The sequence below is a fragment of the Dasypus novemcinctus genome, chromosome 12 (assembly GCF_030445035.2).
Source record: "Dasypus novemcinctus isolate mDasNov1 chromosome 12, mDasNov1.1.hap2, whole genome shotgun sequence".
Classification (NCBI taxonomy): domain Eukaryota; kingdom Metazoa; phylum Chordata; class Mammalia; order Cingulata; family Dasypodidae; genus Dasypus; species Dasypus novemcinctus.
In genome coordinates, this window is record NC_080684.1 from 54,020,406 (window position 1) to 54,164,584 (window position 144,179).

The 144,179-nt window shown below is 39.2% G+C and overlaps 1 protein-coding gene across 1 annotated transcript; it reads left to right on the forward strand.

Moving 5' to 3' along the window:
* The first annotated feature begins 330 nt into the window (after positions 1–330).
* Positions 331–97,382, forward strand: TPH2 (tryptophan hydroxylase 2). Its single transcript, XM_058309235.2, has 11 exons — positions 331–585; positions 2,973–3,125; positions 5,685–5,868; positions 5,979–6,079; positions 11,655–11,722; positions 28,986–29,182; positions 35,685–35,820; positions 53,858–53,984; positions 83,263–83,358; positions 95,742–95,875; positions 96,003–97,382. The coding sequence occupies exons 1-11, from the start codon at positions 493–495 to the stop codon at positions 96,175–96,177; spliced, it is 1,464 nt and encodes a 487-aa protein (XP_058165218.1). The 5' UTR covers positions 331–492; the 3' UTR covers positions 96,178–97,382.
* The last annotated feature ends 46,797 nt before the right edge of the window (positions 97,383–144,179 follow it).

Consider the following 144,179-nt stretch of genomic DNA (forward strand, 5'->3'; position numbering starts at 1 on the left):
ATTAAGAAGAAGAAAGCAAAGAATCTTAGAATTCTCCGTCACCTAAAAGCTGAGATCATCTCGCTGGTAGCAAGCTTGAGAGATGAGAGGTAACATGGGGGGACAGATGTTTTCTTGTACAAATAAGACCCCCTTATGTATTGTTCTCCGCCACCCTTGTCCAAACAGCTACTCGACCTAAGAAACAAATCGCACCAGTAGTACAGATAACCTCAGGCTGCAGGTCTGTAATCTGACCATGGCCATCGGCAGTCAGAAATGAGTTTCTTTCTAATCAGCCTTTCATCAGTCCCCAGTCACTCATATAAAGGAGCCCAGGGAGGAGGGATTCACATTGTGCTTTCTTCAGTTCCAGGATCCCAGACAGAGCCCTGAGCAAGCGGCTGACCGTCCGCCCCTTCTTATCTCAATATCGACCAGCGCTGCTACTGCCTCTTTAGTACCCCCTGGTGCAAAGAAAGCAAATTACATCCGGACCCATGCAGCCGGCAAATGATGATGTTTTCCAGTAAATACTGGGCAAAGAGAGGGTTTTCCCTGGATTCGGCGTTGCCTGAAGAGCATCAGTTACTTGGCAGCTTAACAGTGAGTACTGAGTACCCGGTACTGTGCAGAGAAGAGCGTGTTTTCTGGTAGCAATCATCTTATCCTCACCATGTGGACAACTGGTGTAGAGTGAACACTCTCTCCTCCTCCTCTATCACCTCTCCAACCTGCCCACTTCTCCCTCCTTCATCCAGGAAGTGGGTATACTGTTCACTGTGTGCTAAACTACTTTTCCTCAAAGTTTATAAGTAGAAAGCTCAGAAGTTCCTGAGGATTAAGAACAAGAGGTTGTGTGAAACAATGTTTAATATCTACAGAAAAAAAAAGTGTGTAGAATTTTGAAAGGGTTTTTCTTAAGGAGGCAAAAAGGGAGAAGAAATTACATAGGTTTTTCTTGTTCCCACAAGATTACTGTGTCTCCTATACTCCCTTCCATTTACAAAGCCTGGTCTTTAAAAACAGGAGTAATATTTTCTGTTCTAGTCTGTAGACGCAGGCTACAGAGTGAAAGAAAGATTGGATTCCTTTCAAAAGTTTTCCTGCTTTCCTCATTACTCCATTTCCCAACTTAATTGATGAAGTAATGAAGATAATAAACTGCTTGTTTCCCTATTTAAACGACTTTTATTTAAAATATTAACAGAATAAAAAAAGCAAATTTTTTGCAGGATTTTAGAACCTGATTTGAGGTAATAGTCATTGGGATTAATAAAAACAGCAGTGAAAGAAAAATGTATTCAAATTTCTAGTTATTAAAAATATTAAATGGTTCTTCATTACTACACTATTGGAGTTTATAAACCAATTCCAATTCAGCCTGTACAGCCTGTATCATGGAAAAATCTGTTTTAATATTGTAGTTCCAAATATGTGCCAGAGGGTAGCATTGTACTGATGTATTATTATTGCTAAAAATGTTGAAAAGTAATCACGGCAAGTTTTGTGGATCTGTTTAAATCAATTTGTGAAAATGAGGCTAAAATGTAAATGGATTTTCTAACATTTAAATATCATGAATATTTGGAAGGAGATGTTACACTGAAGAATTTCAAAGTCATAATGATCTGCTAGAAGGAAAACCAGAAAACTCGGAGTGATGGCTAATGTATGACTGTTTCGTATAAAAATGCTATTTAAATATATAAAACCTGTGTGTTATGTGGTAAGGAGGAGGCAGATGTTTAGAGCATTAAGACATTTGACTGTTAATGACTAAACATGCAGCCAAATGTCAATGTCTGCATAAACTTCTTTCCCTCAAGTCATAAATAATAAAACATTCTTTCTATCTTTTCTATTACATATAAGTCTGGCAAATGAGGCAATACCAACAAGTGAATATAAAGGCAGTAGAGAATTCAGAGGAAGACAACAGCACATCACTATTCACAGGGTTCTATAGCAAACATATATTTCTCAGTTTCATGTAATAGATCAGTGTGATTATATTATGTCACCATTTGCCAGAGAGAACACTCTCTGCTTTTGCCCAACTCTGTATTTGCATATGAAGAACACAAAAAAATACATCCTAATTTTGCATTGTCTGTCAAATGAAAGCTTCCATCTTTTTTTCCCCCTGCATTTCTGATAATGTGATCTGAATGACTCTAATCTGTCAATTTTATCTTTAGCCAACAGGACTAATAAGCATTACTTAATCATGTATTACAGTATCTTGAGTGGCTAATGAAGTGTTAATCCTTTCTAGTTCCTCACATTCTACTGTTTGCTCCCAATGATTAGCTAGCGTGCTTGCTTGCTTACTTGCTTTCTTCCTTTCTTTACTTCTTTTCTTTTATGGTGGCTGAATTTTAATAGCTACTTTTCAGGTATCATATGCTAACATGGATGGCCTTAGTTGAACATATTCTTCTCTGCTGAACTTCTGCAGGGAGATTCATGTTGGCAATGTGGATCTAATTGCAGAAAGTAGTGTTTATCAATTTCAGTCCTGACAGATTTCGGATTGAAATGGATATTTAGTTTTTATGATTTAATTGAAACTAGAATTATTAATGGGAAGATACATGTTTGGTCATATTTTTATTATGTTTAGTAATTTATAAGGTTTCATGATACAACTAGGCTGACAGACCAAACTTTAGACTGTAAAATTAAACAGGCAGGGATTATTCATGTATGATACTTTTGATGGTCAGATGTTTTTCTTGCTATTAAAGTGAAACACATCTGATCTTCCTTTGATTTCAACCACTAGATATTTTAGGGCCCTGGAAAATAATGTTGAAGAGTAAATTAGACCAATATTTGTGATTGGAAGTTACGAGTTACTCAAAGGTATATCTTGAGTTTATATGACTGCTAGGGCTTCTGGCAGATGAATGGAATATCTGCAAAGAAATCTAATTATGGAAGACTCTGGATTTTTAACTGGTATTTTTTGTGCCTCTACCCTCCTGAAGCAAAACAAAGCTAGCTCTGGCAAAAATGATGACAAGAAAGGCAACAAGGGAAGCAACAAGAGTGAAACTGCTGCTGAAAGTGGCAAGACGGCAGTTGTGTTCTCTTTGAAAAACGAAGTTGGTGGACTGGTAAAAGCGCTGAGACTCTTTCAGGTGAATGTAAAATATCATTCTATGACTTTAAAAGTGGCAGTGTGCCTGGTTATAACCTGTCATCTGTTATGAAGCATTACTGAATCAATTTCTGGATAATGTGTTGAAAAGTTCAAAGAACCCAAACTCCATGAGGCTTTACAAGGAGAGTTTGCCTGCCAAACGATAAAGTAAGCAGGTTTATGTGCACTATGATTTATTAATTCAGAGTGAGCCTACTGGGAACGTTGCAGACTGTTCCCAGGTGAGGAAGTCAGTAATTAAAAAATGTGAGCCTCACACCTGAAAATGCAAACACAAAAGAGCCAAACAGGGTTTCTTTAAATATCAAGAGGCTGCAGCCTGATTTGATTAGTTAAAATGTGAGTCATGCACACGTTCCTAAAAGCACATTTCTTGCTTAAAGTGAGATACATGAGTAAAGGTACTCCCCTAGGCCTCACAGTCTCATGAACTTCAGTGTCTTTTTGTAAAGATGAATCCCACTCCTCAGATGTAAGTGGTAGGACCATTTCTCTCCTCTTACAGAAATGCAGTAGCCTTTACCCAGGTTCAGATCTGCGGTTTAACGCCTGGTTGGGGTGGGGCTTGTCTGGGTACACCTGCCATCTCCCCTGTCCTTCAGCAAGCACACTCCTTTACAAATGCATTTTGTTTTGGGGTACTGGCTGCTGATTAGAGCTCTAAAATAAGGAACCTTAGCTCTGCACAGTGCCTGGGGCTGCTGACACAGGGCAGAGATGGTTGGAATTACAGTCACAGGATTCAGACCTGTGCTGTCCTGGCTTGGCCAGTCACTGGTTGCTTCCTACGTTCAATTTCTTCATTTGTGAAATAGCAGTAATAATTCCCACCTAACAGGGTGGTTGTGATGAAATAACATGAGTAAAAGTGCTTCATAAAGTGTGCAAATATGAGGCATTATTATGATGCTTCTCTGATGACCATAGAAGAGGAAACAGCAGCTTGATTTGGTAAATATTCCCTTGTTCTCTTTTGACCTTGAAGGCAAGAATCAGGCACCATAAACAGTGGTAATGGAAATCTGGAGGAATGTTTTGTGTGTAATTATATCATCTAGGACTGTTTCCACATGGCGCCCAAAGGCAGGTCAATTCAATTAGACAGCTGGGTGCAGTGGGAAAAAGTCCCTGGGGACAGAGTAAGCAAAACTAGAGTTTTCACTCTGCCATCACTGGGACTTAACTTTTAGCTAAACCACTTAACCTACCTTGATCTCAGTTCCCTTGTCTAAAAATGTCTATTCTGCCTCAATTAAAGGATATTAAAAGCCCAATGTGACCCAAAGTATGCGAAGTCTCTTGAACCTTATCCTTAACATTAGTCTTAATTTATAATCAGCCACTTTAGAATATGATACTTTTGTAAAGGATTAGTGAAAATACAGAAAAAGTGTACTTGGTTTCCTGATTACAGGACTAGTTTCTTGATACTGGAAAGGGTGCTGTTTGATTTGATCTCATTTTGGCGCTGGAAACTACCTACCCTGTTCCTATGCTGAAAATCTGTGAGGATCCAGGATTGTATTAGGAATTGTCAGATAATCAGAGTGTATCATCTGGAGTGATGGGGAGATGTCTACTTATTTGGGGGTGGGTTGAAATAGAGATGAGAACTTTATTTTTGCATTAAGGAAGGGGAAAGGAAGACTACATCACTGGGGAAATTTACACTAGATTTTAAAATACTAAGTTCCTGCCCTCTCTCCATGCACCTTGTTGTAAGGAGATTTTACCCCTGAAATCAGCCATGGAGTGAGAGTTAGAGTAGTCATTTGGAGGATGCTGCAGGGAAAAAATTAGTAAGGGGTCCTACTTAGGAATTTTTTATTTTTACCTTTGTTTAGCCTCTCATTGTATAGTGAGTTATTTGTTTGGTTATTTTGCTTTTGCCTTCAGAAATCTTTTAGCTGCTTTTCTTGCTCCTATTTCTTTTTCCTATAATGTGGGCTACAGTTCCGGTAATGTTCCTAAACTTCCGTCATTTTTCTTATCACTCTCCAATTTCTGCCATATATGCCTGCCATTTATACTATGTACTTATTTAAAAAAATTTTTTTTCCATTTGATTTTATTTCAAAAGGAAGCTTTATATCACTATAAATCAGGGGTTCGAGTTTTAGTTATGTTCTTTTGGAAATAATGAAAAATGAAAATATAAATAAAGGATAACCTATTTTCTCCCCCAAGAATCATGCCCATTACCATTGAGATGTGGACCACTCTGGGGAGTGATGATGTTCCATAATTTTAATACATTTTATAGGACCCTTTATATATCTTAAATATCTGCCCCCCACTTTTTAAATGAGACAGGAAAACCCACACATAGAGACACAAATATACAGCATCCTTGTTAATGAAAAAATGGTTGGAAACATTTCAAGTTTTAGTCTATCAAAGAATGGGAAAATTGTCATCTCTTCTTTCTTGGGCACTAGTTTCACCTTGTTGCTTGGCAATTGAACAAGAATAGCCCATTGCGTCCCCTTTATTGTGCCCTGAGGGTTACTGAAAGATGTTGCTTATGTTTCCACAGGAAAAACATGTCAACATGGTTCATATCGAATCCAGGAAATCCCGGCGAAGAAGCTCTGAGGTTGAAATCTTTGTGGACTGTGAGTGTGGTGAATCAGAATTCAACGAGCTCGTTCAGTTGTTGAAATTTCAAACCACCATTGTGACGCTGAATCCTCCAGAGAATATTTGGACCGAGGAAGAAGGCAAGACCTGTTTTTGGTTGTTGGGTGATTTTGCAAACCAACAAATGTTGCAAAGGGGAAAATGCAGTATGTGAGCTAATATTTTTGAACCTGCGCTGTGTTTTCAACAGAGTTAGAGGATGTGCCCTGGTTTCCTCGGAAGATCTCTGAGTTAGACAGATGCTCTCACAGAGTTCTCATGTATGGTTCTGAGCTTGATGCCGATCACCCAGTAAGTGTCCAGTAAAATCCATTCCAAACATGCTCTTTGGGCTCTGCCCTGGTGCCAGGCAGTGTGTGCTGTGAATCTGTGCTGCAATGCTTCATTGTAGAGCAATTTATTATTTATTCTCCATAACTGAGGGATTTTCAAATTATAAAGCTTTCCTATACACTTGTTTTGGCTGGAAGCAGATTAGAAATGGAAAAGCTATTTCCACATAGCTCTTATTTTTAAGAAGGTTTGGATAGAGGAGATTCTAAACCTTGGAGACTAGTTTTGTAGAATTAGACAGCCTTAAATGTACTTGCAGATGGTGACCCTTGCAAAAGCGATGAACTGAAATTGATCACACCTTTGGGAAACTAGAGAGGACTAGGCATTATGGGGGCTCAGTGAGAGAATAAAATCCTCCTAACTGTTTTCTTGATGGAAGGTTGTTAGGAGTAGAGTAATGTGGTTGACTTCAGCTTCAGTGGGAAGGCAGAGTTTTACAATAAAGGCATGATGGAAGGCATATCTCTTCTCACGTCTACTTTGAGTCTGTCTACCACCATTTCTCCTCTACTCCAATAAAAACGACCACCTTCAAAGAAATATGATACTCGGGGAAGCATTTCCCATTATTTTCTCCTCGCCCCCCCACCCCCCAACACACACACATCAGTTTCTAACAACAGAGACCTGGTCAGGATCAAGTGCAGTTAAGAGTCTGGAAGAAGTAAGCAATGCACTCATTCCTTACAAGCATTTTCTCCCAGTGTCCCTTGTCTAAAAACAGGCAAATGAAAGGTTGAAACCCAAGCAGGTAGTTCGAGCTTCTAAGCGGGTAATAGTTTACAGATATTCATTATTTCTATATGAAGGAAATCTGGGGATCTGACAGTTTACCTAGACCTAGATCATGGGCAGTGGTTCTCAAAGGTACCAGCAGCATCAGCTTACCACCCGAGAACCTGTATTAAGAAGCCTACGCTTTAGTTTGAGAGCTACTGCTGTAAAGGAAACTATGACAGATTCAACAAGAAGGAAATTTTCAGTCAAACCAGTCATTTGGTAGAATATACCTTCAAGTGGTCACACAGACCTGATGCAATTGCATTACTTTCAAAAAGGTGAATTCATGCAAAGATAGTGTTTTACCTTCATAGCTTAAAATTTCAGAGTATTTCAAAGTAATTCACATGTAAGTCTCCTGAACATTAGAAAAATATTCAAAAGTGCCTTTAATCACCATGCAATTGTTATCTTCCCCTTTTCCCCACCTGCAGAGGAGCCAGAATTAGCAGAGAAACCTGATTTAAGAGCTTAGCAGTGACAAGGCGGCACTCGCACCATCTCTTAACTTGCAGGATAACCTTGGGCAAGTCGCTCTACTTCTGCACCTCAAGTTCTTTATGTGAAAAGTGGAAATAAAATTCTTATGGACCTCAAAGAGGTGTTTGAAAAGCCTGGTTAATAAAAACAATTGGAAAGCATTTTGGCAAGAGTAAATACTTTAATTCCAGGAATGGCAGTATTGTATTAAACCATCCAGATCAGTGCCTGGACAATGAAGGATTTCTTTCTAACCCCCTATTTACAAATGTTACCCTTAATCTAGTTTGAAAATTATTCAGTGTGGGAGAAAAGAGTTTAGTCATTTTAATGGAATAACCACAGGAAACACTGACCTTGCTGTGAGAAATTTATTCTGGTACCCAATGTCAATTTTCCTGTGCTTAATTTTATTCCATGATTCCTAATTATACCCATCTTATGATACCTTCTCTTATTTTCTGTGCAACCACTTGAAATAATTGCAAGTACTTAGCTATCCCCTACTTAAGAGTTGTTGTTTTTTTCTGTTTTTTTTTTGTCATGCATATTTCCTTTTATAAGCACTCCAAATGTTCATTGTACAAATTTGATATTGGTAAATTGGTGTTTTTATAAGATCTTATTTGATGAGACTCTTAGGATAGGATAGCTCATAAGGGGCTTGGCGTCAGGTTGTTGAAGCTACCTAGGAAAGATTAAACATCTAGATCAGTGCCTCACAAATTCTAAAGGGCAAACACTACCTGGTGGAACTATTAAAAATACAGACGCTGATTCAGTAACACCTAAGGTGGGGCCTCAGATTCTGCATTTTTAGCAAGCTTCCAGTTGAGACTTACATTGAAGGTCTGGGGACTACACTTTGAGAAGCAAGGACCTAAACTGGAAGGATCTATCAAAGTGTGGTTCAAAGTCCACCAATAAGGAAGAATGAAGTACTTTTTTTTTTTCAAAACACACTTCATATTTCCTCTTTTATTATATAAATAGTTTAACCTTTTACTGTAAGAATATAAATGGTTTAAAAGGATCTTTGTTATTATTTATACAAATTCACAAACAGTACAATTAATTGGTAAAATGCTCTGATTTCCTTTAACTCCATGTTGATAAAGGTCTCACTTGTGGCTGTGGAGGATTCTAAAAAATAAACAAAAAAATCCAACAAAAACACATATCCTACACAGAAGCAAATTAAAAAAAAAATCTACAAGTTCCAACCCCCACAAAACTAAAGAAAGGAATTTATTCTTCACTTAGAAACAACTTTTTAAAACCCACAAACTCCATTTTATTAACAACGGAGATAAGACATGGATTTCAGGCTCCTCTGCTTCAGATGGCAGCCTCAGGGGCTCAAGAATGCAGTATCTTGAGGCTCACATGAAAACCACTGAATCAGCACTTTCAGAGATGGGTCCTAGAATCTGCTGGATCTGTAGAAGATTCTCAAGAGCTCTAAAAGTTTGGGAACGCTGTCTTACCTCAGTGATTGTCAGCCCTAGCTTTCCCTTTAAATGATCTGGGGTGGGGATGGGGAGGATTACAAAAAATACTGGTGCCAGGGTCTTACCCCAGAACACTTGTATCTGACTCTCTGGGAATTTGGCAGGGTTTGGAGTATTGTTTAAAGCTCCCAGCTTGTTCAATTATGCCACCAAGGTTGAGCTATTTGGAATAGCTACTTGAGTGCCAATGTAAATTGAACCGAGCACTTTAGGGTGTAGGCTTGGTTGGTCTTCAGTTCTCCTTGATTTAAATTGAGAGAGAGAGGGTAGTTTGTGCAGTAGGTACTCCCTGGGTGCTAGGGTTGCTAAATTTAGGAAACCAATATATAGGATACCCAGTTAATTTGAATTTCAGATAAGCAATAACTACTTTTTCGGTATAAGTATATCCAAATATTGCACAGGACATACTTATACTAAAACAGTAGTCATTCTTTATCTGAAATTCAAATTTAACTGTGTGTACTGTATTTTATCTGGCAATCCTCTCCGTGGCTTTAGTCCAGAGGTATGTCAAAGGAATGCTGTTTCTGTAATCACTGGTATAGCTAGTATTCCTGTTTTACTTTGCCAGTCCATGATTCAATCCAGGAAGCCCTGGATCACACACAACGTTTGCGTAATCACCACCACTCTAGGCTAATGAGGCATGATGAGCAAATCGCTCTCTTGCATTTCTGGAAAAGGTGCAGGTGTTTGCTGAGGCGAGTTAGAGTCAAGATTCTTTGGAAGCCCCCAGATTATGATGCTGTTACCATGATGTCCAGTCTGGCAGAACCGGGGAACAGATGCTGTGCTTTTCACACGATTCTCTTCCTTTTGGCATGGCCTGATTTCTTTTTGAATAATAAAGGTTCTTGAAATTCCTCAGCTAGAATCCCAGGTAACCTGGTTTTACCAGTGAGCATTGAAGCGCTTTCAAGCATCTACCCTATACAGCAGGATTGTTTACCCTTTCTCAGGTCATAGACTCATTCATGAATGTGGAAATATGGCCACAAGATTTTGTATACTCACATTTTAGGGCTCCACAAGGCTGCACATGAACTCCAGTTAAAAAACTTTCAATTCACAGCACAGGAAAGAAAGTGCTAGCTTCTGGGAGCGGTGTTACTTCATTTGTGCAGGATATTAGGGTGGTCTCAGGGCACTTTCTGTCTCTGTCTGTCTTTCTCTTTCTGCCATTAGCATGTCTCTTGTCATTGCTGTATGTCCAGCAGAGACCGTGACTTCTGGCCTCAACTGTCAGTTCTCCTTTAGCCAGACGAAAGAATGGGTTCTTCAACAGCCCACTTGAACCTTGAAGAAATGTCTTAGTCACAGCAGAGGTAACGTGGGTCTTTGTAGGCCTGCTTTCCATTCTCCTGCTCTCAGATCCCAGAATCCTACTGGCTTGTTTTCTTGCCTGGCTTCCCTTCTCAGAGTGGTGACTGCTTCTTCATTTTCCTTTTGGGTTGCAGGGGTTGCAGAGCTAAGAAGGTAAATCAAAACTATCTCCTCTGGGCTTTTAGCAGCTTGAAGCAACAATCCAGGAAAGAACTGATTGTCTGAAATGACATAAGGAAAGGAAAATGGAAAGTCTATTGAAGATAGGAGAGATTTTTGAGTAAACCATGAAGCCCTCTCAGAAGGATTCCACTTGACTGAAGAATGACAGACATGATAATTTAATTTCCTGAGTGCATGATGATGAATGAAAGTTTTAAAGCTGGCTAAGACTAATAAGAATCACAGGAACTCAGAATGGAATGAGCTAACCTGCTACCCTATGCACGAATCCCTTTAGCATTGATTTTGTATTTTGTTGCTGTATTCATAAAATATGGCAAGCCTCTTTAATCCCTACTAACTTGGGGTTTGATGATTATTCTGAATGAAAGAATAGTCATTTCCACAAGTCAATTAAAATTAAGTTACCTTGGGAAGCGGACTTGGCCCAGTGGTTAGGGCATCCGTCTACCACATGGGAGGTCCGCGGTTCAAACCCTGGGCCTCCTTGACCCGTGTGGAGCTGGCCCATGCACAGTGCTGATGGCACAAGGAGTGCCCTGCCACGCAGGGGTGTCCCCTGCGTAGGGGAGCCTCACGCGCAAGGAGTGTGCCCCATAAGGAGAGCCGCCCAGTGCGAAATAAAGTGCAGCCTGCCCAGGAATGGTGCCACACACACAGAGAGCTGACACACAAGATGACGCAACAAAAAGAAACACAGATTCCGTGCTGCTGACAACAGAAGTGGACAAAAAAACAAAAACAAAAACAAAAAAACCACGCATCAAAAATAGACACAGAGAGTAGACAACTGGGGTGGGGTGGGGCGGGGGAAAAGGGAGAGAAATAAATAAAATAAAACTTAAAAAAAAATTAAGTTACCTTACTGAATAACCCTATTAAAGGATCTGTTTTAATGAATACGATAAGATTAACTTACTTGTGATTAAGATGAACTACATGTAAATGATACTTGAAAACCAAAAGATATTGTTCACAGCATCAATTAACTAAAGCTGTTCTGCCTACCTAGTGCAAAGGTAAACTTTAACTTGAATTCCCACACACCCCAAATTAGTACAGACCAAAATTTAATGAGGTTTTACTGTAAATACAATTTGCTTCTGCCTGTGTCGTCAAGATGGCCATCCAAGTATAAAATTTACATTTGAATTGAACTCTCAGTAAACACCAGAATGATTTTCTTTTAGGCCTTCTGCAACTAATTTTTCTGCACTTTGCTAAATCACTAATCTCTTTTTCTGTTTAAGGGATTTAAGGACAATGTCTATCGACAGAGAAGAAAGTATTTTGTGGATGTGGCCATGGGTTATAAATAGTAAGTACCTGAATAACTCTTTCCTGAGATTTGTCACTGGCTAGTTAGCAAAAACACATGCTGTGTGAAACAGACCTGTCTTCTCTTCACTATAACTTCTGTGGAAGGCAGAAAGGAACCATTTTAAACACGCCAATTCCGTTGACTTTAAATGCCAACACTGATGTTCGACATCCTGGTATAATTGTAAAGTAATGAGATCTGCAGGCCCCGTGACAAGTGCTACATTTTCACCATTGTGTTCACAGCTCTCCTAAGGCATAATGCAATTTTTGTGTACTCTGAAGGGCCTGGAAATTGTTTTCATTTTACTTCTGAATTGACGTTTTCTTAACCCCCTTCAATGTCCACCTTTTCCAATGAAAGTAGAATATTTAGCAAGAAAGGTGAGAAGGCCCAATCTAAGCAGCCATCAAAGAAATGTGTTTATGGGTAAGTGTCATAACCAGGCCCAGATCAGGGTTGGGATGAAAACGGGAAAGCTTAGCACTGGGATGGAGACTGTACATAGTGTCCAGTGGTAGGTGACAGTGACTGCACGTGCTTGAGACCAACAACAATGTAATGTGCTAGCGCCAGGCAGAACCTAAGATAATGGAGTAGATGTCAGGCTTGTGTTTTTTCTGCCGCAGAGGTGCTAAATGCAGAGTGAGAGGATACTCTAACTTCCCTTCTTGCTTGGGTACTATTCCCTTGTTCTCCCAAGCCCTGAGACAGCCTTCATCCTCTCTCTCACGTTCATGTCTCTATTCTTGTCCCTTCTATTCCCAGCAGCTTCTGTACCCTCTCTCCTCTGACTTTCTACCCCCCTCATGAAGTCAGCAGGCACATGGCTCATCCTGGCTCAAAAGGGCGAGTTCATACCGCCTCAGCACCCTGCTTACTAGCCCAGCGTCCAACTGTTTTCCTGTCAAATCGTCCTGAGAGGACTCTGAAGGGTCCTGGGAAGTCCTTGTGAGTTTTAAGATTGGTTCCCCCTGGTTCAAAGGCCCTCCTCATGGAATCTGGTCAAGCCTGTGTAGATGGGTCCTTAGAAAGGGGGAGGGCAGGGCAGGCCTTCGGGGCATGATATGTCCAGGACATGGTGAAAGCTCAGTGCCTGGCAGAACATTTGCCCTCAGATAAAGTAGTCCTAAGGTCATATATATATATATATATAGTATATAGATCCTATATATAATGCATTTTTCATATAGATAAGCTACATATATATGCATGTATGTGTAATATGCATTATATATAGAAGGTGCATATAATATGTTATATATATAAACTATGAATAGGTATGTATGTATGTTTACATACACACATACACACGCATATGTATGTATATATGAAGAATTTTGTTAGTATAGTGATTAAGGGACTAGCCAAATGTTACTTGTTTCTTCTTGGTAGAGCCCAGAAACTGGACAAAGGCAAGCTGATGTTGTGATTCTAATAGAATTGTCATATATGAGTCAACCTTTTTAAAGGAGGGCTGAGGAGGGGAGTCATTTGATTATAAAACATTCATAGGTGGAGTAGAAGTAAAGAGCATTTGGTCAAGATGATGGAGGATGAGTCTCTCAAAACATTAAGTTTGCATTTTGCTACCTTCCCATAGCTAAAGGTGAAATTGAGGTGTGGTGTCTACAGACAAAAAAGTAGAAATTGGAGTGTGAAGCTCTTGGAGGTTTTATACAAAGGAGGTCTGGATGGAGCTTGGCATCCCAGGACCTGGTCCCATTGCTGAGGGCTGGAGTCCTCAGGCTTAAGGGGCCTGACTCTGGGTAGCTGAATGTTCAGGAGGCCGAGGTACGTGGGGAACTGCCAGTTCCTTAGCTTACAGTAAATAACGACTCCCACAGGACTTACAAAACCCTCCTTGTCACAATACCAGAGGAGGCAAATGATAACCTGAAGGCTATTTGGTGCATATAGAGTCAAAGCAGCGGGTATTTAAGAGAGTTTGCGGGACCACTGGCATACCTTGCTAGAGGGAGGGGAGTACTTGAAATCCAGGGGCTGTTATAGCCTCTCCCCTGGGTAGTGCTGAGTTTGTAGTTATCAGGTAGAAGAAACAGTGATGAAAAACAGAGGCATTGGAGTCAGGCACTTGGAGTTCTCATCCTGGCTCTACTGCTTCCTAGCCAGATCACCGTGGGAAGCTACTTGCCCCCATTTTGCCCTGCATCTGTGACATGGGGTACCAATATCATCTCATTTTTTGGACTGTAGGAAGTATTAAAAAGGAGAACGCATGTGTGTGCTTAGTGCAGTGCCTAGCACACAATCATTGATCAGTGTCAGCTATTATTATCATGCCCCCTTCCCCTGTCCATAGGCTGTTCACAGTTTCCGGTTGACTTATGGTTTTCCTTTTTAGATCGCTAACCTCACCTCCATTGTTGAATATTTCAGTCTTAATATATAACATAGCTTGAATATTCCTGGAAATATCGCTTGGAGGAAACTCCTTCATCTTCCTGTTTAAAGATTGTTGTATATCTCGATGCTTTTTGTGCTGACCGACATCCATCCTCATGGAAAGAGTTCATAGAAAACAATCCTATTACACTGTGTGTGTGTGAAACTGCCAAAATAATTATTACAGATCTCCCGTTGCCTTGGATGTCTCTTGTCAGTAGACGGAATGAGGAAGGGGTCTACTGGGAGTGGTTAAATCAGGAAAACAGGTGAACCCAGGATTTGTGGAAGGTAGAGGGCAAAGGATCACTCCTTAACGTCCCTCATGCTGTCACTGCTGAGGCTTCTCTGAGTATGAGTTTGCAGATGGATAAGGGATAGCCAGCAACGTGTGTCTTTGTGCCTGTGTGTGTATGTGTGTTGTGTGCAGGCACACTTGAGGTCTCCCGTGCCTGCTCTGGGGCATAAGTGCTAACAAATCCCAAGTCGACCTTGGCCACTGTCTTCAGTCTGCCATGCCATGTAGCAAGGTTTCTTTTAAATCTACAGGAAAAGATGTGATTTCTAATTGAAATGGGTATTTTTATTTTGACTGCTGATGACCTACTGAGTGAGCAAAGGAGCAAGAATTCAATAAAATAATTACTTAAAATAAATTCATTTAAGTGGCTGCTGTCAGTCATTAAAAAAATCTGCTGTACCTGATTTTCCAAACCTAAGCCTGGAGCCACTGGTCTGAAGAACAGATTATTTGAAACCAGACTGATCCTGGAAAATCCAGCATGTGAAGTCCCTGCAGTTATAGTTCGGTGGTAAAGTTAGGGACCGTTCTGACATTTGGAGAACAATTCATTACCTAGTTATATTCAGTTAAAACTTTCTGGACATTGAGAAGTTCACTAGATGGTGAGAAATGGAGAAGAAGGTGGACTACAGATTTCTTTGGATTATGGTAGAGATTGGCAGGATGTAGACTGAGGTGTCTGAAGGTAAGGCGAAGCAAAGAATTGAAATACAGAATAATATATATTGAAACCACAACCAAGAAATCCTCTGGGGGATTCCTGTTGAATACTATATTTTCTGTGATAGTTTTGAAAGGATAAAGCAGGGGGAAAGAATCAACGCAAGCCGAGAAAAATGGAAAAATTCTGCTGTATGATGAGAAAACAGCAGGCACAAAGTCTGTATTGCCGTGAACTCGAAAGAGGAGAGGGAACGGGGAAAGTGTCAGCACGCTGGGAACTGCGGAGAGATGCCATTCAGGCGAGCTTCTGATTGACAGCGCAGCCGAGAAGCCTGATTGATTACCCAGAGGCCCGCGGCCGCCCGCAGACGTGCCCGCACTAGGAGGCGCAGAGCGTCGGGAAGGGCTAATTGCCTCTCCAATAATGGCAGAGGAAATACTCATTAGTGCAAAGAGTCTTCCGAGAAGAACCGAGAAAGAAAGCTCCGGATTGAGAGGGCACTGTTTGTAAAATCATCTGTGAAGGAACATCTAACGCCCTGATCCCCCACACCCAAATGAATGAAATTCTAGCATACACAACAACAGAAAAGTTCCCCGCAATTTGATAATGGGATGTGAGTATAGACTTGCAGTTCAGAGAAAATGGAAGTGCGTGGGGGGCGGATGGCATGTGGAGGAAGAGAAAATTATAGCCGTGATGCCGTGACTGTTAGGTTTGTCTGAAACTCTCCAGTTTTCTGTCATTGGCACCTTCATATCTTAACGTTGGCTTTAGCTTGGCTGCATTTCTGTGGATTCCAAGTTGCTGTATTGTTGGGGGAAAAATCGGTAATACATTTTTTCAGTTGACTGGAAATAAACACATTTTTTCTTTGGGGCTATTATAATGATTGTTCTTCAACAATATGCATGCATATTTAATTTAATTTAATTATATTTTTGGTGCGGGCAGCAGTGGTTATTTCAATCCGTCTTACTCTCTTGGAAAGAGGCCCGGAGCCCCAGCTTTAATTATGCCACTCATGTTTGCTTAAATCAATTTTGAATATTACTATGATTGCATTTTGTTATGAATGTACTTTCTCCTGGTTGAAATTAAGGTGGCACGTGGGCCTCGAATTCTTCTCATGGGGCTGTTTTCTCTTTGAATTAAAAAAAAAAAATTCCATGGAATCTGAAATCCCTCAGCCTGTTTTCTCCTCTGTAAAAATGGAGATAATATATCGTCTGCCTCTTCCCTGGGAGTATTTTCAGGATTGAATGGAATAAATGGAGCATTGTTATACAATGTAGTTTATTATTATTTTTATCAATAACAACATAGACCTAAGGTCCGGGGTCTACTCAGATCCTGACTAAACAGGTTGTTTTTGCCCCTTTCATTTTTAGGTGTCAGAAACACTTTGCAGAGTGCTAAGAGTGCAGAAATTGGAGCTGCACTGTCTGAGGTGAATCTCAGCTTTATCACCTATCAGTTGAGTAACACTGGGCAAATTATTTAAGTTATTTATCTGTAAAATGGGATTAGCTCTACTACTACTTTATAGGATTGTTATGAGGATTAAATGAGCTAGTATATTAACAGCACTAGATAGAAAGTGCTGTATTAGTGTTTGTTATTATTATTTTTCTTACTTCCACTGATCTCTTTTTATATACCATCACCATGCTCCAATATTTTTGTTAAAATTTAGGTGAAAATCAAATGACATAAAATTAACATTTTATTTTATTTTTAAGATCCATTTATTTATTTTGCCCCTCACCCCATTCTCTCGTTGTTTGAGTTTGCTTTCTGTTCCTGTGTCTGTTCGTTGTGTACTCTCTTCTTTTTTAGGAGGCACCAGGAACCAAACCTGGGACCTTCCATGTGGTAGGCGGGCTCCCAACTGCTTGAGCCACATCCACATCCTAATATTAACCATTTTAAAGAACAATTCAGTGGCATTTAGAACATTCACAATGTTGTGCAACCAACTTCTCTGTCTGGCTCCAAAGCATTTCCATCATCCTGAAGGAAACTCTGAACCCACTAAAGAATTACTCCCTATTCTTTCCTCCTCCCAGCCCTTGTCAACTACCAGTCTCTTTTCTGTCTCTATGATTTAGCTATTTGGATATTTTATGTAAATTGAATCATATAATGTGTGACGTTTTGTTTTTTATCTGACTTCTTTTATTTGACATAATGTTTTCAAGGTTCATCCAAGTTATAATAGATACCAGTACTTCATTCCTTTTTAATGTCTACATAATATCCCACAGTATGTCTACACTACAATCTATTTATCCATACATCTGTCAGCAGGTATTTGGGTCCAAACCTTATTATTATCCTTTGATTACCACCCTTCTCCCCTCCCTTTGGGCAAGGCTTTCTTTAAGACCTGACTTCCTTCTGAATTTTACACTGTTAGTTACCTATCGCTGTGTAACAGATTATCTCAAATTTTAGCAATTCAAAACAACAAAAATTTATCTCCCACAGTTTTTGAGGGTCAGGAATTGTGGAATAGCTTAGACAGGTGATTCTGGATCAGAGTCTCTTTTGAGGCTGGAGTCAAAATATTGGCTGGAAATACAAGGGTCTGAAGGCTTGACTGGGGCTGGAGGATCTGCTTCCAATAGGCTCACTCCCAAGGCCATGGGCAGGAGGCCTCAGGCTCTCTACACATGAGCCTCTCCACTGTGCTGGATTATAGAAGCTTTAAAAAATACGCACATGTGAGGGGATGCCTTTCAGTGTCACGTCAATCAGGCACATAGCTTGTTTCTTCCATCTGAAAAATTGCCCGAGGCCTTCCCAGGCCAGTCCAGCAAAGGCTGGAGTTTCAGGTTGGGACTGGGCTACATTGGACTTGTCCCTGAATGGCTAATAATGGTAGAAATGTTTGCCATGTGTGGGCTGTTCAGCTTGCATATTCAGGTCGTTCAGTTCCCTTTTGTTGAATTCTTGCTGTGTGCTAGGCACCAAATTAAACACATTCATCTAGCCTCACAACTAGCCTTTGAAGTCGGTGCCAATATTGTACTTATTTTGAAGACAAGGAAACCAAGGTTCAGAGACCTTATGTAACTTAGTAAAGGTGATACCGCTGAGAGTGTCACCTGCCTAAACACCATTTGTTGATACTTCAGTTTCTCTGAAATAGGCCAGTAGATTGTAAAGTAGAACACAACCAGTATCTGTAGTACTACGGTCAATTTCCCAGAGGACAGGAATAGTTTTTGAGGACGGTCACATTTGGGGATTTCAAGGATGCTTCTCTTGTAGTATTGAAATGTCTTTCTCTGCCCAAGAGGCCATACCTTTCCTTTTTTTCCTTCTGAGGTGGCTGTGGCAATTTTGACTTGACCTAAGTGGTATCATACACAAGTTGAAAACAATGGCAAGAGATCACAAGTGTTTGGCATTTTTAAAAGTTCTTTTGTTCTTCACAGACCCCTCGGCATGTTTGAAATGCATAATTCTGTAAGGATTTAATACATTTGCCATTATGGAACCTGGACTTGAACCAGCCCTGTCCGGCCTCAAGGCAGGGCTGTCTCTTGCAGGTTTCTCGGGCCATCTGCCTCACTCTGGCCACACAGCAGAACCATGTCCCAGCCCTGTGTCGCCATTTTTCTCTGCTCTCCCAGGCCCCATGCTCTTTTCTTCCCACTGCAAGCTTGACCCATATGGGACACAGAGTGAATGGAAAAGAACAGAGCTGGGCTGAGGTTTAAAAAACAATTGCCGGGGATTTGTTGCTCTGTGGCTTTTACTAGTTGCTATCCTATTTATTTCTTGATTTTTTGATTTATAAAATTGCACCCTTTGTGATTCATTTACTCTGAGTCTAAGCACACAGCTAAAAAGAGACTCTAAAACAAAACAACCCCAAGAGAGGACTAAAATATTGGAAAATTGCAGTCACCAACCCAGGAGGCACAGTGTTTGGGTGAGTTTGTATTTAGTCAGCTCCATCAGAGGGTGAGAGAATTCTCTATTTCAACATAGGGTGGGAGTGGTTCTAATCATCCCTCCCCACCAAAGTAATGAAGAGCGTTTTTGTTCCCTTTCTCCCCCACCTCCATCTTTAAATAACATTTGATGTCAATAGGCATAAAATAGACCGCTAAGACAGAGATTCAGTAAGATCCATGTATTTTAATATGTTTGAATAGATGAGTAAAGATGGAATGGATGTGCCTTGTAATGAACAAGTTGGGCTTCTAAGCCAGCATCTCACTTCTCAGGAGGTCTTTTCAGTTTGTTCTTTTACTAGATTACTCAGCAGGAGTCAGCCACAGGTCTGTAAAGAATGAAGGAGATGGATAACCAGAGATAAGTAAGTATTGGCTTCAGACATTGAGTAGAGCTGTGTTTTGCCGCCCTGCTTCTCATCTACCTGTGCCTGGTACTGTTCATTTTGGGGGTTCCTTTACCCACAAGTAACCATGACAACTCAGCTTTGTGTTTGAGTTGGAGGATTACAGATGTCGGGGTTTTTTCCCAGGAGGCATTTGCAATTATTGCAACTTGCAGAAAAATAAGTGGGTGGCTCCACCTCTGCACCTTTCCAGAAGTTTCAGTTGACCTTAGCATTTCTCATTTCATGTGAGAAGAGGCATGATTTATGGATCCTGTTTGGTTTCAAAATGTAGCTTAAAGGAATACATTACTAACAGGGATACTGAGTGCTGCATTGCCTATTTTTAGATAGGCGAATCTTAATTGGAAACATAACAAATAGAAGGTGGAGAAAGAAAGGAAAGGAAGGTTATACTTTCTTAACAAAGAAAGAACTTAACTGGAGGGTAGGGAGGTTAGCAAGTTTTTATCCTTAATGATGTTTTCCTCATCAGTTTTGTTGGCAGATGGTCGCTTTGATGAATTGTGGACTCTATTGTGATGTGGGACTGAGCTTTCATTTTTCCCCCCTCCTTTGTCTTTTTAAGAAGAGGCACCTTACAAGGCAAATATGTTTTCTCCCTGACTGAGCTAATTTTATCCCATTCCATTATCCTCCATTGATTTGCTTTCCCAGGTTTTGAATGAAACTGAGATATATGTGGCTGTTTGGTTACTTTGTGAGTCCTGCATAAACACCAGTTGTTGATGCTTTAATTTTTCTGAAGTGGAGTGGCAAATTGAAAAGTAGAATAAAACCAAATATTTGTATTATGGAGGTCAGTTCCTAGAAACTAAAATGGTTTCTGGCGAAGGTCATATTCAGGAGTTTCAAGAGTACCACTCTTGTAGAATTGAAATGACTTTCTGTGCCCAAGAGGACAAACCTTTAGTTTTTCCATTCAAAAATGGCTGTAGCAACTTTCACTTGATGTAGGTGGTTGTAGCAGTTGGATATGGTTATGAATTCTAAAAATAGATATTATGTTTTAATCTGGTCTGTACCTTGGTATGATTAAGTTATGATTAGGGTATGATTGGGCCATGTCATTAGGTCATTGAGTCCCCACCCCTTGGTGGGTGGGGACTTACAGATAAAAGGCATGACAAAGGACAGAGTTGAGGGTTTTTGATATTGGAGTTTGATACTGAAGCTTTAAGCTGGAGCCCTGGGAAGTAAGTTCACAGAGGAAACAGAAGCAAGCCCTAGGAAGAAAGGAAACCTGAGCCCAGGAAGAAGCAAGTCCTGGGAAGAGAGGAACCTGAACTCAGAATAAAGCAAGACCCTGGAAGGGAGGAACCCAGGAAGCCTGAACCCTTGCAGACATTGGCAGCCATCTTCCTCCAATATGTGAAAATAGACTTCGGTGAGGGAAGTAACTTTTGCTCATGGCCTGGTATCTGTAAGCTCCTACCCCAAATAAATTACCCTTCATGAAAACCAACCTATTTCTGGTATTTTGCATCAGCACCCCTTTGGCTGACTAATATAGTGGTATAATATACAAGCTGAAAACAACAGCAAGAGAATAAAATGACTTGAGGTTTTTAAAAAATTTATTCTGCTCTTTACAGAATTCTCAGCATATTTGAAATGCACTTCTTGTAAGTATTTAAAAGACTTTAGGCTTCATGGATGAATAATTTTCATGCCAAACGTTTCTCTTTACCTGAAGTTCAGCTCAATGGCTGAAAGGAAGGCAGTCTGAGAGTTGTGAAGAAAGACAAAAGGGAAAATGTTTCTCCTTTTCATTTTTGGGGCTTGTTGGTTTTTTCAGATGTTGCATGAATGCCTCTGTAGGATGTTGTCTTCTTATGGTAAGGATCCCACAGCTGTGGAAAACATTAACACAGTATGGCCTGGTATCACTTACTGATAAGGACGGCAATTGCATCAAATTCCAGTGTGCTTCACAGGGAACGAGGTATTGGTATTTTTACTTTAAAATGGTTTCCAGGAATATGAAGGATTAAAATTACTTCCACAAGTCCTGTCTTGAGAAGTTGAATGGATTTATATGGAATAGTGCTGCTTTGAATGACAATCTCCAAACCTATTCCCAACCTTACATGCAAGTGATGAAATTTTACTCAGTTTTATATTCCTGAAGGAAGGGAACCAACTTTACTTAGTACCTATGAGGTGCCAGGCACTGGCCCTGGTACTTTCCAAATGATACTTCAATTAATCCTCACAGTGTTGTGCAATAGTATTATTCCCCTCAGTTTCAAATGAGGAAACTGAGGTCAAACCAATTGCTGTGTGCATAGTGTGTATTCAGTATCTCATGCTGAAGTGTAGGAGTTATGAATGGGGTCTCCAGAGCTAATCTCCCTGAATCTGAATCCCTGTTATGCCACTTACTAGCCTTTTTTAAAGGATGTACCAGGGCTTGAACCCAGGACCTTGTACACGGGAAGCAGGTGCTCAACCACTGAGCTACACCAAATCCCAATTTACTATCTTTTTGATCTTGGACAAATTACTATATCTGTAAGCCTGTTTCTTCAACTATAAAATGGGAATACTATCAGTTGTTTACTCATCCTGTAAATGGGCATTATATGAACATACTCCACCTAACAGGTAATTATGTTGTTGCTATCATTACAGTTAAGTGGGTGGATGGATGAATGGATGAATGAATGAATGCTATTATCAACTTGCTCAGAGTAATGAAATGTAGAGTAATGGAGTTTCCTCATCCACTACTGAAAGAGGTGGGGGCCTAGTAGTTAGCAACATTCAGCCCCTATTGGCAAGATGCAAGACATCTTAGACTGAATTTGGAGTACATGGAAATCAGGCATGAGTCCTAGCTCTGGGTCTCTTCAGTCCAGTGGCCTGGAATTGCTGGCTGCCATTGGTGAGTGGGTATCTGAGCTCCCTTCAGTATCAAGTTCTTTGCCTACAGTCTCCTTGTGTATGTTGAGCATGTGCATATCAATGAATCTTAGACCCATTGCTGTTGCTGCTGATATTTAATTTCATGGTAGCTTTTGCAGATGAAAATTGCTCCTCTAGAATGTGAAGAGGGCTTTCTGCAAAGCAAGAAAATGGTGGGAAGACCTATCCAGTGGTGCACAGGACAAATAAAAACAAATAATTTCCAGGAGTTAAATCTTCACTCCCCTCGAGGCTCCCTAGGTGCAATAGTTTGTTTTCATTATGTCTCTTGTAAAGGCAGCACCAATATTAACAATGTGAACAAAACAAACTAACGTTTTTGTTTGCTACCATCTGAAAGCTCCTTAGGGCCCATAGACTCATTTACGAAAATTCATGTGCACAAAACTCATTTGCAAAAGCAAATAAAATATGTAATCACAAATGTACTTTACCTGACTGGCCTAGGGGACTAGCTGGAAATATGTTTGTGCCTTTACGTTTACTCTATGGCATGGCTTAACAGCCAGGAGGCCTCCCAGTCTCTTCATCAAATTAGTCCCCATCCAGCCACGCCATGTCAGATGGCTGGAAAGTTATGAGCTCTCCGTATCATTCTGATGGTTGTTAGGTAGCTGTACTGATTTGGGAGCTTCCCTTTGTGATAAACAGAATCAAATCATTGTGATCTGTGGCCTTGAAAATGCCTTTGAAAGTTCAGTCCTTAAGATGGCCAGCCAAAAAAACATATCTGTCTTTAGTCAATTTGGACTTCTTTGTCCATTTGGGTTAATAGGGGCGGCTTTCTTTCTCTTGTGAAAATATTGGCTACAAGTTTGACTGGGTGAAAATGTCTAGACAGTGACCAGCAAACCTGAGTTGGAAAAATTAGAAAAGAGAAAACCTTACATGTAAAGTAAGTACTACATAGGGATAACTGGAAGCTACCAGGAAACTTATTAAAGTTTCCATGTCTTGGACTTGCTATCTCTAAGCAATTAAAATATATGAGGCAGAGGTGAAATAAGATAATTACATATCTCCCAGACTTTCAAATTTGCACCTATAATTTTTCTCCATATTTTAATCTGTGACTTGTTTAGCCTGATTTATTCACTCAATCAATATTATTTATTGAGCATCTATATGTTCCAGGCTCTGCTTTGGGTTCCAGATTCCAGAAATGATGAAAACAAACAAAAATCCCTACCCTCAGGGTGTGCACATTCCAAAGCATTGGTAGATCTAGAGGAGTAAGACTTTGAATATTTTATTTGTTTTCTTCCCCTAGGGCTTATTGATAATATTTTATCATAAAATTATTAAATATTCTTTATGATCTCTTTTCTGATGTGTAATTCTATCAAATGTAGGAGCCCCAGACTTTCTCACAGACCTTTGGAAATCAGTAGGAAAAAAAATGGTGTTTGCTTTCCAGCACACTTGGCTGGAATTCCACTCCATTTCGGATATATATATATATGTACATAAAGAAGGTTTTTTATATATATATATAATTTTACCCCCCTCCCTGCCCTGGCTTGTGGCAACATTTTTTTTTGCAGTCTCCCAGGTATAAGTGAACTTCTTATTAAACACCCATGGAATATATGGTCCTATTCTAGCGATACCTGGCTGTAGGCAATGTTATTGCAGGAAGGTACCAACCAGTGTGGTGCTGGGTTACAGTTAGGAGAAAGAGAGTCACCAAATAGTGATTGTAGTTTATATACACCGGTGTGTCACAGTTGTGAGAAGTATAACACATGCTTGGTAACAAAAGTAAATTTTGTGAAAGATGGCTATTTCTTTTTTATTCCAGTTGATCAAAATCAAGGCTATTCTTTTAATAATGTTAGAATAACTTTGATTGTGTTCTTCTACAGTCTTATGTGGATGGGAAGGAAAAGGGATGGATTGCAGCTTGCTCCCTGGAAATTATGCAGAATTCAGGGTGTGCTGGTTGAGGAGTGCAGCACACGAGTCACATAAGAAGGGAAAAAGGCAGAGACCTCCTGCCTTGAAAGACCCATAGTCTTTCCTAAAGGCTCTGTTCAAACCCTTAGAGGAGCTGCTAATTGCTAACGAGTTGCAAAGTTGATGGCTTTTAGGTTTCACCTCTTCTCATTTCCCTTCTGAAAGTGTCAATCAAGAGAGTACTGCCTAAAGTGGGGAAGGAGGGAAAAGATGAGGCAGAGAAGAGCAGGATAGTTTATTCCAAGCAGATAGAGAGCCCTTGAGTAAGTGTGGTGTCTCCTGCCCTGTGGATATGTAGTGAAATCAACTAAAAAATGAGTTCATTCCTAACTCTTTCTATCAAATTCACCCATCCCCTTAACCAATTCTCTGTTTACCTTCTGCTCTGTTTGGTCCTTGCCATTGAGGAAATCCAGCTGTTTTCAAAGAACACAATCAGCATTGTGTTTCAGCCAGTCTTACCATCTTGATGTAAATACTATCAATTGCCGCCTGTCACAACCTCCTCCTCTGAATAAGTGAAATGCTTCCTCACACTGGAGTTCCTCTAAAGATAACACAAGCAGAGAAACTACGTCTCGCATTAGGAATTCTAGCAGCAAGGACTCCAGAAGGCAGTCAAGACATACCACCATAATCAAATGTTTTCCAATTCCCCAAATTAAAAAACAATGTGTATAAAAACAATAGCTTGCTGGTGAACCTGCTGGAAGAGAAGATCAAACAAATAGTTGAATAAAATGCAAGTATTATTGCTTCTTCTTCTGGTTATGGATAGAACTCCCACGTGTTCAGTCTCGGTGGGGTACATGTCCCTGAATTTCAGTGTCAAAAATGTATTTTTTAAACAACTTCACTTTAACAAGCTCAGGACTTACATAGAATAACTGTCTCTACCTCATCCCAATTAGGTTTGTCTGTGGACTTTCCACACTGTCTCCTCTCTGCAGGGACAGGGTAGGTTTTTCAGAATCATCCTTCTGCTTCTAGAAAATGGGGATTTAAACATACAGGCAAAAACATGCCTCCCACAGCCTTCCCAATTTCCAAAGAAAGTTCTTAGTGATCTCTGAGTATAGTCTCACACCAGGGAGTTTTTCCTATTGTTACACCTAAGTCCCCATTTTAGCCTTTTTCCTAGTATTGTTCTCACTGAAAGTTGGTTCCCTATTGTGTTGATAAAGCTTTAGTTTGCCATTCTTTGGCAAGAGGACACAATCTTCCGTGCATGGAAAATACAGAGAGTCAGAATCAGTGAATATTAATTTTGGTAGTTGTTGAGAATTCCAGAATCCCAACTATTCCATGTAAATGAAGGAGACTCCTTAGATATCTAATTATAATATTTACATGTAATTAGTTTGTTGAGGAGTCTCATCTTGTTGGGGTTAAGACCAACATAATATGGTGTGTTTTCCCTACTCATTGCTTTTGACTGTATCATGTTGAATCCTTATTTCCTGCTGGGAAGCAGGTTTCTTAACAACATCTAATTTCCTGTCATTTCCAATTATTAGCAAAGTTCATTTGGGTATTTAAGACCTAATCCTGTCATTTAAAAAAGATTAATCTCAAACTTGATCCAAATTGTACCCTTCAACCTCCTGCACTTGTTGGGAGTGTGTATGTATGTGGGTGCTCTGGTTCTGAGACTCCTTTCTTTTCCTCTTCTAAGTTCCTCAGGAATAGGGGCAGAGGGGAGGGAGGGAGGAAGCTGAGGTCATTGGTGTTCCTGCTTTCCTGGTTCCCCAAGAACAGGTTCATTCTTTGGGGAACTGAGCACTGCCTCACAGTGTTGCTGAGAAGGTTAAGTGAGTGAATAAATACGAAAGTACTTCATGTGATATATAAATATATGCTAGTATCATGAGTTTATATGATTGTATATGATATTTTATATATATGGATACAATATCAAAAAATCTTATTTTAGTTTGACATGTAAAAATAAGTTGATGTTTGTAATAAATGTTCGTTTAATTGGTATGTACAGCCAGTCTTGAGCCAGACTGGTTTGGAGCCTTGCTCCATGATCTTAGGTAAATAGTTTAACCTTAATAATAGTAGTGGTAGTAATAGTAATATATGCTACTAATAAGAGTGTCTACCCCATGGCTTTGTGAGAATCAAATGGGTTAACTCATATAAAAACATTTAACCTTAAAAAAAGTATCTGGCACACAGTAAGAGCTCAAATATTAGCAATTTTAAAGCCTGTATTAACGACATACAAAAAAGGAGAGTTTTAAATTTTTTTCCTGTATTTTGGGTATTTTTAATGGATTATTTAAACGACTAAAAACAAACATTTACCTTAGGGTGAAATTGAACTTTTAACATTTACCTTAAAGAGTTATCTGTCAGGGAGGGGTTGGGCTGGGGTAGACATCTCCCTGACTTCCAGGGGATCAGGATAGCAGTAGGGGTGCACAGTCATTAACTCAAAGAGCAGGCTAGTTAGTTACCCAGGCAGGGCAGACAAGAGGAAACAGATGAGAGTACACACGACCCATCCATATTGCCAAGTTTGTGACACGGAAATTCATTATTAAGGCCCAGACCTGCATAAGTCTTCTTACCCTAACTTACACTTGTTCTCTTTCTGCTGCTTTCACTTATCCCATTGGCTATATTCAGTTCCCTTCTGAAATGCAGCCTGCTTACAGATTGATATCGAAGGGAAAAGCTCGACCTAAAGATTTTTTTCGAATGGCTTCTCCATATTTCATTTGTTGTTTCAGCCTCATTGCTTTCCTGCCTTCTGACTGTGCACAGCCCTTATTAGCTTTATGGGCTTACCCGACTCAAATTAATTTAGCTGAAATCAGAGACAGACCATTTATATATTTATTTCCTTACACCCTGTCTATTTTTATCTTTCCATTTCAAGCTTTTGTTCTAAATTCATCACAGATGCTAGGTCTAAGCAGTTTGGATTTTCCCAGCAAATATTTGCCAGGTTGTAATTTTTTGTTTGTTATCAACTGCCAAATTTAAACAAGGCTAATCTTGTTCTAATTTGGTTTGTATGAACCCTAATCTTGGTACTCAGAGAAAGCAAATGTTAATTTTTGGTTCTTTCTTCAGTACTTGTCATCCCTTATCCCTCATATGCTATAGTTATTATTATTTTCTAATAAAAATAGTTTGAGGAAGCAGGAACCACAACTGGGCCTGAACTTTAAATAGAAAATATTTTGGAAGAATCCTTTGAACTATGTACAGGGTTGAGGGGTGGGGAGGTTTGATAACCTCTCTTGCAATTGTCTGCCTTCCCTTTTATACAGCCTCAGTAGGCCCTCCGAATGACCTGGCTTGTTAAATGTCCTTGCAGCTCTGGTAATCTTGATGGCCTTTGGCTGCATGTGCTTGGGGTCCTGGGGTAGTTGCCTGTTACAGGATGGACTGCACAGATTGCAGGGGCAGAATTCCTAGTTTTGTGTGTGCAAATTTGGATTTCCATGTGTTGTACATGTGAATTAGTTGACTGCAGGGACAGAATTTGTGGTGAGAGGCCGGGGTGGGCAGTGGAGGCGTGCTGCAGGTCATGGGTGCACATGCCACCAGAGGTCTTCTCACCCCTAATTTCACTTTCAGAACACATTATCTTAATCAGAGGCTAACTTCGAATTCTCTTCCCTCATGCTGTAGTTTGCAAAAACACCTGTCCCCCTTCTACAGGTCCCATGTGGCATCAGGCTGTTGCCTGTTAGAACAATCATTTCCTTCTCAGCTTTCTTTTTGTCATGAAATCTGCAGAATCTGCCTGGCTGACAAGGATAAGTTCAAGTTGTGCCTCCTCCCAGAAGGTCTCCCTGACCACTCCAGTCCAGGATGACCTCTCCATAAGCTAACTCAGGGGTCAGAACACTATTGCTCAGGGGTCAAATCTGGCCCACTGCCTGATTTTTTTTACCCATTTGGTTACGTATTGCATTTAAGCAGAGTTGAGGAGTTGCAGCAGACACTGTATGCCCAATGAGACTAAAATGTTTACTATGGGGAAACATTTACTAAAATTTTTACCTTACAGGAAAAGCCTGTGGACCTCTGTTCTAAACTGAGAGCATGATGTGCAAGAAATAGATGCTCCTATTTTGTGGTTTGCAAAACTCGTACTTTTAAATTCAGCATAGTCTTTTAGTATTTCCCAGACATTCTGGGCACTGAACAAATAATCTTGAAATTACACTTGGAGAGTTGGGTGAGTCTGGGCAAAGGACAAAGAGAACCCACAAGGCAATTTTATTTTCAAGAGACAACATCCATTTATTACTGTTGTCAGGTGATTGCAGAAAAGATTCTCAGAGCACAGCTTTGTACCTAAAGCAGTTTCTTCCAACCCAGAAACTTACTTGTTACCAGTCTTAGTCTAAGAATATAAATCTTAGGAAATTTCTATAAGGATTTCTAAAGATATAACTTAATTTAATCAAATCATTTATATGGAGGTCCAATCGACACAAAATTAGCATTTATTTTACAAAATCAACCCAATGGGCTCCCTTTAAACACTCAGGTGGCCTAATTTACAAAAATCTGATTTGTGATAGACATAAAGGTGAGAATACACTAAATTCAGTGAACCCAAAGCTAGATTTATTCATTTATTTTCTCTCCCATCTAGTGGTCAGCCCATTCCCAGGGTGGAGTACACGGAGGAGGAGACAAAAACATGGGGCGTTGTATTCCGGGAGCTCTCCAAACTTTATCCCACTCACGCTTGCCGGGAGTATTTGAAAAATTTCCCTCTGCTCACTAAATACTGTGGCTACAGGGAGGACAATGTGCCTCAGCTTGAAGACGTCTCCATGTTTCTGAAAGGTAAGGTGTCTGAGTTTCCTGTCTGCTAAAACAAATACCGTACAATGGGTTGACTTGACAACAGGAATTTATTGGTTCAGAAGTATCTTCTGACTGGCTGGCATCTTTGGGATTCCTTGGCTTTTCTGTCACATGGCAGCATCTTCTCCTTTCTTTTCCAGGTTCCGCTGATTTCCAGCTTCTGGCTGCTCCCTGTAGCTTTCTCTTTCTGTGTCAAATTTCCTTTGCTCATAAAGCCATATGGGAGTAAGTCCCACCCTCATTCTGTCTGGTCATGTCTTTTTTTTTTTTAAAAGATTTATTTATTTATTTCTCTCCCCTGCCCCCCTGGTTGTCTGTTCTCTGTGTCTATTTGCTGTGTCTTCTTTGTCCGCTTCAGCAGCACGGGAAGCTGTGTTTCTTTTTGTTGCGTCATCTTGCTGTGTCAGCTCTCCGTGTGGGTGGCGCCATTCCTGGGCAGGCTGAACTTTCTTTCGCACTGGGCAGCTCTCCTTATGGGGTACACTCCTTGCGCGTGGGGCTCCCCTACGCGGGGGGACACTTCTGCATGGCACGGCACTCCTTGCGCGCATCAGCACTGTGCATGGGCCAGCTCCACACGGGTCAAGGAGGCCTGGGGTTAAAACCGCAGACCTCGCATATGGTAGACGGATGCCCTAACCACTGGGCCAAGTCCGCTTCCCAGTCATGTCTTTAATAACATCTTCAAAGGTCCCTTTTACAAATGGATTCACACCCACAGAACCAGGGGTTGGGATCTGAATGTGCCTTTTGTGGGCGGCATGATTCAGTCCCCAACGTAAGGCTTCACACAGGCTGTCTATTCCTTTGCCTACTAAGGACACATATTGCAGCCATGGCTCTTTACCAAAAAGGAAAGTGCCTTATTTCCTAGCCAACAGTGATTTAAAAAGAAGAGCATTGAACCAACAACTATCTGTGAACACCTGCTGGAAGCAGGGACTCTGGGTAGGGAAATTGACTCAGCTGTTGATGTGGCTTGGGGCTTGGAAGGGTCTCTGTGCTAGGCTCTTATACATCCCCCAGAGGAAATTTGCAAGTTGTTCTACTCTGAGCTTTTTTCCAAGCCCGGAACGACTCTGCTGAGGCTACATAGGTATGGAATGATCTCAAAGGTGGCCTTTTACTTGTTGCTTTGTTAAAAAATTATGTATTGGATGAAGACAATATCATGGATAAAGTTGAACATTAGGGACTTTCCTCTAGGGAAAGTCAGTCAGTCAGTCGATCAGTTAATATTTTAAAGTATAAACTGTATGCCAGGGACTGTACTCAATTGTACTGTTATAGTGGTGAACATGGGGAAAACTTAGGATTCGTGGTGGGCGGGCGCCAGGTTGCGCGGGCAGAAAACATGGCAGGGTGGCCCCACCTCCTCCTCTGTTCTTCGTTGTGGTTAAGTCCTCCGTTCTCTGCCCCTTTCTCTCTCTTCCCTACTTTCGAATGCAATAGTGCTAAAAGCAAAAACGTCATCGTTGCCTCCTCTTTTCCTGGAACTCACTTCCTCACCTGTCTTCCCTGTTTCTGTCCACGACACTTTATTCTCTAGGCCGGTCAGGCTGGCTCTAAGGAGTCCTACTCTTAGGGTCCTACCTTCCCTGCTTCCTGATATCCAGTCAGCCTTTGTGTTAGTTTTCTATTGCTGCTCTAACAAATTACTACAGATGGAGTGGCTCAAAGCAATATGAATTTTTTATTCTGGAGGCCAGAGGTCTGGAATCAAGATGTCACCAGGGTTGGGTTTCTCCTAGAGGCTTCAGGGGAGAATCTATTTCCTTGCCTTTTGCAGTATCTAGAGGTTGCCTGCATTCCTTGTCTCAGGGCCCCTTCTGGACAGCAATTCTTTTGCTTCCATCACCATCTCATCCTCTGACTTTGACCGTTCTGCTTTCTTCTTAAAAGGACCTCTGTGATTACATTGGACCAATTTGGATAATCCAGAGCTTAACTCAGTCACACCTGCAAAGTCCCTTTTGCCATAGAAGGCAACATATTCGCAGGTTTTGGGAATTAGGATGTGGATGTCCTGTGTGTGTGTGTGAGATTAGTTATCATTAGTCTCGTCACTTCTGGCATCGTAACCCATTGTGAAGCTGCATTTTCTTTTCCATTCCACCACCACGACCCAAGTTGAGGCCCCCATCATTTTATAATTCCTATATTTTCTCTCCTCTCCTCTCCTCTTCCAGACTAAGCTTCCTAAGATAGTATTTTCTTTCTGGCATCTCTGTTCAGAAACTATCAATGAGTCCCTATTACTTGTGTAGGGATCAGCAAACATTTTCTGTAAAAGGTCAGATAGTAAATATTTAGGCTTTGCAAGCCAAGAAGCAATATCAAGGCTATTACATAGGTATTTATATAACTATTTAAAATGTGACCATTAAGAAGTATAAAACCCTTTCTTAACTCTTGGGCATACAGAAATAGGCAGCGAGCAAGATTTGGCCTGCAGGCCATAGTTTGCTAGTTAAGTCTGAACTGCTGATCCTGAACTCAATGCCCTGACCCAGCTTTTCAAGTTTGTCCCCTGCTACACTCCCCTGCACAAAGCCTCTGTCCCAGGTGTGGGTTCCCCATATCTGCTCAGGCCTGCCCCATGCCAGGGAAGCTGTATCGTCTCCACCTACTCAGTTCTACCCATACTGCAAGACTCAGAGCAAGCCCTGCCCTATCCTCGAATCCTGATGGCTCTAGCCACCATGATCTCTCCCCTCTCTAACTTTATTACGTATCACATATGTATCAGGGAGAGATAGGGGTGACTTGACAGCTAGTGCACTGAAATCCACATGCCACCCTATGGGTGTTCCTTTGGCAGAAGATCCCAAGTGTGAACATCATCCTCTCTATTTGTTACTGAGTAAAAGAGATTGAGAACCACTGATTGCTATCACTTAATTAGCACCTAATTACATAATGCCTTATTCTGTTGTTTAACTAGATTATATTCTCCTTAATGGCCCAGACCAAGTCATGTCCTATTTTGTTTCTCACAGGGGAATGCTTGCTTATATATGAGAATTACATTTTGCTGTAAGGCTTCTCACACCTCAGTAATCAGCCTACCATCTCATCATTGTTGCCATGTCTCCCAACTTTAACATTATTTACTTAATATTTATGAGCGGCAGTGTGGTGTGCTGGTTAGGAGCAGGGATCCTGGCTGCAGAATGCCTGGGTTAGAGTTCCCTCTTCGCCACCGACAGTGTGACCTCGGATGAGTTACCTTCACCTTTCTGTACCTCAGCTTCCTCTTCTGTCAATGGAATAATCATCCCTACCTCACAAGGTGGTTGTGAAAGGAAACAAACTGATAGACCTTAAAGCTGTAAGGTTATTGTCTGACACACATTAAGCATAGCTAAGTCTTTTCTCTTATTATAATTTTTCTCGACCCTTGGTAAACTGGATACTGGGAGCTCAGTTTTCATCACTTATCAGCTTAGGGCAAGCACAATGTAAATGCATGTATGTATGTATTATTATTTTGAATTGACCTACTTTATAAAACTTAACTTACTTAAGCAATAATATCCACAAATTCAAAGTTTTTAAAAAATGTAACTGTTAATGTAAAGAATATTCCTTTGTCTCCTGCCACACATGTCCTGCAGGTGGGATATACTGATTTAATTGACATAAAATAGAAAAAGAAGAAGCTATCCTTATTGTTTTGATATTCAGTGGGAAAGACCCCACTGTGAAGGCTTTTTTTTTTTTTTAATTTCTCCCCTCCCCACGGCTTTTTGCTTGCTGTCTGCTTTCTGTGTCCATTCGCTGTGCATTCTTCTGTGTCTGTATTTATTTTTATTTTTATTTATTTATTTTATTTTATTTTTATTTATTTATTTCTCTCCCCTTCCTCCCCCCCACCCCGGTTGTCTGTTCTCTGTGTCTATTTGCTGCGTGTTCTTCTTTGTCCACTACTGTTGTTGTCAGCGGCATGGGAATCTGTGTTTCTTTTTGTTGCATCATCTTGCTGTGTCAGCTTTCCATGTGTGCGGCGCCATTCCTGGGCAGGCTGCACAATTGTGCTGGGCGGCTCTCCTTACGGGGCACACTCCTTGCGCGTGGGGCTCCCCTATGCGGGGGACACCCCTGCGTGGCAGAGCACTCCTTGTGTGCATCAGCACTGCGCATGGGCCAGCTCCACACGGGTCAAGGAGGCCTGGGGTTTGAACCGCGGCCCTCCCATGTGGTAGACGGATGCCCTATCCTCTGGGTCAAGTCTGCCACCTGTATTTATTTTTATTCATTGCCCCCCTTGCCTTGTGGCTTGCTTGCTGCACGTTCTCTGCATTTTTTTTTTTTTTTTTTTTGCTTGTCTCCCTTTTTCTTGCGGGCTGGCGGCCCTCCGAAGCATGTGGGCCTTTACAAGGAGGCCCCGGGATGCAAACCCGGGGCCTCCCATTTAGTAGATGGGAGCCCAACTGATTGAGCCACAGCCGCTTCCCAACTGTGAAGGCTTTTGAGATGAACATGATGCTGCTCTAGTATGGGTCTGTGGAGTCAGGGGGTCAGGGCTGTGTCCATGTGGGTACCAGGAAGCTTGGTATGGACTTGTTTTATGAGCTTAATTGATTCTTGCCTTTTAAAACTGTTTCCAACAGTTGTGAGGTGCTCTCCTTATGAGCTGAGATTTTCTTACTGGCAGCCTTTACAATGCTGGCATCGGGGATAAGAGCAGCCCTCCTGTTTTAGGTTTCCTGTGCCCACATGAGAAAAGAAGACTTCCTGACCCACAGCCTAACTGAATTAGTGGTGTAGACAATTTCATAGATTTTATTGTATTCTGCTTGTTTTATTTCCTTTTACCATAAACCATGACAGCATACAGTGCTTTGGTTTACGTGATTAACAGGATTGTTTTCAAAATATCACAGAAAACAATAAAGAAAGAAGGGTTAGGTAGTATTGACAAGAGAAAGCTACAATGTGAACTGATTCCACGATGCTTCTGAAGGGGGTGCATTAGAGCTGTGTTATTGAAGACGTACAGGCAGAATGGATTCTTAGGTGTGTCTTTTTGAAATATGCCAGGAACACGTGGTTAGCATCACTTTCAACTAAAATCTTCTGTGTATTTGAGGTTTCTTATCCTAATTTGGCTTAGAATTTATGTCCTTAAATATTTTTTTTTACATTTCTTTCCATTGTAATGAATTTTTCATTCCCTTGGAAACCGTCATTCATGAGTGTATTTTAGTAATCGGAAACCCCAAACATGCTAGCTGCTAGCAGTATATGTCAATCAATTGTCAAGAGTTTTAGTACTTTGATTACTTTGTTTCTAGAATGTCCTTATAAATAATAGGAATCCCTCCTTGGGCCCTCAAGTGCTGTCAGGCTAATATATATATAATAATTTTATTGCATATATATATATATGTATAAAACACAAAATCATAAAATTTCCCATGGGTTAATTTTTTAACTTTTTATTATGGTAACATATACAATTCGAAATTTCCCATTTAATCACTTTCAAGTGTTCAATTCACTGGTGATAATTTATTTATAATGTGTGTATTACCAACATCCATTACCAAAACTTTCATAACCTGGGAAACGGACTTTGGCCCAGTGGTTAGGGCGTCCGTCTACCATATGGGAGGTCCGCGGTTCAAACCCCGGGCCTCCTTGACCCATGTGGAGCTGGCCATGCGCAGCGCTGATGTGCGCAAAGAGTGCCGTGCCACGCAAGGGTGTCCCCCGCGTGGGGGACCCCCACGCGCAAGGAGTGCGCCTGTGAGGAAAGCCGCCCAGCGTGAAAAGAAAGAGCAGCCTGCCCAGGAATGGCGCCGCCCACACTTCCCGTGCCGCTGACTACAACAGAAGCGGACAAAGAAACAAGACGCAGCAAATAGACACCAAGAACAAGACAACCAGGGGAGGGGGGGAAATTAAATAAATAAATAAATCTTTAAAAAAAAAAACAACAAAAAAAACTTTCATAACCTGAAACAGAAAAACTATACTCAATAAGCATTCCTAACACTTCCCCTGCCTTAGCACCTGACCCCGGCAATCTACTTTCTGTCTAGGAATTTGGTTATACTACATATTTCAAATAAGTGAAATCATACAGTATTTGTCCTTTTGTGCCTGGCTTATTTCACTCAACCCAATGTCTTCAGGGTCCATCCATGTAGTAGCACTATCAGACTTCATTCCTTTTATTGCAGAATAATATTCCATTATAAGCACATAGTAAATTTAGTTTACTCATTCATCTATTGATGGACACTTGAGTTGCTTCCACCTTTTGACAATTGTGAACAATGTTGCTGTAACATTGGTGTACAAAATCTGTTCAATTCCCTGTCTTCAATTCTTTTGGGTATATACCTCAAAGTGAAATTCCTGGGTCATAGAGTAATTCTTTTTTTTAACTTTCACCAACTCTTTTTCACAATGGTTGTACCATTTTACACTCCACAAGTTAATATTTAATTGACTCTTTCTGTTGCCTCTTTAGAAAGATCCGGCTTCACAGTGAGGCCTGTGGCTGGATACCTGAGTCCACGAGACTTTCTGGCAGGACTGGCTTACAGAGTGTTCCACTGTACTCAGTACATCCGGCATGGCTCTGACCCCCTCTACACCCCAGAACCGTGAGTACCCACATTCCAAGCCTGAGCTGGATGGACATCATCATACTGTGAAGTGATCAGTGTTTACATTGCTTGAAAATGACTTAAGGTCCTCTTTTGCCTCCAAAGTCAATTTCACCTCCCTAGCCAGTGAGAGCCGCACTGCTCACCTGAAAGAATGATGGCCTCATCGAAAATATCCAGCAACTCGCAGCCACTGCGGACTCCTCAGCTGGGTATTCAGAGTCTCTGGCCTTCTAGGTCTGGCTTGTCTCTCTAACTTTATCCCTGACACTCAGCCTTCAATGTTGGCCAGGCTCTTGGTGACATGGTTCCTAAAATGATGTGTAAATTTCATCAAGCCATGATCCACGAAGACCAGTTTTAGAACAATGTTGCATTAAAAAAAAATCAGGGCTCGCACCGAAATGCCAACAATATGGATAATAACAGTGAACTCATGTTGAGCAATTACTGCTTGCCATATGCAGCTGTGATCAACTCATTTCATCCTCCACCACAGCCTTATGGTGTTGGTTCAGTTATCATCTCAATTTTCTCATGAGGATGTGAAGGCACAGAGAGGCAAAGTAAGAAATGATGCACAGCCAGGCCTCTGTGCCTCTCATTTGTTAAGGAGGTTTATGGTTACACTCCACAGCAATTCTATTACTAATTCCCTCTCCACTTGTCTTTTAATTACCCCTAAAGCCAGAACTCTGTGCAATGCTTTTCCTGCCATTTTAGTTTCTTAGACTCATCTCCTGTCCTGTACATCATCTCCAGACATATATAAGTTTTCTGATTCTTTGGCTCTGTCCTTTTTCCTTGAGAGAATTAGGACTTTTATCCTTTCTGTCCTGGGAGGTGGGGAGAAAAGCTCAGCGACAATGCTATACTGCTCAGTCAAGAGAGGGGAGAAGGTGATAGGCTGTGAAGCCCACGTGTTAATAATTTGGCCTTATCATATATGAATTGTCCGGTCTCCCTACGTGAAATGTGCTGGCCCCTTCTGTATCTACCAAATTTTCTACTACTTTTAAGACTGATGCAGTTTGCATCTCACACATTCTCTCTTTTTTAAAAAAATTTAAAAAAAATTTAGATTACATAAATGTTACATAAAAATATAGGGGATTCCCATATGCCCCGCTCCCTACATGACCCACACTAACAACATCCTTCATTAGTGTGATACATTAATTGCAATTGATGAATACATTTTGGAGCATTGCCGCTAAGCATGGATTATAGTTTTCACTGTATTTTACACTCTCTCCCACACAATTTTGTAGGTTATGGCAAGATATATAATGGCCAGCATCTGTTGTTGCAGTGTCATTCAGAACAATTCTCAAGACCCAAAAATGCTCCCATATTACTGTTTTCCCTCTCCCTCCCCTCAGAACTTCCAGTGGCCACTGCCTCCACATCAATGATACAAGCTCTTCCATTGCTAGAATCACACTAAGTCTATAGTAGAATACCAGTGAGTCCTCTGTAGTCCATATTTTATTCTCCAATTCTGAGGATTCTGGGATGGTGATGCCCACTCTACCTCTAATTGAGAGGGGACTTCAGTCCCATATGGCTGATGGATGGGACTTTCTTGCTTGCAGTTGTAGACTTTATTGGTTCCTTGGTATGGTGGTTGTCCATCATCATCTCCTTGATAGTTTTCCTGGGTGAGTCCAATGAACTGAAGAGTAAGTGCTGCAACTCTGTTGAGGCTCAGGACCCAGATGGCACATGGACAACCCAAAGATTCAAGTCTCTTGGGTGGAACCTACCAACTCCAGCACCAACTAAGCTGACGCCATCTTGCTGGAACTCTCATACATTCTCTTACCATCCCTCGTACAATCAATCATTCCTTCTTTAGAAAATCTGTCTTTCTCTTCCCTTATTAACCATAGGCTCTTTATTTAAGCACACAGGCTGTTAACATCTTAAACTTGTATTTTTACATCCTACCTGAAATTGAGAGGAGTGCCTCTGCATTTTTTATATATTTAATTTAACAAATATTTATTGGGAAACTACTGTGTGCTTCAATTGTCTGGGAACATGACAAAATGTCCTTCTGGACAAATAGGGGAGACAACAGTTAGCGTATGAATAGATTGGAAATACGCTGTCCGTTGGTTTTAAGCGCTATCGAGATAATTTAATAAAGCAGAGCGAAAAGTTGGAGAATGATGAGTGCTGCCTTTTTGGATTGGGTAGTTAGGGCAGACTGAGCTGAAGGCAACCATCTGGGGAAGGAGTGTTCCAGACAAGAAGAACTAGTGCGAAGTCCCTGAGGCTGGAGTCTCCAGGCAAGCTGAGCTGTCTTTGGGTCTCAAATGAGGAGCTAGCCCTACTCTTACCCCAATTTGTTACCCACTGTTCTTCAGGACACTGGATTTATCACTCTGCTTATGATGCTGCTTTACTTGGATAATCTCATGATTAATGGGCTGCCACAGTCTTCACTGGAGGGTAGAGAACCTTCGAGGCTCAAGCAGTTAAATAGCTGATGGCAGTCGAAGTGGGCAGGCATTCCAGCAAATCTCCAAAGTCCTGTCTCCCCTTCCTTGCTGAGCACAGGGTTCACTGACCAAGTGGGTCCTGCACGGTTACTACGTTGTTTTCCAGCTCCTTTCAGCTTTCCTGAAAGTGTTTTTAGGGTAAACGAAGGTTACTTTTAGGACTCAAGACATCTGGAAAAGAAATGCTTCCTAGAGTGGAGTGAGTGCTCAAAGGAGCCTTGTCAGAGTTTGAAAAGCAATCTCTAAATCTAGCCCAGAGGATTTGCAAATGGCTCTGTTTACAAATAGCAGGCACTTTGTTAGTTCCCTTTGAATAACTGGCCCTCCTGAGACTTGTGATAGCATGCCAATAGGTATGCAGAGAGAGAGAGGGCAAAGAAACGAGATTTTAGCCACAGAGCTCTATAAAAATTTTGGGATAATGTGTTACATTTTTACCAAAGTACTTTCAGCCAATTCATTCAGCAAACATTTATGTGGGATGCTTAGGAGGGAGGTGCAGTGGAATCAGAGATGAATAAAATATAGTGGCTGCTTTTTAGAGCAGCTCACATTCTGGCAGGGGAGATATAAACCTAACTAATTATGAAAGAATGTGGTTAGGGCTATAAGCAGGAGTGTGCAAAGTGTCAAAGAAGCACAGAGGAGGGACAGTCCCAGAAGACTCTTCAGAGAAGGGTCCCACTGAGCAGGGTTTGACAGGGCGAATAGGAATTTTGTTTTTGGACAAGGCAGGGTGGAAGGGAAGGGAAGGCTTTCTAAGGCAAGGAAACGGTACGTGTAAAGATGTGCAGACGTGCCAAGAGGCTTCAAGGAGCAGGACTTGTTTGTCCCGAGTGGCCAGGGCTCAGGCTATGTGTTAGGGCTGAAATGCGTCTCCAGGTAACCTGGTGAATGGTGATTTGTCAAGTGAGGACGTTTGGGATTGATTGTGTAGGCAATAGGTAGGCAGCCATCCAAGGCTCCTAAGCATCATCAGGTAAATATATTTGAGAAGGGTGACTTGGGATTGGGGTTGGGGAAGTGTGGAGAATGGGGAGACACTGGTAGCAGGAAAATCATTCAGGGAGGGCACCTTCTAGTGAAGGAAAACTGTGAGGGGTTGAACTAGGGAAGGTCAGGCTAGGACAAGAGGACACCTATTTGGAAAACATTATAGAGAAGGAATTAAAAATATCCTCCATATTGACTCTAATGGGGATGAGAAGAGCGGAGGGCCTCTAGCATAACACTAACGATTTTAGACTGGGAAGCCGAACAGGTAGTTATTTCTCATAATGACTGAGAATGCTGGGGGAGGATCAGGCTGTGGTGAGAAGAGGAGGTTTTGGGTTTTGGGCATATTGTCTTTGAGGAACCTGTGGGACTTCTCGATGGAGATGCTCCTGGTAGCTGGAAATATGGGTCAAGAGTTCAGAGGTGAATTTTAAGCTCCCACTATAGATTTGAGTGTTTTCTTTTTCCATGACTGCTGTGACTAAGCAGACAAGAGGAGACTAAGACAAAGAATGGAAACTTAGGGTTTGCTAACATTCACTTACAAGCTCTTTATTTTTTGCAGGCCTCATATAATTTCTTTGCTTTTAAATTTTTTATTATTATTTCATGAATACACAATACATGTGAGTGGTTCAGAAAGGTAAATTCCTTTCTCTCTGCTGCCCCCTTGACACCCAGTTAACGCTCCCCAGAGACAACCACTGCTGCCAGTTTCCATGGCATTCTTCCAGAAATACTCAGTGCAGACAAAATTTTCTTTAAAGCTCTCTTTAATCCTTGCATATTGCAAAGTCCTAAGTCCCTTCCCAGCCACATATTCTGAATCTCTGGGCTGCTGTCCTGTGAGTGCTGTTTCCTGCCCAAGCACTTTCACAGGCATTGTCTTGGCAATGAAATCCCATTTCCTCAATTGAAAACCAAGAGGGTAGATTCTCCAATTTGTGATATTCAGCTTGGCCACTGTCTTTGGTACTTGTACTCTCTGCTTCCAAATAACTGCCTTCAATTGCTGAACTGTTGTAGTGGAAGCAGTGCTAATGAGACAAAGGTGAGCCCTGAAGACGCAGGGAGAAAAGAGAGTGAAAGCAGCAAAAAGACTTTATCTGAAAAAGAATTTCATTTTCCTTGCCAGCCTGGGTAGAATGTATTTTGGTATCATCTTTCAAGGCATAGGTTTTAAACATGTCTTTGGCTTGTTTTGAAATTTTGCATTTTAACGAATATGAGCTTTCTAAACTTGGGCAGTTTTATGGAACTTGAATTTAAAAAGTGACAGCAGATTGGATTGTTCCTTTGGGGAAAGTTTTCTGATCCTGGAGATGGTAGAGAAAGTCCTGGCAAATCACTAACTTTCGATGTTCCTGGTGGGAGGAGTTGCTTTTCTGTGTGTTTTTCTTGGATTGAGAGGTCAGTTATTCTGCTAGAAGCAGGAAAATATTATTGCTCTTTCTCCCTCTGAGCAGTGCCTGAGGCAGGGATTCATTCAGTGTTGCATTGCTGCATGCTCTGATCGACTGTGATGGCAAACAACTTTGTCTCCAATCAAATATTGAAGTGTGCAAATGATTTCCTTTAAAAACGTCAATTGGGTCAAATCCAAGGTTATTCCAATAAATCCCTCCCCCTCACTCACTCACTGGCCTAAGAGGAAAAGATGCAGAGTACAGGGCATCAGCCAGTATGTATGTGTACAGTGGCAGAACAAAAAATTGAGAAGTCTTGAAAGCAACCTGATCTCTGTTTCTGTGGGACATCCAAGGTGTGCTGTGTCATGTAGCACCCTTTCGCCACCCCATGTTGTTCTAGAATAGGGTTTCTCAACCTCGGCACTATTGACGTCTTGAGCCAGATAATTCCTTGTTGTGGGGAGCTGTCCTGTGCATTGTAGAATGTTTAGCAGCACCCCTGACTTTTATCCATTTGATGCCAGGAGTATCTTCTACCCTGTCAGCTGTCATCACCCAAAATGTCTCTGGCCATTGCCAAATGTCCCCTGGGGAGCAACATCACCCCCTGTTGAGAACCACTGATCTAGAGTAAGATATCTGATAGGTCACATTAACGTGGATGCTCTGTCTACCCATTACTGTCTTCCTTCCTCTTAGAAGCAATCTGTGGACTTTGATTTCTTTTTTTTTTTTAATTTCTTTCCCCTTTCCCCCCACCCCCAGTTGTCTGTTCTCTGTGTCTATTTTGCTGCGTCTTCTTCTTTGTCCGCTTCTGTTGTTGTCAGCGGCACGGTAATCTGTTTCTTTTTGTTGCGTCATCTTGTGTCAGCTCTCCGTGTGTGCTGTGCCATTCCTGGGCAGGCTGAACTTTCTTTTGCACTGGGCGGCTCCCCTTACGGGGCACACTCCTTGCGCATGGGGCTCCCCTACGTGGGGACACCCCTACATGGCACGGCACTCCTTGCGTGCATCAGCATTGCATGTGGGCCAGCTGCACACGGGTCAAGGAGGCCCGGGGTTTGAACCGTGGACCTCATATGTGGTAGACGGACGCCCTAACCACTGGGCCAAGTCTGCTTCCCTGATTTCTTTTTAAACACAAATCCAAGTATAGCATTCCTTGTTTAACTTCTGTTGGTTCCCAGTTACATGCAGGAAAAAATATCTCATCCAACTACCTCTTCTACCTCTCCTCCCACCCTCTCTGAAACACTATGTTCCAGCCATCCTGCATTCCATGTGTCCACTCCATTCTTGCTCCCTCCCTCCCCCAGAAGCCTGCAGTTTAGGCCACCCTCCCTGTGCACAGGTGCTTCCTGTCACCTGGATTACCCTTCTCGCTCAGGTGAAATCCCTTTTATTCCTTAGCACTGAGCTAACTTGGGATCTTGTCTGCAAAAATTTTTCCAGAGTTAAATGTCCCCAGAGCGCTTTGTTTTACTTCTGTTTTACCATGTATAACACTGCATGGTAATTATTTATTCATGTATCAGTCCCCTACATAAAACTGTAATCAACTCAAGACCAGGGACTGTGTTCTTTTCATTTTTGTAGCCCCAGCATTTTGTACAGCTTCTGGCCCTTAGTAGTTGTTCAGTGACAGTTTATTGAATGGATGAGTAAATGAATAAACAATTCCCACTCTTCTCTTAGAAAAGCCCCCATTCATGCTGGCATCTCCCTTCCTCCCTGCCCTCCTCGAGAAGCCTTACCGCTCAGTAACCTTCCCACCTCCGAATGAATCCCTATGGTGGAAGATCATTATTGGGTAGAATAGGGGTGGGATTTGGGGGCTAGGGTAGAGGTGGTTGGTAGCTTTGGTTTCTTCAAAGGACTCAATGATTTTTACAAAATTATGTTTTAAAGTTGCCTTTTTTCCCCTACACTGTGTTGTGTATATGGCCATGAGGTATGGGTCTTTGCTTGGGGGTTAGTTGGTGGTGAGGGGAGGGGGCCATTAATTACTTTGGCAGAGGAGGCTTTTAGGAAGATGTCAGAGTTTATGTTTCCATAGAAGCAGGCCAGATGGGTAGAGTAGAATGAAGGATTTCACAGGTGGAACTAATGGTTTCTGGATATGGGTGCAGCTTGTGAAGGCAGGACAGGTGGGAAGGGCTGTATGAACCTATCCTTGAGGTGCGGCTCATCTCTCAGTGGGTTGGTATTGGGTGTTTCAAATGCATGAAATGTCAGTTCTGTGGGGGTAGTGAATGTGTCTGTTTTATTGACTTGTGTCTCCCCAGTTTTGAGCACAGAGCCTGATATGTAATAGATGCTTCACAGACTTTGGTTGAATAAATAAGTGATTGAAGGGACCTGGTAGTGATGGCCAGGATATCAGATAGATGAATAAGGGTCAGAACATAGACTGCCAGACCAGGTGTAAGCATCACTGTGTAGCGGGTGGTAGACAGTCAGTGGCATCCATCTCCCTTTTTGGGTCTTCCTGGTGACCTCTGGCTGACATTGTGGCTGTTTTCTTCACAAAAAACAGCCTGTTTCTCATTCTCTGCACTAAAATATATGTGTCCCATTTTCTAAAGGACCATTGCTGCAGGGATCTGCCTTGGAGATGAAAACAGTCCAATGGATTAAGGAAATCAAGATGCCACAGGCAGGGGCTTGGAACCTTTTCAACTGGCAAAGGCAGTATAGGAAAAGTAGATCCAGGCTGAGGTTGGAGTGCTTCTCCAAGACCTGGCATATAAGTGAGAACTCAGGCTGGGGTGGGCTGAGGCTAACGGTGCTGATCCCAGGAGGTGCCAGGTTTGAGATATACTGAGTTCCAAATCCAGCCTGAGCTCGGCAGAGTGAAGGAGCCCTGGGAAGTGAAGGATGCAGGTCTATTTGAAGTTCTGGGTGTGCACTGTGTACTAGAGCTCCCCTTAAGGAAGGGCTGTGGCCCTATATCAGGGAGTGTCCTCATCCTTGGATTTCAAGGACACCCTTCCATGCATAAGGTATTTTTACACATTCAGGCTCTTTGGCAAAATCATGACCTTTGATGGTAGAATTTTAGACACCATTGAAACTGCGATGGTAGACCATTGGAACTAAATACAGTCTCATCAAAAAGACAGGAAAGCTCATTGCCCCACCTTACAAAATAATGCCACTCTGTAAATATTCAAATTTATATTTGAAGTATTTTAAATATTACATTAAGGAGAAATCCTTTGAGATTAACAAATTCTGCCAAGCATTGGTGCAGGTCCTTAAGAGTGTTATGTGGATAGATGTATGGGTGGGTGTCTGATGTGGCTTGGTGTCCTCCCCATAAGAGAAGTTGGAGGCATCTTCCCCTCACTCCCTGGCCTGGCTTGGCCTGGTCTGGTCTCTGACATCAAGTTTCTGGCTCTCAGAGGGATACTTTGGATTTTCCCTCCCCATATGTCAGCTTTAGTTCATTTGGCTTGCCTTCCCTGGGTACTTCCTTCTAGGGGACTGTTTACTCTTCATAGTTTCCACAGACTCTTTTAATGTGTTTTGTGTAAGGTGGATGTTGGATGTTTACTGATTGACTTTGCATGTGAACATGTGTATGTAGTTTGCAGATTCGTCTTTGTTTCCTATGGTCAGTGGTACCTAAGATGTACAGAGGTCTTTAGTAGGAAAGATAGTATAATAATACCATATTTTCCTAGGGCTAAGCTTCACGCTTTCCTTACAAGTTACATGGACTGATTGAGATCTTGGTAACGAAGGAGGGTAGGGAAATAAGAGCCTGTTTTCTGAAGTTTTGTTCCTATATATGTAGAACAATCCTGTCGTTTCTTCTTCAATATAGGCCCAAACCATCCTGGTCCAGATTTCTAATGGAGACCAGAAGTAGCCAATTGCCTCATGCTTTAATATCAGGTGCCGTTTGAAACATGAAAAAATTTTGAGAGCACTGATTAACATCATTTATAGCATGCCCAACCACCCCTGCCCCCTCCTCCATCCCTGGCCTGCTAGGGGAAAAGCAACTGGAAATTTTAAGTAAAAATGTATATTCTTCAACATCATTCTTTGAGGTCAATCCAGTACAATATCTGTTGTTCCAGAAAAGCTATTGCCAGAGGAATAAAGCAATTTTGCACTGGAAATTCTTTTTTTTTTTTTTAATGTTTGAATGAAAACATTTAAAAATATTCATTCTATTTTATGTTTCAAATGTTGTGCTTACCATACTAGTACAAAAATATAGTTGGCACAGCATGGTATAAGCTTATTCAGTCAAGTAGTTCCCAGATTCAAGGCTGTGTTGGAATGATTTCTCATTCAGCACACACTAATGTGGACATATCTTCTTATGCGGTTTCCTGGTGGTGCCACTTTTCAAATCAAAGACCAAACTTTTACCATTAGGAAATAATTCATGATGCACTGACTAATATTGCAATATTTATTGCCATTATACAACTAAATGCATTTGCATTAAGGAAAATCTTTTTTTGTTCACAGTTGAACATTTAGGGGCAGTTAATGTTATTTTTAAATATATCTGTTTTAAAGTTTAAAAAAGGCTTTGCAGTCGGGTGATTTTTCTTATAATTGCCTTTCTGCTTCAATCTTACAAGAAAAATAAAAGTGAATTATTTCTGACAATGTTTTTCATCTGTTTCTAAGTAAAGTAAATGAATTTTATGCTTAGTCCTTGCTTATTAGGACAGAGTCCTCTCTAAAACTGGCGGACGATGTCATTTATATTCTTCTCTTGGGGCTTAGGCATTAATCCTCATTTGTTAAGTAATAATATCAGCAGGTAAAGACATAGGCTTCCAAATTTATAAGAAAGGTTGGCTGCTCTTCTCTTGACTGAACAGACGCTTCTCCCTAGGTCTCTAATGAGAAGAAAAATATGATCTTCTTTCCTTTCCCAACCTTTTCTCCTTGCTCCCATCTGAGAGATTCTGGGTCTGTGAACTTGTCTGACTTAAGCCCTGGACGTCATGGGTATTTTTAATATCAGGCTTTGCTGAAGTCAAGTCTGGGCAGAGTCTAACAGCAGAGCAGGGACGATAAGACAGAGATTTATAGAATTTAACCTTCATTCCAGGAGCTCTGTTTAGCTTAAACTTGTTCTTTCCCAAAGGACCCCCGAGCCTGGTGCCAAGCTGCCTGCCCAGCCGACTGGCTCCCTCTGCAACACTGTTAGCGTTTTTTGCTGTTCCGGATTGCAGAGCGGTGTTACTACCAGTGATTCTCAGAAAATGGCATGTTCTCAGAAAGCTGGTCCCATCTGGCCTCCCTTTCCTGCTTTTTAACCCACAGCTCATACTCCCATCTTAGCAACCATCTAAAGATCTTAGATCTTAGGAATCTCTTAGTTTGGGCTATATCCAGCACCAGTTAAGAATTTAAAGGCCCTAAGTCCTGAAAATATTATCATCCCTTCCATCCCCTAAAACAGATATGGATAATTTTAACAACAGCCACAGCAATTATAATATTTTTTTACTATTAATAGTAAATATGTATGTATTGACTCATGTGCCAGACAGTATTTTAAATGTTATGTATGGATTAACTCATTTAATGCTCTCAACAACACTTTGAGTTGTTATTATTTCAAGTTTAGAGATGAGGAAACTGAGGCACAGAGAAGTTAAGTGACTTACCCAAGGTCACAGAGATGCAATGTGGAGGAGCCAGGATTTGAACTTTGGGAGAATGTGAGCATCTATGGGCTTAAGCACTATCCTACTCTAAAGATTATATACTGAAGTTTAATAGCTCCTGTCTTTGTTTTCTAATGACAAATTTTGTATAAGATAGTAAAAGGTGGGACTTTCTTACTTTTATTTGGTGACCGTGCTTCGCCAGTACCCTGAGAAGGTACCCATTGGGTCGTCCAGCTCCCAGCTGCCCTGGCCAGTGGAAGCCCACCCTTGCCTCTGGTCTTCACAGGCCCACTGTAACCCTGCCCATTTAGCAGGAGTCAATATCTCCTATTTCAGGGCAGAAGAAGCGGATAGCACCTCACTATAGTCTAGTAATGCAGCCAGAAGGCTGCTGTGTTCACGTCATTGGGCAGAAGGACATAATGGATTGAATGCCAAGAAATCCAGGGCCCACTGTCGGCTCCGGGTGTGACTGTCGGCAAGCCATTTAACTTCCCTGTGTGAGGGATGATGAAATACTGCTCTGATCTTTGGAGAGAAAAAAGCTTTATGTAAATACCAAATATGTCCAACTCTTGCTTGGCATCTCCTAAATTCAGAGGAGGCTGATAAGCCTCATAAAATTCCAGCATGTTCTTAGTTACAAGGCCAAGTCCTAGACCTGGACTCTCGAGTTTTCAATCATAATATTATGTCTAGTTTTGTGAAGTGCCTAAAAGCAAAAATAACCCCTAAGACTTTTTACAGAGCTTTTTGTCTCTAGAGCTCCAAGTGCTCTAACAATAGACGGTCTATAAAACAGAAAAAAAAAAAAATCCTATATATTATTTAAAACCTGTGTATTTTGAAATCAAATTTTGCCTAAGTGCTGGCTGTAGCCCTGTTTTCCTTCTTTCAGGCTATCAGAAGTGACTGGGGATAAAGTTTCAGCTGCTGCTTTTCACTTTTTTTTTTTTTTTGGAGATTCAAAGCAGGATGCTTTTTTTTTTTTAACATCCCAGGTTTGCCTCCCTTGTGTGGTATCCATAACTGCAAAGCAAATTAGTACTTTTAAGCATCCACACCTGGATCAAAATTTGTATTCCCTCAGTGTGCTGCAGTTAGGGAGAAGTTCATTTATATACCTTCAGGCATGGAAGACTGAAATGACCTGGGAGATTTTTTTCAGGAATATTTGCATTTTAAATTTGCAAGTACAGAAGAATAAATCCAAAATGATTGAATTTTAGGGAAGGAAGAGGTAATGACTGCTAGACCTCTTTGCTACTCTGTAGAGAATTATTCTATTTACAGAAACTGTCACAAGAGAGAAGAGAAAATGGGTTTGATGTGCCCCACCATGTTCTGCTTGTTTGGGATCATTTCATTAGTCCCCACAAGGTGAAGCATTGTCACTGTTTTACAGACAGGAATTCCAAGGTTCAAAGAAGTCAGGTAATTTCCCTAAGGTCACTCAACTGGGAAAGAGCAGATCAAGATCTCGTCCAAAGTCATGATACTGGCACTGGAAATAAAGAATGAGCTACATCCCATTTACAAGGTCCCAGGTTCTATCCCTGGTACCTCCTAAAAATAAAACAAACAAACAAAAAACAACTCTTATTGAAGGGTGGATATAGCTCAGTGTTTGAGCTCCTGCTTCCCATGTATGAGGTCCCAGCTTCAATCTCTGGTACCTCCTAAATATGAGAGAGAGAGAGCGAGCTATTAATCATTATGTTATGCTGCCTCCTTAATATGTAGTGGAATTTGAGGAGGAAGAGATAGGGGTAAAAATCTCTTATTTCTTCGAGAAATAAGAAATATCTCAGAAATGATGGGGAACTAGAGACATACCACCAGAGTTTCCCTTGCAGCCTTTTTGTGGTACTTGTGAGGACTGGAAACTATTTTCTTTGCTGGAGCAGGAAAGTTAGTACTGGCTGTTTGCTCATTTATGGAACCTTGAGGTGAATTTTGCTAAGAGTTATTTTAGGACTATGGCTTACACACTTTTAAACTTCAATTCCTAACATAGTACTTGTTCCATAATAGGCACACAATAAATGCTTCTTGAACTAAATTTTGAAAAAAGAGAACTATAATAACTGCCTGCCTCAAAAGAATGCTAGTGAAGAAGAGTAACATCAGTGGACTTTCTTATGATTCCTGCAGGTGGGGGGAAGTAAAGAAGATTTCCTCCAGGGTGACATCCAGTTGCCTGGCTTAATAAAAAGAGGGCCACATATATATTTATCTCTATACTGTGATAGGAATCTAAGAGGGTGAGATCATAAGGGCTGCCTAAAATCTTATCTGGGCCAGATTTTACAGTATCCTATTTTAACTCTAAATGAAAGAAACTCTGTATTTATGACTCTGAAGTATGAACTGAAAAAAAAACCTCCCCCCCAAAAACTTGCTTCAATCCCAAATTAACTTCCATTATCATCTCCTTAGTGCAGTACAAACAAGCCAACTCATCCCCTGTAACGCATCCTGCATCCTGGTGTGTTATCCCAGATTACTTGCACTTACCCACCAAATGTTGTGTGAAAGCTGAAAAAAAAAGACCCTATTTTGGCTCCCAGTTCCATCCTCCTGCTTCTTTTCATCAGTGAAAGCTCTCCACCCCTCCCACTCATCTTCCTTTTCTTTTCTTTATGATTTAGTAAAGTGTTGGCTTCTGCGTCATTTAGAACAAACAAAACCTATAGAAAAAAGGTTTAAAAGACAGATGTGCTGATTTGGGATGGGAAGCAAATGTTGGATGCTTACTCACTGCCTCTTAAAGGCTTTAATTTACAGCAAAAATAAAAAGTTGTTCAACATGCAGCGTGAGGAGTTGGTTTTGAAAACTGATAAGAGGAGAAAAATGGCAGGCTTATTTTGAATTTGAACTTAACAACCAGGGCTCTTATTTCCCCACAGCAAAATGACCCAACTTTCTCAGAATGATTTAAGAATTCCCTGGAGACGTTTTGCCCAGTCCCTTTTGTAGTTGAATTTCCACAGGCTTTAGAATTCCCCTAACAGGGCTTATCAGAGAAGATTCCAATTTAGAGAGCAGAAGTTTAGCGTCTGATATCAGCCCTAGCTTCTTTTCCCCCAAAAGGAGACATGATATTTTTCAGTGTTAACAGTTTTGAAAGGTCCCACATTTCCAGTGAACAGAGAGCTTGGGTGAAAAGCTCTCTGAAAAGCATTATTCAGGTGAAAATGCATCAAAGGGATGTGAGTTAAAAAGAGAAGTTTGCCGATGTAGAGATTGGAGGCAACATGTACTGACAGGTGCAATTATAGCCAAATAATTGAATTTTTAAGGGTGATCTGGTGAGATAAAGCAATGGTGGTAGACTCACACAGGAAACCTGTTCATAATTACTCAGGGGTCCAACAGTGGATATTATGACCGATATTAGGACCTCAAACTACGTTACATGTAAGACATAGTAGCATTGGCATTTGCACTTTGTAAAATAGGGTATATAGCATGGTTTCAGCCCAACAGAACTTACTTGGTACAAAGGATTGAAAGAAGGCTCTGTGTCAGATTTGCATGCCTGGAAACTCTCTCAGCCTGTGGGAATGGTGACCAACTCAGCCTCCAAGTCCTGGAGAGACTGGATGCAGCATTGTCAACATGTGCACTCATAACCAAATAATTTAATCTTTTAAGAGAGACGTGGTGAGATAAGGCAATAGTTGTAGCCTCATAAAGACTAAAGAAACTATGAAGTTTTCAATGTTAATTAATTGCTTTTATTAGTAACATTAAAATGTTTTATTGCTCTTTGGCACAGTTTCTTTTCTAAACACTACAGAAACTAAACTACAGTATAGTTTCTTTTCTGTACACTTGCATTGGCCAAAGGCACTGGGAGAGAGAGCAATTTGGCATTTACTTCTGATTCCACCAAATTCATTAAAGATAATGACCTTGTTTCTGGTCTTGAAATAGAGGTGCTTCAAGCCTTGGCCCCGTGAGAAGTGAGGTTGTTGTCACACTGTACCTGTACTTTGTTCTGAGGATATCTAAGGGGTAGTTCTTTCTCAGGGACTTTACATGGAGATGGAGCTGAGGGCATACTTCTGCTAGTGAACATGATCAATTCTACTTGCAACAGGGCCAAAGAACCTAACACTGCATTCATAATTGTGTTCAACATCTTGCTTCAGAATTCCATTCTTAATGAACAATAGAACTTACTCTTCTGTGTTGTTTGATTTTTTTCTTTCAAATTTATAATCTCTTTATTCTCTGTGTGTAATTGCATTATCTCATCATCCTAATGCTAGTTAAAGTTCTTAAATTGGCTAGTGAGTTCTAGGCTTCTCATAATGATACCTTAACTTTAAATCCAGGTGATAGGTGATAACTTCTTTTTTTTTTTTTACTATGGGATATTGACTCCTAATGTCTTGGGATCTTTAGTATTTCCCTTCTCCTTTCCTTTTTAACTTCCAACTGCCACTTTACCTATAAGATGTTGGATTTCATTAGTGCCTGGGTAGATAGATAGAAGACTGCCTTCTGCATCAGCCTTCTTTGAGTATTTAACAAATTCAGAAATAAGCCCAGTGATGCGCCAAGAATCCACAGCCACTTACCACATGGTAGGAAAGCCGTGAGCTACCGTGTTCTCTTTTAACGTTAAGAAGTGCTTATCACAGGGCCTGGCCCACAGTAAGTATTCATAACATGTTGGACACTGTAGTTACTATTTTAGTTTCTGATAACTTGGTTTATTTGTACCCTGAGTTTGATGTCTGGTCTAATCTGGGATTCTTTCTGTCATATCTTTTGCCTGGATCAGTAGAAGCACTTTAGTACTTACATTATGGGATACAATGGGGCACTTCAAAATTTTCCATTGTGGGCCACATAATGGCCTTTTAAAAAACTCATCACAGTGGTAAATATATAAAGTCCACTGTCAGCAAAAATGTATTAGATTTGTAACTGAACCAAATGGACATGGCGACCTTATTAATTGCCTATTTGCCTTATGCTACCACTTTTAATGATTCTACAGTATCATGATGTAATTTTAGTGGCATTAAACTTGGGCACCTTAGAATTACATAATCATATTCAATTTTCTTTAAGTTCTAGTAGTTGAAGCCTGCTAAGTAGAGCTCTGTGCATCATCAATTATAACATTTCATTCTCAGCCCTGGCTATGTTTTGTGTTTTATATATATGGAGAGCTCTAAAACAGACACACACACATGCCCTGGTCTTTCTCCAGAGATTCTAATTAAATTTATCTTAGTTAGGGCCCAGACACTTTTTTAAAAAGGTTGCTCAATTGATTTGGGGGGTTCACATCCACTGAATTACCCCATGGTGGCAGAAAAAGTGACTTAGAATCTACTGATTACGTTTTACCTTGTGCTAACCACCTTGGCTAAATTTTCTCCCTTCAGCTTAAGCCGTGTCTCCTTCCCACTCCCCCTATTCTCATTTAGTCCACATCTGCAAGTTAATACAACAGAACAGTAAAACCATAGACTTGCAGTCAAAGAAATTAGATTTTAAGTCTTGTCTCTGTTCTCTTATTAACTGTGTGACCTTGGAAAAAAGATGATTAAATATACTGAATTTTCATTTTCCCATTTGTCAAATGTAAGTGGAGATTAAATTAGTGATATTATATGAAAACATTTCGTACAGTAAATAAGGACTCAGTATATGTTATCTTTCCTTCTTGCTTTTATTTTTTTCCTTTGTATTTAATTTCTTTCTTCTGAGGGTCTTAGATAACATTTATATTCCCCTTATGCTATAAAACCAGTGAATCTGATTCTCTGCCTTACGTAATGTGATCTGGAGAATAACCACCACGTGGTCTTTCCTACAAGTTCAGTTTATATGTAAAAGTGAAGCTATTGACACACTGTTGACAGGGGATGAGTTTGGAGTTACTTTCAGTATTCTGTCCACAACTTCTTACTTGGCTCCCCTTTCAACCTGATGTATTTATGAAATGGTTGGCCAAGGTCAGGGATGTGGTTTGAAATTTTGGGAACAAGGTTTACCATTTGGGTGATGCCCTGTGTTTTACATGGGTGTCATCCTGTGCTCTTGACTACCACTGCAACTGCTTCAACCATAGAGCCAATCCAAACTGCCACATACTCATCATAACGGCAGTGGCACCTGGCATTTATATTATAGTTCTTCTTTGAAGTGATGCACTCGGAGGAGCACCGGTAAAATCAGAAAACATCTTTCAGTTATTGCCTGGATAACTAGATTTTTTGGCAAGTAAATAAAACATTGCTGTACCTTGATCTACCCCAGAGAGTCATAGGGGAATTCTTCCAATATAGCTTGGTATCAGGGAATAGTTTGTGTTTCATGGCCATGAATGAGAAGCTTCTGCTTTGTTTTGTTGTCACACATACCAGTGCAGTGGCTGGGCATCCAGTTCCAGAGGGAAGCACAGGCAAATAAGAGAGGTTACGAGGTGCTATTATTATCTGCTAGTTCAGGCTGACCAGAGAGGAGGACTGGGAAGATCTTCCAACGCACAGACCTGTGTTAAAACAGTTACATTGTCTGTAGAGAAAGTCACTTTGATGATGACAACACAATCCTCTGCTTTTCCCATTGGTGAAGTAAAACATGGGATGCAGTGCAGGTTAAGGCTTAAGAGTTTAGAAGTCATGACAAACTATATTTAAATTTTGGCTTCATTACTTTCTAGAGCAAGAGTTGGAAAGTTTTTTCTGTAAAGGGACAGTTAGTAAATATTTTAGATTTTGTGGGCCATATATTTTGTTATATCTACTTAATTCTGTCATTGTAGCTTGAAAGCAGCCATAGACAATACCTGATTGAGCATATCTGTGTTTTAATAACCTTATTAAAATAGGCAGTGGGCCATATTTAGCTTTCAGGCTGTGGTTTGCTCATCCCTCATCTATAAGCTCTTGTACAATAAGTTATTCTCATTCTCTAAGGTTGCTTTGAGGATTAAATGAGATAATGCATATAATTAAATACTTACCATATGCTTGATATATGGTAAGGACTTGAAAATTTTAGTTGCTTTTATTATAATTTTCTTTAGGAGGTACTGAGGAAACACTCATACATGGAAACAGGTGCTCAACCACTGAGCTATATCCACTCCCCAATGAGAGTTGGGTTTTTTTCCCATTTGTCTTTTTGTTTTGTTTTTAGGAAGTATGAGAGATTGATGAACCTGGGACTTTGTACGCAGGGATCAGGTGCTCAGCCACTTGAGCTACATCTGCTCCCCTTGCTATTATTTTATTAAGAGTATATATCATATAATTTAAGATGCCATTGATTATAAGATGCATCTGGATTACAGAGATGTTAAAATACGGTAAAAGAATTTTAGAATTGATGAAATATGGTAACAGTAATTAATTATAGGTTACATTCAGGCTTTTATGATTTGTTCTACCAGTGGTAGTTTAAAAACTCTTTTATAATGTTCCTTTGTAATGTCCTTCTCAGAGACACGTGCCATGAACTCCTGGGACATGTTCCACTACTTGCGGATCCTAAATTTGCTCAATTTTCACAAGAAATAGGCCTGGCGTCTCTGGGAGCATCAGATGAAGATGTTCAGAAATTAGCCACAGTAAGTCCTTTACCCTATCAATGTAAAAGAATGTTTTATTTAAGTTCATTTGTAAGGTGAAGAAAGCTTCAGAGTTATCAACTGTGAATCATAATGCAAACACTTTGGGGAGAGTACAGTGATTTTACTGCTTCCTATGTTATGTTTTTCGAAGCTCCATGTGTTCTTGGCTATTTAATCACCAAGACATTTATATTTTATCTTTCTAGTTCAGGGGTTAGTTAAGGGGCTAGATAGTAAATATTTTAGGCTTGTGAGTCATTTCTGTTGCAACTACTCAGTTCAGCCATTGTAGTGTGAAAGGCTGTAGACAATCCATAAATAAGTGTGACTGTGTTCCAATAAAACTTTATTTACAAACACTGGTGGTGGACAGTATTGGCCTGTGGGCTGTAGTTTGGCCATTCCAGTCCACCATTTATTTCCTAGAAATATAAGTAATAGTCCCCCCCAGCGTGGGACATGACACCCGGGGATGAGCCTCCCTGGCAACGAGGGACCACTATCAACTACCAACTGATGATGCAACTGGAAAATGACCTTATACGGAAGGTTCAATGCGGATCAGCAGAATATCCATGTCTACATAAAATACCATGACTTTAAAATGCTGTTTGACCTAAAGTAAGGGGGAAATGGAAAGGAGAAATGAGTTTATATGGCTACGAGTTTCTAAAAAAGAGTCTGGAGGCTGGCAGAAGGATTGCCCTCATGCACAACTGAGCAGAGTCAGAGAGACAGATAAAGCAGATACAACCCCCAGATATTGGTTCCTTTGAGGGCTAAAGAGACCCATGGGAGTTATGGTCATGGCCGATGGGGTTAACTACCAGGGCAGATGGCCCCTCTTTGGAAATGGTGTTTATGTGTGATGAATCTGGACTCAGATGGGATCTCCCTTCATAAGACTTTCATGCTAATGTGCTGGAGGTGCAGTTAATGTTGGGGTTTAAGATATATTTAGGGGATTTGAATCTCTGGACTGACAATGTGATAGCCAGGTCCTGAGCCTCAACAGACTCCAGCACCTACAATCTGATCTATTGGACTTACCACACTCAGCTAAGATGGAGTTGAAGAAGGACAACCACCACACCATGGAGCCTAGAGTGATTACAACTGAAAATGGGAGGATTGCATCCAGCATCCATGTGGAATCTGAGCCTCCTCTTGACATAGAGGTGCAATGGACACAACCAATCCAATGTCCACATAGAAGAGGTGGCATTGGATTGGGAAAAGTGGACATGGTGGACGATGGGTATGGGGAAAGGCAGGAAGAGATGAGAGTGGAGGCGTCTTTGGGACATGGAGCTGCCCTGGATGGTGCTTCAGAGGTGATCACCGGACATTGTAAATCCTCACAGGGCCCACTGGATGGAATGGAGGAGAGTATGGGCCATGACGTGGACCATTATCTATGAGGTGCAGAGGTGCCCAAAGATGTACTTACCAAATCCAATGGATGTGTCATGATGATGGGAACGAGTGTTGTTGGGGGGGGGGGAGAGGGGGGGTGGGGGGGTGGGGTTGAATGGGACCTCACATATATATTTTTAATGTAATATTATTACAAAGTCAATAAAAAAAAAAAGAAAAAAAAAAAAGAAATATAAGTAATAGAAGAAGGTACAAATTTATGGTAAAGTAGATGTTGTACCTGGAACTATCTCTTTGATTAGTCAAGATGGTTATGGTCAGACATAGTTTGAGCCAGCAATAAGCAACTCAGGCTGAGCAATTATAATGAGTAAAAAGTCAGTTAAAACTATAATAGGTGTTATGCTCACTCACAGCAAAATTCTTCTCAAAACAAACAATATGAGAGGAAAGGCTTAAAGATGGGTGCTACCTTTAAGATGCAGAGGAGCTAGCCTTAGTAAGTACAAATGCCTTGCTATAGCCATATTTCAAGCCCAGGAACAGACTTAGCAAACTTACGTACCTACAGGGGCCATTCAGTCTAAATGAGCAAAGCCACAAGGGGAAGAAAAATGTTACCTTAAGTTGTATATATTTGACACAGATACACATTGTTGGCATATTATAATAGACCATAGGAATAGTCTTCACTTTTACCAAGAAATAATTTTTCCCCTATATTTCTTAGAACACACAATCCTTTCAGTATGTCTTCTGTTTCTCACTTCAGTAGATGTGGTAACTGAGAAACAGGTTCTATTAAAAAAGGAACAGCGGTGCAAAAGCTGTCTAAATAGCAACTGCCTCCTGGTGTCAGTATGGGCATCATTTGGGGCCAGGGGGCCTTTGGTGAACCCGCAAGAGCGTACGCCTCTTTTACAGCAGACGATGATGGCAAATGCAGGGCCTGTGCTGCCAGATCTTCAAGAGATGCTGGTAATCTAGATTTCTAAGCAAATTAATGATTTTAACATTTTGGCTCATTAAAAAAAAGTAACAGCCACCACTGTATGAGTTAAAGAAAATATGTTTACAGACTGAGTCTAGCTCTTGACTGCCAATTTATAACCTCTGCCCCAGGGAGTTATCCATTGCTGCATAACAAATTACCCAAAAAACTTAGTGGCTTAAATCGAGAAGCATTTATTATCTCATACTTTCTGTGGGTCAGGAATTCAGGAGCAACTTCACTGAGGGCTCTGGCTCACTCAGGATGTTGGCGGGGACTGCAGCTGCCTGAAAGCTTGGAGAATTGCTTCCAAGATGATGCCGTTATGCGGCTATTGGCAGGGGGCCGCAGTTCCTTGCCAGGTGGGCCTCTCCATAGGGCTGTTTGAGTGTCCTCATGAGATGGCCATTAGCTTCCTCCAGAACAAGTAATGAGAGAGAGAGAGAGCAGGGGGGAAGCTGGGCTGCCTTTTGTGACTTGCTCTTATACTGTTCACTTTGATCATGTTCTATTCATTAGAAGGGACTCACTAAGTCCAGCCCCCGTTCAAAGGGAGGGGAATGATGCTGCATCTTTTGGAGATAGGGGTGTCAGAGAATTTGTGGACATATTTTAAAGCCATTACTCCATGTGTTCTGTTAGCTAGGTCTCAAACCTTGGCCTTGGCTTTAAACCTCAGGTTGGGGAAACTTTTCCATGCCTTTCAGATTTCCCTTGAAGTCTTCTGGTTTCAGTTTTTGGCCTCCTATGGTTCATATTCTTGATCAGGGATAAATGTGTTGCTTATTTGGATGACCCTGAATGGCCACAGTTTGGGATTCAACTCTGCCAGGCTCTGTGTGGAACTGACCCTGTGTGTGTGTTTGCATATATGTTTGTGTGTGCCCAAAAAGAGGAAGAGAAGGAACAAGGTAGGAGTTTATTGATTGGAATATAGGTGAATCCTACTGAATGCTCCTATTATTTTCTTAAAAACAATGACAAAGCAGTTTCATTGTATCTTATTTTTACACTCCAACAAATGGTTAATTAATTCCGTCATTCAAATTGACGTTTACAAAGAATGTGACATGGTTGTCATTGTTCAGAAATTTATCATCTCTCCATATAAAACTAAGATTTTCAGAGGAGGTAAAGTTTGTGCTGAGTCTTGAAAGATGGGAGGAAGTCAGCCAGTGGAGGAGCGGGACGGGAGAGTGAGGGAGATAGATTCTGTCAGAATAAAACATCTCTCTGGTTTGGTGGGGAAGTGTCAGCAGGGAATGCCTGGCTCCCCAGTCTGGTGGGCCAGCCGGAAGCCAAGGATGGCCTTTTGTATTCGTTTTCTTTTGTTCCTGTAACAAATTACCACAAACACAGTGGCTTGAAACAAAACAAATTATACAACCTTACAGTTCTGTCGGTGAGATGTCTGACATGGGCTCCCTCAGGTAATTAATGTCAAGGTGGTGCCTGTGCTCCTTCTGGAGGCTCTAGGGGAGAATCTCTTTCCCAGCCTTTCGCGGTCCAAGGCGCGTGGCCTCCTTCTGCCTTCTCGAAAGCCAGGAACATTGCTTCTCTCTGACTTTCTTCTGTTCTCACATCTCTCTTTCACTGGGCTGTAGCTGGGAAAGGGTCTTCACTCTTAAGGACTCATGATTCGATCGGGCCCACCTGAATAACTCAGGATATTCTCCTCTTTCAAGGTCCATACCCTCAGGGACTTCTGCAAAGTCCCTTTTGCCATGTAGCCAGTAAGTCACCATCTTCACAAGTTCTGGGGATTAGGGTGTGGACATCTCTGGGGGGCCTTTATTCAGCCTACCGCACTTTTGTTTCTGTTTTAACAATCACAAGAAAGAAACTAGTAGTTGTATCTTGCAACCTATTTTTCTAGGGCCTGCAAATTTTTAGGATGAGTAAGTGTTCTTTGGGAGCATACATTCCTTAGCATGGCATCAGTACCCTTGGCCTTGGACTGCCCTCTCTCCAATGGCTAAAAACACTCCCATCTGTGAGAGATCATTAGGACATTAATCATGTTCTCTCTCTCTCACTCTCTTTTCATTGTCCTTTTCTTGACTCTACCTGCTTTTCAGCAAAAGCCAATTCAAGTCAATAGAAATTCTCTAAGTGGATAAGGAATCCTAGGTACCATGAGTTAGAGGCAGGTAAAATACAAAGGAACTCTTTCTTGCTTTAAGGCACTCTCAATCTAGTACACAAAAATACAGAAAAACCAGTCTAAGTATCATTTTCAATTGGTATACAGAAGCAGATATATGGGAGGAGTGAATCTTCCATATGTGTGTGAGTGAACTCTGAGTTCAGTGTTGGAATCTGGGATGCAGAATCAGGAGCAGGGAGCCAGCAGAGAGGTGTTTTTATATATAGGAAATAATTGGTGACAAACAAGGGAGGATAAAGTATCCACCAAAGAAGCCAACCCAACTGGGAAGCTTGCAGTGGGTTTGACAGCACTGAAATATATATCTGAATGTGGTTAAAAGGGGAAATGTTAGGTTGAATATATGGTAACAATAAAAAAACTCCACAGAACTGCACTACACAGTGAATCCTAAGTTAAACCATGAACTATAGTTAATAGTGTAGTTACAAAAATGTGGTTTCATCACTTGTAAATATGTTTCATGCCAATGCATGGTGTTAATAATAGGATGGTATATGGGAATCCTTTATTTTATGCATGATTTTTCTGTAAACTCACAACTTCTCTAATAAAGAAAAGAAGAGCATACATTTGCAAAAGACTTTAAAGCAAAAGATTTTGAGTCTTTTTGAAATGCTGTGGACAGTTTGGGGTGGGAGGAGAGTAGTCTCAATCATGGTTTTGCCTGGTCTACTCTTTTCTCTCTTTCCCATATTGCATGATATTACCCTAATTCCCTTTGACTTTCTGTCTCCCACAAGCCATGCAGTTCCAATTCTTTTCTCTTTTTTTTTTTTTAACCACCTTTTTCCTTGGAAAAGTTTACTGCAAACCAAAGAGAAATTTGACAAGCTTCCTCCATGTGGTGTAGACAGCCTGGAAGGAGGAAATTTTTCCTGAAATGATACTAAAACTGCAATTGACTTCTAAATCTACATCTGATCCCTCAGTTAAAAACAAAGTGAGTGAAGAATTGCCAGAAGATACTCTTGAAAGAAAGCATGGTTAGATTCCAGCCAGGCAATCTCAAAGTAAATCCTAGAATAAGTAACTGTTGAATAACATGCCCACTAACTTCCCTCAAGCCTTATACTGAAACTAGAAACCCAATTTATTTTATTTTATTCTTTCCCTACGATCTCTTTATTATTATTTTTTAATGTTACATTCCAAAAATATAAGAGGTTCCCATATACCCCTCACCCCCTAGAGAAACCCAATTTAGTAACCCATTTGGAACTAAGAAGTTAAGAAGTAAGGCCTTGTTGATAGGGGTAGAAATTTCCATGGTGGGAGGCTAGCAGGGGTTAGCTAGGCCTTTTAGCTGTCCAGATGAGAAATGGAGGTATTATTAGCTGATTTCCTAAGAGCTGTTTGCATTAAGTCCCCTGAAGAAGTACGGGAGGAAAATTAGAGATGAGAGGCACCAAAGGAGAAAAATCCATAGAGAGGACAAATGGAAAACCACAGAAGTCACTATTTAAGCAGAACACTGAGACAGGCCATATTATTCTTTTACTCTTGGTGAGATTTATATTATTAATGACTCTGTTTATATAGTGCCTGTTTTTCCTTGTTTAGTGACTTTAAGCACTTATGAAGAAGAGAGTCTTATCTAGTGACTGCAGACACTTAACATCTTTCTGTGATGTACTGTCAACAAATCTGTCTGAAGAAGAAAACAGCATCCACTAGGACTAATTGGCATCACCAACTCTGTTTTGTCCAAAGCTGCTTTTGAACTTCTGCTCTGATTTCAGAGGGACCAGGGTATTGCCTGTAGCTACTGCATCACCTTGCTATGTTTCTGTAGGATATTTACTTTGACATTTTAATAATATTCAGTTTTGAGAATGGCGCTATCTGTGCTGGTTTATGTAGAAAATGGTTTCTATGTCCTGAGAACCATTTAAAGGAAACTCTTTTGTATCTGAAGAAAGTGATGATGATACTTGGTAAATGCATTTCCAATGCATTGTGATACATGTAAATAATTTGCCCTCTGGCAGATAAAGAAAAAGACTACTGGTTTGGCAGCTGTACTCTTTCCATACTCATCATTGCTGTCTAGGATCTGTATGTGATAGATAGGAAAAAATCTCCTCAATAAGGGCTGTCTGGCATGTGCTATGATTTCAAGACCAGCTACTTCTCCCTGCAGTGCTGCTTTAAGTGGATTAGTGTCTACTTTAGGGGTTGTAAACTTAAATGCCTTCAGGGGCCAGGTAATAGCAAATATGTGTGGAGCAGCTTGAAATAAGACAATAAGAAGTATTGGAGCCTGTGGAGAACTGGAGTATACCTATCACTCTGAAGAGCCTTTCAATTAAAAAATTAAAACAGAACCTTCTGTGGCTGTAAAACATGTCTGCAAGCTGAAATAGAGCTATAGGCTCTCGGCCACCAGTCCTTGGATCTAAAGTTAGATTATGCATTAGACTAGACCATCTTTGAGGAACAAGCCCAAACTGGATTCATTTTCGTATCACATTGCATGTTCTCAATTACTGTTTGCCAGACAATCTAATATTTTTCCTCAGAAAAGATGGCTACTGCAATGTTCACTAGGGATAATCATCTTTTTGCAGTTGAGAGGTGACTGGCTTTGAGTTATAATTTTAAACAGTCAAAAATATGACTCCCATACAAATGCACTGAGCATGTGTCAAAGATTATTTAATTCATTAAATAGGAAAAAGCAGGATGGTAAACTTAGTTCCAAGAAGAATTTGAGAGACTGTGACTATCTGGTCACTGAAAGAAAGAATCCTGGAATAAGATGCCAAATAGTTCATGTCCTACAGTGCAATAAAACCATAACCTTGAGCTTATCTTTTCTACCAGGCTGAAATCATTGGCATATCTAGTAAACAAAAATAACTGCAATTTATCCATCTTCACAAGGTAACATCTAATGTTACAGTTTCTGGGCCCTAATCAATAGTAAATAGGAAGTCAGACAAAGGTTATATCCCTGAGATCAGTGCCTTTCAAGCTTCTAAGTGCATACTCTAACCTGGAAAACCCATCCGTCAGCTCTGGTGTGGGACCTGAGAGTTTGCATTTCCAGCATGTCCCCAGTGAAGCTGATGCTGCTGGTACCAGCTCCATACTTCAAGGAGGAAGGCCCTAGTGAAGCAGGTGGCTATTAGACAACACTTGAATATGTCTTCCAAAAAAGTCATCCAGAAATCTTTTAGCTGTATTTACAACTTTGGGGTACTTTTTCTCAAAACTGAATTAATAGGGTATTGCCAAAGAACTGTTGTGCTGTGTGACCTGAGTTTTTTGATTTATGGCTTACTCACGCAGGGCCTGAAAGTGGACCCTTGCCTCTATGAGGGCCATGGCATTGGTTCTGATTTGGGTGTCTCCTCTCACACTCTTCCGCCATCTTCCATTTTGCTATTGACCTATATTATTTATTTTTATAGGAATACACAAACAAACTTGCTGATCAGGTGAATTTAGGAACTGATCTTAGAATTATATTGATTTCCCTTCCCCCAAATGTTAACAAATGTAAAGGGGTGTCTTTTACCAAAACGGTGCACCCCATCCTGCGATGCAGATGGTTTCAATTCAGTCTATTCATTTCTCACATTATAAAGGCATTTGAAAGAGACAAAGCTGTGCATCATCTTTAGGAGAAAGCAATCAGTATGAATACACCACAGATGTTTCTCAAGCAGAATAAATCAGCCTCTGGTCCAGTTGGAATTTTTCCTCTACAGAGAGTTTTAGGTCAGCTATTCAGTTGGGTTGACCCTGAAGCATGTTTACCTTTGTTTTTGATTGAAGGGACTCTGTCCCTGGATCTTGGTAATGATGAAGAGGGAAGAGTCTGGGCCAAGGGTAATGAAAGAAATAAGCAGTCTTTCCTAGAATGTGTTCCCAGATCTTTAGTCTCATGGTATGCTAGTATGAGTTCTGTAAAAGAAGGATTGGTGGGCAAGTATATTTGGGAGACATTGGGTTAAATAATGCAAACAACTTTATTTTTAAAGTGTAGCATTTTTCAGAGCCTTTCATAAGATAACATACAGAGTGAACCTTCAAAAGTGATAAAATATTGTTTTTCTGAACTTACCACATTTCCTCTATTCTAAGATGGTTGTAAAACATATCATTAATTTAATAACAGCATTTTTTAGATGAAAAAAGATTCAGCCAGCAAAATTTTTGACACTATTTGTGAGATGAAATTCCATTTTGGAAATGTAAAAATGTGAAAAAAATGAACTGTATAATTAAGAAAATACATTATACAGTCACAGAAGCCTCTTTTTCTAATGGAATGTATATTAGCATCCTAAGCTGTTTATATTCCAAGGGGCACAGTTTAGGAAATACAAGTGTAGAATGTTTTTTTGGAAGGGTGGAATTCATTGTGAGCAGAGACCTGAACACCATCTAAACTTTTTTTTTTTTTGCAGGAAAGAATTGTGAGGAAGTTAATAATATAGGGTCCTGCTTGTACTTTCCTTTATCAAAACAAATAATTTATTTGTTCTAAGTAAACAAGTTTGCATTGATTGGGCTTTTGGTGGCCATGAATCAAGCGTGCTTGAATTTCCAGGTATAGCCAGTACTTTCTCATGCTAAGAGTGGTAATGAAATGTGTACGATCTTAAACTAGTAATAGTCTGTAATTCACATGAGAAGTGTAACTGTAAAAGTAACCTTAGTTTATGAATTGCTAATTAATATTTTCCTCCCTGCCAAGGACAGGTGGTTGTTTCCCGGTCTCTCATGTCATTGCCTAACTGGCTAGGGCCAGGGAACCTTAGGATGCTAAAAGATTTATGTCCAGCTGTAGTTCTTTCCGAACATGAATGACATTAAAAATGACCACTTTAGTATCTCTACAGAAGGCTTGAAATAAGCCTCAGGCTTATTTATTCCATGTAGAGTCTTTGAACTAGTTCAGCTGTTTGGATCATTTGATACAAAGCTGACAAAGGGCTGGAAGGAATGCACTTTTATACATTCTTAATTGAGATGTTTGGGTGGATGATCAGTTTGTGCATTATTTCTAAGAGTAACTTAATTAAAAGTTAATAATATCTATTCCAACTCATTACGCTCACTTTCATGTCTCTGTGCATATAGAAAAGTAGTAGAATCTTGCAAGGAAGACTGCAATTCTTTAACCAACCCCATAGAGCTTAATTTTTGTCCTTTTCCATTTCCTTTGTTTTCACTACTACCTCTTCTTCTTCTTTTTCTATCTGTGTGCTCCCAAGGCCACACTTCCTTCTGAATATAACTCTCTGAGACTTTGATGTTTAGATGAGGCTTTTTTGTTCTATCTGTTTTTGTATGTTTCATTTATGATATTTTTTGTTGCCATTTTGAGGTGCTTCTCATCTATTTATATTTTGATGAGAACTGCAGTTATTTCAAATTAAAAAGATTTGAGCTCTACGTTGCCCACTATGTTTAGAAACAAGTACATTTGCAATCTGGAATGGTTGTATATTTTTGCAACTCGAATCTTTCTTCATCTTTATAACGATATCCTAGGGGCTTCAGAGAGCCATCATATAACTCTAGATGAAAAAACAAAGGAAAACTATTTTAGATCTTTGGAAATTCATAAAAATAGAGCTGCGCTGGTGACTTCCCATTCTCTGTGAGCTGTGTGCTGAACCTGTGGTGCCCTGTACCCACTTCATTTCATCCACGCATTAGCACTGTACGTCTACATGTCCGGTCTCTCAGCACTAATCAGAGCTTTATGAAGATATGATTCTGGGTGTCTGATAGGCAGTATATGGTGTGGTGCCATGTGGTGGAAAGAGCTCCAACTTGATGTTAGCACTTCTGGGTTTGAGTGTCAGCTTTGTTACATGCTAGACTTGTGCTCAGGGAAAAACCACACTACTTCTTTGTGCGTCAAATGTCTTCTTTAAAATGGGGTATTCTCCCACCATCTGGAGCTAAAGCGAGGAACAAAGGAGATGCCAACTTTCATTTAAAATTTGGTTTCTGTAAATATTTATTCAGTTTACAAATTTTATCCTTTAGTGTCTGGCTTGCTTCACTCAACATCATGTCCTTCAGGTTCATCCATGTTGTCATATGTTTCATGACTTCATTTCTTCCTACCACTGCATAATATTCCATCATATAAATACACCAAAGTTTGTTTACCTGTTCATCAGTTGATGGACACCCGGGTTGTTTTCAGCTCTTGGCAATTGTGAATAACGCTGCTATGACCATAGGTGTGCAGATACCTATTTGTATCAAAGCTCTCAGTTCTTCTGGGTATATACCTAGTAGTGGTATTGCAGGATCACGTGGCAAATCTATCTTCAACTTCTTTAGGAACTGCCAAACAGTCCTCCACAGTGGCTGTACCATTTGAGCAGCATTTTAATTTCCATAAAGATGTACAAAAGAAGGAATTTTCTGGTTCAACTACAATGTGGAAGGAAGGTTCTCCAAATCTTAGGCTTGTATTAACAGAAATATCTTTAGTGTAATTCCATTTCTAACAAAAGCAGAGAATTTTTTTATGAGCTAGAAGGGCAGAGGAGGGAATGTTATACCAAACTATAGGAATTTAATTACCCCATTCCACAAATGTAGTTTTCAAATAAAGAAGGCGAAAGGATTTCCAAAGCTGTTCTTCTGAATTGTGATATAAAAACTCAGCATACCTTTAGTAGATGGAAAATGTATTACTGTATATTATGAGCCACTATGATGAATGGTAGCACAGTGAGAAACACGACATGAGATTGAACACATGGTGATTAAAAATCTCTTAGCTCTCTTTTTAGAAATACTACGATTTGCTTAGAGTTCTGTATACTTGCCACTGTAAGGATGGCCGTTCTTGGAATATTTCTGATGGTGAGAGGTTTCCCAGAAAATGGACATGCTGTCATTTGAAGGCTTAAAGCAGACAGGGTGTAAGGAAGAAATGCTATTAGGGTTGGGAGGAATAAATCACCTGAGAGGCCTCATCATTCTTTTCAGGGTCTGAACGTCTGTCCTTTATAGTGTCCATAAAAGAATCATTCCCTCAGCAATGAAGGGGAGGCTGACGCAAGGCTGATTGAGAGGCTCCTTTACTGAAAAGTCTTTATAAAAACCTTTGTTTCTCTTTCTTATTACAAAAGTGATGCTCATTGTTTAAAAAAAAAAATGGATAACTAAGGAGAAGGAAGACCTTATTTGTAATATCACAGCAGAGGTAAGTGCTGTGAACGTCTTGGTATAGTCTTCCAGTTTTTCTGAAAAGTCATTTTGCTACATCAAATAGGTACTTAGTAAAAGGGAGTTCTGGCTTTGGGAAAGGGAGCAAAAAGGTGTTCATTCATTTATCAAACACTTGTACTGTCAGGGCAGACTTTATCTTGTGTATCTACAGAAGAGAGAACAAATTGTAAGTCCTCTAAAAATATGGAGTTTATGGCTTCTTACTCAGATAAGTTGCAAAGTGTTTTAGTGAACATCATGTTTAGCTAATAAATTTTATTTGGTTTTCCTTATTTTTTGGGGGGGGGGGAATTAGGAGGTGCCAACTTTTCATTTGAAAATTGTTTTCTGTAAATATTTATTTAGTTTGCAAATTTTGAACTAGTCTTGTTCCCATTAGTGAGTGCTTCTTCACTCTAGTCTAATAATATTCATCCCTCCTGTTGTTCTTTTTTGAATAAGATCACAATATATTCCAGTAACAAGTATTTTCTAAAGCTTCCCTATAGCACTTAACCCCAGATTACCAGACTGGTAGAGAATGAAAAGGAAAGATGGAATCATGAAATAAAGTGAATACCGCTGCATTCAATACTATGTGGTTTTCACTGAGCCTGCACACCTTAGGGACAAGTTAAGGAGGCAGTGTTGTATAGTGGGTTAATTCAGAGAACAGGCTCTGGTGTCAAATTACCTGGATTCATATCCGGGCTCTGTTTCAAGATCACTCTGGCTGGTGATCTTGGACAAGTTACCCAACCTCTCTGTGCCCTAGTTTCTTCATCTTTAAAAGAGAAATGCTCCTACTCTCTCATCCAGTGAAACACTTGTGAGGACTAATGAGAAAATGCATTGTAAAGCTGCTTAGCACAGTGCTAAATGTTTCCTAAATATTGCATAAAACACATGCCTGTGCATGCCTGTGCATATGATTACACCCTTAGGTATCTGGGTGGCCACATCCGTGGGCAAGAGAGTGCAGGACATGTCTCTGGAGAGAATGTCTCCTCTTCTGTGTGACGTTGGGTAATTCTCTAACTTTCCATACCTCAGGTTTCCTCTTCTGAAATGCAGACTGTGATGTTTATATTACAAAAGGGTTTTATTAGGTTGGTGCAAAAGGAATTGAGGTTTCAGACTGTGAATTTAAATCAAAATAGGAACCATTACAATCAACACATTTTTGCCAATGAGAAATAAGTTTGTTTATTCCTGCGGCATAAAGATCCGTGCTTTGGGATTCGACAAAGTCTTGGAAAGCTTCTTCTGCATCCTGCTGCAAAAAGTTGTCGAGATGCTTGAAGAAGTGGTAGTCGGTTGGCGAGACATCAGGTGAATATGGCAGATGCTGCAAAACTTCATAGTCCAATTCCTTCACCTTCTGAAGTGCTGGTTGTGTGATGTGTGTTTGGGCGTTGTTGCGGAGAATTGTTCCCTTTTTGTTGACTAATTCCGGCAACAAGTGTTGCAGTTTTCGGTGCATCTCATCAATTTGCTGAACATACTTCTCAGATATCATGGCTTTGCTGGGATTCTAGAAAGCGGGTGCAAGTTTGGCTTTGGGAAGTGCTTGGGAGCTTTTTCTCAGTCTGACCACTGAACTGGTCATCATTGGTTGTCATATAAAATCCACTTTTTGTGGCGTGTCACAATCCGAAAGAGAACTAGTTCATTGTTGTTGTGTAGAATAAGAGAAGATGACACTTAAAAAAGACAACTTTTTTTGATTTTCGGTCAGCTCATGAGGCACCCACTTATCGAGCTTTTTCAGCTTTCCAATTTGCTTCAAATGCTGAACGACCATGGAATGGTTGACGCTGAGTTCTTTAAAAACTTCTCTTATAGTTTAAGAGGATCAGCTTCGATGATTGCTCTCGATTGGTCGTTTGTCAACTTCCGATGGCCGACCACTACGTTCCTCATCTTCAAGGCTCTCATCTCCTTTGCAAAACTTCTTGACCCACCACTGCACTGAACATTTGCTAGCAATTCCTGGGCCAAATGCAATGTTGTGAGTTGTCTCCGCTGATTTACGACCTATTTTGAACTCAAATAAGAAAATCGCTAGAATTTGCTTTCTGTTTAACATCATTTTCATAATCTAAAATAAATATAAAATAAACGGTAAGTAATAAGTCATTAGCAAAAAAAAAATAAAGCAAGAAATGCACGTTAAAATGATCTATAACATAACTACATTTATTTAAGAATGTATGCTGATATCAAAAGGCATATTTCAAGAATGCAAAACCGCAATTACCTTTGCACCAATAACAGATGGAGAGAACATGCTATTTTGCAGTGTAAAGTGTTTACCCATAAATAATAAAGGGAAGGCCTCCTCTAAAAGACATCAAGCTTCTCCCTGGAGATGGAGGAGGCCTCCCAAGTTAATTGCCCACCTCCTCAGAGCGAACGTAGAGAAGGCAAGTCTCAGGAAACAGTCAAGAAAAACAAGTGAATCAATGTTGTTTGTGCCAGCGAGAGCACATGAAATATGAATTTCTGGTGAATCTTTTCAAGAAGATTAGGAATGATGCTGTTCATTAATACATGCAGCACTCCCCTAACAACTAAAGAAACAATAAATTTGGAGTTTCCAATCCTGGCTGCTCCTCCTTCTGCGTTCAAGCAGCTGAGAACTCAAGCCAGGTATTTGCAGTTTGGCTATAAAATGGCTTCATTAACAGAAAAGTAGGCAAAGAAGTTACTGGAAGAGTTCCAAAAGATGTTTGTTCTAGTTTTGATGCATTTGGGTGTGGCACCACATTTGTCCACGGGGTCCTGTGCTGGTATCTAACTAGCAAGGCTTGAAAGTTCTCTGTCATAAAACAGGGGGAGAGGCCTTAAAATGAAACTTCTGAATGTTTAGCTTTCACCAAATCTTTTTTTTTTGGGGGGGGGGCTGTTTGCTTTCTTGTCCCCCAAATCTAATAAAGAAGACTAGTTCTTCCAAGAGAGAAATCAAGACTGTAGTGGGAGAGAAAAGGGTGCTCCTTTGCAAGAGGTTCTAGCAAAGGCAGGCCCTGGCTTGATTGCTACCAGATATCTTTTCACAGCTCTGATAGAATAAATTATGGTCCATTCATTTATTCATTCGGTAGACATTTCCTAAGCACATGTCAAGCACTGTGAATTTACTGGAAAAACTGGGAGACATGGTCCTGCCTTTTTGGAGGCTTACAGTGCAGCGAGGGATACAGATAAGTGAGTGGGGATTTAAGTATAGCTTGATAAGTACAAAGATGGGGAAAGGAAGATATCTTAGCTTCAGGGAGACTGGTGGGTGATCAAAGATCAAAAGTGGCCTCCTGGGGGTGTGGTGAGGGTGGTAGGACTGTCTAAGTTGTGAAATATGTTATTTTTAAATTAAAATTTTTTTGAGGTACTGGAGCCAGGAATTGAACCTGAGACCTTGTATGTGGGAAGCTGGTGCTCAACCACTGAGCCACATTAGCTCTCCTAGTTGGTTTTTCTGTTTGTTTGCTTGTTGTTTGTTTTTGTTTATAGGAGGCACGGGGGACTAAACCCCAGACCTCCCATGTGGGAAGCAGGTGTTCAACCCTTGAGCTGCATCCACTCCCTATAATCAGTTATTTTTTACTTGCTTTTATATGTGCTTCTAGATAGAATAGACGTTAGTACTTCAGTAAACTTTTGTTCTCACAGGACTGTCTGCAGTTTGGAGAGCTCCTTCGATAGGGTTTTAGGAACTGTTGACCTGTAATTAAGCGCACAAGTTCCTACCCAGAATGCAATTTCTCCCTGGCACCAGAGCTCTGAGCGCCAGATAGCTATGGTCTAATCACCTCAAAGCAGGCGTTCTTCACCTAAGTTATGGTTCTTCCATTTATTTAGCGTTTGACATGTGTTCTTTCTATTGAGCCTCACCATGGCAATTTGAGGTGGGCAGGACTTAATATTATCCCCCAGCACAGTCCTTAGTATCCACATGGTGCTGTACCCACTTCGGTGCTTAGTACAATTTTGATGAGGAAAGGAATCCCTATGTTATTGATGAATAAAGGGAAGCTCAGGCAAGTTAAATGACTCACCCAAGATTGCACGCCTAAATAATGGCCGAGGCTAAGCTATTAGATTTTCTGACTCCTGATCTAGTACACCAAGTCATTCTCGGAGGAGTTTAGAGTGTCCGGGAAGGTGTGACCAGGCAAAGCGAGCAGAGGCAGGTGCTTGGTTTTCCAGAGGCATGTCCTGTGGTTTGGCTAATGCCTGTGGAAAAATATGCATGCATGTGTGTGTGTGTGTGTGTGTGTGTTCTAGCCTGCACCTTGCTTAAATTAAACAAAAATTAATTGCCCACTGTAGTGGGTTGAATTGCAACCCCCCCAATACATCTAATCAAGCCCTAACCCCCTGTACCTATGAATGTGGTTTGTTTGGAAATAGCATCTTTGCAGATGTAATCACATTAAGATGAGGTTTTAGAGGATTTGGATGGGCCCCAAATCCAATGAGATGGCATTTATAAGACAAAGGGGAGGGAGATTTGGACAGAGACCCAAAGGAGACACAGAGGGACGGCTGATGGCCATGCAAAGATGGAGGCAGAGACTGGAGTGGTGCAGCTGAAAGCTGGAGACCGCCAAGGATTGCTGGGAGCCCCGCAAAGCTAGGGAGGCAAGGCAGGATTCTCTCTGGAGCCTTAGGAAGGAAGCCTAACTGACACCTTGATTTTGGACTTCTGGCCTCCAGAGCTGTGAGAGAATACATTTCTCTTGTTTCAAGCTGCCCAGTTTTGGTATTTTGTCAGGGTGAGCCTAGGAAACGAATAAATTTACATTTACATCATAGGCTATCACACTAAATCCAGATTCTAAGCTTCCCTTAAAAAAAGACCAATCTCTCTGGGGGTCACACTGCCTTTGCACCAGGTGTCGACTGGCCAAAACTGAGTTCTGTGTCCCCCTTGGATGGGGTATGTGATTCTCAGTGGGGCAGTGGACCTCACTTTCAGTCACCTGCCCATCCCCTCCTCTACCGAGGGGGAGTAGGGAAGGGAGGGAGATCAGAGGGATTGGTATTCCAGGTGGCAGCCAACATACTAGCTCTTTCGGTAGTTGGCTCCAGAGAGTAAGTTTGGTAAAAGAGCTTTCCATGAAACACAAAAATATTTCACATCATATCCCCTTTTACTGTCTCATGAATTCTCACTGTCTCTTACCAAATTTATTTTAGGACAATCAAATAATGCATCTAAATCAAATATAAGTGGATTGCTATAGTTTAAAGCAATTCTATATTGCGTTTAGTTTCGGGCTTTGCAATAATAGGACTTTTTAATCTGAACACAATGTGTTTTATTTCCAACCTTGCCTCATTTATTGTAATCTCCGCTCTCCCGAGGTGTACTACTTGCAGCACTGTTTCCAATTTCACTATTTCAGCTTCCTTTTATGACTGCTTTATAGTGCCAGTTCCTTCCTGGCTCCCGACAGGCCTGTGCCATGTTACTTAGCTGATTCAGGGCCACAAAAGATGTGAAGGCACCGACCTCAGGGCAAACGGTGGAAGAGTTGTTACAGGCAAGCTAGACATACCCTCACCTTTCTAGCACACACCAAACTCAGCGTCATGAACATGGCATAAACATCAATTCCAAGGTCCTACAGGGTTCAGTCACTCAGGGGACAGAAGGGGGACAGTGTGGTGTGGTGCAAAGGATATGGACTTTGGAGTCAGGTTCATCTGAACTTGTACAAGGTACTCAACCTATGCCTCAATTTCCTTATCTGTAAAATGGAGGATTTGGCACTGGCACATAGTAAGACTTCAACAAATGGTAATTATTATTTTTATTTACTCCATTTTACAGACAAGTAGCCTAAGACTCAAAGAGCCTAAGTAATTCTCCTAAGGTGAAGTAAATGGCAGAGTCTGCCCTTGAACCTTGGTCTCGTAATCCATAGTCAAGGCACTCTAACTGCCACATTATACTACCTTCGCAGTGCCTGCCTCTCAGGGTTGTTGTGAGTACGATGTAAGGGGCTTAGCCCTGTGTCTGGTAGAGTGTAGGCTTCAGCAGCTGACAGCGTTTATTATTAGAGATAGGGTGGCTTGACTCAGCTGAAATGCCATCTAGAGATTCAATTACCTCTAAGCCCTCATTGTGACAGGAACCCCAATTCGCAGGTAAATCTTTTCAGCCCTTTTACGCATCTAGATGGTTAGTGCTGACTCTGAGCGTGAGAGATGATGATGGTAGTGGTGATGATTAGTGACTAGAAAAGAAACATGACTTCATTAATAAGAACTTAAAACAGAAGACTGCTTGGTGCAATAGAGCGGAGAGAATGCCTCTCCCTGCTAAACATACCTTTTTCGATAGTTTTCAGACATATCATCATCTTACAGGACTCGCAGTTCTCTCTGGCAAGAAATAGGTGAGAAAGTGCAAGTTCTTTAGCCCTAATGTCCAGGAGGGTGTTGCTTTTCGTAATGCAGGGATAAAAAGGAAATGACTCTCTAAAGGCAGTCGTGACTACCCACGGCTTACCTGGGAGTCAGTAAAAACCTCATTTTTCATACTAGCATTTGAGAGCTGACCTTTAAAAATCACCACATCTGGGGAGAATGTGTGATTTGGTGCAGGACATTTTAGGGCATGCCCAAAGATGAATGACTGAGAATGTGATCATCCGTTTTCTTCTCCTTCAAGGGGCTCAGAATTGCTTAGGTAATAAAAGTCAGTTTTTTGGGCACTTCCAAACCAATAGCATTTGTTCAAGTAGGACTTCTGTGCAAATTAGATTAAGCACACATATAAATGGAATGCTGATCCATGCACCTGGTATGAAAATGATGGGGAAGGGGCTGTGTCCTCAGAGTGAAGTTTAGCCATTTCAAGGTAGCTGGTTATATAATAAGTTCAGCCACAGGTCATTTGGGAAAAGATGGCATCTCTTTAAAAGAAGAGCCAAACTCTGTGGATGCTTTTGTTTTGGAGATGTTACACTGAGGCTCAGCTACTAGTCCAGTGTCCAAGGAGTAATACTGCTGAATATAAAACCAGCTTTTGATTTGTGACACTCAAAATACCAGCAGATGCAGAAGGCATAAAAAGAAGCCTGTTTGTATTCATAATACCCTTTTGAAAGAGCCATGAAATTTTGTGGAAAACATGAGTTGGATGGGCCGTCATCTCATGGAATTAATCTCCAGGAGAAAATAGAACCTGTCTGATCTTGTGCGTCGTTATCTGGGCAGTGATGTTGATATAAGTTCCTCATCCCTGCTTAAGTGTGAGCAGTGTGCAGACCTGCCACAGATGAGCTCCTCCACGCCAGCCCCAAGCACACTTAGCGTTTTCCCTGGCTAGCCTCCACTTGCTACAAACTTCAAAAATGGCAAAGTGAAGAACTTTCCCCCCTGACATTTTTGGTTGAGCATCCAGATGTCGGAATCATTGGGCTTTCAGAATTGCTGCTTGTAATGAAGGAAGCCACTTTATCACAAGACGGCTGAGCTTCCACAGGACATACCTGCCATCAACCTTCATGCAAGCTCCTTAAGGCCTCTACCCTTCCAGGGCTTGCTGTGGCAAGGAGGGCCAGCTCCCCGCTCCCTGCCTGGGTTGGAGGGCTATTGGCTGTTGTTGAAGGGGCCATAGAGAGAGGCCAATGAACAGATCTATTTCTGAAACCTGTAAGTGAAACCTGGTTCGATATTTTCATCTTTTCAAAGACTGTAATATTGGAAAATTTGTTGAGGGTGGTTTGGAAGGTTGGCAATGGCCCCGATGGCATGACCCAGTGGAAACTCTTCTTGCTTAATCATTTCCTTCCTTTTGTCAGTATTTACAGACTTTAAAACAAACAATATGACCCTCCCCCTGCTCTCAGGGATCTCAGAGTCTGGTAGAAGGGACAGATGAGAAAACTGGCAATTTTAGTGTGAACTGATAAGTGCTCCACTAGGGAGAGAAGGAGGGCACCTAACCTCATGATGCCTAGGAATTAGGTAAAGGAACTGGGTGATGGGAAGAGTAGTCCAGTGGAGGGGGGACACCAAGGGCAAAGGTCCTGTGGGAAATGGGGAGGAAGGAGGCTGAGAGATGAGGCTAGAGTAGCAGGGCTGTGTCAGAGGGTATTTCTGCCATGTGAGTCTGACTGGGACTTTATTTTAGAACAGTGAAGTTTTTTTTTTTCCCAAGGAGGTGCTGGGCATTGAACCCAGGACCTTGTACATGGGAAGCAGGTGCTCGACCACTGAGCTATCTCCACTTCCTACAGTGAAGGTTTTAAAATAGGGCCACCATATACCTGCTGCGATCTGACCTTGGACCTGGGAGATCTCAGAGTGGATCCTGTCAGCGTTTTAGGGGTGGTTCAACTGCTTGGGCAGCACTGACCTTAAATGAATGCCTGAATGCCTGAATGCTTGGTGCTCCAGTTAGTCCAGGAGCAAGGAGGAAGAGGATGGGGGAGGCTTCTTTTTTCTTCTTCTTTCCCTTTTTTTTTTAAAACACCACTAAAGCCTGGTGTAGGAAACTGCAAATGTTAAATGATAGTAGGCCTCTTTTCAAGTTGAAAATGCTCTCAGGTAAGTTGAAGAAGGGACAATAAAACTGAAATGGCCAGAGGGCACTTAAACAAAATCATCCACTTATTCCTGAAAGCAACCACAAAGATATAGGAAACAGTGGTTAAGAAACACACAGGAAAATTCTGATTAAAACAATGTTGCTGAAAATTTACTATGCTGGTGTATTCTTCAATAAAAACTATTTTCTGCTGACACATTTTCCCCTCTATGGATGTTCCTCTTAAATATGATGACCAATTTTCCACGAGGTTTGCCAATGTTTCTTCAGAGTTTAGGTTTTACATCTTAATTCATTCGATGACTGTTCTTAAACTAAGATAATGAATGCTGTTTTCATGATTCAGGGTCTCGTTTTCTAGCTGACAAGACATTGCTGAAGTCCCAACATTCCTCTTTTTCTCCACTTGTTTTTGTCGGCTTTGGTTTGAGGAGAATCATGGGCAAAAGAGGCAATCTACCGGACCAAGTGAAGTCTGTGATCTGGTACATTCCATAATTTGACTGAAACCTCTATGTCACTGTGACATACATCCTTGGTTCTCCTCATTCTACTCACTCCCTGCCCCCCAATGTCCTAAACACAAATGATGTTTCTCTTTCCTATAACTTCCCCTCTTCCCATAGTCATCCAAGATCCCATTTATCCCTCAAATTTCATCACAAGCTTCATAGTCTTTCTGTTCTGAGACAGATAAGCAAATTGCAGTTTCAAGACAGTGAGAAGTTTGTGGTAGGATAAACAGCAGGGTTGTACTATTATTATTTTTATATAAGTCTTGTCTTTCTCCATATTGCATCTTTCTTGAGCAGAGCGATCATAATTTTTTTCCCTTTATTTTTTAAAGAACTTTTAGATTACACAAAAGTTACATCGAAAATGTAGGGGATTTTCATATACCCCACCCCATAATGGGTGTAAGGTTGATTATAGGTTCAAAAAAGGGCAGAAGAACCATGTGTAGGAAAATTATATGAGTCTAACTCAGTTAAACTGGGGAGATAGGTTCTTGGATATTCCAAGGTAAGGCCCATCTATAAGGTACTGATTTCCTGGGGTTGTCTGCCCTGCCTATGGTATCCAGATGTCTCTAGAGCCCTCAGGAGCACCCCTGCTTGAGGCACTGTTTACCGTGACAATCAGTGAACTCCTCCTGAGACTCGCATAAGCGCAACCTCTGGAATGACCTCCTACTCATTCTGAAATCTCTTAGCCCAAAAAAGTTGTTTGTATTTAATATTTCCCCCTTCTGGTCAAGGTCTTTTTCCAAATGCTAGCTGGCGCTTGGTAATGATCCCTCTGTGCCAGGAAGGTCCATCCGCAGGAGGAGAGCTCTTATCTTAAACTACTTTCGTATTCTCACCGGAGCTTAGTACAGTAGAACTTAATAAACATAAAATTTTAAAATGTGTTTCGATTAACTTGTGACCTGTTCAGATCTATGGCGGTTTTTGTTTAGAGGCTCAAGGGAAAAAGTGAGTCTAGAAATCTAGGTGTAGCTACCATTCCACAAGGCATTTGGACCAGGGTAATTAGAATCTGTACACGGACTACTGTCCCTCAAATCTGTGAATGCTTGAGTAGTGGCTTCCTTTTGCTGGGGGGTGGGGGCCCTTCATTACTGGGCCTTGTGAGTGCAGAGCAGCTGTAGCCGCAGGACTGAGATGGCTGTTTTGGTGGGTTCTGGAACACTGGACCAGCCTCCATGTGTTTTTACACAGGACCAACCTGGAGCAAAATAATGAAGCATGCCAAATACCTCTTTCTACCACCTCTAGAAGCCCAGTCTCAAAGAACTTTCCTTCTCAAGATGTTGCTCTGCAAAGAAAGCACTAGGAAGTCATTGACACCTCATGTGCCTTGGCTTGATGGGTGATACTGTGGAGCATCTGCATTTTAAATGGTTGGAAAAACAACAGCAAAGTGGATATCCAGAGGGAAAGTTTCCTGTCCTATGCTGTTTAGGAGTAGTGAGGCCTCCATGGCATGAGCAGCTTAGCCTCCCTTTTCACTTTTGTTTCTCAGTGTTGACTTTTGTTGCCTTGATATTTCTATTCCAAAGCTTCCTGCTTAGCTATCAAGCTTCATTCTTATTCCAATCCTTTTATAATTTGCAATTTAATCACGATTAAGGGAATATTGGCCAAAGCTCGAAAACACTTGCTGCGAGAAAACGGAAATTCTGATGTAACTAAAATTCAAACTCTAGGAGCTGGGGTTAGTGACATAGAGGTGGGTAGGAAGGGAGGAGGGTCAAACTGCTCTTCTTGAGTACAGCCTTGACCTTTTCAACAACTTTTCAAGTGTATGCTTTGACAGGTTAGTTGTTCAAACTAAGAAAGATGCTAGGGGAAAACTGTGAAAGGAAGGCTGTGAGACATGAAGCCACTTTTATCTGTTTTTATGTGTTATCTGCTTTTACCAGAGGTGCAGACCCCCAGTGTTAAGAACATTTTTGAGCGGCATTCATACTTTCTGAGAGTCACCCTTTTGTTATGTCCTGAGCACTCATTAGAACAGATGCTTGTTAGACTTGCATGTCTAGACACACATGCAGGCAGTGGACCAGAGATCCCGGCTCTGTGGGCAATGAACATTTATTTGCTTGATCGTAAAGAAGTTGGTGGCGGCAGTGGGGGTATGTGGGGACAGATTATGAAAAGAGGCTTGGGCAGCTTGGGTGGCTCTTGGGGAGTGTGTGGTAATGGCTATTTACGTTTTTCTGGAAGTACATTAGTGGTTCAGCAGTAAGAGCTGCTCCAGCTATAGTGGCCCTGCATCCATAAGTGCAGTTGCTGAGGAGGAAAGAACACTGGATTTGAAGTCGGGAAACTTGAGCTTGCTTCCTAACTCTCCCACCCATTAGTTGGGGAATGTGGGCAAATCACTTGAACTCTGAGTCTCAGGTCTCCCATCTGCAAAATGGAACTAGTAGCAGCTGTTCCGTCTACTTCACAGGTTTGTTGTAAGACAATACATGTGAGAACACTTTGCCAAGCTGGGATGTCCTCTTCCTGGCTAAGTTTCCCTCTTATTTTGATATTTTAGGGCCATTGTTGAATTCTTTTGTTTAGTGATACTTTAAAACATGGATGTGTTTAGGATTATTTACCCAAACACCAAATATTATATTTCTGTGGTCTTAGAGTTGTTGGGCTTGCTTTATATATATATGTATGTATGTATGTATTATTATTAACATTCGTATGTCAGGGTATGGGTTTGGAAGCTAAATAACTAAACTTTGTTAGAGGTGTGTACAAGATAAGGATAAATAGGATCTGAGTAAGGGCCTGAGGGCTCTTATAAGTAAAGTACATTAAACTTAGCACCTCTCTTTTAGGGCTTTTTCAAGATTTCTTTGCTAGTTTCTTGCTTCCTGCCTGTGTTCTGTAATAGCGGATAATGGGATTCTAGATGTACAATGATGTAGGTGATTATTTAAAAATTTATGTTACCAACATACAAAGATCAACTTTTTAGTGAAGGTGATAGAGTAAAGACATCACTCACTCATTTACTCACTCAGTCATTTATAAATGACATGTACAAGCCACATCCCTGGAGAAAATAAAAGAAGTATGAACCCCTCAGTCTACCTCCTAGAGGTTTGTATGTACCATCTTAATACAATCAAAGAATGCAGAATGACTTTCAGAAAGAGTTTTTGTTATTCATTCAAGAGCTGCAAAGGATGGGGGAAATGGGAGGCAAAAGGACCCTTCAAGAGGAAATTTTAAATAGTTTCTTCCCCATCAAGAATTCCTTAGAGAATTGTACATCTCTTTCTTAAATGAAAATATGTGGCCTTAACAAGACCTTCACCAGAACTTAACACCAGAGCATAAGAAAAATGTTGCAGGAAATTCTTTTGTAGGTCACCATGTAGGGCCATTAAGTATCTTGTTGGCGTGATTGGGTATTTGTGGGCTTAGTTCCCTTAAGCTCTCTCTACTGCCCAATTGGCTCTGCCAGAACGGTGTGTACTACCAGAATCGGTCTGAAGATGGCAGCATTGGGCGACCTATCTCATCTCCCTAAGCACACACCACACGTTCCACAGCAGTGTTTTGATTTCAGATCGTCACTCAGACTTTTTTTCTGCTTAATGATGGTATAGATGTAAATGACTCTGCTTTTATTCTATGGAAGAGGTCCGATCTGTCATTCCTGTTTTGGTTTTCAGTTAATGATTATGTGTAATTATATTCAAATAAAATATTTATAAATAATTATATATAATTAGTGGTATGTAAAATTTGGAGTTCATGAACATCAGCCTTGATGGAGGGTACCCTTCAATTTTGGAGGTGTTAGTATTGTTATTTATTTCTGTTTAAAAGACATTAGTGGCCAAGAATTTCAGAATTCTCTTTTGCAGGTGTTCTTATAAGGCTCAGGGTATTTTTTTTTTTTTTTTTTTAATAATAGGTAGTATATTCACTTGGTAAAACTCTAGGGACTATATTATAGATCCACATCTGAAGAGTGCTCTGGGTAAATGAATTTATATTTTCCCAATTTTTCAAGAAGCAATTAGTTATCCAGGAATTCTGAAGAGTTTTCAAGGGGTCATCCAGTCCAATTCTAAGCAGGCTTTGTATTTAAAACCAGACAGTAGAAATGTACAGTCCCTTCCCCCATCAGTGATCATGCCCTATGAAGTTCGCATTTTGAGGTCTCCACCAGCTTTGGAAGGAGAAGAATTATCCTTAGCAAGTACGTAATTCAAATTTTGCCAGCATCTGATGGACAGGTACAATTCACCATTTCTCTTATCTGTTAGCCACACAGAGAGCTGTAAATAGAAAACTCTCTCAAAGCCAAAGATCTAATCCTATTAGGACAGTGAGCTCCCAAAGGAGCATCCAGGGGTCTTCTTTGGCCAAGAACAGCAGGAAACCAAAGGCGAGGGCAGATAAGGATTGGGCAGACGGAGGTGAGTAAAGTCAGGGTCGCTGGAATGAATCCCAGAGGAGGTATGGAGCAGACAGTGCTTTCAGCTACAGCAGAGAGGACCGAGGTTGCCCTGATTCTAGAAGCACACCAATGAAAGACACACTTGGGTGAGAGATTTAGCTTTGGCTCTTTAGTCGAACCTTTTAATCCCTGCTCTAAACTAGGATGGAATGCCAAATCTATGTGAAGATTGCGTGCATGGCATACCAGATTTTCTCCCAAGACTCTTGTCAGCCTCCTTTGATTTGGATCGTAACCATGAGCATGTATTATACATACATTGATGGAGTGTAAGAAAAATTAAAAGGGCGCTTAAGGGTCTGATCTAAATGGTCCTCTAGTGGACCCATATGTGTATTTTAGTGGTTTTCTAATGTGATGGTGCATTTTTGATGAACTCTTCCGTATTCAATGTTAAGAATCCAAGGATTTTATGCCATGTGCTACCAGTGCAATATAGACTAGGGAAATCATTCAAAGTCACATTCAGAGGATGCCATGAAATTCTTGTTTTTCTCCATTTTAGATTTTTCTTTCCTCATTTTTTTTTTTTTTGTTGTTGCAAAGGCAAATCATGCATCTATTAATCTTTTTCCTAGAAACTTTAGCACGTGACAGATGGGCTTTTTAAAATACTCCATATCAAATAGCTCTAGATCTCTTTTATGTCACTAACTAGACTGGTCCTGGGTAAATGACTTCATCTCCCTAAATTTGAATTTTCCTTTGTGAAAAAGGAAGGCTGAAGTTCCAGGCTTCTCCCAGGCCTTTTGCTCTCTGAGTACATGATCAAGTTTCTTCTTTGAGTCCAGAATTGTGAACATTTTTTTGGAGGACAGTCTTGAGGGCTGGGTTTTAATGTCTCAACATATGTTCACACCTTTTATCCTAGGTCTTATCATGAGGCCTCTTGTGAGACCAATTTATCCCAATCCTCTGTCATCCTCAGCCCAAGTCATTTTTTTAAGCCACTATTACCCTTTGTTCTTGGCCACCTCCACCTCCTAATTGGTCTCTCTGCTTCTATTCTTGCCCTCTGCAATCTATTCTTCACAAAGCACCAGATGAATCTTTTGAAAACTAAATCAGAATGTGTCTCTCCTGCCTAAAACCTTCTAATGACTTCTCATTGTCCTTGGAAATACAAATCCACTCCAGTCTCAGAGCCTTTGCACTTGCTACTCCCTCTGCCGGGAACACTTTCTCCCTCTAGATATTTGCATAAATGGCCTTTTCATTTCTGAAGGAAAAACTGATTTTTAAGCAGGTTGCAACTTAAATATCACTGCCTCAGAGAGGTCTTCCCTGATCGCTTTATCCAAAATAGTCATGTCTCCTGCTCAATATCTGATATATGACCTGGATTTATTATCTGTAGAGCACTTTCTAACTGAAATTATCCTCTCTATTGAGTATTAGTTTGGTGGTGCTTTTTTTGTCTCATTCTACTGGTGTATATGCTCCATGGAAGCAGGGACTTTGTTGTCTCATGCATTGCAAAGCCTTAGGATCTAGAGTAGAGTCTGGCATAGAATAAACACTGCTCAAGACGTGTTTGTAGAATGAAAGAGTGAATGAACATCACAGGCAAGAAAACTGTAGCCTAGGAAGCTGTTTTTACATAGCTAATTAGAAGCAGGGCCAGGACTAGGATTCAGTGCCCCCATCCCTATGTGTTTCTTCCTCCAAGTTATGTTGCCACACAACAAACCTAACTTAGAGATAATTCGTTCATTGACCATTTGTTTGTTTATTCAACAAATAATTGAGCTTTTTAAATTTTTTGGTTTTTTTAGGTACTGGGAGCTTGTATATGGGAAACCAGCATTCAACAACTGAGCCACTTCAGCTCCCCTGAGTTGTTTTTCTCATTTGTTTGCTTGTTATTTGTTTTTTGTTTTTTTTTTAAGAGGCACTGGGAACTGAACCAGGGACCTCCCATGTGGGATGCAGGCACTCAACCACTTGAACCACATCTGTTCCGTATTACATTTTCATTATGTTTCAGACACTAGGTCTTTGATTCTCTACCTAGGTGATGTTGTCCCCCAGGGAATATTTGCAAATATCTGAATGTTTTTGGTTGTCAGAATGGCTGGAAGATGGGGTGAGGTTGTTGCTGCTGGCATCTAGTCGATAGAGGTCAGGGCTGATGCTAAAAATCCTACAATGCACAGGGCAGATCCCCACAACAAAGAATTATCCAGCCCCAATACCAAAATTACTGAGGTTGAGAAACCCTGTTTTAGATGAACATACAGTGATGTCTCCCCCCATGGAGTTTATACTCTAGTGGGGGGACTCAGATGATAAACAGTACAGATAGTGCATAAAGAAAGTAAAGACAACGTAAAAAATGTTAAGTATGATAGAAAAGGACAAAGAGGTAGAACAGAGTAAAGGGGAGTGCTGGTGGGCACCGTGGGTAGTGATGGGGTAGGAAGAGTTGTAATTTTAGCCTCTTTGGCAGGTGAATCATGGAAAATAAGGAAATCTTGCCTCTGGAGATTAAGCTCCATGACCTGGAAATGACTAGTGCTTTGGGTCCTGCCCAGGGCTGCAGAGCACTGAACCATCATTTTCGGAGATCTTCCTCACATTTAGAAACACATAAAACCATCCCAAACCAAGGGACATCTTAACCTCCAAATAAAAATAGAGCAAACTGCCGAAGGCTAGAAATAATTAGTATTTTCCGCCCCTTTTCAGGAGTGTTTAAATTCTCTTCTTTCTCAACACCTTCAGCGTTTTATCATCACTAATGCAGGGCAGTGTTAATTTGATGCAAGTTTTATTGCTCATTGTCAGCTTCTCACTTTTCTCTTTGAGCAAAAATAGTGTAATTTCAGCCCATTTCAACAGCCTGTGAGTTTTTTGTTGGGTGGAGATTTCTCTGTCTGTCTAGGACAGGAGTTCTTAACCCTTTGAGTTCCATGGACCCATTTACCAGTCAGGTGAAAACCACGGACCCTTTTTTCAGAATGTAGTGGCAGACAGTTTTATGACACTTAACTAGTGTTAGATCTAACAACTATAGTAATTTCAAAGTATGGATGAGTGTAAGCGATTTTTTGAGATATGCAACAATTGTAATGTGATTTGAAATGAATACTACTGTAATTTATTGCATGCATTCATAAGTGAAGGAAATGCTAGATTTCAGTTAGAGGTAGAAAGTAGAGTTAATATATTGATTTTTTTCATTTCAAGATCACGGACTACCTGAAATCTTTCCATGATCTCTTGGGGGTCTGTGGACCTCTGGTTAAGAACCTTTGGTCTAAGATGATTTCTTAAACCTAGCAGAACCAATTGTAAACTTTTAATATTCTATAGTAGTTGATGCTGATAAAACTTGGACCAATTAAGTAATTAATAAAAATACATATATATGTACACAAACACAAACATACACGCATGTAAGTGCTTATATAGATATAAATTTAATATTTCACTAAAAAATCATATTGGAATTGTGGTTTCGGTGATTTGGTAGGCATATAATTGCTATTGTGGTCTTTCTCTTGTCTCTTTACTACGGTGTGCCCAGTGTCAAGCATTGGTACCTAGTGGGACTCAATAAATGCTTGTTGAATGAAAATAACCAGTTTGGGATTACTGGCTTGTGACTATTTTTCCACATTTGCATGAACTTAATTTATGCCATTGCAACACGACTTGGTAAATATAGTAGCATTTCCTTATGGCATTATCAATGTGACATGCATTCATTCCTGAATATGTGTCCTTTTATTTTTGAAATTACTGCAGGGGATACATTTTGATCCATAATAGTTGTGAATCCAGGAAGCATAAGAACCTCTGTAGTTAAGATATTTTCCTTATACTTTTATCCTAAGGAGGGTTAAAGCAAGAGTATAGGTTTCAACAAATGCTCTTGGAATGTGTTTAATTAAGAGACACTACTGAAGAAATTGTGCACAATGCACCATTTTATTGTGGGTGCCATTTTATTCTGTTGAAGAACCTGTTGACCAGTTCACTGGATTTTTTTTTTTTCCAGTGCTATTTCTTCACAATTGAGTTTGGCCTCTGCAAACAAGAAGGGCAGCTGCGGGCATATGGAGCTGGACTCCTTTCCTCCATTGGGGAATTAAAGGTATGAAGTTGTGAATGAAAATATCCTTCCCAAGCAAACTGGTTCAAGGTCATGAAAAATATTGATTTGTTTGTCTGAGCATTTCTACTAGCATATACCCCGTAAATATTTAATACAGAGGATTTGCCACTTCAGAGGTGGGTGCTGACCTAACTTTTTGCACTTCTGAAAATGGGTCATGCCTTTCCGGGTTTGTGGTGTGACTCTAATGGATGAGCAGCCATGTGCAGACATCAACAGGAATGACAAATGCATGTTCAGACGCTGGGTAACAAATGGCTGGCCTAAATTTTCTGCTGAAAAGTGGGTGATGAACTAGCAGTGATCCTACTGATTGAAATTCACTCTGGAGCTTGGCTTGGCTCCTCTGATTTCTGTCACCATCATGGCCTCTTTGGGACTCCCAAGCATTTACTTCCCAAAGAGGCATTTGAAGCTTCTTCAAAATTAATATGTATTAAAACTTTCATGGACCAATAAAATTTGGAAAAATAAAAATCCTAAGCCATGTGATCAGAGAACTATCCAACACTTACAGTGAAGCCTAGGGGAATGCTTTTTTTGGCATTAAAATCCAGTAAGACAGCAAAATGACCATTTATTCAGAAATGTTTGGTGCTGGAGCATTTGGATAATTTAAATATTCTGGTTACTTAAGAATTGCTGTCTATACCACAGTGGAGTAGCAAGTTTTTGCTGAATTTAGAGAGCAATGTGATATACAGTCTAGAAACGGTACTGAAAATAACATAATATTTCTTTGATTACTCAGGATTATATACTCTCCTAGAGTTTTTGTTGTAAGCATTGATTGTCCTTTTATAATATAATTAGGAAATAGATGCTTATTGAACTTTTTGTTTACACTTTTGAAAGATGCCATTTAATTATAGTTTTATTGGGTCTGCTCACTTGGTATGACTCCATTTGTTTGTTATTTCTCAAACACTTTTTGAGCACCTACTATGTGCTTCTGTGCCAGACACTGGGGATACAAAGAGAAATGATGATGATGATGAAGGTAAAGAAGACAAAAAAGAAAAAGAAGAAAAGGAAAACATTAACCTCAACCAGCACTTAAATAGACCTTAGTGTTCTAGGTGCTTTTGACATATTAACCCACTTAATTCTCGTAATAATTCAATCATATAAGTGACATTATTATCACACGTGAGAGACCGGAAGCATCAAGACATCAAGGAATTTGCTCAAGGTCACATAGCTAACAAGTGTTGGAGCTGGGCTCACACCCAGCAGTCCGGGGTTCAGGATCTCTGCTCTTAATCCTTAAACTATACTGTCTGGAATCCCTGCTATCAAGAAGTTTACATGCTAGAGCAAGAGAAAACAACCAATCAGATGAAACAACAAGGGTAACAAATATGCACGGCACATAATAAGCCGTGTCTGGGAAGGCTTCCTGATGAAGACTCTGGTGCCCAATCTGGTTCTTGAGGGATGGAAAGAGTAAGGGCAGGAAGGACTACTCCTGGGCTCTAGTCAGACCCTGGCAGTGCTGGGACTGCTTGGGGTTCTGCCTGGCGGCGTAGAAGGAAATGGTTAACATTATGGAAAGCCTGGTGTACTTGGTAAAATCGTCTTTACTAAATTCTCAACAAAATGATCCATTTGATCTCATGATGATGGAGGAGATTGTTGTTATGGGGGGAGGAGTGGGGTGAGGGGGGTGGGGGGTATATGGGGACCTCATATTTTTGAATGTAATATTAAAAAAATAAATAAAGACAAAAAATATATATAAAAAAAAAATGATCCATTTGAGGTCAGTTCAGTGCAGTGGCCAAAGTCCATAGTAATAGCATGATGTCATATCCCTGGAAAACCATGCCATCTGTTGAGTACTTCTTGATTCCCCTCCCCGCAAAGAGTTAGAAAACAATGTAGCTCTTGAGCTATATCTATTTAAATTCTCCTGAGAAGGTTTACAAGTTACAACAGAAACAAAAGAAACTAATCTCTCTCATTCTCCAACTTTGGTCGTGGAGCTCTGGTCTGGTTAATGAGGCATGCCTAGGCAGCAGTGGGGCGAATCTGTTGTTTTTGTTTCTATTGGTGCAGACAGAATCCTCTGGAAATGGCAATCAGCCAGAAATGTGTACACCGGAGGGCATTGTCCGCTGCACATCTTGCTTTGGTCCATCACCTCCAGTCATTAGCATTCTTCCGTTTTCAAATTTCAACACTCCAACATCCCTGTGATGGCTACTTTGGACCGTTTTTACAATTTAGAAATCCTTTCCATTAGAAATAGCTTCTGATTGTTCACAGAGAATACATAACATAAAATGCTTTCCTGAGCACCCCTTCCCTCAGCCCCCTCCCTGCTCTGCTCTGTGGAAGAGCCCATTGCCCTCTCATAGCACTTCTGAATACTTTTGTCTGTCTAAATTTTGTTTGAATGAACAAATAATGGTCCAGAACTCAGGTAGGGATAACTTCATTAAAAGCATTATAATTCCTGTGTAAACCCCCTTGCCTTACAATTTTGAATGCAGTTATCTTTTGTAGTAAAATATTTTATGATCCAGTTGCAGCCAAAACGTAGTTCCCAGCTAAGTTTTTGGAGGTATGGTTATAATCTTTAAACCTTGTATATAACTAGCCACCACTCACCTTTTCTCCTGGAAGAGAATGCATTTAAAAATTTGTGCTTTAAGAGGTTCAATTTTCCTGAGGCCTAGTTGTTGCACTTCAGAGCTGGCCAAATTTTTCCGAGTGGTGTGTGTAGTTTGCAAGGATACCTTTCATTTTTTCTTTTCTTTTCTATTTTTTTCTTGACAATGCTTACTTTTATCTTTGAATAGAGAAACCAAATAAATATGGGAAAGCTTGCAAAAGCTAACACAAATCTGATAACCATAAAGACTATTTTTCTTCCAGCAGTGGTTATGTTCTCTCTTGTCCCAATTCTGTGTTCCATGATGTGCTTACAGGAATTCCGAAAGTATGTTGGGTGGAGCCTTTCCATAACACCCATCACTGGGAATAACAGTTAATAATGAGCTAAATCACCTGGAAATGTGACTTAAAATAGGGTAATTGACTGGTGTATTCACAGTCTAGTGTCTCTCCTTTCATGCTTCTTCTCTGTATCTCAGAAATGACCTTGCTATAAAAGGCTGTCATTTTTCATTTACTATTCATTAATTCATTTTATTCAACAAATCCAGAATGGGTAGCCCCAAATTTCAAGGAACTTGAAGTCTCTAGTAGGGAAGTTCTAAGAAAGTGACTAATTTGGGTCTTTGTTGAACCTAATTCTCTTAGAGGAGCAACAGGGAAGACTATTCATATTAAATGGTAAGGAAATGATCACTAATTGATGGATTTGCTAACTCTGATCACAAAGAGTTAATCCATCTCAAAGTCAAAAGGCAATTTTTACTTCTTTTTTATTGGTCAGGTCTAGTTCTTTATCTCCTTAAGGTCAGCAATTAGATTTTTTTAGTGACTGTTTCCACAGTAGTTGCTGGAATATTATATATAAACTTTTCCACTCTGCTTTTCAGATTTTGACAAAGCTGATGAATTTCTAGGTTTTAGTTTTAGTTTTTAATTACCTATTATTATTTTTTGGCTTTAGTTTTAGGATATCCTTGCATAGTGAATTTATTGCATTGCCTTCGTTATAGTTATTAATCAGCATTCATAATGCTTTGTATTTATTACAATCATTTGTACTTACGACCACTTGCAACAACTCTGGGAGGCGCTCAGAATTACTGCCTTGCTGTAGAGAAGAGGCCCAAGAGACCTGAGGGTTCTCACGTCATGCAGTGGGTCAGTGGCGTGGCTAGAGTTAGGACTAGTAAGTTTCTGAGCCCCTAGACCCTTTCCCTTCTCAAATGGCACACGCTTCCCTTCTCAAATGGCACATGCCTCCCTTCTCTCTCTCTTTTCCTTGCACAAAGCTGGCACTGTTAGTAGTGGCAAAGCAAATGCAGGAGAACTGGGAAACTTAAAACGTGTCTTCAGCCTTTATAAAGGGATTTCCTGAAGAAGGAATTTGTTCCCTTGCTCCTGCAGCTTATGCAACCTGATGAAACCTACAGCATCACTGATAGAGAAAAATACAGAGCGAAGCCATCATTGTCCAATTTGGCAATGGGGATGCTGACGCCAGATTGTGCTTGGTTAGCAGGGCAAACGTTTGAGGCAGGTTCAAAAATGATTACAGATAAATATATATTTGTTCTTGTTCTGATGTGGGAAAAGATGATTGTGATGTGAGTGTAGGAGGGTTTGCAAATTCTTTTTCAGAATCTAGGGCCAAAACTACCCATAAACCTGACTTCACACTTGCGTTTTCCCCCTACTTTAACCAGTCCTCATATGGAGCGTGAGGATCACAGGGTTTACATCTAGAATTGTGAAAATAATAATTTCTGTGTCATTGCAAAGGCTTGGAGGAAGGAAGATTCTAAATTGATGAAGGACAGGAATGCTGCAGTTCGTGGGTAGGTAGGCCTATGCTTCCTTGTCTGTGGGTTCCAGACCTCTGGGGGAGAGGCTGCACAAATGGTAAAAGGGTGGCTGAATGTGCACGTGCACCAATTATTATCTCTGGACTGAGTTAGCAGTAATAACTAAATATATTGGGTGCTTCGCCTGTACCAGACACTGCATGCATTACCTAGTTTAATCCTTCCCACAACCTTGGGTCGTAGATGCTGTTGGTATTCCCATTTACCCAATGACTGTTCTGAGGCTTATGCAAGTGAAGTAACTTGCTTCAAGGCAGGTACTTAGTAAGGAATGGAGCTAAATCTGACCCTCAACCTCCCTATCTTAAGGACCTAGGCTCTTAGTCATCTTATTATATTATCTACTAAAATTTGAGTTACGGGACATTTTTTTAAAAAAAATTTTAAAAAGGGTTTGTGTATATTCAAAAGACTGGAATAGTAAATAGGAGTTTCCTCACGTGGTAAAGACAGTTAATTGATAATGGCCTTCTGGGTGGAAAGGCCACGTCCAGGCTCAGTAGGAAGGGCTGCTGAGGTTGATTTATATTGGCTGGGGTGGAGGGAGGGCTGGTGGTATGAATGCTGTGTATTTGCAGGCCCTACAAAAATTGTGTTCTAAGAAGAGCCTTAGAATTCATGTAGGCCAATCTTTATAGTTTATTGAAGAGGAAACTGAGGCCCAGCCTGGAGAAGTTTAACTCATTTGGTAACACATCCAACTTCTGGGAAAGCAAAGTTTAGAACCCAGGTCTCCTGGCTTCTAGTCGTATACCCTTACCTTTGGCATCATGGATAAATCCAAAATAGTCCTTGTAGAGAGTGCTTAGACAAGAGAATGTGGCTCTCTAGCATTTCTGTACTTTTAAAATGGTTTGAGAGTAAAAGACTGTCAGCCAGGTTCTCTCTGTGTTATAAAGCCTTTCTCTACAGGAAATTGGATTAATTCTTGCAGACTTCTTGATATCAGGCTGTTAACATTTCAAGAAGGATTTACCGCAGAGTTTTCTGGAGGCATTAAGTAATTTGGGCCAATGTTTACAGAGAATCCACTCTGGGCACAGATAGGTGGCACAATGGCCCCAAACTGAGGCATGAGACATGGACAGGAGTTGAGAGGCAAATTCAGTGTACCTTTACTCCATTGGGCAGAGACCTTTGGAATCAAGGGAGACATGGATGTTATTTTATACCCCCTGGACCATACTCTAGTATTCAGAGACAGGGGACCTCTTGACTGCATGGGTGATCCTGGCAGGTATCATACAGGAGAGCTGACCTCAGGTAAATGAAAAGATTTATAGGAGTGATCACCACCTTTGTCGCCTCATTCACGGGCTGCTCCCCCAACTCCAGGGTATTGTATGACTTTCTTGTCATTCTCCAGGCTAATGCTTGGGTAATATTATTACCCTTATATGCATAAGAGCCAAGATGCAGCACTGCTCCTGTCAGCCAAGAATGGAGAGGGTCTACCAGATATCCATTTTACCAGACACCAAAGCCACATGCAGGCGCATTGCATTTATGAGAGTTTAAAACAATCAACTTCCAGTTTTTCTTTGAATATTACATTAGGCAAATGTGATATGTGTTGCCATTAAGCAATGCTCTTAGCCTCACATTACATGTTGTGAATCCACAGACATCTAGTTTACAAGTATTTATTCTGTTAGGGCCAAAAAGATATCAAAACAATCATCTGGGCTTTTCATTTTGTTGTTGTGTTTGGTTTTATTAGAGAAGTTGGGCTTCACAGAAAAAGCATGCTTAAAATACAGGGTTCCCATTACCACCCTATTATTAACACCTTGCATTAGTGAGGTACATTTATTAAGATTGATGAAAGCACATTTCTATAATTGTATTATTGACTGTAGTTCATGGTTTACTTTAGCATTCACTCTTTGTGTTGTATAGTCACATGGATATCAAAAAATTTGTAAATTCTTGTAACATATATGCAACCTAAAATTTCCCCCTTTTAACCACATTCAAATACATGCTTCAGTAATACTGTGCTACCATTACCAATATCAATTACCAAAACTCTTCCATCATCCCAAATAGAAACTCTGTAAAATTTAAGCATTAACTCTCTGTTCCCTACTCCCACCTTGCTGCCTGGTAATCTGTATTCTAGTTTCTAACCTTGTGAGTTTGCTTGTTCTACATATTTCATATAAGTGAGATCATAAAATATTAGTCCTTTTGTGTCTGGCTTATTTCACTCAACCTGATGACTTCAGGGTTCCTCCATGTTGTCACATGTATCAGAACTTCATTCCTTTTTATGATTAAATAATATTCCATTGTTATATACACCACATTTTGTTTATTCTTTCATTAAGTGATGGATACTTGGTTTGCTTCCATTTTTGGCGATTGTGAATAATGCAGCTATGAACATTGTGGGCAAATATCTGTTTGAGTCCCTGTTTTCACTTCTTTTGGAAATATACTAGAAGTTGATTGTCAGATCATATGGTAATTCTATACGTAGCTTCTAGAGGCAACTGCCAAATTGTCTTCCACAACAGCTGCATCATTTTATTTTCCCACCATAAATAAATAAATATCCCTACCACTTGTAAATATCTATATTTTAAAAATAGTAGCTGTTTTAGTGGGTATTAAATTGTATTTCATTGTGGTTTTGACATGCTTTTCCCTAATGGCTAGTGATGTTGAACATCTATTCATGTGCTTTCTGACCATTTATATATCTTCTTTGGAGAAATGTCTATTCAAGTCTTTTGCCCATTTTTTAAAAAAACAACTGGTATTATTTTATTGATGGAGATAATGAACCCATAGAAGAATTTCTGTAACAGACAGTAAAGAAAGTATCTATGACTTGTTTTGAGTAAACAATGGACCTCTCCATCTTTACATTTTCCAAACCAATAACAAGGATACTACAAGAGTAAAACCCCTTAATCTGTTAATCTTTTGTATTTGGTCAACCATTTTACTTAGAATGATTTCAGTTGATAAAATGGTTTAGAAATATTTTTAAACACATAATCTCCTATGGTTAAGTAATTTACTATTTCAAAATTGAAAAAAAAAAAGATATTTAGATTACACAAATGTTACATAAAATCCTTAGGGGTTTCCTATGTGCCCCGCTCCCCACACTGCCCACATTTACCTCCATTAACACCATCCTTCATTAGTGTGGTACATTCATTGCAGCTGATGGACACATTTTGGAGCATTGCTACTAGGCATGGATTATAGTTTACATTGTAGTTTCTACTCTATCCCACACAATTCTGTAAGTTATGGATAATACTTTTGTCTATTTTTAAGTTGGATTGTTTGTCTTTTTTTGTTGAGCTGTAGGATTTCTTTATATATTCTGGGTCGTAAACCCTTATCAGATACGTGGTTTCCAAATATTTTCTCCCATTGTGCAGGTTGTTTTACTTTCATTATAAAATCCTTTGAGGAACAAAAGTTTTTAATTTTGGTGAGGTCCCATTTACTTATTCTTTTCTTTTGTTGCTTGTACTTTGGGTGTAAAGTCTAAGAAACCATTGCCTAACTCAAAGCACTGAAGATTCCTCCCTACTTTTTCTTCTAGGAGCTTGATAGCTCTGGCTCTTATATTTAGGTCTTTGATCCTTTTTGAGTTAATTTTTGTATGTGATCTGAGGTAGTAGTCCACCTTCATTGTTTTGCAAATGGAGATTCAATTTCCCCAGCACCATTTATTGAAGTGACCATTCTTTCTCAATTGAGTAGTCTTTGCTCCTTGTCAAAAATCAGTGGTCATCAATGTGACAATTGATTCCTGAACTTTCAGTTAAATTCCTTTGGTCTATTTGTCTATCATTGTGCCAGTACCATGATGCTTGATTACTATGGCTTTTTAATCAGATGTCTGAGTTTTTTTTTTTTTTTTCTGAGGTACCAGGTTTGAGGATTGAATCTGGGACCTTGTATGTGGGAAGATAGTGCTCAGTCACTGAACTACATCTGCTCCCTGTAATGTATTTTTTAAACATATTTTTAATTTATTTAAAAAAAATATGTAGGTCACATATTATGTTACATTAAAAAATATTCCCATATGCCCCACTCCCCACACACCCACTTTTCCCACATCAACGACTTCTTTCATTAGTGTGGTACATTCATTGCAATTGATGAACACATTTTGGAGTACTGCTACACAGCATGGATTATAGTTTGCATTGCAGTTTATACTCTCTCCTAGTTTATTCTTCTTTTTCAAGGTGGCTTTACGTATTTAGGCCCTTTATTCTTCCATATGGATTTGAAGATTGGCTTTTCCATTTCTGCAAAGAAGGTTTTTGGAATTTTGATTGGGATTATGCTGAATCTATAAATCACTTTGGGTAGAATTGAGATCTTAACAATATTTAATCTTCCAAGCTATGAATGTGGAATGTCTTTAAATTTATTTAGGTCTTCTTTGATTTCTTTCAGCAATGTTTCTGCGTACAAATCATTATTATCCTTAATTAGATTTATTGTTAGATATTTGACTTTTTTAGTTGCTAATGTAAATGGAATTTCTTTTTCTCGATTTCTTCTTCCAATTGTTCATTACCAGTGTATAGAAACACTACTCATTTTTGGGTGTTGATCTACCCAACCTCTCTGATGAATTCACTTATTAACTCTAGTAGCTTTGTTGTGGATTTTTCAGGATTTCCTATTTATAGGATCATGTCATCTGCAAATAGGGAACATTTTACTTCCTTTCCAATTTGGATGCCTTTTGCTTTAGTTTCCTTGGCTGCTCAAGCAAATACCATGAAAAGGGTCAGCTTAAACAATAAGAATTTATTAAATCATTGTTTTGAGGCTAGGAGAAAGCTAAATCAAGGCATCGTCAAGGTGATCCTTTCTCCCTGAAGACTGTGGCATTCTTGGGCTGGCTGCTGGCGATCCTTGGTCCTTGGCTTGTCTCATGGCAAGACACGTGGCAGTGTCTCCTGGCATCTCCCTTCTCTCCCAGGTACTGTTGACCTTCAATTTCTTGCTTCTTGTGGCTTTCCCTCTCTCTCTGAATTTTGTTCTGCTAATAAAGGACTCTAATAATTTTGTAGTTCTTTCTATTTCTGTGGGTTCAGTAATAATGCCTCTCTTTTCATTTCTGATTTTATTTATTTGTATCTTCTCTCTTTTTTTCTTTGTCAGTTTTGCTAAAGGTTTGTCAATTTTAGTAAACTTTTCAAAGAACTTCTCTTTATCCACTTTACTAGTTAAAATCGTCTAAATGAGTTCATCTGAGTGTCCAGTGGGAACATTACATGTGAATTTTTCTAAAACGCCACTGATTTCAGTCTTTGTTACTTTACACACACTTTCTGGAGGTATCCTTTATATATAGTGACTGCTAAAATTGCTAATATCCTATTGAAGTATCATAAAACCAAGCAGATCAGTTTCACCTCTTTCTTGCTCTTGCTCTTGGCCTAATGAAAACTAGAGTTTCTTCAGGGAAGCAATGGCACTCTGCCTTTGCCACTAAGCATGGAGGTGAGAGAGTAGAAAATTGAGGACCCTGAATCAATCATTGCACTTTCTTCCTTATGTACTGATGAATGCATAGACAATTAGAACAAAATACTATAGATAATAAAAGGCAACCAGATTATATGACTGCAAAGAAGGCAACTTCTAATTTTGAAAAACACAGCAAGCCAACAAGAAGCCTTTATTTTTTGCAGAGAAGCAGCAGCTCTCATAAAGGAAATTTTGTTTCTTGAAACCGTGAAGTTGTTTTTAAAATGTGGACAGAATTATTAGACATGTGGAGCCAAAATTCCCTGATGTTCATGGCACTGTACTGAATCTAGTACAAATGTATTTGCAGGTGTGGTGACCTCCTACTCATAATGAAGCTGTTCTGTGGGTCAAAAATATGTGTTCACTCTGAGAGGCCCTCTGTATTACCTAATTCATATATGCATTAAACTAGACAACAGAATTTTGTGGGGAAGCAAATCACACAGGATAGGGGCTGTGTGCTCTTTCTTGCGTGTGTCAATCCTTTGGTTCTCAATTGTGTTTTCAAACTTAGGGGATCACAGTCTTCCCTTGTGAAGGGCTGCAAATCATTCCATGCAGTTTGAAATTGTTGGGGAATGCACCAAGAATATTGAACAGGAAAGGTTTTTCAGATTTTCTCCAGGAAACCTTAACTATTTGATATTGAGAAGGTAAAAAAAATACTTTGGATGGTATCTAGAGGCTGGAATAGAGAGAGTGTTCAGAAATTACCCAGCCCAAAATTCTCATTTACAGCCGAGGAAATGTCAGCATAGGGAGGTTAAATAATTTGCTGGAGTTACCCAGTTAGATAGTAGCAAAACCTGAGCTAGAACCCAAGTTTTCTAATTCTTAGTTTGAGGCAGTTTCTGCTATCCCTTTCTCTCTCTCCCCCAACTAATTTATCACTTAAATAAGGAAAGCACAGAATCTAGGGGAGTATTTCTCAAAATATTGTTCATAAGCAATTATGTCAGAGACACTGTGGATGCTTTAAAAATACAAATGTCTGGTGGCGGACTTGGCCCAGTGGTTAGGGTGTCTGTCTACCACATGGGAGGTCCGTGGTTCAAACCCCGGGCCTCCTTGACCTGTGCGCAGTTGGCCTGGCACATTTGCAGTGCTGATGCGTGCAAGGAGTGCCATGCCACGCAGGAGTGTCCCCGCATAGGGGAGCCCCACGTGCAAGGAGTGCGCCCTGTAAGGAGAGCCACCCAGCGAGAAAGAAAGTGCAGCCTGCCCAGGAATGGTGCTGCACACAGGGAGAGCTGACACAACAAGATGACACAACAAAAAGAAACACAGATTCCCATGCTGCTGACAACAACAGAAGCGGACAAAGAAGATGCAGCAAAATAGACACAGAGAACAGACAACCGGGGTAGGGGAGAAGGGGAGAGAAATAAATAAATAAATCTTAAAAAAATAAAAATAAAAATTTCTGGGTTTCACCCAGACCTACTAAATAGACTTGAGACCTAGGTATCTGCATTTTTGATAAGCTCCTTACTGATTTGTATGCACATTAATTTTCCATCTCGAGGATCTGTAAGTAGGCAGGCTGTATATAGCAGGAAATTGTTACAAACTTTTATCATCACTAAATTTATCTTGAGAATACAATCATTCCTTGTTCCTTGCTGTTCTCAGTGCCAGTCACGTAAGTGAGCAAAAGGGAGCTAATGATGGTTCAAACAGCAACTGTACCAGCTTCCCTATTTTCCTAATGCCAGGTCTGGGCATAACTATTAACTATTAATATTAGCTTTTTGTCCCTCTACCTGGCAATGTTTATCTGCTATATATTGCTCTGCTCTACTTGGTAGAAGGTAAATGATTGCTTTTCAAGAATCTTCAAATATCCAGGTCCACTCTAGACTCCATTGATACACAGTACCTGGCCTCAAAATGTCTTGCAATTAATCCAAAAATAGTTCATTCAAAGCCCCAATTACCTTTCTACACAGGTAATTATTACTTCTACCATTTAAGTAAAATTTTAGTACACTGCTTATAGCATTAAATTTATGAGCACATGTATGCTCTCCTTGCTTCTATTCATAGCATAGATTTAAAATTCCATTTCTATTGGGTTATAGCTCTGAACTTGTCTTCCAGTATGAATTTGGCTGATAATCAATAAAATAATACCATAATCTCATTTCACCCTCAACACCTAAAAGACTCTTAAAAAACCCTATGCCCAATTTACCTTGCACGTGGGAGAGCTCCGTATTTCATGACAGAGTAACAACAGAGCAGCTGTGTAGGATTTACTGAGCTATAGAATGTGTTGTAGAAATGTGATGTCATGGCACTTTGGACGTCTCATTATGGAGTTTAACGGGTTTTGTGGTTTTTTTTCTGCAGCATGCTCTTTCTGACAAGGCACGTGTGAAAGCCTTTGACCCAAAGACAACTTGCTTACAGGAATGCCTTATCACCACCTTCCAGGAAGCTTACTTTGTTTCAGAAAGTTTTGAAGAAGCCAAAGAAAAGATGAGGTAAACTTGTTTTCCTTCCATCTAGAGAAAATACAATACTTTTTCTTTTTCTGGTTCTGCTTCTTCCTTCTGTCTCTTGTACCAGTGGGACTGATTGCATATCCTTCTATTTCTGTTTATTCTGCAGGGATTTTGCAAAGTCAATTACCCGTCCCTTCTCTGTATACTTCAATCCTTACACACAGAGTATTGAAGTTCTGAAAGACACCAGAAGTATTGAAAACGTGGTGCAAGACCTCCGCAGTGATTTGAACACAGTGTGTGATGCCTTGAACAAAATGAACCAATATCTGGGCATTTGATGCCTGGGACCAGTGTTGCCAGCATGATCTTTGGCGGTGTGGGGAGCTTGCAGCGATTCAGTCTATGTCACTTAACACCAATAACTTTCTGTGTCGTGGCTTGGCTAGTAAGCTTGCAATCCTGTGCATCTCTAACCTACTTGTAACTTACTCATTGTGCAAAACACCACAAGGAATCCAATGACAGATAACCATTGCATGAAAGATTGAAATATGTTTAAACGTCTTATATATAGATTTTATATTCCTGCTTAGAGTCTTTAACCAAATTGCAACTATTTAAAATTTGTAACAAATAGCTGCCTTATGTTTCCAGCTTATGACCTTTTCTTCCTCAGATCTAAGCCTCTCCTCTGTGTTCATTAGAAAAAATGAAAATAGCAGTGAGGCTGTTTCTATTTTCTGTAGTATCAGTGTTTTCACAGCATTATTTGAGATAAACTCAGAATCATATGGCACTTCCTATGACACTTCACAATAACAAAAGCTTCAGTGTTCTGTTTCAAAATTGTTGAGGTAACACAGTAGTGGGCATGATTATTTTGGTTGAGTATTTATACAATGCAAGAAAAGAGAATATATTACAAATTGACCCCATAGAAACTGAGTTGTGGTGTACTTCCCTAAGTATCTTGGAAGATAAACTCCCAGAAAGGACATTAGGAAGTACTAAACGGTGGTGAAGAAATCTTAGGACTTTGAAATTTTGCCCTGGAAAAAAGTGAATCATAATGCGCAAACATTTAATTGGTTTCTCTGTTTAGAAGACAATAAAATTATTGAGTAATAAAGGTCATCGTTGATTTCAAAGATGTTGAAATTGAATCTCAGAGAGGTTAAGTGATTTATCCAAAGTAGTACATAAAGTTGTGCACCAACATTCACATTCCACTGCATATTGCTTTTGGATTGCTGAGGAGTTCAGTTTGGTGTATATGTGTGTTTATGTGTAGCTTCTCCGAACTAATGTCTACCAAAACTAATGTTTATCACTATATAGGATGTTGTTTGTGAACAAAATTTGCCAACATTTTCCCCTTGCAGTCTCAAATTAGGCCAGGTCTCTGGGAGATTGTTTACTTTCCCAATTTTTGGACAACTTTGGACAAATATTTGTGATATATCACAGACTTCTGGTGGTCCTTGCCATAAGATGCATAATCTGGTGATTAAGTGAACAAATAAAAAGCTGCTGAATGAGTGAATGAATTTTGTCTTCTTCCAGTTCCTTCATCAAACACAAACATTGTTCCTCTGATTCTGCTTTTGCTAGTGCAGAACACTGGGTGGGAGGAGTTGAGGATGAAAAAAAAGAGCGAATAAAAGGATCAGAAAATAATTTTCAAATTAGCAATTTTCAAGTCTTCCCTTTTAATGAGAAATTACATGTAATATCAAACTAATTCTTAATTTTGAATGAGGGCCCATTATGAATCAGAAGTTTTTGGACAAAATTTATTCAAGAGGAACATGGGAAAGTGTTAAAATACACATTAGGGAAAAGTCAAATTCAAATGAAAATCCAGGATATTGGATATTGGTTATCTTAACTATTGAGAATCTTTCATTTCTGAAGGAGTCTCAGAACAACTGAGTTTTTGAGAAGAGATTTGGTGGGTAGAATGAGAAAGTTAAGCAATTTAAATGTTACTCTAGGTGAGGGGATAGTGCTTTGAAAATTTATTGGTGGTAAAGGAATGATGACAAGCTGAACCAAATTAAACGGATCTAGGAGAAAGTAGTTGTATATTTCAATAGTTTTAGGGATCCATAATGCATAGTTTCACATATCTTGCTTAAATAAATGAAGATGACCCTGAATAATTAATTAAATAAAATAATCCAGAAATTTCTGGAACAAGTTGCTGAATTGTCTTCGAAAAGAAAATTGACCAAGAAACTCTTAAGGTCTCCTTTCCCTGTTGTTTCTATAATTTGGTGTCACTTTACACACAAGTCCTAGAGTACTATAATTTTTTTCATTAAAAAGATCTATAAGTAGCCACTAAGATTTTATCTTTTAGCTCCTTAAAAGGGAGCTTCTTGGTTAAATTTATTTAAGGAAGAATTACATTTAATTGCAAACAAATTCTCTCAACAAAAATAACATTCGCACTGTCTTCTGAATGGCTTATAGTGGGATCTTCAGGTTTTTTTTTACACATGCTAAATCTATTCTGTTTCAAAAATGAAAGAGTTGCAAAGCAAATAGGCTTTCCCACAGAGCTTATATAGGTAGCATACAAGGAGAAGGAATTACTTGATTCTTTTTAGATTTGTTCTCCATTCGGAATAGCAGTAACCACGGTTTTCACCACGTGAGACAATGGAATCATGGTTTTCATTTGTTGTGAACATTTAACGTGCAAACGCCATTACAACTAATGGTGAGAAAATCCTATAAAATTTAATAGCCATCAAAGGAAAAGTGTTGGCAGAAAAAGTCCCCAAATGGAAATAGTGTAACAAAATTATCATAGCCAGCTTCTTGTCATATCTGATACCTGCACAGTAGAACTATTTGTCTCAATTATGCCTCATGACTCAAAGCTAAATTAAAGAGTTCCAAGGGCACTTATAAATTTAAAGGCACTTGTCACTGTCATCTCACTGTGAGCCTATACTTTGGCTTTGCTGCTCACTTCCGTAATCAGCTAATCAGAAAACAACACAAGGCTCCTAGGCAAGACAGGATCAGGTCTCTTATGCATGACACTTTGTAAAAAAAACAGCCAGTATTTTTTTCTTTTTTTTGTCTGCTGTCGATAAGTGTCAGGAACCCAGTGCATTCTTAGATAATCAGTTTATTTGCCATAAAAAGAGAATAATTGTACCTTTTATAGGGAACTTTGATCCAAGATTTTAAAAAAATGTGTTTTTTTTTAACATTCATGGTAAGGGTTGTAAGATTTGAGTTTTCTGACTTAGTCTCATTTATTTACTGTGTAATTTAGAAATAATATGTTATGGGGATGATATATCTGTGCTTGCCTTGCTTGCACATGGTAAATGGGCCTGAGCCTAATGAATGTAAAGTATTGCAACATTTACCAACATGAAAAGTCTAAAATGAAAAACTGTGCTTTTACGTGGATGCAAATGGAAATACAAAGTTTCATTTTCAAATGGTTTCATGGCTCACATCATCTCATTTTCTTCATTCGAAGAGGAAAACATTAACACAAGATGTAGTTGTCCTCCAATTCATTTGATGTAATTTTCAACTTCTAAGGAATCAAGCGCTGATGCTTACTCTCATGAACCTTGTCTTACTTATAATGAAAAAGAAACAGACCCGCGTTTTCCAGTGTTTCTGAGTTTGCTGTTGTTGTTTTTTATTTTTTCTATTTCCAAAGACATTTTATTATTTCGGGAAATGATTCTTATGCAGATTGCCATATTCCAGAAAGAGCCAAGGGAATTAACAGTGAGGCATAGCTTCTGCTAATATTAGATGTACATATGTTCAAAATAACCAGTTCTTGAACATGAAATGGTGTTTCTTTGTAATGTGACTTGGGGCTCTCAAAAACATTTATTCAGTTAGGCGATGATTATTAAGTATCAGGCACTTTTCTATACACTGAGATAGTAGTGATGAATTAGACAAACAAAGGTCATGCCCACTTGGAACTTACATTCTAGTGGAAAGAGACAGGCGATAAACTAGATGATTTGAGAATGAAGAAAGTTTAAGGCAATAATCAGGGTGATGTGAAAAAGGGCAATGAGAGAGAGGCAGTAGGAAGCCACAAGGGCTGTAAGTGAGGCAGTGGCCAGATCGGATTCACATTTTGAAGAACTCACTCTGATTGCCGTGTGGAAAGAGACTGCACGAGTGTTGGTTGAATGATGGGAGTGGGGACAAGAGGAGAAGCAGTGAAACTAGTTAGGAGACCATTACAATACTGGGGATCTGCAAAGTCACACTGGACATTATTAAAAATAGTTGTAATGCCATAAGTTACAACGTTCAGTGGGTGAGTGAGAACCATTAGATGCATCACGGGGGGAGCTGGAATAATCAGTACCTGGGCTGATTCTCATTTGGCTGGAAAAGCATTCGTACAATGACCTTCTGTGGCTTTCACAAATATTTAGATCTTCCTTTGACAAAACAACATCATGTTAAAATTTCCCTGGCCAGCTCTTAAGGACAAAGAGCCAGACTGGTTAACAAATGCACTTTTCCCCTTGTGACTTAGATTGTGGCTGCATAAGCAAAAATTAAGTAGAGAATGGGGCGTTATTGGTGTATGTTGGTGGTGACGACATATAAGGAAATTCAGGACAAAAAGCTCCCCATCTTAAGGCAAACTTAGTTGTGTTCACTGGTCAATCTAGGCCTTTCTGTAGGAACAGGCCGTATGCATTTCAATGAATTGGTTGTTTATTTCTACTCTTTCTCCTGCTTCCCAATTCCCCAAATACATATTTCAGATATCCCAGAAAAGCTTCCCTTGCTGTGATTTCTTCTTGTCCCTAGAAAGATAGGTCTGGTGCAGCAGCTGGAAGTATATTTCCTTTTTTGGGAGGATCGCAGTGAGCCTGATGTTCAACCCAAGGGCATCTGTGGTTATGGTGCCTAACAAACAGCATTCTCAAAATCCAGTCTGGATACAGTTTTTATAATGGAACAACAAAAACATCTGACAGATGTGGGCAGGATAATTTGAAAGCTAGATGGCCCAAAGAAATCAAGTTCATTTTCTGTCAAAATAAAACCTTCAAAATGGATGCAAAGCTAGCCCTCATTTTATAGGTTGAGAAATATAATATTAATTACAGGATGGTGGTAGGAATTTCCCAATCCTTCCTTCACTCCTTCCAGATCCCTGGCAGTCTTCTTTTTAGCTGTTCATTTCCACGGAATGAGCAAGATGCTGATTCAGTAGGTCTATTATTCCCAAAGGTTTGCAAACCACTGAACACATCTAATGTACAGCTTGCCCAATTTTCGTGAACAGCCAGCTTCACAGACGTTAATGAGGCCAATTATTGGCAAGTGAATTTGAAGTGAAGAACACATTAGGTTTGCCACTATAGCAGTTATTTGTTTATCAGGATTGATTGAGGCAAACTTCTTTTTGATCATTACATCTGATTGATCACTGCACATGGCGTTATGAAAGAATGAGGTTTGCAAATCAGATAACTATTTGGAAGAAAAATCTCTACCTTGCAAGTGCAGAACATGCTCCCCTCTCCATTTCAGTGTGAAAGCCTAGCCATTAAATCAGAATGGGTCCTAATTAGTCTTCTCACGAATCTCTAAAACTTTTTGGTCTTTCCTGTTGAGCAGAACTTAAAAGAAGCCTAAATTCTTCCCTTTCCCACGTGTAGTCAATATCAAAGAAAATAACTTGCAGGCTAACATTTACTGCTGAAAATGAGTACAGGCATAGCAATCCTGATTTGAAGTGGCATTGGAAAGTATAATTTGATTCACCCAGCCAAATGATTACTGCAAGTACAGATCATCAGTACAACCCACTCCAGGACATTTGAATTGGTGATCAGCTGACAGCTAATTGCCAGGCAGAATCTGCCTCTTGAGCTTCTGCCTGGGAACAGAGTGAGAAAGCTCCATTACTCCTACCTAGCCTGGATGGAGGCATTTTTCTGTGTTGGAAATAGGCCTTTTAGGGTCATTATCACGCTGCTTATACTGACCAGCTGTTGTTTGCCCACCATCCGTATCTTCTTTGATAACCAAATCCCATTTTTCCTTTTGTGAACCTTGCTTCTACTCTTAGTCCATACCTTGTGGGTGGTGGTGATGAGGCAGAAGGGGTAGTGCTGGCTCCATCCCTGGAACTGGGCTTATGACCAAGCCTTGGTCGATGAAATACTATATCTTCCTGCTCACACAATTGGTTCAGTGGTGGGCACATGCCCTGAATTGGGCCAATTAAGGTCAAAACCTGGACTTTTTCTGAACTCTTTAGGAAACAGGCATGTGCCTTTCTTCTGCGATTTTCAAGGTGGTGGGATGTGAGCCTGGAACTCCAGGGGCCTCCTTTTAGAGAAAGACTGTGTAAGAATGAAGCCTGCCCAGAGGAATGCAGGGCCCAGAGGCAGAGATAGGGACAGGTGGAAATGACATTATCAAGCCCGTGGAGTCAGCTGTGCCTGAGGCTAGATGCACCTTTGGACCTTCCACATCCCTGAGCTAATACATGGCTCCGACTCCCACGCTCTCATTTTCTTGCTGCTGCCCCCAAAGAGTGCCAACTAAAGTGTGGCCATTCAGGATAATAAAAAGTACAGGTAGATAAAAACACAAGAAGAGAGACAGGAGATTTTAGATTTTAGATTTGCTTTCTTCCTTATTTTCTTCTTGGTTATGGAAATGACAACTTCCTGAAGAAGTATTATTTTTGTCCTCTTGGCCTAGACTGTATCATAGAAATATGGGATGCTTGACCTGTTTATCCTCCTCTCATGTTGGGAAACAGGTAACTACTTTCAGTGAGATGGCCAGCAAAATTGCTCAGTACTGCTTAATTGGTTTCTAGACGACAATGTGAGATTCAGTTTATGTGGCCACTGATTTGTTCAATGGAAAAAGAATGTAAGAGTGAATTAAGGGAAGTAGACTTGGCCCAGTGGTTAGGGTGTCTGTCTACCACATGGGAGGTCCGCGGTTCAAACCCTGGGCCTCCTTGACCTGTGTGTAGCTGGCCCATGTGCAGTGCTGATGCGTGCAAGGAGTGCCCTGCCACGCAGGGGTGTCCCCGCATAGGGGAGCCCCACGCAAAAGGAGTGCGCCCTGTAAGGAGAGCCGCCCAGCGAGAAAGAAAGTGCAGCCTGCCCAGGAATGGCACTGCACACACGCAGAGCTGACACAGCAAGATGAGGCAACAAAAAGAAACAAAGATTTCTGTGCTGCTGACAACAGCAGAAGTGGACAAAGAAGAACACGCAGCAGATAGACACAGAGAACAGACAACTGGGGGGGGGGGGGAACGGGGAGGGGAAGGGGAGAGAAATAAAATAAATAAATCATTAAAAAAAAATAAAATAAAAGCTTTAAAAAAGTGAATTAAACTTAAACTGAGAGGTAGTTTAGATAACTGGATAAGACTTTTTCTGGACCAACTGCTCACTGTAACTGTTAGAAGAATCTGGTTTTCATCAGGATTGGCCACCTTTAAACAATAATTTTCTCCTAGGGTATACTAGAAAGAACATGAGCTGTGGAATCTGGTAAACAGAGGTACAAATTCTGCTTTTTTCTGTTTACAAAGAGGGAGATATCTGAGATTATTGATGTTTTCAGAGCTTCAGTTTCATTTTTTGTAAAATGGAAATGAGAATACCTCACTTACAGAAGTATCAAGAAAATTAAATGATATGATATGATATATATATATGTGTGTGTGCTTCAACATAAAAAAATTACTTAGCAAATGTTAATTTCCTTCTCTTCCTGTGTCTAAATCTATCAGCTCTTAAGCATTGTCTTTGGGGATTTTTTCCAGTTTTTCCCACAGTTCTAGATGATAAAATCATTGTCTCTTAATGGCCCAAAGAAATATTATGCCAATGTTATGGGCCATCGTTTTTACTTCTGTGAATTGTCATACTTTTACTTAATCAGATTTTGGTAGAAATGAGACAATCTCATTCGTACGTGAATCTGTTGGCAGGTGCTGTTTACATGATGGTTTTAAACTGCTACCTGGAAACGGAAGTGCATGGATATTAACTGACTCAGTGACCTCACGGAAGTTTTTCAATTCTCTCTGGACATCAAAATTTATATCTGAGAAGTGGGAATAAAAATATAAAAACTTATTCAAAGTAATGAATCACTATATAGGACAGAATTCTCTGGAAAAAAGACACTAATCAAATCAAAATATTATTCATAGTTTGTTGAGTTTTTGAAAGTTGTCTCTGAGCCATTCCCCAACTATCTAACTCTGAAAAACTCAACTAGAAGGCAGAGTGCATCTTTCAAAAGGCTAGCCCAACCCTCTCTATGTCAAAGGTACTGTGTTCCCAAGGCTCTGTTTCAGAGAGCAATTGCTTAGGTTTGTCTCTGTTGAAAATAAAGTTCCGGTCAGAGGGAACAAATTAAGTCCAGAATATAAATGTATTTTATTTGCAGAGCAGCAAAGGGAAGTACTAAGTGAAAAATTGGAAATTGCAGTATTATGTGTTGGGAGAGCAATTCCTTTCATCCTTGTAGCTAATGGACTGAACAAGAAGTGAACAATTTGTTTCATGTGATGATTCACTAACACTAACTGACAAGGTTTCCATTTCTGAGCCCTGTTCCACATTCAGCTGCTTGTTTTGTAGTGCAATAGTGCAATTATCTGCCTATCTATTGCATTACATAAACAGGACAGTTGAAATGCATGTGAGGAATAACCGTAACTGCTCAAATGCTTCCTGTTAAAGGAAGGAGCGAGGGGAAGGCAATGTGGGGTGTCTTTTACCTGCCTTAAAACAACCATCTGTTTCCTTTGTGCTATCCTCTTCTCTAGAGAATTCGTTATTTTATTTTAATATTCCTATAGTCTAACACAGGAAGAAGAGTAGCTGGATTTAATTTCACACTGAGCTTTATTTTTGCCTTCTTTTTATCTTGGGCTGTAAATTAAGCAACTTCGAAAGGAGCGCTAACACTTTCTTAACCATCAGGCTGGATACTGAGCATTTATTTACCCGTGTGGGCTGCCCTGACACAGGCACTACATTAGGCTTGAGGGGAGATGACAAGCTAGAGACCACGCTCATCTCAGTGGGGATTCTCCTCAAAGATCGGCCTGCTCTTGGTTTTATTTTCCATTCCTAAATGTTTTGTTTGTTGATTTTAATTTTTGTATTATCTGTTTAATTTGGGTTAGGCTTATGATTCACAGAACCCAAGAGCAGGGATGTGGTGGGCCTCTGAAAGGGCCTAGGTAGAGTTGGGAACTGGAAGGGACTTCAGAACTCTCTGTTCTCACCTCTGCCTTCTCTGTCCATCTGTTTTGTTCTACTCTCCATGACTCTCTTTTATTCTTCTCTTTTCTCCACAGATAGGATTTTTCTGCTTGTCTGTCTGCATGGTGGAATATGGTGACTCTAGAATTCCTGAGTTTTAAACATTATACTTTTAGACACAACATATTGGGGTTTTATACCATCTGGGGAAGGCCTGCTTGAGGGAGTGGCTAAGGAAGGGGTGCAATAACATGGGCCAAACCAGTTTGGGAAAAGCGAGGTTAAATGGAGCATGCTCCAGTTGCAAATCATGCTTGGTCTTAAAAAATGGAGGCTTAGCATGCTCTGATTAGAACCCATCAGAGCTGGCTTTAGCAGGTGCTGTGAAGGGAAAGGAAGCAGTAATTTATCTCCTGGTACAGTGACCTTCCTATGAATAAACATAAGAGGTGGACATCGGAATGAAAGGGAAGTAGAAACATCTAGAACCTTGTAGAAACTTCTACAAACTGGTAAAGGAGGGGGTCACTCTGAAAAGTAGGCTGGTAAGTGGTAAGTGGCGGTTTCACTAAGTGATTGGACTTGAGTGGGCCTTTACTCTGTACATCTCATTTTTATTACCCCCTTTTAGACTTACTGGCTTCTCATTGAAATGCTCCAGCTTTGGGGGTGGTTGAAGCGAATGCGTACCAGTGGTAAAAATCACTTTGGCCATTCCATTCTTGTCATCTGCTCCATAACCACATAACCCGACATTTCAGATGCAGGCTGGAAGGGCTATCAGCAGGGGTTGGGGGCCATAGGTGTGGAGAGGCCCTAATGGTTTAATTTCTCTTGGCGAGAGAGTGCTAACAGAGAAAAAGCATTGAGAGGTAGGAGAGTGAGAAGTGTGAGATCCCAGAAGTCAGAGGAGAAGAGCTTCAAAGGTTCAAGAACTAGGGGGTCCCAAGAACTACATCTATAGCCCCTTAGCAGTATGGATTGACACCTGTGCACTGGGCTTAATGATGAACTGAACCGGTCAAGTTCCATGTCCTTGTGGAGTATTGCTACCAGGATTCCTGCCTCATTATGGGAGTGATACTTTTCTTTCTTTTGAAAACCAGGTAGATTTTACTGTGGCCTAGTTCTATCAAGGCGCTACCGGAAAGTAAGGCTGACATAACAGATATAATCCCGTTTAACTAGCTAGGTGGCATATATATGAGGGATTTTTGGTATGGACTATGGGAAAATTTGGTTCTGCTTCCTTATTCTGTTTCAAAAATTTCTAAAACTTTTTCTCCTTGGTATACTGTGACCTTTTAGCTGTGAGGGTTGGGTTGTATAAGCCAGAAAAATAAGGACAGAGGCTCAAGCCTAAGTGTCAAATGGCCCTTTAGTCTTAGAAAGAAGCTGACTCCTTAGCTTCCCTAATTCTTCAGAGTGGAAGCCTCTATCTAAACAAAATATGTTGTGTTTGAATGACATATTTACTTGATTTTTGAAGATATTTATTGCTTCCTCCTCTCTTTTTTGACACGTGTAGTATTTTTTTTAATGACTTAAAATGTTTCCCTAGCTATTCATAGTTTGTCATTTAGAATTATCAATCACAATACAGAAAAAATTAGATAACTGCACACTAATATTAATTAGCTTGTTTTGTCAGGATTAATTTAATATCCATTATTTTTAGAATAATTGCTATACATAAAATGAAATCAGAGGACACAGTATTGGATTTGTTGAAACCTGACATCACATTGCCCTAAATTTTAGAGGCACTGAAAAAAAAATTTAGATGCCTCCATTTTATTTTATAGACTAATTTTTCTTGGTTCTTCTTCCTGAATTAGGTTTAAAGCTTCTAGGGTAGTCAGTCAGTGTTCTTTAAGTGTGGGTGAGGCAATAGAATTACGTAGGCACAGCAGATGTGTGGGTTTTCTTTTCTCTATGTTGTTGTGGTTAGACAAGCTAGATTCAGTCCCCAATTCTGCTACTAACTAGGGTAAGTGGCTTAATCACTCTATTTTATCTGTGAAATGGGAACTAGTAATAGCACTGACTGCACAGTGAGCATTCAATGAGATCATATATTTAAAGCACTTAATATAACACCTGCCTGCTATCTCACAGGGTTCTTATGAATAGAAAAATATATGAGAAGCATTTGGCCCAATGCCTAGTACATGGCATTTACCAAACACACAGGAAATGTGGACTACTATTATTCTATTCATTTTTATTTTTTAACCGTAAGGTCATGTCTTCATAACTTTAACCTTTCATTATATAAATAATGCATCATTACATTTTGTATTTGGAAAGAGTGAAGAATATGAAAGAATAGAGAACAAAATATGAACTTTCCCCTTGTTTACCATTCCTCTGCAAACACAATTGTCACCTTTTGGTTTAGGGAGATTGTGTTTCCCCATGAGCTCTATCAGTCCTTCCACATTATTTTTGATAGTATAGTTTTCTGGTTTTTTCAAATTATGCAAAGTTCCAAGCAAACACTTCTTGGTGGTACATCTACTGTTAACGAGTTTGAATCTCTCTATTTCCTTTACATGAATTGTTTTCAGAAAGATGCACTTTTCTTGGAATGTGTGGGCATATTTGGAATCATAGTATATATATTATTCTTTCACTAGCATGTTTCATCTTGGAGTTCTCTTCATGTCAAGGCGTGTAAGTCTACTTCACACTTTTTTAAACATTTGCATTGCAGCTATGTACAACTAGACCACAATTTATTAACTATTTCCTTTTAATTAGATATCTGATTTCTAATTTTCCATTATTACAAATGATATTGCAAAAAACATCCTTTATAAATGTTAGATACTTATCTCTGAACATGTTTGGCTATTTCTATGGGATTTATTTTTGGAAGTGGAATTTCAGGGTGAGGGAATGTGGACATTTATAATTTTGATAGCAATAGCCAAAATGCTTTTCAGAAAGGTTTTAAGAAAACTATGCCACCCATTAAACTTCCACTAACTGTGAGAGTGCCCATTTCTTATATCTTCACCTGTGCTCAATATTATCAATCCTAAACATTTATGCTAATTGGTAAGCATAAAAAGAGGCCATATTATTATTATTTAATTGATATATCTCAATTATCAATAAAGTTAAATAACTTTTGCCAAATTTGGGACTTTTTCAGTTGTTATTTCAAGTGCTTTTTCAGTCCTTGTCCTCTTTCTCCTCTCTTTTCAGGACTCCAGAGGTAACAATGTCAGAGAGCCTGTTATGGTTCTGTGAATCTGTGAGCTTTTGCTCATTTCTTCTTTTTATTTTCTTAATCTATCATCTCTCTATTGTTCATATGAGATAATTTCTTTCTTCTATCTTTAAGTTCATTATTTCTTTCCTGTGTCCTGTCCATTCTGTTTTTGAGCCCATCCATTGAGTTTTTAAGTTTGATTATTGTATTTTTCAATTCTGAAATTTCCATTGGTGTTTCTATCTTCTATATCTTTGCTGTAATTTTCTATTTCTTAGCTGAGTATTTCTATTTTTTCATTTGTTTCAAGTGTGTTTGTAATTGCTTATTGAATTCTTTTTTATCACAGCTTCTTTAAAATAGTTGCCAGGTAATTCTAACATTTGTCTTCTTGGTGTTGGCATCTGCTGGTTGTCTTTTTCCATTCAAGTTGAGATTTTCCTTTTTTTTTTTTGTATGACAAGTGATTTTGGATTGAAATCTGGGTATTTTGAATATTATTAAACCTGGGAAACCTTCCATTCTTGCTGGCTTTCTCTGATACCTCTTTGTCAGGGGAAGCTAGGCACTTTATACTCATGACCTTATTTAATCCTAACAATGATCCAATGCGATACTATAAGTTTTTAAAGACGAGTAAGACAGCTTAGAATGTTTTATTTGCTTGTCCAAAATCAGTTAGCATCAGGGATCATGTTTCATACAGTAGTTCATGTTAGGGGCATATAAAGGGTCAAGATTATAGAATATCAGAGGTAATAAAAGTGCTAGCAACCAAGGTTAGAGAACCTTATCCTTATCTTATCCTTATTTTTTCTGCAGGCACTGATATAAACTCATATGACTGTGTGTGTGTGAGAGAGAGGGACAGAGTGAGAGAGAGGGAGAGAGCAAATGGAGAAAGAAAGCTAGAGAAAGAGAAGCATAGAGACATGGAGACAGGAGACAGAGACTGGAGGTGATGTATTGAGTATTCTTGTGCTAATTAGGAAGTGATAGTCCTTCGTGGGGGAAGTGAGTATGTTGTGCTTCCAGGTGAATTAATATCCTGCCCCCAAAAGAGTGAGAACAACGAAGATGTGGGTGGATCTTACCACATCCCTTTGTCTTTTCCTTATGATAAACTTCTGAATACAGTGCTTGCTCCTTGCAGTTATAGACTGGCAACAGGGCCCTTACATTCACTGATTGGATGCAGCTGGTCCAGCAACATGTTTCATGACTCCTTGGGGGTGGTAGGCCACCAGGATGAGTGGTAAATTTAAGAATTTCTGTGCTTTTGTGCCTGAGGTGTCATTTTTGTCTTGGTCCAGTGGTGTTCTCATATCTTTCTTCAAGATGCAAAGATAAATGTTCACTGAGTTCATTCACTCAAAGGATTTATTGAGCACCAACTATACATTCACTAGTGATACATACAGAAGACATTTGCTTTTTGATATAAAAATAATGTGTCTTCTCTCCTACATGAATCTTGTAATCTGAAACAAGAGACATACTTTAATGAAATATTGCAAAATTAATGTAAAATGTGAATTATAATGATTGCAGTTAAGGATAGGTATTGGTGCTGGTGGTATTACAAGCTCTCTGGGAAGTCTTCCCTGAAGGACTGAAGTGTAAGCAGGAATCCCAAGGATGACCAGGAGGTACCCTGGTGGATGAACATGATGGGAGTGGGAAAGAGCTTCCAAGAAGAGGCAACAGCATGTACCACCAGGAAGGATGGACAGGTCATGGGCAGTGTGATCATGGGCAGTGCTTTTTCCTAGTGTTGACAGGAACTTACCTGTCATGTCTGGTGTAAATGTTAGGCCCAACTGAGCAAGCTTCTTGACTACAGAACATTATGTTTAGGCCACATTGGAAAAAACAGAAAACAATTGAGTCTGCCTATGACGAGATTTATCACACTAAAGGGAAAAACTCATCAAAGTTTAAATATAAAATCTCCAACTTCAGACAATTCAACTCCAACTTGAACTAGTTATGTCTAATACACTGTAGGTGACTTTTCATCCAAACACTATTTATTGAATCCCTCTATGTGATATGTAATGACCAAAGCATGGACATTTCCCTTAAGTAATGCCCAGGGTAGTGAGGGAGAAAGATCTGCAAATAAATGTATTATTTACTGTTAGAATGAGATATCAGACAATTTTTGAGATGACGACTGAGTAAACTTGCCTACTTTTCTGTGCTCTGATGCCTCTGCTGAACTGATCAGCCCCTGAAAGATGTCTATTTGTTTGTACAAAAAAGCTATCAGTATTAGTGACCAGCATGAGCAATTAATAGTGGAGCCCATTTGATGTTTAGCCTATGGTGCTTCTTACAGCTTTAATTATTTTGCATGGACATATTCTGTTTCCCCAGGTAGACCATAAACTTCTTGAGCACAGAGACCATGTCTTGTGTGTTTTTGTGTTCACAAAAGTATCATGCTTTGCATAAAAGAAATGCTTAATATTATATTTTTAATAAAAGGCCAGAGTAAATCAGATTCTGGAAACTCATGTCATCATATGGGCAGTACTTGAAGGAAAGAGCTGATGTAGGCAAATGAAAATCATTGGGGGATAGGGGAGCTAACTATTTTTAGTCACCCGAGTGATTGCTATGGATTGCCTTCCTTAATCCACTCTTATATTCATTCAATTGGGTGCTATAATTTATGACTCTTTTTCCACTGGCAGTTTTACCAAATCATAACCTTGTTTTCCTTTTGATCTTTAAGGGAGTCAAACTTCTTTTGAAAGATATTTACTTTAACCTGTAAGTAACAAAGAGTTTTTTTCCTCTTTAAGTGGACTTTTCACTATATTTTAGAGTGGACTTAGGAGACACTGAGGTTTTGGAAACACTGAAAATAATTTTGAAAAGTAGAGAAAGGGGGTTCATTGAATTATGTATCCCAGTTTAGACATGCTCTTAATCTGCATTCCCTTAGGTATGAAACTATAGTAAACAAGATCTCTTGAAGATGATCTTTTAGTTAAGGTGTGGCCCATATGAGTGAGGATGGGTCTTAGTCCAGATTACTGGAGTCCTTTATAAACAGAAGAAATTAGACATAGGGAGAGAAAAAGCCACAGGGAGGAGCCAGAAGCTGGAAGTCAATAGAACCTGGAAAAGAAAGGAGAAGATAACACCATGTGATGGGAGGCAGGAGTACAAGTCAAGGAATCCCAAAGAGCCTGGACAAAGCAAGTCTTCTTGTCCCCAAAGCTCTGAGCAAATAAATTCCCATTGCTTAAACCAATCTACTGTGTGGTAATCGTCATAGCAGCTTAACAAACCAAGACAGATAACAAAAATAATTCCCAGTTGTATAGACATTATATATCAGATATAGATGCTAGGGAGAGCCCTTTAAATGTATTTTCTCATTAATGTTTACAACAACCTTTTGAGGTAGTGCCTTTCTAATGTTCTTTTCTTTTTTTCCAATAAAGAATCTGAAATTAAGAGAAGGTAAAATAATTCACCCAAAGTCCTTTTGAGTGAAGATGTCATTTTTTAAAACCATCTCCATAGTCTGGTCTCTGAACCTCTATGCTACCCTGCCTTGCAAGTTTTACATAATTACTTAATTTCTAAGACCACTTCCATTTCCAAAATTCTTTTTAACATATGATTCTGTGATTTTGTTTCTGTGCCAATATCTATAGGCCAAATTTCCCCCTGACTGCATAAAACATATCTATTCCTTTGTCATAATGTTATTAAAGATTTTACAGGTGTGTTCTGAATTGATTACTCTTCCAGAAAGTATATGAATACTCTTGGACATTTCTCAGTGTCCTCCCTCTTTATCATTCAGTATCCTTTCCATTCTGTACCTCAGTCACTAATTGTAACTCCCTCTAATCACTCTCAGGAAACCTTCCCAGAATCCCAGTTTGGGCCATACAGACATGCACCTTTTTTTTCACCTCAGTCTATTTTTAATTTTTCCTTTCTCGTCTACCCATGTCCACAAGCAACTCTCTAACATTAATAGTGCACTAATTTTCTATTTCTGCTATAAAAAATTATCACAAATTTACTGGCTTAAACAGCAAAAATTTATTATCATACAGTTCTGTAAGCTAGAAGTCTGACACTGCTCTCCCTGGGCTAAAATCAAGGTGTTGGCAGGAAGCTCTAGGGGAGAATCTGTTTCCTTGACTTTTCCAGCTTCTAGAGGCTTAACTTCTAGAGCATTCCTTGGCTCATGGCCTCTTCTTCCAACTTTAGAGCCAACACTGGATGCAATCTGGCTGATTGCATCCTCCTTACATTGCAGCACTCTGACCACACTTCTGTCATAACATCTTCTCTGACTCTTCTGCCTCCCTTTCATACTATGGAGGACTCTTGTGATTTCATTGTGTCCACATGGATACTCCAGGATGCTCTCTTTTTTTCAAGGTCAGATGATTTGCAACCTTAATTCCATCTGCCACCTTATTTTGTCATGTAGCCTAAAATATTCACAGATTCTGGGGATTAAGATATGGGGCCATTATTCTGCCTACCACCAAGAGAGAGATACCTTCTAAAATGACAGTTCTATCATCCAGGCTTTATACAGCTTCATCCACATTTTACACCTCCTTACTAGATCAAATGGTGAAGAACTTTGCAGGAATTAGCACAATGCTTGCCAAGAACTGCTAAAAATTCCATGTTGGTGATATTAGGTTTGGAATTCTTCCTCATATCTCCTATTATTTACAAGATTAATGGATTTCCAGTAAGAAGGGTATTCCTTGCTTTCTGCTCACCCACTCCCTCCAAGGATACAAAGTTTTTCAGGCAGCATTTGTCTTTTTAATGGCCTTAGAGATTGCAGTCTTCATTAATTAATTAAATCAAAAACATTTATTTTAGCATCTTTGGGCTTATTCAGGTTGACATTCAATTTCCTTCTCACCACTTCTGAGGAGAAGAGTACTAAATCTGCATGGTGCCGACTTATTAACTACAGAACTAAGCATGTCTAGTGGAAAAACATCACCATCTTGCTTCTTAAAGTCATTTATTCTTCCTGACCAAGTGCCTTCTATAGGTCATAGTGCTGGGCCCAAGGTTACAGAGATGAATCAGACAACTTCCTGCTATCCAGTGCTCCATTCTTTAGTGTGCTTGTCAATGACAAGGCTTCAGTAGGAGCAAGGTAGTTCCTTGCTGAAAAAAGTTTTAGGTGGGCCTCCAATACAGAGTTTCCTTTCTTTTCCTTAAAATATGGGTTATTTATTGTCTAATGATAAATAATGGATTTTAGAGTTAGACAAACCCAAATCTGAATCCTAAATCTACAAATCACTAGCTTTATGACTTTGGGAAAATTACTCAATCTGTTTTAGCCTCAATTTCCTAATCCATAAAATGAGGATATTATTGTTTTTCTCATATATTTGGTGCAAGGATTAAATGAAGTAACATAAAAAAATTTCTGGTACAGTGCCTTGTACATGATAGATGCTTGTTAAAAAGTATCATTATTGAGAACGTTATCGACATGGTGACTTAAGACATCCCCTGAAAAAACCTCCCCAGAGATTCAGTGAATGAAAAAACAGTTCTCACTTGCTTAGAACTCTGGAGGACTGTAGGGACTGGAGAAGAACTCCACAAATGCTGAATCAAAGAAAGAGAAAAATATCAGGTAGCAAACTTTTGCCTTGGGCCCACTGGTCTATTCCTTTTCCCTTATGCTGTCCTGTATTCTTGGGAAGTTGGTAAAAAGCAATGGCTTGGATCCCTCCCACCAGGGAAATCAGTGATAGAACTCCACATATACCCAAGCACAGGGACAAGTCCACAGAGACCCAGGGCAGAATACAAACCACTGAGGAGTGCTGCATACGAAAGGGCCCCCAGGAGGAAATTAAAGGGAGAGACTATGGTAAAACTGTGGCTGGAAAGTGCTGAACTCGCTCAATCCAGTTTCTGTTGACTGCGCCACCTAAATGCAAAATGGATTTTTCTGGAGTGACCCACTTTTCTGGATTGACCCCATTTGGCTCATTGGGGTGGGATACCCAACAAGGAAGAAACAAAAAAAGGGAGAGCTTAAGCTGAATTGCTGTAAGAAAAGAAGGTCCTAAAACTGAAAAGAGTAAGAATCAGATGAAGAATAGCTGAGAAAAACTGGTTAGTTAAATATGGACAATTCTAAAGATTTAGAATAAGTTGGTCTAGGCATCAAAGAAAAGCCTTAACACAAAGCCAATCAACAATAAAACCCTAGACAAGATGGAGAAATAGACCTTTAAAGTTAACTCATTGCAACAGATGTCTAGACATCAGCAAAAAATTACAAGTCACACTAAGAAATATGAAGATGCGGCTCAATTAAGGGAACAAATTAAACTTCAGAGGAGATAAGAATTTGGAAAAATGAATCAAAGTTTAAACAAATCTAAATCAATTCAAGGAGATGAAGGGAAATATGCATAAAGAGATAAAGGATATTAAGAAGACAATGTGTGAGCAAGAAGAAGAACTTAAAAGTATAATAAAAAGAAACAACAGAAATTATGGGGAAGAAAAGCACAATAGTGGAGATGAAAAGTACACTAGATGCAAATGACAGCAGATTTGAGTAGGCAGGAGAAAGGATCAATGAACTAAAACACAAGACAATCAAAAACAACAGAAGAATAGATAGAGAAAAGAATACAAAAAAACTGAGCATTGACCAGTGTCTCAGGGACATGAGTGACAGAACGAAGTACACAAACATACATGTCATGGGTATCCCAGAAGGAGAAGAGAAGGGAAAAGGGGCAGAAAGAATATTACGGCTGAAAATTTCCCAACTCTTATTAAAGACAAATATACATGTCCAAGGTGTGCAATATATTCCAAACAAAATAAATCCTAATAGACTTAATATGAGACATATACTAATCAGAATGTCAAATGCCAAAGAAAATGAGAGTGTTCTGAAAACAGCAAGAGAAAAGTGACTCATTACATACAAAGGATCCTCAATAAGACTAAGTGCCAATTTCTCATCAGAAACCATGAAGGCAAGAAAGAAATGGTATGATATATTTAAGGCACTGAAAGAGAAAAACTGCCAGCCAAAAATTCTTTAGCCAGCAAAACTGTCCTTCAAAAATGAGGGAGAGTTTAAAATATTCAAAGATAAGCAGAAACTGAAAGGGTTCATCAAGAGACCTGCCCTACAAGAATTATTAAAGGGAATTCTGCAGGCCAAAAGGAAAAGACAGGAGAGAGTGGCTTGGAGCAGTGAGAAGAAATGAAGATTATCAGTAAGGCTAACTAAATGGGCAAATGAAAAACCCAATAGTACTTATATACAACTCTACTCTTTTATTCCTTTATGAGTCAGAATACAATTAAGTGGCAAAAAGACATAGTTTTTGGTAATGGATATGCAAAATATAAAGAGATATTGTGTGACAAAACAACAGAAAGAGGGGAAGCAGGGATATGAGAGAACACGTAGGTTATTGGAGCTGGGTTGGTATCTTTTCAAATTGGCAAGTTCTAGATGTACATTGTGTAATATAAACTCCAGGGTAAGCGCAATGAAAGTATATTAAAAATACACAGAAACAGAAATGAGGAAGGCATCGCCAGATACATTACGAGAGGTCAATTATACAGAAAGAGAGTTTGCAATAGTAAAAAAAAAAAAGAGACCAAAAAAACAAAAAAAAAGATATGACATAAAAACCAAAGGATAAAATGGCTGAACTAAGTACTGCCCTTATAGTAATAACACTGAACATTAATGGATTAAAGTCCCTGTCAAAAAACACAGGGTGATGGAATCGATAAAAAAAAATGCGATCCAACTCATGTTGTTTACAAAAGACTCATCTGAAACCCAAAGAAACAAATAGTTTGAATGTGAAAGATTGGAAAAAGATATTCCATGCAAATATTATTCAAAAAAGAGCCTGGGTAGCTATACTTGACATCTGATAAAATAGACTTTAAGTAAAAAACTGTTATAAGAGTCAAAGGGGACATTATATATTAATAAAAAGGGCAATCCACCAAGAAGAAATAACAGCCATAAATATTTATGCACCTAACCACAGTGTCCCAAAATACATGAGGCAAACACTAACAAAACTGAAGGGAGAAATAGACACCTCTACCATAATCGTTGGAAACTTCAGTACACCATTCTCGTCAGTAGATAGAAGATCTAGACAGAAGATCAATAAGGAAATAGAGAACTTAAATAATAAGGTAAATGAACTAGACCTAACAGACATATACAGAACATTGCACCCCAAAAGAGCAGGATATACATTCTTCTAAAGTGCACACGGATCATTCTCCAGTATAGACCACATATTGGATCATAAAAGAAGTCTCATTAAATTTAAAAAGATTGAAATTATACAAAGCATCTTCTCTGACCATATGGAATGAAACAAGAAATCAATAACAGGTGGACACCTTGAATGTATAAGAATATTCTTTCACAAATTATATTATAATAACAAATATACAACACTAATACAATGTGTTAATAATAGGGTGGTATATGGGAAAAAATAAAACTAAAACTAAAAATAAAAAATAAAAATAAAAAATAAAAAAATAATGGAAACATTCAGATAGCAGTTGTGGTTGAGATAGAAGTCTAAAAGAAATATTGTTTGATTTCCCCCTCTTGTACTAGAATCTTAAATAATATAACTTCTCCCTCCACTTTAAAAGCAATGCTATTTCATTATAGGATGTTTTGGAAATTTAAAAAAGTAAAAAGTAAAAAAAGTGGCATTTAAATCTACCACACAGAAACAGCTATTTCTGACATTTTGGTGTACTTTTTGCTCTTACTCTACCTCTTTCACAATCTTAGATAGAGGTGCCAGGATGTACCACTGAGCTATATCTGCTCCTCAATGGGAACTGATTTTTTCATTTGCTTGTTTGTTTTTAGTAGGTACTGGGAATAGAACCAGGGACTTCATACATGGGAAACAGGAGATCAACCACTTGAGTTACATCTGCTCCTGGTAGAGTTTTTGTTTTTTAATATGTAACTGAAATGCAAAATTGCTTAAGCAGAACTATTCTTTGAAAGAGAATCAATAAAGAAATAAAGAACATCAAGAAAGAATGGATCTAGTAACTGAAAAGACAGCAATTACACTTTCTAAGGCAGAATGTGTTCTCATCTTTGCTTCCTTTTGTTGTTTTCTCATTCTTTTATACTTCTGAAGACTGACTTTCTCAGCTTTGGGCATGCATGTTGGTAGGCATTCCAGTTCTGGTTTTACAGGCCTTTGTATTGGTTTTATTATAGGCTGAGTTGCTGTATCAGTGAGCTCCAAAAAACAGTGGCTTAAAAAGAAGTTAATTTCTCTCACACTCCAGGTTGATGGGGCAAGTCTGCTCCAGGCACTCCTTCTGGGGCCCAGGTTGCCTCCATCTTTTTAATCTGCTCTTTCCTAGATAATTTTCCTAGTTTGCTTTGTTAAAGCTGGGTCATAGGTATGTCAAATTCCCATTCATAGGAGATTATATAATATCTGTCTTTTTGGGTCTGACTTATTTCACTCAACATGATGTGTTCAAGGTTCATCTGCAGCATGCACTGCACCTTCATTCCTTTTTCACGGCTTAATAATAATCCATTGAGTATATATATATACCACATTTTGTTTATCCATTCATCTGTTGACAGGCACTTCAGTTTCTTCTACCTTTTGGCTATTGTGGAAAATGCTGATATGAACATTGGTATACAAATATTTGTTTGATGCCCTGCTTCCAGTTCTTTTGGGTATATAACAAGAAGTGGGATTGCTGAGTCATATGGAAATTCTATTTTCAACTTTCTGAGGAACTGTCAAACTGATTTCCACAGTGGCTCTACCATTCCACAGTGCCACCAGCAATGTGTAAGGGGGCCTCTTTATTCTCATTCTTGTCAGCACTTAATATTTTCTCTTATTTATTTTTAAAGCAATAGACATTCTGGTGGGGGTGAAATGGTATCTCTTTGTGTTTTTGATTTTTCATTTCCCTGATCATCAATGATATTGAGCATCTTTTCATGTGCTTATTGTACATATTGGCCATTTGTACATCTTATTTAGAGAAATGTCTATTCAATTTCTTTGCCTATTCTCAACTGGGTTATTTGTCTTTTTTGTTGAGTTATAGTAGTTCTTTATATTTACCCACTCTTTGAGGTTTAAATAAACTTGGTTTTAGCTCACTGTGTCAGGGAACATAATTTTCTTTTCACTTGAGCTCACATCTAGACTACATTTCCTAGTCTTCCTTATGGTTAATTGTGGCCATATGATTGAGTGATGGCCAATAGAATGTGGCCTGGCATGTAGAAATAGCTTGCATGATTTTCTACTCTCTCTTGCCCATCAAATTCTAGCTGAATGTCCATGGCGATTTAGGAATACATGTGCTGAATACTCTGTCAGCCTGGAAATTTGAGCGATGCATGAAACAGAGCTCCCATCTTCTCACCAATTGAACCGTGATGTGAAATAGGAATAAATTTCTATTGTAAACCATTAAGATTTTGAGATTTATCTATCAGCTAGTTACCTTAATATACTCATAAACTTCTGTTTTGTGGGTTGTCCAATGCTCTAGATATGAGTTCTGGCACTTCTTAGAGACTTATATTCTTATAGTATCTCTCTTTCCAATTGCCTGTTCTTATTAAACCCTTGATACTCGCTAATTTCTCAACTCTTAAAGTGGTTCTCTTCTTCCTTGCTTACCCAACCCAGGTGGAAGAACAAATAACTTCTGTCCTTTGATTTTCCCAAAATACCACCATCCAAGGCATTTATATGCATAGCATACTTTGCTGAAGGTTCATAGCAACCCCAATGAATTGGGTATTTAGAAATCCATGTTCTTATAATTCCTTATCCAATCTTCTGCTATTTTCTTGGTCTCTTATTTTCTCTCTTCTCTCCCATTTTCTACTTTCTCCCATCTCAATATGAACCTTTTATGCAGAATAATTTAGCCAGATACTTTTTGACTAGATTTAGTCAATCCAGGCTATACTCAGAAAGCCCCCTTGTCACACACATGCACACTCACATGCACAAAAATATCCATTAAAGTATCAATTCATTTTGAGCTCTAATCCAGATGTAAAACAAAAGCAAAAACAAAAACTGGTGCCCCATGAGTTACAAGTGACCCTTTATAGTATTGCCTTTTACACAAATTACATGGCAAAATCCAGGTGATTAGCTTCTTTTGAAAAAAAAAATCAAAAGAGATTGTAACATTGGGTCCACATTCTCAGAATTGGCTGGAGCTAAGTATTGGTCATCTTTACAGATAAGCTAGTATTCTTCAGTTTGTCAGATCCCCACTTTTCCATATTATCTCTTACACATGGTCCATTTCATCCATTTATGTCACTTGCCTTGACATATGAGTTTGCTACTTCTCTCCTATCTGGAAATAATTTCTATCCCTGATAAGAACACAGAGCCCAAATCTCAAAAAATCATATATTCTCCCTTGAACACATACATATTGCCCATCTTTGTATTTATCAGATTTCATTAAGTACTTCAATAACAACATATAAACATAATAATTTTACCAATTCTCTAAAATTGTTAATTGGGTTGTTTCTAAATTTTTGTGTATAAATGACTGTTCATGCTCTGATTACTTCCAAAGACCAAATTCCTACATGTATGATCACTTGGTTAAATAAGTATGGAGAATGTACAGTACCAAGTATTGCTAACTTGTTCGGAAAAAGATGATATCAACAGTGGTACCAGAATTTTGCCTGTAGTAGTTAATAGGGTTGCAACTCAGTCTCAAATCAGAGCTCCTGCAATACCTGTAGGGGTTCTTTGACTTAAATTTCTATTGAATTCACATTATGCAGTGAACACCATGTATAACTGAGTATCTGTTGTAATCATATAAGATAAATTGTAAATGATGATAACAAGACGAGAACTTTCAACTCCTCCTCACTAAGGAAAGAGCCTAAACCTCAGCTAAATGTGGTTGAGAGAACGATCCTGTTCCAGTTTTCTCTCCTGTGCTATCTAAGTTTTGTTGAGTCTCTTGTGTATTTCATGATGTTCTTGTTCTACATTAGAAAGCTGCTTCTTTTGAACAGGACATTTCTTTTTATTTGCTGCAAATACTTAGTTTCCTTCTCCTTCCTAAAGTTAAACTAGAGAACCCATCATAATGTTCAAGAGACTGTTTTTCTCTTCCACCATGCTAGAGAGGATGGTATCTGTTTCTTTCTAATCTAGCAATGTACTCCCTGTTTCTAGGGGGAGTCTTGCTCTCTTCTGTGGGCTGTCTGATTATGGTAGTCTCATCTATTAATAGTATTCTGGATTTGGGCAGAAATACCGGGTCACATCTGCAGATACCCTCCATGGCACAGTAGCATAACCACTGTTAAATTTCCTGTGTCATGCTGTTAGATATACTTCTGGACTTGAGCAGGTCAGTTTAATTATTTAACTACTTCACAACCATATTCATGTGGCTAATGAATGATGAATGTGAAGTTACAACATAATTTATTACATCAAAAGTTTTATTCTGCTATAGAGGGAATCAAAGGGAAACTTCAATGCAGAGATTCTCAACTATTTTGGAATTCAGAAGTGGCCTGCCTTAAAGGCAAGCGTGTGGCCTTGATGCTCTTGTGACATTCCCTTTCCAAAAATTATAATTCACAGTTTTACACACACTCAAAATCAAAATTACTGTCCAGTTCAACCAGATATTGTCCCCCTCCCCATGTTTATGAAGGAATTACTTTAGGAATGAATAATTTGAGCTCTGTGTTTTACTTGTCTAAATTCTGGGCCAATTTAAAGAACATCAGAAAGTCCTTTTATCTAACATATTCAGGAGAGTAGTTGGTTAGCCGAAATGGTAAACTGAAGAAGTTGGTTAATGCAGGGAATTATTTTTAAAAGACACTTTAAAGATTTTATTTACCTGAACAACATATCAATTTATATTCATTAACCAATTTTTAAAATTAATTAATTAATCTTAAAGAAACTTTAGATTATACAAATGTTAAATAACAGGGGATTCCCTTATGTCCTGCTCCCTACCCCTCCCACATTTTCCCACATAAACAACATCCTTCATTAGTGTGGTACATTCATTACAATTGATGAAAACATTTTGAAGCATTGCCACTAAGCATAGCTTATAGTTTACATTGTAGTTTACACTCTCTCCTGCCCAGTATTGTAGGTTATGGCAAGATATATAATGGCCTGTATCTGTCGTTGCAATGTCATTCAGGGCAATTCCCAAGTCCCAAAAATGCCCCCATATTGCACCTGTTTTTCCCAACCATGGCTAATTATTTTTTTATTCTATGACAACACTCATGGAACTGAAAAGTGGTTGTAGATAAATATACAACTGTGTGATTGGTCTCATTTTAAGTTCATGATCACTCACCTCAAGTGAGCCTTATGTGTAGCCCGTCAGTCCTATTTTCTGATGTTGATTTATTTATTTTTTACTCTCCTGGACCATTATTTCATACTTTCTCCTCTCTCCTCAAACTCTCATATCTCCTCCGGCATCCTCTTTCTTAGGCTCCCACCCAAATATACTCAACATTTCGCATTAGTTCCCACATGCTCTGCCTTCTTTCCCATTTCTATCAATTGTCTCCTTCTTTCTGTCACCAACTTTTTCCTTCTTTGCTGAATCATTGTTGTCAGTATATGAAAAAAATTTCATTCTCTCTCCCATTAAAAGAACAAAACAAAACAAACCAGAGTGATATACACATACTGCCCCATTTCCTTTCCTCCCACTTTATCCTGAATTCATCACTCCTGTCAAGTTTTCATCCCAACTACTCCACCCACAACTGCTTGGTAAAGTCGCCAGATCTTCACATTGCAGGACCCAGGGGTAATATTTCTTGACTTCTCAGTACAGCATTTGGTCCACAGATCACATTATTCACTTCCTAACACCACCCTTTTTTAGGCTACCTCCTGTTCCTCTGACTGCTTCTTCTAGTCTCTTTTGCTTGCTGTTTCTCATTTCCCCAACCTTTTCACATTGAAATGTTCCAAGGCTTAGATTTTATCTACTCTTTAACTATGCTCCTTTCCTTGGAGATGTCATCTAACCTTAAAGCTCTGAGTACCATTTAAACTCTTTTGGCTCTCACATTTATATTTTAGCTTAGTCTTCTTCCTTGGTTTATGCGATTCTGACTCAATTTACACTTCAGAGCCTAACTGGTATCTCAAATTTCTGTGCCTGCGACTCGGATCCTGGTTTCTACCCCAAACTTGCTTCTCTTGCAGGCTTCCCTATTTCAGTAAATAAGACTATCCTTTAAGTTGCAGCAGTGTAACAGTTATCTGTGGCTGCATAACAAAGCACTTCAACACTCAAAGGCTTAAAAGAGAATCATTTATTATTACTCACATGTCTGAAAGTTGATCAACTAGACTGGGCTTTGCTAGGCACTTCTGCTTCAGGCAACACAAGTTAAGGCGGCTCTGCTTCTCACTGCAGGTCTGTGGGTCACCTGAGACAACTATACTCCACTTGCTTCTTAGGATTTTGGAACCAGCAGACTAGCAAGGGCATATTCTTCCATACCCATGGCAGAAGTATAAAAAGGCAAGAAACGATACGCAAGGCCTCTTAATGCTTAGGCAGAAATTCACTTTCACAAACATCTCATTGGCCAAAATTATGTTCATGTTTGAGCCTATAATCGAGAGGTGAGAAGACAGAATTTATCCTCAATGAGACCGTAGCAAAGACCATTGCAGGGAAATATCAAGAATTGGGGTCAATAAATCAATATACTGCATGCAGGCAAAATCCTTGGTGTCATCCTTGGCTCCCTTTTTTCATCTTTTCCTCCTGTATCCAATCTATCAGTAAAACTTGTTGACTTCACCTTTAAAATACATCCCAAACCTGGTCACTTCTCAACACCTTCATTGCTACCATTCAGGTCCAAGCCACCATCACATCTTATCTGGATCACTGTTATAGCCTTCAGTTATATCAAGTTTCCCTGCTTCTGCCCCTTTCCCCTCCTATGGTTCTTCTTATCATGGCAACCAGTGATTCTGTTTAAATGTTAGTCATATTACATCACTCTTCTAAAATTCTTCTAAATGCTTCCCAACTTAGAGAAAAAAACAAAATCCTTACAATGGCCTGAAAAGCTGTGCAGAACCTTTATCCCATCCCTTTACCTCTCTCACATCATCTTTACTTTCTCCTGCCTTACTTTGCTCCACATATGGCCCTCCTTGAAATTCTTTTAATACATCAGCTATAACCTTGTCTCAGGGCCTTTGCACTTGTTTCCTCTGCTTGAAATGCTTTTCTTCCAGATAGCAGCATGGTTTGCTCTCTCACTTCCTTCAGTGAGACCTTAAATACTCTTTTCTCTTTTCAGTTTTCTCTTTTCCCCTCCCCAAGTCTTACCACCCCCAGTACTCCCCAACACACTGTCTTATCTTGTTTCTCCATAGTATTCATTATCATCTAATTTATATATATTTTGCTTATTAATCTTGTTAATTTTCTGATTTTCTTTCTGGGATGTGAGTCCTATTTTTACATCCTTCTAGCTGAAATTCCCCCCCCCCCTCTTGTTCATTGCTGTATGCCCAGTGTCTAGAAGGATGTTTGAACATAGAAGTCACTAAATAAATATTTGTTGAATGAATTTTACTGTTTTATCAGTATTTAATTCAAAATGGACAGAAAGATAATTTCTTTGCTTAGTTGTGACAAATTTGTGAATAATTGCCAGTAAATATCAGTACATAGTAGAAATATAGTCATTGAAATTAATTCTTTTCTACTGAACTTCATTTTTGTCTTTCCTTCTTCTCTTTTTTCCATAATACTTACTCTGGACACCCTAGAATCTTTAAGATTTATTCATTTTCTTTTATAAAATGACTGGCTTTGCAATTTTAGCAAAAAAGGCTTCAGTTGGGGAAATAAATAAGTTTAATTCTCCTTTAGGTTTTGAGATGATTAAAACTGAGAATAGGTAGGATGTTTTTTTCATATGTTATTTCTTCAGCATTATAATTTTATTTTCAGGCTAGTTTATTTTTCCTAAGCCCTCCTTTTTCCCTCTTGTGTGGGCAAAGTAAATTGCTTTCCCTTGCAGAAACATGCCAGCAGCATCCTGCAAAATCTTTGAGGAAGCTTATTCATTGTCATTAATTTGGTAGGATTCATGGATCCCTGTAAAATACATAAAAATCAGTGCTTGAAAGCTGGTGATTATTATTTTTTATTTTTCTTCCCTTTAATATGCAATGGGTAGGTAGGCATATTTCCTTCATTTTAATGATTGTGAAACATGATCAGAGATAGTCATTCTTCCTGAGCTCTAACGGGAGGGAGTGACTGCTCATCCAAAAAATGGAGACTGGTCTGCAGTAAGAATTATGCATGTCTGTATGAAAGGAATTGGTTTGGTTCTCCTAGCATATATCAATAAGTTTAGTTTCCTTTGTATACCTTACAAAGTTCCTTTCATTTCTTTTACTTTATGGAAGGTGATTGAAGTAGAAGTTTAAAGGAACAAAATATATTGCTGCAATTCCCTGCAACTATTATGTTTCTTTCCATATGTCAAGCTGAAGACAATTATCAATAAAATGTATAGAATTATTATTTGGCACCTACACTCACCACATATCACACACATTTGTAAAGGCACAGGGAATATGCAGGGTTAGGTTTTTCCACATCTTTATGAGTAGCTTTTTTGATATATGATTGTTTTAATTCATATTTGAATGTTTTCAGTTTTTATCTTAATCTTTACTTTTGTACGGGAAAAACAAAAACAAAACCAAAGAAACCCTACCATGCTTCTTCATGTTCCACATCCCATAGAAGGATTTTTTGGGCAGTAATGCATAATTTTTTTTTCTTTCCCTTAGAATGGTCAAATGATACTTTCTCTTTACATGTAAAAAAATGATGATGCCATTTTTAATGGTTGGCATATATTAAGAAATATATTTAAATCTAGTATTTGATCTCTTTCCTAAAACTAAATGCAGTAGATCACTGAGTTTGTGAGAATGCGTATTTACCTTAGTATTCACCTATGGAAATCTTTTCCATTTGTCACCAGAAACTTCTGATATTTTCTTTGGGGGCCCAGTGATCTTTGACTCCACATCTCTTCCAGAAAAGAAATAGGAGACCCCATCTTAAAGAAACAAACAGGAAGAAAAGTGAATGGACAGACGCTGCAGATATTTCCAAAGTTAATTTCTCCCAGAGCAGAGACAGTAAACAACCATCCACGTTGGAAGGTCAAAGTCTTATTTTTAGCCATTTAAAATGGAATGTTAATAAGAACACAATTAGAGTAAACAGTCTACAGCCCATGTGAGAATCATCAAAGTTATGAACAAGAGGAGGCATTTAGTGATAAACATAATTGCTGAAATCGTGTTGGAGAGAAAAAAGAGATTAGACTGAGAATATGCTCTGGGATTTTAATCAGATCTCTTTTTTAAACCCTGCCTCCCTCCTGCTCTGGTGAAGTGTCAGGCAAGGTAGTTCACCTCTTGGGTCTGGAGGGTAGGAGTGATGAAGCTTCCTAGACCAGCCGCGATTACGCCCATTTGTTCCCTGCTTCCCATCTTGTGGCAGCCGATTGGCCCAACCGCTCTTGAGCGGCCACGCCCACAAGCGCTGGGCGGGGCCGAGGGGGGCGGGAGACCTTTCCTTCGCCTGAGGGTGCATTGATGAGAAAGGTGCTGAAAAGGTTTTCTCTATTACTATGGAAAGTTTAAAAAGGAGATCGGTTGGACCTGCGGACAATTTTGAAAGCTTAAAAACACTGGAATCGGCACTATTGTAGAAAGAGGTTGTAAGTTTCTGCTTTTGGAGATTGTCAAGGAGAACTTTCAGTTAATCAAGAGCTATTCACTGAAGCTTATTTTGTTGTAATGTTCAGAGTTTTCACAGCTGCTATCACATGGCTACACCAGGACATTTAGGACACTTGGAACTTCTTGTTCTGCTTGATTTAGACTTTTTGCTTGTCTGATGGCAGGAGACCCACCCAGCTTGAAGAGCCAGTGTTTAAAACAGTGACCTGCAGTCAGATTCGATGCCAGGCTTTGAATCTTGGTTCTGCTCACTTGCTTTGCAAACTTAGAAGGTTATCTAACCTCTTTTTGCCTCAGTTTCCTCATCTGTAACATGGGGGCATAATGTAGCTCCCTCAGATAGTTGTGGTACAGTGCTTACAACAGTGTCTGGCATTTTGCAGCCTGTGAGGGGAGGTGGCTGAGACTACTTTGCATTTAATATGAGACGTGACCGCACTGTACGAAATAAAAGTGACTCATTAAAAAGTGCTACAACAACAACGAATTTTATTCCACCCCACCATTCAGGTAAGAGAAATTTCTATTACTTTTCTAACCCAAATTTAATCTGATCTAAGCTGTCATCATCTCACTTTATTGGCTGGATCTTCAATCTCAGAAATTATTAGTACTGGTGTGGGTGGGGTGGGGGTGGTGGAGCCCTCAGTGACAATATCTGGGACAATCCTCATTTCCTTGGTTCAAATCCATCTCTGCCCAAGCTCACATTAGTCCTTGAAGGGGAGAGGATCTGCTGCTTCTGTTTCAAACAGGGTTTTTGCAAGACTGTGCCCAGGCACTAGAGCCTATTCTCCCTACAAATCCCATGCAACCATTATTTTCAGAGATCCTGCCATCTCTCCATTTGGGGAAACTCCTTGTTGTGGAACCCACAGATCTCAATCCTGTTCCTGACACTGGGGGAAACTCTCCCTCCAAGCACTCAACTTATTTCCTTCCCTTTTCCTCTGCAGACCTGGCATAATTACCTAAATGAGTTTAGGTTTTTAGGGGAAAAAGAAATCTGGAAGGATACATAATCTTCAGACAACTTCTTTGCCCATGCAACTTGAACTCCCCTGAGAGAAGAAAACATAATGATCTGGTGGCCATCTTGGAAAAGGGAGGGGAAATTACAGGAAGAGCAAATCACATATTAATCTCTCGCCATTTTGGTTTCAACATTGGTTTCAGATGTGGAACATGGAAGTTAATTTTTTTCTGGAGTTCCCTGTAAATCTCTTTCACACTTGCAAGAATCATCTCCTTCTCTCATTGATTATGTCACATTAAAGCCTGGCAATACAGTTTTAGTAATTTCTAGCCTATCTTCTGACCCATATATTTTCTTTCATTGATAAATGCAACATGATTCTTTCCACAACAGAGATTTTAAATGGTAGAAATCTGATAAACACAGTTCAGATCTTGAGGGACCCAAACACACTAAGGTAACACTGAATCAATTACATTTAGTCTGAATTTCAAAATATATTCTTTCTCTGTAGAATTGAAATAAGCCAATTATCTTTACTACTGTAAAAATACTAGGGACTAGATTTTTAAAAATACTGTGAACCAGGATTTGGTCATTCAGGACCCTGGGATTTTTGGTTGACTCTGGAAGTAATTGCTGACAGACTGCCACTTTTTACCTCGGGCTCACTGGCCGCTTCTTCTTCCCTATTTCTTCCTCTCCAATTATCCTGTTTTCTTCCATGTTACTTACTCTATTTATCTCTCCATATTCCCTGTCTTCTTTCTCTATACCTTTCCTAATTTTCTATTATGGGATGGTTATTTTCCAGCCCCAGAAGGGACAACTAGACCTAAAGGGACTGTTAATTTCTAGGTGGAGGTGTTTTCTTTACTTGAGAAGCTGCTTCATTTTCCCAAAAAGAGACTGTTACATATATATGGTATGATGTCAGTTTGTTATCCATTTTTTTCTACCTCAATTTCTAAACTATAATTTAAGGAAGGAATGTAATCTCAGTAAATATCATTCCAAGAGTTCTCGTCAGAGAAAATAAGATCAATTTTCTCTACATCAGAATAAGTATTTCAGTTTCTAAACTTATATGACCTTGGATCTTTTTAAGACCAAACAGATTGAGGTCAGGACTTTAATTATGGCAGTCCCTAGATTTTTGTTTCCATTAAGAAGCTGCATGAAAAAGATACCCCATTCTGTTTGCATTTCTGCAGCAGCATTTCTTCTGGAAATAGAGTTACCATTGTGCCAAGTGATGTGTGTATGTGCATGTGTGTGTGTGTTATTGGCAAAGACTGAAGTCCAAAATCCAAACAGAAAAATCTTACAAATAGTTCAGTTTAACTCAACAGGTATAAAGATGATAAAAATAGTTATTGTCCTTTAGAAGAGGGGTCAACCAACTATGGCCTGTGGGCCAAATCTGGCTCACTGCCTGCTTTTTTTTTTTTTTTTTTTGGTAAATAAAGTTTTATTGGAACATGGTCATGTTTATTCATTTTCATATTGTCTATGGCTGCCTTTGTGCTATCATGGCGGGGCTGAGTAGTTATGACAGAGACTGCTTAGTCCACAAGTCTAAAATATTTACTAGCTGGTCTTTTACAGAAAAACATTTACTGACTCCTGCTGCAGAAGCTTAAATCTACTCTGGGGGGTGGTTTGGAGAGTAGTGAGCAAAGGGCTAGACATCTTTTTTCCTTACCTTTATTACACAGTATGCTGAATGAGAAAGGCAGAACCCTTTGTGTTTCCACTGTATCAGTATATAGTTCTTTTGTAGCAACTATTACTGTATAATTGCAATCATTATTTCTAATACCTGTCTACATTGCTGCTACATCATTGAGGGCCTATTTTGTGCCAGGCATTGTTCTAGTCATGGAAGGCATGGAAACCAAAAATAACAAAATATCATCTCTCTCTCTATGGAGTTTACAGTGTAGACCAGGGATTGCAAATCCAAATGCCCTTAGGGACTAGGCTGGCAGTGCACAGGAGTAAAGCAGCGGGGGTGTAAGATACACATTTTCTTTGACTGTTGAATGTGTAGAAATAGCTTTCACTTTTACAGAGTTCATGCTGTAGTCTCGTTTTCCTGAAACATGAGATCCTCTTGGATTATTATTTGCCTTTCAAATTTTGATAGAGATACATTTGAGGTATATTTCTCTTCTATGAGAAAAACAACACTATCTGGTGATAAATGATAACTGACACTTGCCTTTAGGGTGAGGGAGACAATAGGGAGTGTTGTGGCACTGTCACTCTGGAGACCGATGCCGTCTTCAAAGAGAACACCAGCTGCTCACTCAAGGGAATATTGTCATAGAGGATTGCTAAATCTTCTGTTTTTTTTTCTTTTTCTTTTCTTTACTTTTTACTTTTAAAAAAAATTGATTGTATGGAAGAAGAAGTTGGAATGCTGATATCTGGATTTTTATATGAAATCCTAAGTGTTGGCTCAATTTAAAAAAATACTGTGAATGTTATTAACAGCACTGAATTATATATGTAAATGTGGTTAAAAGGGGAAATTTTAGGTTACTATAATAAAAATTAAAAGAAAAAACATAGGACTGTGCGATACAATGAACCCAATTGTAAAAAATGGGCAATAATTGTACAATTATAAAAACATTATTTCATGAATTATGACGAATATACCCCACTAATTCAAGACCTTAATAATAGGGGGTATATGGGAATTGTATTTTACATATTTTATGCATGATATTTCTGTAAACCTACAACTTCTTTAACAAAAAATTATTAATAAAAAAGGAAAAATTCTGTGGAGTCTAAACTAAATAAATGTGCTTTTCAGAATTTTTTTACAGTCCACATATATGTGTTCTCTGTGTGAGACTTGCTTAAGATCCTTGGGAAAGGTACTTTGTTTTTAATAGTAATAATATTCTTAGTGATTCCTTAATTGTAAGTTATTATTCTTATTTTACAGAGAAAAATGAGATTCAGACAGAAATAACTTGCCCAAAGTCTTGCAAATCTCCTCTTTCCCCAAGAAAATTGTATAAACAAAACAAGATTTAAAAAAAAAATTAGATAACATAGGTGAAAGTTCTTTGTAAATCATAAAGCATTGTACAGATATTGTTTTATAAAGCAATAAAATTGAAGAGCTTCCATATGCTTTGTAAGTTGAGGAGAGAGATTCACTTTCATTTCTTGTAGGAGATAGACTTTGAGGTAGGCCCTTGTAGAATTCGAAGTCTTTTGAAGGTTGGAGAAGGAGGGCATTGTAGCCAAAGTAGATTCAACCTCAGGTAGTGGTGCTCCTGAGGGCTACAGAGACACCTAGGTCCTACAGTCATGGCAGATGATTCTGGAGTTCGGTGCCTTGCCCTACTTTGGAATTTATGCTCCTGAGTGTGATGGAGTTGGACTCAGATGTGACTTCTCTGTACATGCTTCTTCCGTCCCTTTTATTGAATATGTGGTTGGTGCTGGGGTTGGTGTATGACCAGAAGACTTGAATCTCTGGGCTGTCCATGTGCCAGCTGGGCACCTACTCTCCAGTTCGTTAGCTCTACCCTGGTCAGCTGACAGGGAGGGGAGGGTGGACAAGCACCACACCAAGGAACCAAGAGAGTCTACAGCTGCCGGCACGAGAGTCCCCTTTCCTTTATTTAGTGGCTGTAATTAGTCTTTGCTTTATTTACTTGCTTGAGAATAGTTTCTAGTCTAGCAACTCACACCTAACTGTTTTTGTTGTCATTTCCGGGTTGCTTAGGCATGTTGTTTTAGTTCTCACGTTTTAAATTTTTATCTAACAGACCATCACTTGTCTGTTCCTGTTGAAAGGTGCTTTTCCAGGCCAGCTGGATATAAGCTGCTTGGATAAGAAACAGTTAAGAAAATTATCTTAATTATCCTTTTTTCCCCATATCTAGGTCAGTATTCTGCATCTAGAGATGTTTAAAGAATGCAGGTGTCTGATATCTCTTTGAAAATCTCTAATTCCTACTTTAGCTTGTAAATAGCCATCCCAGGAGAAAATTAGAAGAAAAATCCTCAGTAGAAGGGGTTTATGCAGATGGAATCAGATTAGCATTATTCATTAACCTCAGCAGTTTGTGCTGGTTAATAATCACTAACGTACTGTTCTTTGGAAGATTACTTATTAGGTGGTGAAAATGTCCCTTCAAAGACATTCTTGCTATTTCATTTAAAAGGCAATGAATTATCTCTGGACATCTGCCATCTATAATTTCTATCTAGCTGAACTGCCCTTCAATATAACATATTAAATTTTAGTGCTGCGAAAATTTCACTATCAAGTAACATCTTGTTTTTCTAGAGGGGAGAAGAATTGAAGATGAGAATAATGATAACTTTTACATATTATTTTTGACACAAATTGTTTTAAATTTGTTTTTAAAGTGCCAAAGTGTATACATATTTAGATAAGGAAATCTGTATAATGTGACACATTATTTTAAAGCAGACTCAAAGTTTATGGTACAGTGTGAGAGAGTTCATATAGATAGACCTAGATTCCATCTTACCTCCACCACCTATTGGGTGTGACCTGGGTAATTTACTCAATTTCTAGGAGTCTCAATTTGCTCAGTGCAAAATGAAGATAATATCTGCTACTTTATGAGATGGTTTTGAGAATTAAATAGACAATACATAGAAAGCACATGTGACAGGGTAGGTCCTTAAGAAATGGTTGTTATAATTATTTACTTATCAGATTCTTCTAGGAACTGATCTATTCCTTGTTTTTAAGTTTGATGTATAATTATGGAGTAAATTCTTTCAGACATTACTTATAACCTTTTTTCTCTTTTACTATTCAATAGTCTTTTTTTTTGTCTTCATTTTTTTAAATGTTACGTTAAAAAAAATATGAGGTCTCCATATAGTCCCCATTGCCCTCAAAAAAAAATATGAGGTCTCCATATAGTCCCCATTGCCCTCACCCCACTCCTCCCACATCAACAATCTCTTTCATCATTGTGGCACATTCATTGCATATGGTGGATACATTTTGGAGCACTGCTGCACTACATGGATAGTGGTTTACATTGTAGATTACACTCTCCCTCAGTCGACCCATTGGGCCATGGCTGGATATACAATGTCAGCATCTCTCCCAGCAACACCACCCAGGACAGCTCCAAGTCCTGAAAATGCCCCTACATCATATCTCTTCTTCCCTCTCCCTACCCTCAGCAGCTACCATGGCCACTTTCTCCACGTAATGTTACATTTTCTTCCATTACTAATCACAATAGTTCCAGAATAGAATATCAGTAAGTCCACTCTAATCCATACTCTATTCCTCTGTCCTGCAGACCCTGGGATGGTTATGTCCACTCCACCTCTATATTGAGAGGGGACTTAGATTCCACATGGATGATGGATGCAATTCTCCTGCTTGCAGTTGTAGGCACTCCTGGCTCCCTGGTGTGGTGGTTGACCTTCTTCACCTCCCTGTTAGCTGGCTGGAGTAAGTTCATTAAAGCAGAGGGTAGGAGTTGCAGGTCTGTTGAGGCTCAGGGCTTGGCTATCACATGGACAGTCCAGAGATTCAGGTCCCCTGAGTATACACCAAACCCCAACACCAACCACAGGTCTGGTAAAAGTAACAGGAGAGGCTTGTGAAGAAAGATCACATCTGAGTCCAACTCCATCACATTCAGGAACACAAACTCCAAAGTAGGGCCAACTGATATGGCACTGAACTCCATCTGCCATGGCCATAGAACCTGTGAGTCTCTGTAGCCCTCAAAAGAATCAGTACCTGGGCTTGTATCTACTTTGGCTGTCACTGGGACCCTCCTGAGGCGTGCATAAGAGTGATTCCTCTGATGATCTCCTGACTCCTTTTTGGAGACTGATAGCCATATAAACTCATTTGTCCTTTCCATTTCCCCCTTTTATTCAAGGTCAAAAAGCATTTTTAACTCCTGATATTACATGTAGGCTGAGATATTCTGCTAGTCTGAGTTGACCCTTTTATTCAAGGTCATTTTCTAGTTACATCATCAGCTGGTACTTGGTAGTAATCCCTCGGCACCAGGGAGGCTCATCCCCAGGAGTCATGTCCCACACTGGGGGAAGGCAATGCATTCACCTGCTGAGTTTGGCTTTGAGACTGGCCACATTGAGCAACATGGAGGCTCTCAGGATGTAATTCTTAGGCACTGTGAAGCTCTAGGTCTAGTTTTTATTTCAGGCGCACAGGCTCACAAGCATATTCGTTAGTATCAAAGCCTCATTGTTGGACCATCCTTCTTTATTGGTCTTAGCCATTGCACTTGGGCTTATGACCTTTAAATATGATCTTTTAAAAAAATCACAATCAGCTAATTTTCTAAAAATTTGAAGTAATATAATTTTGATTTATGTATGTATGTGTGTGTGTATATATATATATATATATATATTCCAAACCACTCTAAAAATGAAATTTAAAATATATCTGTTCAACCTGATACTTGAAAAAATACAAATTAGGACTTCTGTTTCCATTCATGGGTGTATTAGTTAATTCAGACAAACACTGCTGCTGAGAACAACTAGAAGAATTATAAAAAGTATAAAATCATTTGTTTGAAGATATCAGAGAGCTAATAAGGTACGAAGAATTCTGATGCCAAGATTCTTAAGGAAACACAGAGTGGTAAGCCCAGAATCTGGGGCTCCCTTTACCTTAGAAGTTGCTTTCAATTCTAAGGAGAGAGTTGGAAGTTTGAGAAGCTGAGAGATATTTTAACAGCTTCTTGTTGTTAAACAAAGGGGGATATACATGGATTTTAGGGCCCACCTTAAAAAAAGCCTGGATAAATAATTCACTGTCTTTGTTGGAATGCTGATGAGACATACTATAGGAGCAAGAGAAAACAGGAAATAGACTGCCCCTGCAGATTTGAAATCCAGTCTCAGATTATTTCAGTTTCTGAAATTAATGTGAGGTGGTCTAGTATTGTTACTGATCCTAGCTTCTTATATATTTTATCCTAGAAGATAACATCATTTTACATATCCAATTATCCCCGTTTTTGCCCAACATGATTGACATGATCAAAATGATGAGACATTGGAGATATGATAAAAATCAAGAGAAACAATGAACAATAGAAACAGACCACTTAAAACCATAGATGCTAGAAACACATCAATAGGGGATTAAGTAATGGAGTTGTTAGATGTAGACTTTAAAACAACCATGAATGAGCCTGACCTGATCAAGATGGCAGAGTTAGCAGTTTCAGAGTTCTAGCTCTCCATAGGAACTTCAAACAAATAGCAAGAACTAGCAGAAATGTGTTTCTCAAAGTCTCAGAAAATAGTTAAAGGAGAGCAGTAACAGGATGAGGGCTGAACAAGAAAAAGGCCTCTTTAGTGCAACAGAATCTCTTGGCACCCTGACTGGTTCCTGCCCCATCCCTCACCAACTTGGCAAGGAGCTGGCTGGTCCTCCCAGTGTGCATCCTTAGTCTCAGTTCTTAAGGGGTCAGAGTAATCTTTGTGCACATGCTGGGAGTTTGTATGTTTGGCTCAATCTGTCTGCTGATGACCTGAGGGACACACCATCAAGAACTTGCCTTGTGTGTAGAGGCAGCTTACAGAGCTATTCTTCAGAATGCAGGAGAGCATCAACTTGTGCTGCCTGGAGCAAGAGATTGCTGCCTATAGGACATAAAGCGCAGTGCCCGAGACTGAGGAAAATATTTCCTAGCAAAGAAGGAACATTTGTATCATGTAAAAAGGGAATTTCTAAGTCCACATGGATGCCCAAGACAAGATGCATGAGTAGAAAGTTTCAGGGCAGCCTCTATACTTTGGCCTTGAACTATTCTGTAACTCACTGTATGGATAAGCCTTGTAGCAGAGTACTCACACAGGTCAATCTGCAAAGACTGGGAAAGGGATTTTCCTTTTTTCCTTCTTTTTTTTTTTTGTAAACTCCTGGTATCCAAGGAAAGTACTGTCATAACACTAACTGGAAAGAGGCTTAAGGAACAGACCCTTCAGAATCTAAATCCCAGTGATAACACATTAAAATATAAAAATACACAGGTTTCAACAAAAGACTACAAAACATAGAAAGAAACAAGAAGTGATAGCCCAGGCAAAGGATAAACGGAAGCATTAGAAGCCATCAATGATAAGGAGAAGACCTGAGATATACCAGACAAAGACTTTAAAAAAAAGGCCTAAATATGCTGAAAGAACTAAAGGAAAACATGGACAAAGAACTAAGTGAAATCAGGAAAATGATAGATGAACACAAAGCGAATATCAGTAGAGAGATTGGAATTTGGAAAGGAATCACACAGAGCTGAAGACCACAGTAATGGAAATTAAAAATTCCCTAGAGAGGTTCAACAGAAGATTAGAGCTGGAAGAGGAAAGAAACAGAGAACTTGAAAATAAGCAAAGAAAATCATTCGGTCTGAGGAGCAGGAGGAAAAAGAATGAAGAAAAGTGAACAGACTCTGAGACATGAGACATAATCAAGCATACCAATATACTCATTTTTGGAGTCCCAGAAGGTGGAGAAAGAAAAGGTCAGAGAAAATATTCAAAGAAATAATGACTGAAAACTTTCCAAATTTAACACAAGACATAATTATACACATCTGTGATACTCACGAAACTCCAAACAGGATAAATCCAAATAGACCCACGCCATACCATATTAAAATCAAATTGTTGAATTCCAAAGATAGAGAATTCTGAAATCTGTAAGAAAGAAACCACATGTCACTTACAAGGGAACCTCAATAAAATTAATCACCAACTTCTCCAGGAAAAAAAAATTCCATTTATGATGGTGACTGGGAGAATCAAACATTTAGGAATAAACTTAACCAATGATGTAGGGCACTTGTATTCAGAAAACTACAATGCATTGTTAAAAGATATAAAAAAGGACCAAAATGGGAGAGCATTCCATGCTCATGGATTGGAAGACTGGATGTCATTAAAATGTCAATTCTACCCTAACTGATGTGCAGATTCAGTGAAATCTTGATAAAAATTCCACCAACATTTTAGAAATAAATGGAAAGCACAAATGTTGGGGTTGTTTGGAAGGGTGAGAAGTCCCAAATAGCCAGAAACAGCCTAATCAGGAAAGGCAAGTTGTAGGACTCTCACTTCTGGACTTTAAATCCATGTTTCCAGGCTACAGTGGTGAAGGCAACATGATACTGGCATGGAGCCAGACATATGGCTCAATGGAACTGAATTGATGGTTCAGAGATGGACCCTTGCATCTATGGTCAAATGATTTTTTATAAGCCTGTCAAACCCTCCCAGCTCGGGTGGAACAGTTCATTCAATGAATGGTGCTGAGAGAACTAGATATTCATGGCCAGGGGAAGCGGGGAGGACCCCTGTCATTCACCTTGTGCAGAGGTTAACTCAAAATGTATCAAAAACCTAACTATGAATGCAAGAACCATGAGGATTCTAGAATAAAATGTAAGAAAACATCTTCAAGACCTGGTGTTAGATGGTGGATTCTTAAAGGAGATAAGAGGAGGACTGACACGGACTACTGATGCTTAATGTATGTAGAATTTTTAATTAGCTGTAAAAGTGTGGAAATGTGTAGTGTTGATGGTAACACATTATAATGAGTATTATAAACGGGAATGTGGCTGGAAAGGGTAGTCTAGGGTGTAAATGTCAATTGAAAGAAAGCTAGAGAATAATCTAGGGACTGAATAACACAGTAAATCCAGAGGTGGATCAGAATTGTGATTGATGATGGTACAGATGCAAGAGTCTTCTTTGTGAGCTAGAGCAGGTATATATCACTATTGCAGGATGATGGGAATGTGGAAAAACATGAGAAAAATATAACTGGAGTGACCTATGGACTGTGGTCAACAGCAATACTATAATATTCATGCATCTATGCCAAAAAAGTACTGTGTTGATAATGGGGGAGTATGGAAAAAGTGTGCCAAATGCATGCTATGGACCATGGTAAGTGGTAATAATCTGGTGATATTATCTCATAATCTGTAGCAAAACACGGTTGACAGACGGGTATTACATAGGAATTCTGAACATACACATTATTGTTTGTAAGTTTACAACTTCTGTAACAAAAATATATTTAAAAAAATAATAATTGCATGTGTTGGGGGAAAATACACCAAAGATATGGACTATAGTTAGTAGTAAGATTTAGATGATATTCTTTTATAATTTTTAACAAATGTCTCTCAACAATGCAAGATGGTGGTGGTGGGTTGATATATGGGACCTCTAAATGATGTTATACATGTTTTCTTTGTAAGTTCACAACTTTTACTATATACTTATTGCTTATGTATGTTCATGTATAAATGATATAATAATAATAATGTGGGTTGTGGGAAAATACAACAAATGTAAGATACTTTGGTTAGTAGTAATAGTTTGAGGATTCTCTTTCATCATTAATGAAAACCATTTCACAACAATGCAAGATATTGGTGGTAGGGTCAGATATGAGAGCCTTGTATGATGTTATGTATGTTTATTTTGTAAATTCACAACTGTTACTATATACTTATTGTTTATGTATGTTCATGTATGAATAATATACTTGAACAAATTAAAAAAAAGTTAATTGCCAACTTCTCATCCAAAACCATGGAGACAAGAGTGAGATGACATATTTAAATTGTTGAAAACAAAAAATTGCCAACCAAGAATACTATAGGCTTATATTATTGTTAAATTTCTAGGACTGGATTACTGCACTTAAGGTAGATATATAAGTGAATATATCTGTTATTAGGAAGTGTACATGACAGTATTAAGTTTTCAAGGGGTATGATGAAGACACCCTACACTGAAGTGCTCAGTAAATGAATTTGTAATAGATAGACAATCAGAAAGATTGACAGACAGATGCATAGAAAGATGCATTGATAGATGGATGGAGAAAGAATATGGCAAATGTGGCAAAATGATAATATTGATGGGGGATAAGGATCTATTGGTGTTCTCTGTATGTGGTTTGTATTATTTTTATAATTGTCCTATAAGTTTGAAAGTATTTAAAATTGAAACAGTTTAAAATTTAAAAATCAAAGAAACAAAAGACAAGATTGAGAATTTTGTCAGAGTGACACAAGTATAAAAAGAACAAGTGGAATTTCTAGGTCAGAAAAATAAAATTCTTGAAATTAAGAACTTAATGGGTGAATGTTATTGAAGATTAGGCCCAATGAAAGAGAGAATTAATAAAATGAAAGATAAGGCAAAGGAAACTTTCCCAAGTAGAGAAGGGAAAATATAGAAAAGAACAAAAGCCACAGGGAATATAGTAAGAACATTGATTTTTCAAAAAAGACTGACAAAATTGATATAGATTTGGTAAGATTGATCAAGGAAAAATGAGCGTTCACAAAGAACAATTTAAGGAATAAAAAAGGAGATATCATTATAAATTCTGATGATAGTTAAGATATATAAGAGGATTCTGTGAAAATCTTATGCCAATAAATTTTTTTTATTTTATTACTTTTTTTCTGAGTTTTTTTGTTATTTTAGTCAATAAATTTAAACATTTAAATAAAATGCCCCAAATCCTAAAATCATCTTACCAATACTCACTTAAGAAAAAAAAAATGTGAGTATTCCTATACCTATTAGTTAAATAGAACCTATAACTTAACACTTTCCCACAAATAAAACTCCAGCTTAGATGACTTCACTAGTGTATTCTACCACATAATTAGAAATAATGCCAATCTTATACAAATTCTTCCACATAAAAGAAAAAGAAAGAATACTTTTTATGTTTTATGAGGTTAGTAAAACAATAGTAAATACCGAGAAGAATTTCACAGAAAAAGAAATTATTCATCAGGCTCATTGTGCAGAAGAGTTAACACAGCATGCCTGAGAATGCTCTCTTTAGAACAGCTTGCTTGCAAGGTTGGCCCTTGGCTGGCATCTGGGAACTTGGATTTCAGGAGTGTTCCTACCATCTTTATCTCACAAGAGTGGTTCACTGTGCCTAAACTATTTGTACAAACATTATAGTTCATACTAAACATCTCCTTAACTTCTGAGATCAGGAATCTTGGTACACACTAGGCAGAGGGAACTTATATGACCAACCTCCCCCCCCACCCATAAAAACCCTGGGCACTGAGTCTGTAATGAGTTTCCCTGGTAGATAACATTTCATATGTGTTGTCACGATTTGATGCTGGAATAATTGTGGTTCCTGTTGACTCCCCTGGGAGACGTTTTCCTTCATACTTCTATCCATGTATTTTTTTTTTTTTTTACTGATTTTGCTTTGTATCCTTTGGCTGTAGTAAATTATAGCTGTGAGTATGACTGTGTGCTTAATACCATGAGCCCTCCTGGTGAGTCAGCACACCTAGAGGGATCCCCAGGACACTTATGAACATAGATTTAAAAATCCTAAAAAATATAAGTTGATGAAAATCAGCAATATATAAAAGGATACTACAATATGACCAAAATGATTTTATTTCAGAAATGCAAGGTTGGTCTGTCAGTGCAATATATCATGTTAATAAAAAGGGGGAGAATCCTCAGTGAAAAACTATTTTATAAAATCCAGCATTTATCTAGAAATTAGGACAAGAAAATAAATTTCTTAATGTTCAATACTTTCTCTCTGACATTGGGATGAGACAAGGATATCCACTCCTAACACTTTACTGTACTGTAAATACTCAACAATTCCATAATTCATGAAAAAAACATAAGGATTATTTGCATATGATATAGTTATATATGTAAAATTTAAAAATAGGTTTGGAAGGTTGCTAAATACATCACCAGAATAATAAAAAAAAGACTGTTTCTGTATATCAGCAACAAAGTATAGGAAAATACAATAGCATCAAATACTATCAAGTACTTCGGAGTATATCTAAATAAATGTATAAAAACTCTTCATAGAAAAGTATAAAATAGTATTGAAATTAAAGATGACAAATATTTCAATGGCTGTATCATATTTTTGGATTGGAGTACTCAACATAATAAATGTAAAACTCTTTCCAAATTGATTTATAGATTCAAAAGAATGTCAATCAAAATCCCAATTTTTTGGTGGAAATTGACAAAATGAATTTAAAATTTATATGGAAATGCAAAAGATCAGGAGTAGCCAAGACTTTTGAAGAACAAGGTGGGAAGACTTATTTTATTCAAAAGTTAGGTTTATTATAAAGACACAGTAACTAAGACAGTATTATTTGGTAAAGGCATAGACAGAAAAACAGAATAGAATAGATAGCAGAGAGACTTTTTTTATGACAACATTTCCACTTCAGTGTAGTAGGGAAACCCTTCTCTTCCCTTCCCTTCCTTTTTCTCTTTTTCTTCTCTTCTCTTCTCCTCTCTTTTTTCTTTATTATTAAAGAAGTTTTAGATTACATAAAAGTTACATAGAAAATACAGGGGATTCTCTTATGCCTTACCTCACAAAAATCCATTCCAGTTGAGTTATAAGTATAAATATGAAAAAGCCAAATAATAAACAATAAAGCTTCTAGAAGATCATTGTCTAATAGAATTTTCTGTGATGATGAAAATGTGTTATATCTATGCTGTCCATTATAGTAGCCACAAGCCACATGAGCTATTGAACCCTAGAAATCTTGCTAGAGTAAATGAGGAACTGAATTTTTATATCTTAAAAATTTTAGTTGATCTGAATTTAAAAAGTCACCTGTAGGGTAGATACGATATTGAACAGTGCAGTTCTTGAGTATATTAGCAGATAGATTATATATAATATATAATAGAATATATTATACGCAATATAAACACAAGCATATGTGCTCCAAATAACATGTATAAAAATGTTCATAGCAATGTTATTAGTTTCAGCCAAAATCAAGTGAAAACCCAAATATTTATCAAAAGTAGGATGAATATATGAATTATAGCCTTTTACTCAATGGAATTCTTTATAACAAAAAAAATGAACGAACTACAGCTACGTGAATAAACATGGAAAGGTCCTACAAATATAAGTCTGGGCAAAAGGATATATTATTTATGATTCTATTTACGTAAAATTAAAAAACTGGCAAAACTGAAGTACAGGTTTAAAAGTCCGGGTATTGGTTGTCTTGGTTGATATATAAGGAGTAGTGATTACACAGGGACATGAGAAAGCCTTCTGTAGTGTGGGCAGTGCCCTATTTCTTGACCTGGCTCTTGGTTACATGCATATGTTGTGTTATATTTATGGCAATACACTGAGCTATGCAGTTATATTTTGTGCACTTTTATGTATGTGTTTTACCTCCATAAAATGCAAATTAGTGAAAAGAGAAAATTAGGTAATAAGAAAATAGGCTACAAAATATAGAGTAAATATAGAGGTGAGTTAATGATTAAGATAATTCATCTCAAATATATTAGGAGCATGCATTCTCTCCAGAAATAAGAAACAATGTTAGTGAGCGTCCACATCCATTTTAGATCCAGGGTTTGGCAGACAGTCCAGGACCCACAAGTAGGCTAGGCTCAGCTGGGCAGGAAGGAAGAAGGCTGGCTTTCACACAGCGAGTGCTGTGAGGCAGGCCGGCAAGTGGGTGGCTGGTAGAGCTGGTATCTGGGAGGCCTGGCAGTGGTCTGCAGGCAGATGTCTTGGCTGTTGGGTTAGGACTCTCAAACTGGCAACAGGCAGGCAGTGAGTGTCCAAGCAGGCAGGTGGTCAGTTCAGGGAGAACTTATAGCAGGTAGTTGTGAACAAGCAATGGTAATAGGGACACAGGGACCAGCTTCCGTATCATGAAAGAAATGGGAGAAAAAAGATGGAATTAAAGTTCCCAAGGAATAGAGTATAAAGCAAGAAATAAGGCAACGACTCAGTTCTTGAAAAGGGAGTACTATGTGGAGGTTTGGTCATAATAGTCTCAGAGCCTGGAGCTATTTTGAGTCTACAGGTGGGAGTTAAGTGTTTGCAGCTGTGCAGCTTGGAGGCTAGGCGAGGGAATCAGGCTGGTATACAATTTATAGTACCTAGGAAAAAATAATAGAAACATAAAATTTTATCACCAGAAGGGACCTTAACATTTATCAAAATCCAACTCCTTCATTTTATAGGAAAGGAGATTAATATTGAATCCCACCTATATATGAGATGCTGTTAATTGCTTTTTATAAACTAATCCATCTGATCTTCATAACCACCTTGTGAATTATATAGTAGTATATTTTACAGAGAGGTCAGAGAAGTAAAGCAACTTTCCTGTGTCAGGCCTCACGATTTGTAAGTTTGCTCATACCATACTGTTCTAAAGCTCTGTGCTATTTCCACTTCCTTACTTAGCAAGTTACGGCAGAGCTGGATCTAAAATTCATACTTCTTATAGTCTAGATTTAATCTATTTTTAATATCATAGAAATGACTATAATTTTATTTATTCAATATCTCTACTATCTCACTTGAGCAAAGAATGTGGGTTGACTGATAATGTAAACTGGACACATTGGTTTCTTGTGTTTTAGGGTTGCTGGAAACTCTGATTTGTGCCAAAATGGCTTCAAATGTCAAGGGATGATTGAATGGACCAAATTATATCTTTGAGTTCCGTTTGAATATTTCTCTGTACAGTCTTAGTTCCGGAAAATCAAAGAATGCTAAAGTAAAAAAATTAGGAAAAAAAGCTGCTTTGAAGCTCTTTTTGGATGAGAGGTGAACTGATGGATTGGGGAGAGGCTAATGACACCCTTACACCCTACTATCACAGACTTGCAGCATGAGTGGGGAAGACAATGGAAGTGCTCCACTAGGACAGGGGAGGAGAAATTTCCAAAGCCACCTGAAAAGCTAAATAATTATAGAGAGTAGCCTGAAACATGGCATGGACAAGTCACTTAATACCTTTATTCACCCTGTCTGAATTGCAGATAAAATCTTTTATCTACTTACCCTATGGAGACATGAGAATATGTGTAATTAAAAAAAATTTTTAGGAGCGACTGGGGATTGAAATTTGGATCTTCTATATAGGGAGCAGATAATCAACCACTGAGCTTCACCTGCTCCCATATGTATAATTTTATTGTAAGATTCTTCCAACTACTCCACAAAGAATCTATCTAAAACCTTATCTAAAGACAATGCACTGTTCTTATAATATCTGTTTTGTGTCTAGGGAGATTTTGAAAGATGCTACAAATGGATTAGGTGGGTCAGGGATAATGTGGTCCCCATCCTCTAAGATCTTAAAATCTGAAGATGGCAGACTGTTTCCCCCACATTAAATATAAGCATAAATGCAAATGAATACATAAAATATGTAGTTTATAGAGATGATGTCATCATGTCCACATGTTATGCAAATCAACCTCACATTAGTCAAATGACTCTTCTGGTTCTGTGATTCTGTCATGCAATATGCTTTGCTCTTTTTCCCTTTCTGCCTGTGTTTATTATGCATTCCTTTTCTTGAATCTCTGCATTTACTGAGATGCTATTCTACTCTCAAGATCCTCTCTAATTATGTTTTCCTTGATTTTGTCAGCCTTCTCTTATTTCTCTTTTTTTGAATTACTATAGTTATCTACAGAATATAATTTAGGTATTCATTATCTTCTTCTTGCTTCATATATCCTATCTCTTTGACTCAGTTTTAAAAAGCCTCTGCAGGAACCTTATGTTATGCATAAACTTTTGGTATTCCATTGTACCAAGCACAGTTCTAGGCATGTAAAAGATACTGCATAAATGTCCATTTGCTTCTTCTTCCTTCCTCTCTCCCTCTTTCTTTTGTCTTTCTTTCCTTCCTTTCTGCCTTCCTTCTGTCCAGGCCTTGATTGACTCAGATGAAGAGTAAATATTGTTATTGCAGGGTTTTTATATATGATGCCAAAAGTTGAAATGTTTTTAAACATCAAGAGATATGGAACAACTTTCAGAATGTTCCAGAATGATAGCAGACATTCCTTTCGTTTTGAGGCA

Coding starts and splice junctions, on each gene's coding strand:
- TPH2 (XM_058309235.2), top strand. CDS start 493: ATGATGATGTTTTCCAGTAAATACTGGGCAAAGAGAGGGTTTTCCCTG. Junction 29,183..35,684: donor CGTCTCCATGTTTCTGAAAG/GTAAGGTGTCTG, acceptor TTGCCTCTTTAG/AAAGATCCGGCTTCACAGTG. Junction 95,876..96,002: donor GAAGCCAAAGAAAAGATGAG/GTAAACTTGTTT, acceptor TTTATTCTGCAG/GGATTTTGCAAAGTCAATTA.